Source organism: Xenopus laevis, chromosome 5L (genome assembly GCF_017654675.1).
Source record: "Xenopus laevis strain J_2021 chromosome 5L, Xenopus_laevis_v10.1, whole genome shotgun sequence".
NCBI classification, from domain to species: domain Eukaryota; kingdom Metazoa; phylum Chordata; class Amphibia; order Anura; family Pipidae; genus Xenopus; species Xenopus laevis.
The window spans coordinates 143,960,204-144,085,340 of record NC_054379.1 but is presented as its reverse complement, the minus strand read 5'-3'; the positions used below and the strand labels follow the sequence as shown (position 1 = coordinate 144,085,340).

The following is a 125,137-nucleotide window of genomic DNA, read 5'->3' as shown; positions in this document are numbered from 1 at the left end:
CTGATAAATTCGTAATTTTTTTAAAAGTCAGATTTTATAAAAAAAAATTTTTTCGTGATTTTTGCATTTGGAGATTAGTAAATAACCCCCTAAGTAAGCAGGTGTTTAATTCCCTAGAAGGAAGAATACTTCAAAAGTGTATTATCTTTATTACCAATCAATTAAAGAGCGCATCGGATCTACTCACATTTCAATTGGTAATATACATTCCCTTCATGAAAACGCTAGCTGTATTCCGTCTGGTAAAATAGATCGTCGTACCTATCAATCGAGACCCAAGATCGTGCAGTATCGTCAGTGTACTGGAGAGGATTAACAAGTGATTGCACTTACACCACAGCGTACACTACGAGGAAAAAACCGCCATCCGGAAGTACCTAATAACACAGGGCAACAAAACAAGGAAGTCGGCAACCAGGAAAGAGAAACCTACCTACAACCGGCACCGTGTTAGAAGAACTTTGCCTCCGAACCGCCAGCACAGCAGATCAATGTTCTTCCGTTTTCTGCGGGTTGGTAAGTGCAAAAGTGGGAAAAAGCTGAAATCGCTCGAATTTATTCGAGTTTTCAGCCAAAACCCTCTGGAAAAAACTTGAACACCAGGTTTTAAATGGTCTATTTTCGGATTTGAGCTATTTCCAGGGTCGGGGGTGTAATAAATCTCGAAAACAACACTTTCAAAAAATTTCCACCTTCGAAAACTCAAATTTTCGTGGAAAACACAACCCAAACCTTAAAAAGTAACCCCATAAAAGTTTATTTTAAGGTGAACAACCCCTTTAAAGTGGACATGTCACCTACACATAAAAAGTTGCATAATGAAAGTTCTTTGCAAATTAAACTTGGAACACAAATTCTTTTTTCCATTAGGGTCAGGGCACATTCTCAGATTCGGGGAGATTAGTCGCCCGGCGACAAATCTCCTCTTCTTCGGGGCAACTACTAATCTCTCCGAACTGCCTCCCGCCAGCTAGAATGTAAATCGCAGGCGGGATGGCACTCGAGGAAACTTCGGCGACTTCGGAAAAAGAATTGCTCCAAGTGCCATCCTGCCGGCGATTTACATTCTAGCCGGCGAGAGGCAGTTTGGGTGATTAATTGCCCCAAAGGAGAGGAGATTTGTCGCCAGGCGACTAATCTCCCCGAATCTGAGCGTGTGCCCTGACCCTTAAAACATTCCAGGCCTGTTATAAAGGAGTTTAAATACCTCAGCTGTCAATGAAATATTACCTGCCCTGCATCGATGCCTGAGGCATAGAGACGGGGCAGTCAATTACTTTCACTTTCCATTCAGCAAATCCTACATGTCATTACATTTCCCCTTCCCTCCCCCATTCTGGTGAATACATACGATTTTGGGGTGACAATTTGTCTTAATATCAGAGTCCACAAAATGGCTCCTGCCTGCTTGCTGTGACTGTGTAATTCCAAGGCTGAAGGAAACAAAATGTAAATAATAAATATAGTGTACCGTAAGTAAAGTTCTGAAGCACTTCCAGGTGTAGTATAAGCAGACATTTGGACATGTTCTGTGTCTGTCCTGGGTAGGGTTGCCACCTTTTCGGGACAAAAATATCTTTTTCCCTATTAATAACATTGGGATCAAGCATCATTTTTACCGACCAGGCCGGTATACCGGCCAGGTGGCAACCCTAGTCCTGGGACCCCCTAGTGACCCCCACCCTTCTCTATCTTGAGCCTCTCTATCCTGTGACCTCTGCCTGCATCTAGATAAATGGTGGGCACATTTAACACTTTATTTCATACATAGTCAGAATGTGTGCATTCCAAAGGTTACTGTGTCCTTTTTTTTGTCCTTGCAATTCGAATTATTTCTTATCCAGCGCTATGAAAATTCAGTATTGTGCTGCTGCCAGGTAAGCTGTTAATATGCCAAAAGGCTGGAGACGTTGCTATGTGGTGCCCCAGTTACCAGCAGATATAAATAGAGACTGGGAAACTAGTAGCACTGAAGCTTCAGCTTTCTGATAAATGGAAAATTCCCCTTTCAGGAAAGCCACCGAGGCCAACAGAAAGCGTAACATTTTCTCAATTTTCAAGCTGCAGTTCATGAAAGGGACAATTGTATTTATATATATGCTTTTCAGCTGAGTAGGGGGGCCCATAAATATGCACTAGATGATGGTTTTCTCAAAGACATTTATGTAAATTACAGCAAGAGGCAGTAGATGGCAGCGTTGAGTCAAGTTACTTTAAAGTTCAGGCAGTGACATTTGTTACTATAGATGAGGCTCTGACAGGGAGACTAATATAATGTGTTACAGAAGAACTGAAGACATGATGCTGATGTATCAGTACAGTTCTAGTCAAGACCCAGGCAAAATAAAACCATAAGTGCTGAGCCTTCTCTGTCAACTGCTATAACCTGCAGCCCAGTCAGATTGTAAGCTCTTGGGGCAGGGGCCGCTTTCCTTTTGTCTCTTTGACACTTTGCGTTTAATCGTTAATTGTACTTTGTATTTATTATTATAATGACCCCTGTTCGCTCTATTAATTTATAGTTGTGCTGTGCAGGGTTGTGTACATAAGTAGCGCTATATAAATGAAAATATAAATCTATTAGTGTCAGTAGATTCAGGAGTGCTTGCCACCTTTTCTGGAAAGAAATCCGGCATTTGTATCAGTGGAGTAACTACAGTTACTGGGCCCCACAGCAAATTCATTTTAGGGCCCCCAACATATTCAAAGGTTGTCCTATTTTACCAATACTTATTCAAATTGCTCATTAATTATGGCCTTATGAGGCCCACTATACTTCCTGGGCCCCCCTGCAGCCGCAGGGTCTGCTTTCTCTGTAGTTTCGTTCCTGCTTTCTATATTTTTACCTTGGCATTGAGAATATTTTTTACCAGCCACGTGGCATGATCCTTACCCTGTTCTATCTGGGCTGCATTTAATAGACACACACTCAGGGCCGCCATTAGAAATCACGGGGCCCCACACAACAAAATGTTCGGGGCCCAGGGCCACACTAGCGCCCAAGCCCCACCCCAGAACCCGCCCACTCCACCCAAGCCCCACTCCATCCCGCCCAAAGACCACACAGACATCAGCGCTAAAAAAGTAACCCCCCCCCCACACAAGTTATAAAAAGCTATTGATGGTCAGAGCCCCCTTATAAGTTTAAAAAAAAAACATTGGTTCCAGGGCCCCCCTTACATGTTAAAAAAAAATTGGGGCCCCAAAAATTTTTTTTTTAAAAAAACATTGGTGGCAGGGGCCTATAGAATATTAAAATTATACACTGGTGGCTAGGGGATTAAAAAAAAAACACACAAATTGGTGTTCAGTAGAATTGAACTCGTGACTTCAGCAACTTTGCCTCCTTTCATGACTTCGGGGCTTTTCGCTGCTTCGTGACTTCGGCTGCTCTTTTCAAAACTGCAGCACTGCCGGGCCCCCCTTCATGCCCGGGACACTTGTCCCCCCCGATGGCAGCCCTGCACACACTTCAGTACATCACTTGTGCCAGATGCCCCCTGTGCAACCATCAGCACAGCTGCTCCATGTCTTGCCATAGACAGTAAATCATGCAAAAACAATTCCTTTTTCCCCAGCCTCTCCAACTCTTCAGCCCAGTATTTGGAAAAGCGGTCGGCACCTCTCCACAATTCATGAAAGCAAAAAATTACCAAACACACGATGGCAAGTGCAGTGGAGCGAACCCCTGCGTGTTTAATTCACGTCAATGATGTAACGTTTTGGGGGTGGACCTCTAGACGAAGGGGTGAATTAAACTCGCAGGGGTTCGCCCCACTGCACTTGCCATCAAGTGTTTGGTAATTTTTTGTGCCATTCCTAGGAATGTTGATCTGATGCCGACCTCCCTCCCCTGGTCAGCAATAGACAAGTCGGCTTATCCTTATTTTTTAGGAGTCACGATTTATACCCCCACACACCCACTACTGCTCATCTGCAACCAGGACCGCCATCAGGTGGCACAATTGTACCAGGTCTGGTGAATTATACCTTTAAAGGGGGCCCGGCCTTACCATACTTCCAGGAGCCTGAAGACAGCTGAAGCCACGGAAAGAGCCAAATGGACCCGAAGTCACGGAAAGAGCCGAAGTCAAAGAAAGCGCCAAATGGACCCAAAGCCACGGAAAGAGCCGAATGAACCTGAAGCTGCCGAAAAGGTCCCCAAAGCCACCGAGGAGAACTTTCAAGGTAAGTTCCACTGAACACCAATAGTTTTTTTTTAAACCCTGGCCTGGAAAATGTTGTTTGACGGGGCCCCGCGATTTCTGATGGCGACCCTGTCTGCAACAACAGGTACATCACTTGCTGTCAGTAATTTGCACCTAAAACCTGTTATCTGCTCCATTGAAATACATAAAATTTTCAGTCCTCCGACTTCCGAAGCAGTGGAGCAAGGCAGGACTGGGTAGAACAGGACCCTAGGCATCACTAGCCACAGGGGTGAGGCTACTGCATCACTTAGATGCCACTGTCAATTAGCGATGCACCGTATCCAGGATTTGGTTCAGCCTTTGGCCAGGGTTGGACTTTTTCCCGGTGTCCCACCAGCCCAGTCCGACCCTGCAGTTGGCATCTTTGCAGTGAGTCAATGAGGTGCATTTTTCATTCTGGGAGTAAAACTGAAAGTCCATTTTGTAGTTAAATAAAATGTGGCTGTTAAAGGGGTTGTTTACCTTTGAGTTAATGTTTAGTATGACGTAGAGAGGGATATTCTGAAACAATTTGTAATTGGTTTTCATTTTTTATTATTAATGGTTTTTGAGTTATTTAGCTTTTTATTCAGCAGCTCTCAATGAATGCAATCTGGTTGCTATGGTCTAAATTTCCTTGACTTGAATAAGAGAATGGAATATGAATAGAACGTTGAGTGATAACAAGTAGCAGTAACAATACCTGCCTTACAGAGCTTTTGTTTTTAGATGGGGTCAGTGACCCCCTATTTGAAAATTGGAAAGAGTCCGAAAAAGAAGGCAAATCATTCAAAAACTATAGAAAATGAAAGGCAATTGAAAAGTTGCTTAGAATTAGCCATTCCATAACATACTAAAAGTAAACTTAAACCCCTTTAAACTGACCCTGTGCAGTTGGTTACATCATGGCACAAATACCCCAGGCAATGCAGAATTTTCAATAACAAATATGGCACACGGGTAGGGTTGCCACCTTTTCTAACAATTTTACCGGCCAGTGGGGTGGGGCGGGAACAAAAAGAGGTGGGCTGTGATGTAAAAGGGGTGGAGTCATGCACAGTGATGCAAACGGGGGCGGAGCAACACGCGCAATGGACAGAAACCTGGGAAAAACGGTAAGTACTGAGCGAATTTGGGGCGGGCCAAGGGCTTTTTCTTAAGGGTATTACAAATTGCCGACAACTACATTGCCAGTAAATTTGTAATACCAGCCCCCGGCCTTGGCAGGTGTTTTACCGGTAAAATACCGCCCGGGTGGCAACCCTACACATGGGTAACAGCCTTATAAACATTATATGTATATATAATATATATATTTAGCAGATGAAAGTGCACAAAGTTTCAGGTCAGTTCCCTTCCACAACTGCAGTGTGCCACTATTCTAACACTTGGTGCCAGTAGCCTGTGTAGCCTTTATTATGATGTGTGTTGTTCTGCTGATACACACTGGGTGCTGATTTCAGACACAATAGTTGTAGAGTGTCTCTTTATCGCTGTGATCATTCCCCTGTCATCGAGTGCCGTTGTTTTCCTTGCACGCAGGTGAGTGCACTGCTGCTTTCTTTCCTTTTCATGCTATTCCACATTGTTGGCTTTGTGATGTTTCTGGCTGGATTCTCTTTGTCTTTCAGCATCTCCGACTCTTGTTTTCCTTCCCTACTTCTCTAGTCTTTTGTGTTGCTTTAGACCTTCTGACTCCAAAGGGAACAGCTGAGAGTGAATGCTACACAACTCACAGCTCTTTTGTGTGTGTGCGGCCCTTAATAAACATCTAGCAGCCATTTCTACCAATAAATAGTGAATAAAGTGCCCCCTATTGTAAAAAAATAAGGATATTATAAGTTACCGAGGAGTTTCAAGACCATATAAAAACACGAGGTCGAAGTCTGAGTGTTTTTATACAGGTCATGGAACTCCGAGGTAACGTCTAATAGCCTCATTTTGCAACAAGGGGTACTTTATTTAGTATAATACACAAGTTTTAGTGAGTTATGTGACAAAAATGACATCACTACTCACCGTTTATAACTGATGACATCACTACTCACCATTTATAACTGATGACATCACTAGTCACCGTTTATAAGGATATAATTTACAGGATAGTCATGGCTTTTGTGTATTATAGGGGTATATTTATCAAAAAGTGAAGTTAGAGATCACACAGTCCTCTAGAGTGAAATTCCGCCTTAAATGCGTATTTATCGAAGGGTGAAAGTGAAAGTTCACCATTTGATAAATACGCCATAGAATGAATGGAGAGAAGCAGAATTTCACACTAGTGAACTGTGGTGATCTCTAACTTCACTCTTTGATAAATATAACCCATAATGTATATGTCCAATATGATGGGGGAAGATAATTAGAAAGATCAATTTGTCTGAAATAGAACATATAACCACAAATATTGTGCCTTTCTTGGTTACACGTTTCCTTTTATCCCAAAGGGGAACTATCAGGAAAATTTAAAATTTAATATAAGCTTCATCATACTGAAATATGAATCTTTGTACATACAATCATTTAAATATTCTGCATTGTTTCTGAAATAATCAAGTTTATCTTCACTATCCCTCTCTCAGCATCTGTTTCTCATCATTCTGTCTTCATGCAGCAGTTGGGTGTCAGATATTCATTGACAGTTAGATCCAATATATCTTACAGGAGGGGCTTCCATTCCTAGCAGATGTATTAGAGCTCACTGATTCCAGTACAAAAAAAATCTAACAAAATAACTGCCTTTTGCACAAGTCCTGCATGTAGAGAGACATGATGTCTGGTGATTTTAATAGAGTGAGCTCTAATACATCTTCTAGGCAAAATGAGCCCCTCCCCATATAAGATATATTGGATCTAACTGTCAATGAATATCTGACACCCAACTGCTGAATGAAGACTGAATGAAGAGAAACAGATGCTGAGAGAGGGATAGTGAAGATAAACTTGACTATTTCAGAAATATGTAATTGATAAATAAAATACATTTTCATTTTCGCGATAGTTCCCCTTTAGGTTTAAATAGCTTTACTATGGCCTGCCAATAGCGATTGTGACATCACTGCCCCAGCCCTTATAAACATCAGTGTGTGTCTGGTTTAGAGACGGTATTCTCCAGTTCAGATGTAAAGTTCTCTTTAATTTACAGAGCCCGTCTAAAGGCAAGATTTAGGTGCCCACACCCACACATGTATGGCCACCTCCAGTGCATCTTTATCAGACCACCCCATGGATCAACGGCAGTCTGGGAAGAAGTTTCCATTTGATGATTCTTTCTGTTATAAGGTGGATGGGGTCATCAGCTCTTCCTAACTTCCATTCAGATAAATGTCTCTTTGTTATATGATAAATGCACTCCAGGTATTCTATGGCACTCAATGTCACGGGTCAGCTTCATTTAAAGTTACAGATGTGAACTATTTCTTACTTTATTTGTGTTTTATAGATTTGCACATATTTAAGTGAAGAAACATAAACTTTAGGTCCTACAGCAAAGCCAAATACTTTTATCAAAGACTAATCACATATCACGACTGACAACTGTACCAAACAGACTGGCTGTGAGCCCCAAATGAGCCTGGAAATGACCATGTGTTGCAAGAATTCAATTCAAGCCAATCAGAGGCCACAAATGCCCCTTCATTGAATCCATAATTCATATGGCAGGCCCAGTTCACAACCGTGCTTAAAGAATGCTCACTCTTTGGATATATGAGTGTCCCAGAATCCAAACAGGGCAAGGGAAGAATTCCAAGGATATTTAGACATGGGTAACACAATGTACCACCTGCCATTGCATTTATAGTAACAGTAACACCAAAAAATGAAAGTGATTTAAAAGAATGAAAATATAATGTACTGTTGCCCTGCACTGGTAAAACTGATGTGTTTGCTTCAGAAAAACTATTATAGTTTATATAAACAAGCTGCTGTGTAGCCATGGGGGCAGCCATAGACGGGACGGGTCATTATTGAATAGACCTAAATTCTATGTTTGCCTTTTAAATGAAGACTCCAGTTGTCCCGCAAGCCTAATACCATAGTGATCCCCAACCAGTGGCTCATAAACAACATGTTGCCCCCCAACCCCTTGCCTTTTGCTCCCAGTGGCCTCAATGCAGGTGTTTATGTTTATTTCCAACATAGATACATAGCAGAAATTCAACCCCATTTTAAAAATTAATTACAAATAAAAATAGCAGCCCAGTTAACCTAGCAACCACAGCAACAGATAACAACACATGACCTATTAGTGATCAGCTGCACCCGTTTATTGCCCTTGGGGAGAAAACAACGTGCCTTGGCTGCATTCATTCTCAATACAAGTTGACTTTCCTACATGTCCTGTCTCCAGGATTTATGTACTAAACCTGGGTATAAGCAGCAACAGATTGATACAACCTCAATGATGCACATCAGCTCTTGATTATGTTCCTCTCTATTGGGAAAGGTTCTGATTGATTAATAACCTGGGGGACGATATGCACCAGATTCAGTTTATTTCTCCGTGTGTTGGGTATCATAAAATATCCTATGTCATTTCATTTTTATGATGCCAAAAACCACCAGAAGTAGCCTTGAACCTTTGAATTTGTACAGTAAGTTCCATAAGTTCAATATAACTAAATCATGTATTGCCATATTATTTTTAGCCTTTAGTTCTCCTTTAAGATACTTCCTGTATCCCCAACCAGTGGCTCTGGAGCAACATGTTTCTCACTAAAGCCTTGGATGTTGCTTCCAGTGACCTCAAAGCAGGTACTTACTTTTGAATTCCAGGCTTGGAGGCAAGTTTTGGTTGCATAAAAACCAGGTGTACTGCCAAACAGAGCCTACTGTAGGCTACCAGTCTGCATAGGGGCTACCAAATATTCATGCTCGTGTTGCTCACCAACTCTTTTTACATTTGAATGTGGCTCACAGGAACGCAAAGGTTGGGGCCCCTGCCATAAAGGAAACTTCAAAGTGGAGGCAGGTTCAGTTGTCTATGTCCAGCTGTCGAGCCCAAACCAGTACATTAGTATAAAAGGCAAATATATACAGAATCTGTATTGACCCCATGCTGAGGTCAATGGCACACAGAAGTTCTGGGCATTTTATCATCTGGGAATTTCTAGCTTTGACATGGGGGGCACATTTTATTAAAATCACTGCTCATTCATTCCAGCAGCAATAGACTGGACTAGATGATCTGGTGTACAAAGCTCACAAGCCCATGCAATTGCGATTGAAATGGCTGGAAAATTAATCTGAAGCCAACCAAACTGTAGATGGGTGATAAAATGCCCTTGTCCTAATGGTGGCCAAACAGCAGGGGTCCCCATTGTTTTACCCAAGCCACATTCAAATATATAGAGTTGGGGAGCAACATAAGCAAGAAAAAAAAGTTCCTTGAGTGCCAAGTAAGGTTGAAGGTCCCTATGTAGACTTGCAGCCTACACGAGGCTCTGTTTGGCAGTGCACCTGGTTTTTATGCAACCAAAACTTGCTTTCAAGCCTGGAATTCAAAAATAAGCACCTGCTTTGAGGCCATTGGGAGCAACATCCAAGGGGTTGGTGAGCAACATGTTACTCTTGAGACATTGGTTGAGGATCACTGCCGTACAGGGAGCATTCAGGTATCTGAATCAGACAATTTTTCATTTTGTGAGATTGCATTAACAGTTAAACTTTAATTGTGTATGTGTGGCATTGTCCTCCAACCTACAGTGGGATGTCTACACATCTACTGATCCAATTACCTCTATTAATATAAGATTGACCAATTTGTCAAAGATATGTGAAAATGGGAGAAAAAGAACGGACCCATATTACTGCACAACCCATCAGTTACAACTGAAGACTCATATAGAAATAAAACTTAACTTTTATTGACCATTACAATTTAAAATGATTGTTTGTCCAGTCATCAGCAATAAAAACCAGGGTTAGCGACAGGGAGGCGAATTGACCAGGGGCAAGGAATAGGTCAGGAGTAGGGAAAATAAGGATTTATGGGATATTGGTTATAGGATGGTGCAGTAATATAGGTCAGTTCTTTTTCTCCCATTTTCACATATAATTGCTTACTTGCACACCATTTACTGTTCTCAATCAGATGGGAGGTGCTCCCCAACACTCTAACCATTTTGTCACTCAATTTGTCAAAGATCAACCCATGTTGTGGCCATCTTAGAGTTGCTCGTGGGTGGCTCGGAGGCTGGCCCAAATGGGACTTTTCTAACAGATTCCAGAAGGAGCAAGCAGTAACACATCAGTCACTGGGTTCTTTTAGTGATTGTCTTTTGTAGTGAGGGGCTGAATCTGTAATTTTTTGAATTTGGCTGAATTCCACCCACAGCTGAAATTAAATTCTTGTTAGTCGCATATGAAAGGTGATGTGTAAGACGATCCGGGAGATTGCGAAATCTCTTACCTCCAGGCGCGTCTCTCCTAGGTTGCTTGTGCGCAGTCGCGCACTTCCAGGTTCAGGGCCCGAGTGACACTGGCGCCTGACTCCTGCCTGACTTTTGACTCAGATTCTTGCTGCCTGCCTTGAACCATTGCCTGATTCTCGACCACATCTTGTCTTATCCTGCCGGTACCTCGTTTATGGGCATTTTATTGTACGCACTTTCCTTGTTGGTTTTCACAGCAGAAAGGGCCCCGAAAGGGCGTCGGTGAACACCGGAATCCACAGGGATTCCCTGTGCATGAGTGTACCCATCATTGTTCAAGGTTTCTGATAGCGTCATCCAAGGGGTTGGTGAGCAACATGTTGTTCACGAGCTACTGGTTGGCGACCACTGGTGTAGATCTACCACATACCCTGCACAGCCTGTCAGGTGATATTTTCTCAAACAGACCTAACCATGGTGTATTGCAGTTCCTTTAGGTTTTTGGCTGATATGTGCAATAGATACGGGCAGTGAAAGGTTGTACTGGGTGCTTGGAAATGTTGTTTGCCAACCTCTGAAGGGCTGCAGGTTGCCCAGTATAGAGGTCTGGTTGTCAGTTCAGGCTACAGCCAATTAAATTCTGGTTCCTGGTTCTTTGTTTAAATCAATTGTTACTCTTATCTCGCTCTTCCAAACTGGGCATAAGAAACGTTACTCCTCACGGCACTTACTCCTCCTTATCATTTTCATGTCTTGACAAATGGAACTTGTACTAACTGACACTGAAGATCTGATAGTGCTCTGATCCACAGTTCTGTACTGGCCTCATTACCCTTATCTGTCATTCCATATCTGCTGACTTGTCATGACAGTCCCCACGCTGGCCCCGCATAGCAGCTGTAGACAGATTGATATTACGGCCAACTGCTAAAAAGTCTGCTTCTCTGTATAACATGGCATAAGTAGAAGTCGTTGTGCCCCACAGCAATATATATCCCCATCAAAAGCCAAGCTTTGGGGAACATGAGCTCAAATCATTCAGGACCCCACTAGGACTACCATAATCCTGTGCCGGGAGGGTAGCCGTGCCCATATACCCTACACCTTAATCTAAAGTACTAAATTACTAAATCTTCACCACCCTGTTCTATACACAGAACACCCTGTAATTACAGTCATCTGTTGTTATAAACTCATATAAGCATAAATGCAAATGTATTTTATATCAAATTGAATGACATATTAAAGAATCTTACCAAACTGGAATATATATTTAAGTAAATATTGCCCTCACACATCTCTTGCCTTGAACCACCATTTCGTGACTCTATCGGTGCTGCCTCAGAGATCACCTGACCAGAAATACTACAACACTAACTGTAACAGGAAGAAGTGAGGAAGCAAAAGGCAGAACTCTGTCTGTTAATTGGCTCATGTGACCTTACATGTGGTTTGTATGTGTGCACAGTGAATCTTACGATCTCAGGGGGCGGCCCTTATTTTTTAAAATGGCAATTTTCTATTTATGATTACTCAATGGCACATACTACTAAAAAAGTATATTATTATGATAATGGTTCTTACATGAAGCAGGGTTTTACACATGAGCTGTTTTACTCAGTATCTTTTAATAGAGACCTACATTGTTTGGGGGGTATAGTTTTCCTTTAAGGATAGCTGTTTGCTATTTCAGCACAAAAATGTCCCTGATCCCCAACACCAGTGTCCAAACTCACTAATGCTCTTGAGGCTGAAGAGGAGCAAATCCCTCCCAAAGTTACCTATGCAAAACCTTCCCAGAAGAGTAGAGGCTGCCGCATCAGCAAGGGGACGTGGTGGCTACAGCAAAGGCAGGTGCCGGATACTTTTGGTAACATAGTGTCCCAATACAACCTACAATTTAAATTTTTTTGAAGGAAAAATATCTGCTTGTGGCGTATTTGAGAGATGCCACTGTTTTATGGAAAGTTACAAAGCAGGAAAGCTACACGTATGGAAATATTGCTACGCTGTCTAGCGAATATGGATTCTTCATGGATCTGCTGCGCCCATGTATTGATTGTCATTGTGTGTTTATTTTTATCACAGTGTATTTACATAACACTGCAGTGGTCAGTTATAAAACCTGAGCTCCATCTCATTGGCATCTATATATGATCATTTGTTTTACTATAAGGCAGGTATGCAGTATGGCAAATTTGAATTGGCATTTGGAAAGGTGCAATAGGTCAGTGGCCCTTGTGCAAGGGAATCAGATTGCTCTCTGGTTGGATCTGCAGTCGAACAAACCCTAAAAGCAACAATCTGTATTTCATTGATGGCAATACAGTGTACAGAGCAGTACCAAGCCATTTCTGTCTGTTGCACCCACATTTTTTGCAACGCAGGTTGCATACAATAAGCAGAGTATGTGGGTGCCCAGTAGACATATATTTTGTTATGCAATTCCACAAACAATGAATAGTGGCCTGGGTGCCATTTTACCAGAAGGCAATAAACACCGGTAAGCACTTTATATTTGTATTTCAAGATAAACATCAACTTTTGGAGAAAAAATCCATTCCTGGTGCCAAATCCTAAATTTATTATAATTTTTCTTGAATGATTGTAATGGCTAACCTTGTAACCAGGGCTGAGGTTCCTCTCATTTAAAAAAGCACTGGGGTAGCAGGTTAACAATTAGAATCACTGGGGGTGGTAAAAACCAGTTGGCACCCTGCAGTGATTTTACTTTTCCTTTAAATTAGAGATGCATTAAATCCACAATATAACTGAACTGGGGCTAAACCCTTAGGCATATAGCACACAAGACACATTCTCCACCAGTTTTTCTTTCGAAAGGAAAAATAAAAATTGAGCTGCATTCTAGTCGAATGCATTTTAATTTTTTAAAGGAAAGTGAAATAGTCATCAGCATAGGAATGTAAGTGGCCGTGAAATATATCATGATAATAGTATCCAATGTTCCTGAGTTTTTTGCTCATTTAGCCAAAGCCAAACTACAGCTTTGCCTATGAAATGTCTGGAGTGGAGAACAAACTCATCTTGCAAATGATACAGGTATGGGATCTGGTACCCAGAATACAACAGGACCTGAGGTTTTACGGATTATGGATCTCTCAGTAATTTGGATCTTCACACTAGAAAATCATGTAAACATTAAATAAACCCAATAGGCTGGTTTTGCTTCCAATAAGGATTAATTATATCCAGGGCCGGGCCAGCAGGGCACCCTATGCAACCTGGCCAGCCACCCGCCCCCAAGCGCACTTGCCTGATCACATGGTGAAGGGGAGAACTCGACGGAGGGGAAGGAGGAGAACAGGGAAGCGGAGGAGTGGGAGAAGAATGCGATGGAGGCGAGGGTGACAGGAGGGAGGGGAGAGCAATGGGTGGGTGACAGAGAAAAGAAAGGGGAGTAAGGGGTGCAAACCCGGCTAGGGGTAGGCAGAAGACTATTTTAGGGGCAGCTGCCCAGTGCCCCCTATCATTGTGCCCTAGGCAGCTGCCTTCCCCTAGTTCCGGCCCTGATTATATCAAGTTTGGATCAAATATAGGGTTTCCATCTGGCCGGTATTTTACCAGCCTGGCCAGTAAAAATGATGGCTGATCCCAATGTTATTAATAGGGAAAAAGATAAATATATAGGAAGGCTGGTATTTTTTTCCAGCAAAGGTGGCAACCCTAATCAAATCTAAGGTACTGTTTTATTATTAAAGAGAAAAAGGAAATAATTTTTTAATTATTCGGATAAAATGGAGTCTATGGGAGACAGCCTTCCCCTAGTTCAGAGCTTTCTGGTAACAGGTTTCTGGATAACAGATCCCATACTTGTGCTTAGGGTTGCCACCTTCTTTTGAAAAAAATACTGGCCTTACTGTATTGTTATGCATTTTCCCAATTAATAACATTGGGATCAAGCTTAATTTTTACTGGCCATGCCTGTAAAATACCAGGCAGGTGGCAACTCTACTTGTACTATTTGGAGTATACTGGTCTTTTTGAAATTCTTGTAAATATAAACATAGGGAAAATGTAACCATTGCCAAGCACTTTAATTCAGGTTATTTGAACGCAGAGGTTTGCTTAAGATGGGCTCTATGGGAAATGACCTTTCTGTAATTAGGAGCTTTCTGGATACCGGGTTTCCGGATAAGGGATCCCATACATGTATTGGTTGTGGGGGCCTGAGGGCCAGTTAGGGTGGGATTTGGGATCCTTCTGGAAACACCTAGGAGCCCAGTATGAGCATCTCTTAGGGTGAGTTTTATAGTGAAAGCTTCCATGGATATTCTGTGCTGAATTAGTTGCTCAGCCAATGTGTCCATGTGCCCTTGTCATTAGAGAGTGGAGGGGGCCCGACCAAATGTTAGACCTTGAGGTCTTGAACCACCTCTGTTATAAGTACATCATTATCATTAGTCCCAATGTTATAGCACCAGACATAAAAATAGCATGGTTTCCATGCACTGCTGAGTGCTGCCGGGCATATTGTGTCATGTTGTGTGTATTTGCATGCACAGGAGCTTATGTACCTAACATTGCGCGTGACCTCTCCCTGCCCACTGTATGATTTACACACACTTTGCTTGATTAAATTCTGCACCTGGTGAATATACTCGACTTTAATAGGAGATCTATGGCTTCTGGGACTGATTTACTGTGCCCCCTTTTCTCATGCTTAATGCATTCATGACTGATGGCTATGCCCTTGTTCTTCTAACTGGAACAGGCTTCAGTGGATGCATATATTAATAACGGAGCAGGCCCTATAGCGACTGCAATTTCCCATATATATGTTCTCATATTTTGCTTTACTGGGAAAAAGGAGATGCTAACATCAAACATTATTCTGCTATGGTTCAGTGTTTTCCATTCAATAGAAGCAAAAACAATTCTGGGGGCTTCCCAAGACATTTTCGTACACTTTAAATGAAGGAGGATAATCGTGGCAGATACACACTTGTCTCCCAAAATCCTCTGTCTATTCATTTGAATAGGAAGCTCACTGCCTGGGACTCAGTAACACTCATCCTCCCTGTGACCCCAGAAAGGGGTATATTCCCTTAACAAATGTAGTCAGGCCATTTATATAATGCAGGATTAAACAGATTGTTGAATATGTAGTAGACCTCCAACTAGAGCTTCCTTTGGCTGGCAAGGAGGAGTAGAGGTTGTCTAGCCCTATTCTAATCCCACCCCACGCATTCTTCTCTTTTAGGGTAAGGGCACACCTGGCGATTCAGGGAGATTTAGTCACCTGGCGACTAATCGCCTAGTCTTTGCGGCAACTAATCTTCCCGAACACCTTCCCTCTGTCTTGCGCCAGCTATAATGAAAAGTCACCTGCGGCATGGCACACGCGGCGCTTCGTATTCGAAGTAGCCCAAAGTTGCCGGAAACTTCCGTCGACTTCGGAATACGAAACACTGCATGTGCCATGCCGCAGGCGACTTTTCATTATAGCCGGTGCAAGACAGAGGGAAGGCGTTCGGGAAGATTAGTCACCGCAAAGACGAGGTGATTAGTCGCCGGGCGACTAAATCTCCCGAATCGGCAGGTGTGCCCTTACCCTTACAGACTTCAGGTAATTTTCCAACAATAATAAAACATTGACTTGGTAATGGATAAACATATTATCCATAGAGGCAATTAGCATATAGACTGTAGTCATCACAATTTACATGGTCCGTATGTTTGTAATTAGTACAACTTACTCAGCTGTAAGTGTTGCCATACATTTGTATGGGGGCAATGGCCTGTCCTGCTGTGCACTAATCACGCGCCTCTTGTAGTGCAAATAGACACCTTGACATAACATCATAAGGAGGCCTCCACTTTCCATGCCCCAGGGGAAGACTTCTGATAGCGGAGAACAAAGCTTGGCTTGTAGGAGGAGAATACACTTTTAAAGAGCTCAGGGTAATGAAGAAGATCAGTGTTACACGTCTGTAAATTAGTTGCATGTTGTGGGACTAGATGGCTTTCCACAAGCGTGTTAATCGGTCCCTAGTTGGTCTTTTGAGGAAGATGGAGGAGTGAGAGCTATAGATATCCATCCTGACGTGTCTACTGTATCTTCACAAGGCAAATTAGTTGCATCAGATGCATCGCGCCAGATTTCCCTCTGCAACTGCACACAAGAAATGATATTTGATAGGATCATTTTCTGACCTTGAACATGGGCTATTTGGAGGGTATTCACAACGACTGTAATTTAATTCAGCAACGGTGAATTGTACAATCCTTGTATGGTTTGGCCAATTGTTGCAGTTATGTTTGCAGTGACTGAGCCAATAAAATGTTCTCCTAATGTACATGGCCTAGGGGCAACACAAGCAGACGGCACCTTCATTACAATGCAGTCACATGGGCCATAAAGGAAAGATACACACTCCAGTCCTGCTTGTTTTGTCCTCTGCCATAGATGCTGCCAAAATAGTTCCCTGGCCTCCAAATAACACTATCTCAGCCCTTCAGCTCATGTTCATAATCAGTATTTACTTACTACTTTCTCTTTAGAAGCTCCTGGAGTGAAGTGCATATAACACCATTGCTGAATGCGGAGATCCTCACTGTGGCTGTAGATTGTTAGCCTGTGTATGGGGCCCATCCGACGGGCCTGTATGAATGATATCTGGGGTTGACAATTGGTCAGATATCAACGGGACAGGGTTGATTTTCCCATCCAATGAGGACTGCATTAGCACAATGATACAGTCTTCACCTTACAGGCCTGCAGGGGCGTATTTATATATAGTCACCTGAGGGCCTGTGCCTAGGGCAGCATCTATAAAGGGTGGCTATAAAGGGTGGCTCTTGGGTGCCTATATAACAAATTAAATTTGTTTTAATGAAAATATCTCCCCAGCTGCAGGAGAACCGGCAAAAGATGTGGCTAGCTGGGGGAGTTAGGAGTCCAGGTTTCTTGTTTGTCGGAAATGATGTCACGCGTCACTTCCTCAATGGAGGACACACTAAGGTCTTGTGCCTATGGCTGCCTGTAGGCCTCTCTGTTTGATGAGATTATTGGCCAAGGATCAGATCATGTTAATTTGGTTCTGTAGTTTGGTATCATCTGGCAGGTGCATGGCCATCTACACTATATGTAGGTTAGACTGGTACCTATTTTATGGTTATGTTCAACTACAAGAAGTAGGCCTATTATATATCTTTCTACATGATCAAGGGTTGGATTATATTAAGATAATAATGTCATGATACTATGTTTTTGTAGCCACAATGCTACATTTTTCAATAGAATTACAGTGGTCCAGTAGACATTTTCTGGCCAACGTGGCCAGTGAGACCCCAAAGTATCCCAACCAGCACCACATTTAAGAATCATTGAATCACTTCCTAAGTCTGGATTCACTTCTTGTTGTCGCTTCTCCCGGCTATTGTTTTACACGTGCCGTAACCCAAGTCTGCATTTGCTCTGGCGTTTAAGCAAAGTTACCAAGCACCCTGACATCCAGTTAAGCCCTCGACTTGAGCAGGATTTTCTGAAGAGAAACAAAGCCTAAAGCTTTCCTACATCCATCAATAGCAATCACACAGCTGAAAGTGCAGAGCGGCCTCATGACAACACTCCAGTAGGAGAGGGATCTTCAGGCACAATGCTAAATTGGTAACAACGAGCCAATGTGGGAGGAAACTAATGATCTCCGCTGATACAAACATTTCAGATCAGATCTGCTCGTATGTCCTTCAGCTAGTGTATATCAAACCAAGGGCTCAAGGCTCCCGGTGCCTGCACACATCCCAATGGAACAAGCCTTTTATATTCCACAAGAACAAATGAGCTTTATATATTATTTATGTGGCTGCTGTTTGAAACATTGCTTGTTGTGGAATTCACATGAAGCCACAAATGTTCTGCCCTGGGAAACAACACTATCAAAGAATTTCAGTACAATACTCTAATTGTCTCGTTTTGACTTTTAAATCGACTATTCGGGGCAGATTTACTAAATTTCCAGGGGGAAATGCCCTTTTTTTTTAAAAAAAAAATTGCATTCTAGCTGGAAAAAAAAGTTTTTGTGCAGTTCAAATTTGTTTCCCACACAAATTAAAATATTTCCATGCCCAAGAGACGCTTTTACACGAACAACAATTATCACAGAATGTCTTCTAATGCTAAATCGCTTGAAAACAATATTGTAAGAAAATTTTGGTACGTTTGCAAATGATTTGCCCATAGGTTATACTTGTTTGCACCACCTTTGAGCAAGTTGCAGTTACTGTTATTACCTTGACAAAGAGCCGTGTGAGGCTCGAAACATTGCTATGCTGCCCTGCTGTGTGTAAATAAAGGCAATTTTTACTTTATCCTGGAGTGCTGCCCATCTCTTCTCTGATTCCTGTGGTTCAGTGTGGAAGGACACTGCGGGAGGTGCACCCAAGCAATCGAGAAAATTAACCAGGTGTGTGCCCCTCAAACCCTCTTGGAACGTTATTGTTATTACCCCCACCATCAGGAGGGTTCAGGGGTACTGAAGTTAGGGGAACCGTGAACTCCACGGTTGCAATTTGCAATTGGGGCTGATGGTGGGTGAGGGGTATGAGATTGTGGAAAGAATTTTGGCATCATTTGGAGTGACCAGGGCAGATCAGTGGTGTAAACGTGGCCATAGATGCACAAATATTTGTGTATGATGGAAAATGAGATGACCAATATCAGCAATAGACTTGGATACTGGTCGGCTCATCGTTCGGCTAAAGGTGGCCCTAGACGTAACAATTACAATCTTTCTTGGAATATACAGATATACAGGGAGAAACAATAGAATCTGTATCTGACAATTCAGCACTAACAATGGCCAGTATTTGGGTTCCTTCAAAGGCACCCAATCAAAAATTTTCCATCCATCCCGATCAACCGATATCCAAGTCTTCTGCCGATATTGGTCGGCTCATTTTCCACCATACACGCACCGAATATCATACTAGAATTTGTATGATATTATCATATCTGTGCGTCTATGGCCACCTTTAGTATGAAAATTTTGATTGGGCTCCTTTGAAGGCGCTCGAACATCTATCATTTCTACCTGTATATCTGATGATTCAGCTCTAAATGTCTGTAATTAAAATGAACCAATGGTCGCAGGAAAGATAGTAATTGTGTCACGTATGGTTTCCCTAAAAACCAGAACAGACGCCAGTGTTTACGCTTCTGCCTATAACAGCCGCCTTTCGCTTCGGGAGGAGCCCTGCGCTATTCAGATGCCGCCATGTCTTAAAGTGAGACAACCAAGGCGAGAGTTCAGGGAAGACAAGGGAACCATAATGTGTAAAAGGAGGAATGAGGTTAGAGCAAAGCATAGTCGAGGAAACAGGCGGGAGACAATAACCAGTCAGTGCAGTACAGAATCAGAATCCGAAGGAATAGTCAGAAAACAGGCAATGTTTGGGACAGGCAGCAAATCAGCAGAGGTCAGGGATAGGCATGGGTCAAGAACAGGAAAACTGAACAATAAGTACACCCAGGAACTATCTTACAATAGACCTACGTTGGGCAGAGAACAAAAGGACAAGGCTCCCTTAAATATTAGAATTTCGTGCCAAGCGCAATGTCAGACGAGGCACACCCAATAATCAGACCAGGAAGAACAATGATGTATACGCAACTCCGGAAGAAGGCTGCAGGCGTCCCCATCGCCCCACTAGACCACCAGATATTGTTACATTACATGGGACCTGAGATTGTAAGCTCCTCTGAGAAGAGACTGAAAAGATCAGTGAAATATATCAGCTCTATATAAAGGACAATAATAATGCAGAAGGAATTTTAGAGCAGAAATAAAATCAGCTGGCAATTTATTCCGTCCATTTATAACTCCAGCTTTAATGGGTAATAGGGGAGCTGCAATCCAGTACTGTGTGCAATATACAGCACCTGGCTGATTCCCATAGAGGCTGCGAGATGATCCTCCTGTTGCAGAATCCAGATGTGATTTCCTTACAAGGCATTACACAAAGCCCAGCGCCGCCGATGTGCTGATTAATTACATTTCTACAAAACGATCTTGTGGGAGAAGAGTAATTGGCATTTCACATGTGAGTATCTGTGGCCCATCTCTAAGCAGAGCAGTATAAGCAGCACATTTAGCACTGAGCGACTCTCCTGGGAAAGGTTCTGTTGAACACAGCCTCACATCAAAGTCGTGAATCAAATCCCTTTAATCAAGTGGCTCATAATTACCCCATTGCAAAAGATCACACATTTTCTCATTTTCTTCTTCATTATCCTTCCGGCTAAGTACATGCCGGAGATAATATAGTGCTTAGGGTATACAGGAAAGTATGTGTTAGGGGTCAGCGGCATGAATGGCAGCCAGGAGATTCCAAATTGCTTGTGAATATACCCTTGTGTCATTGGTGTTATAATCTGTGCCCTCGTGTTTCTGCAGTCAATAAGCACATTACCTCTTACCTGTACCACCAGATTCCATTAGTTTTATGCTATTTCCCCTTTCTACTTCTCTATTGGAAATATTATTATATATATATAATCTCCAAGAAGACACGCAACACCATTTTACTGTATATGAGCACATAAACAGCCAACGTGACGTTTCGGTCCACTCCGGGACCTTTCTCGCCTTGACTGGAAAAAAACCCAGTGGGCCCCAGCTCTTTTGGGCCCCGCCGGCCCAGATCCGCTCCCCACACTTCCCCCTTACCTCCTGGGCACCAGTCGTGCTCTGCAAAAAAGTATGAGCATGTGCGCACGCATTTATGTCGCGGGCCCGCCGGCCCAGACGCGCTCCCTGCTCTTCCTTCCTTTTTTTTTTTTTAAACCCTGGTTTGCTTGGCCTTTAATGGTTTTTCAATTTTATAAACCACTGTTCCAACCCCCTCTTGCCCGTGATTTGTACGGCGGCCAGAAGCACTCCCCACCTCCCTGTTGGCAGCTGCTGGCACTAGCAGGGCCGGAACTAGGGGTAGGCAGAGTAGGCACGTGCCTAGGGCGCAAAGCTGGGGGGGCGCCAGGCACGCACCTCCTCTGTCGCCTACCCCCAGTCCGGTGCCCGACTCTTTGTGATCTTTACTTCTTCTTCTTCTTCTACTCCTGCGCATGCGCCCGAATGTATTTCTCTGCAATTTGCGCATGCGCACAGTCGCGCCAATTCGCGCATGCGCAGAAGTGCAATGCGCACTTGGGCAAAGCCGGCAACGCGTCTGCCGGCTTGCCTTGGGCGCCTGTGCGGCGCGACTTGGCCCTGGGCACAAGTACATATTTGTGGGCAATATTGTGGATTTTTTGGCTGCTGCTGCTGGCACAGGTATGTGTGGCAATATGGTGGCTGCTGGCACAGGTACACAGATATTTGGGGCAATATGGCTTCTGCTGGCACAGGTACAAATTCGGGGCAATATTATGGATTTTTTTGGCTGCTGCTGGCATAGGTACAGACTGAGGGCTTGTGGGCAATCTGAGCGATTGGCTGCCGTTGGCACAGGTACAGGAGGCAGCATGAATGGTAAGGTGGGAAATGGTAATGCAGGACCCAGTGGGGGGGGGCATTGATGACGCTCTTGCCTAGGGCGCCAAAATACCTTGGCCCGGCCCTGGCACCTGTTATCCAGAATTCTCTAGACCTGGGGTTTTCAGGATAAGGGATCTTTCCGTCATTTGGATCTCCATACTTTGTCTATTAAAAAATAATGTAAACATTAAATAACCCCAAGAGTCTATGGTAGACGGCCTTCTCATAATCCAGAGCTTTCTGAATAACAGGTTTCGAGATAACGGATCTTATACCTGTACCAGACATTGTACTTTGCACATTGTTTAAAGTTAAATTTTACAATCTGATGCCCCTGTGTTCTGAGGGTAACGTGTATCTTGTCCATAGGACATGCTCTGCCTAATACATGGAAGTCACGTTTGCTGTTATCAAACAGCCGGAACTTAAAAATGTTCCCTGTGCATTTCCCGTGGGCTGGCAAGAACACCTAGTCCACATTAACTATAACTTTTCCACTCTAAATAAAAGGGGGTGGGGGTAGAATGGGGCCAATCCAGCAGAACAATAGTGGTTATTGTATAAATTGGGCAGGAGTCCACCGCTGAAGAGGTTATTGGGCTGAATTCCTGATTTTAGAAAGTTCACAAAGGTTTTGTTTTTCTGCGCTAGGATCATACAGCTGAATATTTTGGTGTGCAATTAGAAGTGTAGGTAATCAATTACAATTTTCGGGGGGAAAAACATTCACTGTGGTTCTCAATTGGAATGCTTATTACTTTTGTTTGGTTTATGGCTTTTTTTGTACAATATTTGTCCAATTTAGAGGAATCTGTTTAAAGGAACAGTAACACCAAAAACTGAAAGTTTATCAAAGTAATTTAAATAATATGTGCTGTTGCTCTGCACTGATGAAACTGGTTTGTTTGCTTCAGAAACATGACTATATTTATATAAATACCCTGCTGTGTAACCATGGGGGGGGAGCCATTCAAGATGGAAAAATGCAGAAAAGTCACAGGTTACATGGGAGATAGATGAAACGCCATTGTATTAGACAGGGCTTAGCTGTTATCTGCTATGTAGCCTGTGACTGTTCTACGTTTTTCCAGCTTGAATGGCTGCCCCCATGGCTTCACAGCAGGGTATTTATATAAACTATAGTAGTCTTTCTGAAGCAAACACACAGCTTTTACCAGTGTGTGCTAACAATACTATTCTATGTTAATTACTTTAAAACACTTTATGTTTTTTGGTGCTACTGTTCCTTTAAAGGAGTGGCTCACCTTTAAGTTAACTTTTAGTATTTTATAATACTGGTCTTCATTATTTATTTTTATAGTTATATAATTATTTGCCTTTTTTTCTTCTGACTCTTCCCAGCTTTGAAATGGGGGTCACTGACCCCCAGCTAAAAAATAAACGCTCTATAAGGCTACAAATGTATTGTTATTGCTAGTTTTTTTATTACTCGTCGTTCTATTTAGTCCCTCTCCTATTCATATTCCAGTCTCTTATGCAAATCAATTCATGGTTGCTAGAGTAATTTGGATCTTAGCAACCCGATTGCTGAAGCTGCAATCTGGAGAGCTGCTGAATAAAAAGCTAAATAACTCAAAAACTACAAATAAATTGCAAATTGTCTCAGAATATCACTCTCTATATCATACCAAAAGTTATTTTAAAAACCCCTTGAATCCCTTAACTGTGATATCTACCTTCCTGAAATTTGAATAAGAGGGAAAGTTTATACCATGTCCTTGTTCAACATGGTCATGATGATTTATGCCTCCATCTCCTGAAACTGAAATGTTGTGTCTCTAGGTCATTTGTCATTGTCTGTGTATGGCACTTTGGAATAGATGTAGCCTCCCTTCTTCAGGGTTCTTCCTGTTTAGGCACAGTTCAAAGTCCTCTTTGATTTTTCCCATTTACATTTCACTTGATTCATTCATGATATTGATGGGTGACCTTTCACTCTCAAGTTGTTTATAGACTGCAACTCTCGGTGGCCCCCACCCCCAACAGCCTTTGGCTAGACGTTTTAACCTAACAACATCTTTAGAAGAGCAGGTTGTCCGTGCCACTATTAAAGGAGAACCAAGCCTTTTCTCCTAAAAAACCCTACCCTTCTACCCTACATAGAACCCCCCTTGCTCCTCAGGGCCGGGCCAAGGGGTAGGCAGATTAGGCACATGCCTAGGGTGCAAAGCTGGAGGGTCGCCAGGTACCTCCTCTGTCGCCTACCCCCAGTCTGGTCCCCTCTGTGCCCAACTCTCTGTGGTTTTTACTTCTTTTTGCACTCCATGCATGCGCGTGAACACAGGATTCGACCTATTCGCACATGCATACGTTCGCGCCAATTCGTACATGTGCAGGAGTGTAAAAAAAACAGTCTTTCTTGCGCATGCGCACTCGCACTAAGCTGGCACCGCATCCGACGGCCCGGCCCTGCTGCTCCCCCCCCCAGCCTAGGTGTAAACTTCGGTAATTAACCCTAACTCTTTAACTCCTAACTCTTGCAGATTCCGCAAGCAGAGCTCACAGGCTCCATCTTAAGCTCTTCGGTCTTATTCGGGAAGTAAGCGCGGTATCGGCACATGTGCAGTTGGTGCAGTCTTCTGCTTTTTAACAACTGTGCATGTGCTGAAAATCACGGAAATTGCAGAAGCGCCGGAAGAAGACCCGAAGATTACCGAAGAGCCGGAAGATGGCGCCCATGAACTCCGCTGCACTGAATCTGCAAAGAGAGGTAAGTATAGAGTTAGGGTTAATTACTAAAGTTTACACTTAGGATGTAGGGGGGTCTTTGTAGGGTAGGGGGTTTTAAGAAAAAAGGTTTGGTTCTCCTTTAAGCTGACGAAGGGAGGCTGAGTCCCCTGAAACTTTGTGTTTTCTCTGTAGCAAAACATCACCAACAGCAGCATGTGTGAACTTCATTCTACTAATTTACCATGCCTCTTATAAGGACTCTTATAAACGCCTTTACTTTTGACCAGAAATGGATGAACTGGAAATTACACAATCCCCACTCTCAGGTCTGAACTGGGAGTCAAAATTCCCTGGCATCCCATCTGCCAGAACCCATAGATTATCAGTCTGATTTGTTTGATACATCAAGCACAACTGCGGCAGGCGCAACTCATGATTCAGCAGCAAAGACCCTGGAGTTGTGGGTAAAAAAAAATACGGAGAATTGCATCCAACATTGCACTTTGCACATTGCACTTGAGTTTGTAAATGAGCCTTAAAGACTTCAAAGATCCTTCTGATGATCCCTATGTTGTTTTCCAGCTTTTGTAACCAACGGCCTAACTACGTAAAAGACTGAAGCCATTATTCACTAAATCGTGATTACCCTCCAATGAAGGAAATTAGGGAGACATTACGTACAGGAACTCTACATCAAAATTCTCCGGGGGGAAAGAGAATAGTATTAACAATTATACTGTACATCCGAAATGCAAATTGCCCAGTTCATTAATAGAGGCTTTGAGGATGGCCACCAAGAAAAAGAGCCGGGCTTTGAACTGAAACAGAAGCAGTGAGAGATCAATGATGCTTATTTATAAGCTACTAAGGAATTCACTTTTTTCCATGCGCAGCACAAAGGCACATGGCACATAATTGTGGGGTAGGGTCCAGATTTAGCTCTTCAACGGCGACTAAATGCCATCATCAGAAAGAAAAAGAGGGGGGGTAGATCAAAAGATATTTTATTATTGTGAGGCAATAATGGCATTTAAACATCTGCTGTGTGTGTTCCTTGTGTTGGTGCAGAGCTGCCTTATTCCTTGGGCTGGAAGCAATTAGAGAATGCCAGGATACAGGCTGATTAAAGCTGTCAAGAACAAGGCCTATGTGTTTGAAGCAAGTCGCATTGGCAGCCCACTAATAAAGGGGAATTTGTGGTTTCAGGCATTTAGGCCATGAAGATTTACATGCGTTACGGTTTAATGTAAAGTTTAGTGTTACCAGGACATTGGTCAGAAGGAAATGCAAGTCCCGGGCAGATTTATAGCTTTGGCCTATCGCTGAAGAATATAATACTGGCGCCAACAAGTTTGCCCTTGACCCCCTGTTTAGACATTTCTGATGGATTTCCGGCAACTTTGTATGAGACGAGAGTGTTGCCTTTTTTTTTTTAATTATAAAGATGTCGATTTATGTGCCTTGTATAGAAAAGAGCAACCTACCTAAAAATATCTCACCACTAAAAATCAGATCTGTACACTTTTCTAAGTGTAGAACAGGGATCCCCAACCTTTTTTACCTGTGAGCTACAATCAATTGAAAAAGAGTTGGGGAGCAACTGCAGCATAAAAAGGGTCCTGGGTGCCGAATAAGGGCTTTGATTTGCTATTTGGTAGCCCCTTTGTGGACTGGTAGCCTACAGAGGCTTTATTTGGCAGTACACCTGGTTATTATGCAACCAAATCTTGCCTCCAAACAAGGAATTCTAAAATAAGCACCTGCCTTTAGTCCAAGGGGAGCAACATACAAAGGGTTGGTGAGTAACATGTTGCTCGCGAGCCACTGGTTGGGGATCACTGGCATAAAAGATAATTCTGGGCATTGTCACTTAATCTGGTTAACTGGCAACCGAGAATTGCCAATCAGCAATTACTGTAGCTTTGGTCTGTTTATTATATTATTGTTTGGTACATATAGGCACATATCCCCCTTTGACCAACAATGGAGCAGGCAGACCCTTGGCCAGTATTTGGCTCCACAAACTGGAATTAAAGTGTAAAGATCCTGCTCCAAGCCTTTGCCTGTTGCCCTGTGGTTGCCACCTGTCTGGTTTTGGCAATTACTGTCCTATTCCCGAAAGACTGACATATTGTACTTGGTGCCATGATGAAAGTTTCCTTGTTGGGACACTGTTTGCATGGGCTCCTTGATCGGACATCTTGGACACACAGTATGGGGTCTGCACTTTTAGTAATACACTGTGCTCAGTTAAGCACATTTGGGGGCAATAAGGTGTTGGCATATTTTAAGGCACCAGGCAAGCAGACTCATAATGGAAATTGACTTGTTTGGACCCACACATATGCAGTTATCAGTCAATTTAGCAGAAAATTGCATCTGCCAGTTTGTACCCATTTTAAGATGTTATTAAATTAAAGGTTTGATTGTTTGTCTAGGCAGGGGTCCCCATAATTTTTTTTACCTTGAGCCACATTGAAACATAAAAAGAGATGGGGAACAACACAAGCACGAAAAAAGGATCTGGGGGTTCCTAATAAGGGCTGTGATTGTCTATATGTGGACTGGTCTGACTACCTACAGGAGACTATGTTTGGCAGTACATCTGGTTTTTATACAACAAAAACTTGCCTCCAAACCAGGAATTCAAAAATAAGCATCTGCTTGGAGACCACTGGGAGCAACATCCAAGGGGTTGGTGAGCAACATGTTGCTCAAGAGCCACTGGTTGGGATCACTTGTCTAGGGATTACTACATTGGAGAGTCCCTCTTTTTTCACTGCTACCCTTGTTTCTGGCATAACTGTTGCTTGTGGATTATGGAATTGGATTTAGAGCCCAGACTGGACAGTTGGCAGAAGGACTAGTCCAGAAAATGCAGCAGTGGGCCACAGTTAGATATATATTACCTTGAGATGATAAAAGACTCTGTCTATGCATCTAAGTACACTGCAGACTGATTTGGCAAGGAAGTGTGGTAGGGAGATGGCAACAGAGGTGAATGGCCATTAGCTGATTAGAATCTGCTTTGCTTCACCCATAAATTACGTTTTGTGCATTACTGTGCTATCATTTTTCATGCATAAAATCTGATATTGTTCATTCTTGATTGATCTAGCCTGATTTAGATCCCTATAAAACAACACAATATTTATTATACTGCAAGAAAAAAGTTACTTTGCTGCATAGTTGTATTTGTTAAGACGCGTGAGAGAAAGCACCCGTGCAGTTTGCTCTGACAAGGAGAATTAACATTTATCCAAAGACTAGAATAAAACAGTATTCTCCCTTCCAGAGTCTCATGGAAATAGTGAAAATGTAATTGCATATATTATAGGCCCTCTTGCTTTAATAGGATTTGCAAACACAACATCATCCAGCAGAGTATTCTACAGCCTCACTGTTAATAACACCCAAATAAAAGTTCTGTTCCTCTATTCTAAAGGGGTGGCCTCTCGTTCTTTGATCTTTTATTTGTGAAAATAGATCCCCCTGCTATCTGTCTATAATGTCCTCTAATGTACTTCTAATGATTTCCCCTCGCAAAAACAACTTGGTCACCCAAAGAAGCTAACATTAAAGGGATACTGTCATGGGAAAACATGTTTTTTTTTTTTTTCAAAACGCATCAGTTAATAGTGCTGCTCCAGCAGAATTCTGCAATGAAATCCAATTCTCAAAAGAGCAAACAAATTTTTTTATATTCAATTTTGAAATCTGACATGGGGCTAAACATAATGTCAGCTTCCCAGCTGCCCCAGTCATGTGACTTATGCCTGCACTTTAGGATGGAACTACTTTTTTACAGGCTGATATTTCTCCTACTTAAAGGGATCCTGTCATCGTAAAACATGTTTTTTTAAAAAAAAGTATCAGTTAATAGTGCTACTCCAGCAGAATTCTGCACTGAAATCCATTTCTCAAAAGAGCAAACCAATTTTTTATATTCAATTTTGAAATCTGACATGGGGCTAGACATTTTGTCAATTTCCCAGCTGCCCCTGGTCATGTGACTTGTGACTGCACTTTAGGAGAGAAATGCTTTCTGGCAGGCTGCTGTTTTTCCTTCTCAATGTAACTGATGGAGTCTCAGTGGGACATGGGATTTTACTGTTGTTCTTAGATCTACCAGGCAGCTGTTATCTTGTGTTAGGGAGCTGCTATCTGGTTACCTTCCCATTGTTCTTTTTGCTGCTGGGGGGGGGTGATATCACTCCAACTTGCAGTACAGCAGTAAAGAGTGATTGAAGTTTATCAGAGCACAAGTCACATGACTTGGGGCAGCTGGGAAATTGACAATATGTCTAGCCCCATGTCAGATTTACAAATTTAATATAAAAAAATCTGTTTGCTCTTTTGAGAAATGGATTTCAGTGTAGAATTCTGCTGGAGCAGCACTATTAACTGGTTCATTTTGAAAATTTTTTTTTTTCCCATGACCGTATCCCTTTAATGTAACTGAATCAGTCTCAATGGGACTTGGCTTTTACTATTGAGTACTGTTCTTAGATCTACCAGGCAGCTGTTATATTGTGTTAGCGAGCTGCTATCTGGTTACCTCCCCATTGTTCTATTGTTAGGCGGGGGGGGGACGGGTGATATCACTCTAACTTGCAGTACAGCAGAAAAGAGTGACTAAAGTTTATCAGAGCACAAGTCACATGACTGGGGGCAGCTGGGAAACTGACAGAATGTCGAACCCCATGTCAGATTTCAAAATTGAATACAAAAAAAATCTGTTTGTTCTTTTGAAAAATGGATTTCAGTGCAGAAATTTGCTGGAGCAGCACTTTTAACTGATTCATTTTGAAAAAAAACATGTTTTCCCATGACAGTATCCCTTTAAGGGTCCACTCTCACAACAGTTAGGTGCAGATAGTGCTTAATGTAAAACATATTATATTGTGGAAATAAGATAAAGTTATTGGCAAATGTCCTCAGCTGAGGCCCAATTGGGCTGTGACACTTCAGGAGATCCTTTGGTATTCTGGCAGGCTGGTCTGACCCTGGCTTTATCTAGAAACAAAAGAATCGTTACAAGTAAATGGAAATTTTCTAGTATCGGTATTAGTCACATTCATGGGATAAACGGTTTCTATATCTCTAAAAAGATAACGGAATTCGTTGAGAGATTAGATGTAACTTATCAACCACAACGTCCTATTATCATCCAAAGATATTGCCATGACATTTTCTGTTTCGTGATCTAGAGTTGTTCTGTTAAAACGGACTATAGTACATACATTCCTTTTAACTTAACCCCTTCCCTAAGGGAAAGAGTTATTACAAGATGGATCCCGATGGGTTTCAAGTAGATCACAGTTATTTAGACTTTTATTACTTTGTACAACAGCAAATAATTTTTCAGGCCCCCAAAATGTCTAAAGTTTGACCAGTTTTACCAATATTTGATAAAATTGTATATGAATTATGGCCTCATGGGGCCCCTATACATCCTGGCCCCCCTGCAGTCGCAGGGTCTGCTTCCTCTGTAGTTTACCCCTGAGTGAATTTAAAATCTTTCTATATTGGGTGATAGAATTGAGCAACTTTTCTTTCCTATGGGGTGTTTGTGGTACTATACGTATAAGTATACAGTATAAGGGCATTTAAAAAAAATTTTTTGGATTCTATTGAAAGATTTTCTGACTCTCTTATTGGGGTGCAGCGAAGGCAGAGGGAATAATTGCCATGGCTTGTCCATTTGGGGTAAGTGGAATATAAGTGTAAGATGAGCAATCAGTGATTATGTATCCCTTGTAGCAGGCTGAGTTACAATATGTGCATAGTGATAAAATACACAATTCTGCACAATGAACTGAAATGCTGATTTGCTCTCCCCATCCCAGAGGTATTCCTGCCCATGGCCTGGATTTTCGGTTGCCTGCAGGAGCATGTGCTTCCTCTGACACTTCTGGGTCACACATATAAGCCGTGTACATTATCCTCAATAGCTGGGATTTGTAGCTTTGTAACTAGTTGGATTTTGGAAGGTCACAGTTTATCTATAATGGATATAAATGCTAATCTTACAATTAATACACAGTACAGGTATGTAACCTGTTATTCAGTGCACGGGACCTGGGGTTTTCTGGATAAGGGATCTTTTCATAATTTGGATCTTCATACCTTAAAGGGATCCTGTCATCGGAAAACATGTTTTTTTTTTTCAAAACACATCAGTTAATAGTGCTACTCCCGCAGAATTCTGCACTGAAATCCATTTCTCAAAAGAGCAAACAGATTTTTTTATATTCAATTTTGAAATCTGACATGGGACTAGACATTTTGTGCTGAAGGTGTTAGCAATAGACACGTACTGGCACATAGTGACGCCATACTTCTTTCGTTTACTGTACTGGCACGTCAGTAGGTCTAAGAAGTATGCGAAAACAGTGCGTCTCTACGTGCCAGTACATGTCTATTACTAACACCTTCAGCACACAGGCAGCAGTATAGACTAAGTGGCAGATCATTTCACTAATTTGCCCAAATATTACTGCTCTGGGATTCCTGATTGCACTGTGCTGGGGGGCCTCATTAATATTAATTTCATGATGGAGGCTGAGGGCTGGTGTAAATTTGAAAACGGGCTCACGGGTAAGAAAGGTTGGGGACCCCTGCATTAGACAATACTGCCAAGTGTCTAACCAGTATGGTAACTCAGGGGGTCTGTTTTAAAAGACCATTCAGTGTTATGAAAATCTCATCTGCTTTTGCCACATTATAGGAGAAGAAAGATGCATTTACAGATGTGACAGTCAGAGTAGGTGCAGCTACGTCATCAGTTGTAGATGACAGTCGCGCAATAGGGATCGTTCACAACCTCTAAGGCAGTGTGCAAAGTGCAAAAAAGGGGACAATATCTTGTAGCCAATGGATTGAGCTGTAGGATGGCAAGAAGATCACTTGGTTCCTGGCCACCTTATATACTGTAAGTCAAGACATTAATTTTTCAAAAATAAAACAAATATGTCTAAACAAAACAGAAAATAAAAATGATGGCATGGTGCCCAGCTGGCCATTTACTGGAAGCTGTTAGTGGGTCACTTTAGTGCTGCGCAATGCAGCCATCAGCAAATTGCTGTCCCTGCTTAATACTTGTACCCGAGACATTACAATTAATCTATAAATGGGAAGAAAGAGGAAAAATGAAAGACCTTCCTTAATAAATCTACATTGTTAGATTTTACCTTGACTATAAAGTACAGCTGTAGCGTGTCGCTACATAAAAAGCCATGAAGCCGATAAGAACTCAGAGACAAGCCAAAATATGAATAAAGTGAAGCTATTAATTATGCCGACTGGAGGAGCAAACTGCAGCTGTTTCCATTAGAAGTGTGGCACCAAACAGATTACAGTGTGTAATGTCACTACCAAGGACTCACTGGGAACTTTCCCTTTCTGCTTTCAGATAACACAAGGTCACCCCGACAGATTAAAAGAAGGGAGGTTTCACCTTCAGCAAGAAATGAGTTGGTATCTAGATAAGACTGTAAAAAATGTAGAATTGTATAATAATGTAGGCGCTGTCTGGCTGTATCATTAGATAATGAAAGTAAATTGCCAACTACCCTGTTGGTCAGGAATTCCTTCCATGCTTTGTACTACTAGTAATGACAAAACAATCCAGGCTAGTTCATAGTTAGAGGAATATGTAAAGTCAACAGGAAAAGTATATGGAAAACTGCTCATATTCTGATAAATCGTATAGATTGGCTGGGACAAGACAGGAGAGGGGGTGAGAATGTGAGAATAGCAATGATTTTTTATGAATGTAAAACTGTCACCTTCCCAGTCACTTGAATTGGATGTGCTTGACATTGCCAGTCCTGGTGTCTCTAAGCCTGAAGGTTAGAAAAGTATCAGTCGTATTTCATTACAGCGGAAGGAACACCCCATGTACCACCAGTTGAAACGGGAAATTAAAAAAAAACACAAAATAAAATAATAGCCTTGAAGAATCTCGTATGGATTACAAATTCTAATATTAGGGCTGGTCATACATGCTCAGATTTGGTTAGGCAGTTTGGCTGATTTTGACCATACTTACCTACTATCTGGCCATGTATGACCAATCGAAGAGCCCCTTAGTGATAAGCGTCAGTCCTGGTGGATAAAAGATTATCATTCCTAATGGAAACTTTACATTGGTTGGCCAAAAGGAATTGAAGAGGAGCTACAACTCTGCAGCTATTTATTGCACTTGGAGTAAAGGTGGCCAAACACGTAGAGATCCGATCGTTTGGCAATTTCGCCAAACAAGCAGAGCTCTCCCCTATATGCCCACACTGATCGTAATTTAGGCAATACGGTGCGGTTGGATCGTTGGACCACATCAAACAAACAGATGCGGCCGCCATCCAATGGGCTTTTTAACCCTGCTCGATCGACATCTGCCCGACACACGACTGCCGTCTCAGTCTGTTGGCAGCTTTTATTGGCCCATGTATTGGCCAGCTGAAGAGTACTACTAAAGAAATTCTTCTCGGATGTTTATCCTGAGAGAACTGTAATTTCAGTTGAACATGTACTCGTGTACTTTCAATAATACACAGCTTAATGCCTTTTATTGGGGAGAGCAACAAAATATTCTTGTCCTCAAGAGAAAGTAAAATGGGTATTGGCTGAGGGAATTCAACAAGACCAGCATGGCTTTGAAAGACTGGAGTGACAGAGGGACATTTTCATTAAATAACTTTTATATGAGATGTTCCAGACATATGTCATTCGGAATAACTCACTGTTGACAGGTGATGACATGAGCCTCAAACAAAAATCTCTTACAAGGAGAGTTTGGGTCGGAGAATGTGCCAGTTAAACAGCAAAAGGGTGAAAAGAAATAACCATGAAATTCACTCTGGTGGAGGAGGTGGTTGGTATATTTCCCTGTATGAAAAAATGTTCCAGAGAAACCCAAAATTGCTCACTGAGATTGAAACTAGTGTGTAACCTACTTTGTCTATCTCCGACATGAAAATGAAGTGCTAACTATCCGTCTATTTACAAGTTAATATGAGGAGGCAGGCTGCTCATCAGTGAAATACGTTGAAGGAAGGACATGGTCATCTTCTGAGGTCAGATTGTGGTCACCCAGCTCTGTGTTTATTTAGAAGAATTCCAGTGAAAAATAAACAAACAGTAAAGTGAAGTTGCCAGATACAGAAATTTTGACTATTTGGGTTGTTTATTTACTGTTCCTGATAACAGGCCCAGAGCAAAGATGCCTCAAGGACCTGTGTTTTGGAGCATTCGGATGATAGCCAGACTACAAGACAGCCATGCAAAAATGCAGATTAATAAGGAATTGTTGGTCCATATATTAAAATATATTGAAGTTGGTCAGCTGCATCAGTCATCCCTGGGCTGGCCGCAGTACTTATAGTACCACTTATCAGTTAGGTACCCTGTAAATTGTATACTTGGTCAATTCATGAGGCGTTAGGGTGAAGACGTGCCCTACAATACCTGCCCCTTCACATTAGTGGAAATAATCCTGGGTAACTGTTTAAAGGGGAAGTAAAGTCTAAAATAGATTAAGGCTAGAAATGCTGTATTTTGTATACTTAACATAAACAGGAACTTACTGCACCACAAGCCTAATCAAAGAAACGATTTATGCTTTCAAAGTTGGCCACAGAAGGTCACCGTCTTGTAACTTTGTTAAACATCTTTGCAAGACTAAGACTGTGCACATGCTCAGTGTGGTCTGGGCTGCTGCTTAGGGATCGTCGTAAATTATCAAAACAGCTCAAGTCAAATAATATCTGCCAGAAGCTGATACAGCAAGACTGATTAATAATCAGAATATGCAGACTGCACTGGGTCCTGTGTTGTCATGTAATCTAATTTGGATTTTATAGTTTTTGTATTGTTTAATACAAACTTTCTCCAACTCTGCAGAACCAGTGGCTGCAGCAGAATAGTCCTCCAAATAGAATCCCAGTTTATCTGTTTAAATCTGGCTCCATGATCTTTGTCCCTGCAACTGGAGTTGGAAACAGTAAAGGGAATGTAAAGGCAAAAATGAAATCCAATACAAATCTCTACACAGTCGCCGACTACTTTACAGGGAAACAAACAAAGCTGCTTGAGTTCTGCATGGCTCGGAAGTAGGGTGGGGTAGGGTGGCTGTTCATAAGTATGATTGTTTCCCTAATGAGCAGTTAGGGACCGTCTGACAATTCTTATCCACGGCAGTAAATGAAGGGAGAATTTTACTGCATACAGTCAGGTTTCTTATAAAAACGGTACACATTTTTTAATTAAAATATATTGGAGATAGGTTTCTTTTTTATTAAAGAACTAGAAATGGGATTTTATTTTTTTGCCTTTACATGCCTTTTAAGAATGCCTTGGACCTGTCCAAATTATAATAATTCCAAATCCTATTTTATGATGTTAGTCAAGCAAAATAAACTTCACTTACACTATAAAATTATTTATAACAGGTATGGATGCTTTAATAACAAAAAAAATGTGGGTTTCATGTTTGATTTGAGAAGGGCTTTGATTACAAAGCTTTTTATGTTGACAGGTCCCTTTTAATAAATGAACCCCAGTCATTTATGCATGCCTAATTCCAGACATTCCAAACAATAATGCCTTGTAGGTGAATATTTTGACTTGTGAATTGATTGATTTGTTTCATTTGCATGTTTAAGGTGATGCTGATGAATTGTGCCTATGTGTAATACACTGTAGGGAATTTATTTTGTTCTCACCATTGCATTGTCTTCCTACATGGCGAGGAGAATTTCCTTGACAGTTGGCATCTGTTCCCATGGCTACATGAACCTTCAGCAACAATTGCTATGATTTTCCTGGTCTGCAACTTTTATGTTTGTTCTGTTTGGTGAATTTGTCTGATAACTTGAGTAGGCAGCACACTGTTTTTCTTGACTGTCTCTGGGAAATGTTCAGCTAATCAATTTACACTACCCTCTTTAAAGCAGAAGGCAATGTAACATTTGTCCCTGGCCTAGAAATCACAGCAAGCCCAGAGATTTGCTCTTAAACATCCAAACACCAAATGCAAACTCCTGGTTGCTATGGGTAGGTTGCCCTAGAAGATACCCCAAGTTGCTTTACACAGAAGGAAAGACACCAAAAAGCATCCAGATGATAGCTCCAAGACAAAGATTGCGGCAAGAACAGCAAAACAGTGTGGATGCAGCAGAGAACATTGGCAATATTTATGGAATCTGGAAAACCATTATCCAGAAAGCTCCAAATCTCCATCTCCACAATTATTTTCGTTTTCTCTGTAGTAATAAAACAGTACCTAGTACTTGATCCAAACTATAATTAATCCTTACTGGAGGCAAAACCAGCCTATTGGGTTTATTTAATGTTTAAATTAGGGATGCACCGAATACAGGATTCGGCCTTTTTCAGCAGGATTCGGATTCAGCCGAATCCAAATCCTAATTTGCACATGCAGAGGGAGGGAAATCACGTGATTTTTTTGTCACAAAACAAGGAAGTAAAAAATGTTTTCCTCTTCCCACCCCTAATTTGCATATGCAAATTAGGATTCGGTATTCGGCCGAATCTTTCACGAAGGATTCGGAGGTTTAGCCGAATCCAAAATAGTGGATTCAGTGCATCCCTAGTTTAAATGATTTTCTAGTAGACTGGATAAAGATCCAAACTACGGAAAAACACATTATACAGAAATCCCAGGTTCTGTGCATTCTGGATAACTGTCCCATACCTGAAGGAAACAGTTCAAATCTATCTCTCATATCTATCTCCCACATGCAATAGCATAAGTTTTAATATGATTTTAAATGTGTATAATGGCATGGTTGTGAATAGATATTGCCTTTTTACTTACATAGTTTGACCGTGTTATTTATAGGCTTATGATTGGGGAACAAGTCTCAGACTTTTTGTATATACTTTAAAATTGGTTTTCTTGTGGACTCCCCAATCCTTTTAGCCTTCAATTATAAACTTTGGAAACTTTGCTTAATAACTTTTGGAGATTTCAATTATCTCTCACAGTCCTCACACAGTACAACTACAGCAATAAGCCAAAGGGGTGTGAGGAACCCCAGAAGAAAGACAAATAGCAGTATCAAGGACCCATGAGAGTAGGGAATATCCTATTCCGACCTGCATTATAGGTGAGAATTGCCTGACACAGGTAGTATTTCATGGAATTTTCATAAGCGGACAGAGGTCGGTTTTGATATCAATAGATTGCTAGATTATTATAAGATAATAGGTAATGTTATACAGATCCATACTGAACTTCACAAGTAAAAAGCTTCACAAAGACACTGACGGATTCTGACATGTATCTGTCCCTTTCATGAATTTTAAATAACAAATGAAATATTTATTCATATTCTTCTGAAGGTGGATCAATGGGCAGCAGGGGTGTCATCTTTCACTCGAAGCCTACAGGGGTTCTAAGCATCGCTAATATCTACTTTGCAACATGAGTAGGTAAAGTCCAAGTCAGCTATGTCACCCACCCTTAGGCCGAACAAGGCCTTAATTTGACTCTAGATCTGTCCAGACGTAGATTATGTTTCTCGATACATTTACAAGGTGCACACATGAGAAGTACTCTTTGTGAATACATCAAACAAAGACACCTATCCTAACGCACTCACACACAAAAGCATAGCTATGGATGATGTACTATAATTAGACTATGTCTTTCTGTTAACAGTTGCCTCATGCGTGCTCCTTTCATGTATTAATCCCATAGCTGAGCTCTTCTGTTATCAGAGGAGAACAAGGAAGACATTTCCCGGGTACAGAGAGACCTCACTCTGTCACTCTGATAAATTATTGATGACTCCGGTGACAAAGCATTAGAGCCTGCTGACATTTTCAGCTCCTCTTGTCATTTCTTCCTGAGATCATAGGTAATTCCGCAATATATCATGACCTTTTCTTTGACAGAACGGGTCAGGACAATAGACTTCTTTGACTGTACTTACAAAAGGCCAACGAAAATTGGACAGGCACTGAAAATAAAATTATTTCACCTGCCAATATTAAACTATTATGAACTAAAACCATCTCATGTACCCGAGTAAAAATAAATCAGGTACTGTAGCCTTAAAGGTATATCAGTTTGGGTTACTTTTCTTTATCTAGCAATTATTAAAAATTATTCCCTTTTTCTCGGTAATAATAAAACAGTACCTTGTACTTAATCCAAACAAATATTGAAGGTAAAACAATCCTGTTGGGTTTAATTAAAGGGATTCTGTCATGATTTTTATGGTTTTGTTTTTATTTCTAAATTACACTGTTTACACTGCAAATAATTCACTCTACCATATAAAATTTGATTCCTGAACCAATGAATGTATTTTAGTTGTAATATTGGTGTGTAGAAAGCCATTTCAGGTCATTTTGCCTGGTCATGTGCTGCACTTTGAAACTGCTTTATGATAGGCTTTTGTTTCTCCTACTCCCATTTAGACTGTAAGCCTTACGGGGTAGGGTCCTCCATCCTTTTGTCTCCTTGACAATGAGCACTTAAATCTGTAGTGTAATTATATTTTATGTTTATGTGAATTGTATTTATTATAATGCAATTATTGTTACTTATTATTGCAGTGCCCCCTTATTTGTTACTACTAATTTATTGTTTGCTGTACAGTGCTTTGCCCTCAAGGAGCGCTGTACAAATAAAAATATACATACCTACTCAATGGAACTGAAGGTGTCGGAGTGGGACTTGGATTTTACTATTGAGTGCTGTTCTTAGATCTACCAGGGAGCTGTTATCTTGTGTTAGGGAGCTGCTATCTGGTTACCATCCCTTTGTTATGCTGTTAGGCTGCTGGCAGGAAAAGGGAGGGGGTGATATCACTCCAACTTGCAGTACAGCAGTAAAGTGTGTCTGAAGTTTATCAGAGAACAAGTCACGTGACTGATGGCTTCTTGGAAACTAACAATATGTCTAGCCCCATGTCAGACTTCAAAATGAAATATAAAAAAATCAGTTTGCTCTTTTGAAAAATGGATTTCAGTGCAGAAGTCTGCTGGAGCAGCACCATTAACTGATGCATTTTGAAAATAACATGTTTTCCCATGACAGTATCCCTTTAATGTTTAAATGATATTTTAGTAGACTGAATGTATGGATTTCCAAATTAAACAAAGACCCCTTATCCAGAAAAAAAAACAGTCTCTAGCATTCTGGATAACAGTTCCTATAACTGTATGTATAAAAAACAAGTTTATTTCGGATAATGAGAAGTGGACTTCACCAAGTTCATTGACTGATGTTTAAATTCCAGCAAAACTTCGGCACATGCACTATTGTTGGCAGCACTCCCAGAGCCTTTACATATGGAATTTATGCTGCAGTATTTAATTTTATAGCAAATTTTACATGATTTTGGGTATAAAATTAAAAACATTCTGTCAAGTTTATTGGTGGCAAGAGCAAAGGAGTTTGAACACATAGAAATCTGAAATTTGATAAAGGTACATACTGTAAATGTGTGCACAATATAACAGCATGAGGCATGAGCAGGGCCATCTTTAGAAATCAAGGGCCCCCGTACAACAACATTTTTTCTATTAAAGATTTTTAACAATTTAATAGAATCCAACACAAAAATTCCAAAAAGCAATGAGGAGTCCCAATATAACTGTATGTCTTTCTATAGGAATGGTATTTCCTATGTCTGCAGTTTAATGCTCTATTTTGAGAGATTTGAAAAATATTGTATAACTAAACAAGTCTGATTCCCTACTGAAGTAGCCTTAAAAGGAGTTTTTATTCCCAGGCTACAGAAAGGATGTAGCTAAAACCTCCTGGACCTGTGAAAAATTTAGTGGGCACCTTCATAACTTTTTATATGCCCCTATTACCATCAAAATCAAAAGCTATTGTTATATTATTATAGAGAAAAAGCAAATCGGGTTTTAAAATTTGAATTATCTGATTAAAATGGAGTCTGGTTATAAGGTTTTCGGATAATGGATCCTTTACCTTTATATGGAAATTATAACCATTGTATAAATAGAGCCACCAGAACCCATCAACAGAATGTGGCTGTCGCAAAGATCCGATCGAACGAATCATCGAACGATCGGACTTCCCCATCTCCCAACCTGCTATTAACCATTCAGATCAAATAAAGTAGTAAGAACAGATCAGCCGATGTTCTGCCCCTGACAGCAATACATGGAGAGATATCATCGGCAGCCAACAGAAATCTTTAAACCTGTACGATCGACCAAACGACTGATCTCCGCTGGACAAAAATGTCGGGACTCTCCACACACAAACCGAAAATCGCACGAATCCTCAATTCGTACAATCAGATCTTTGCGTCTATGGCCAGCTTTAGGCTAGGGCCAGATGATTTTAGCACTGCATATTCTCAGCCTGCAGAGAAACACAGGCAGAGATCTGCCATCGCCTGGCCCTGGCCATAGGGTACAATGAGCTGTACTGTAGCAACAACAGGAGAGTGACATGTTACAAATCCCTAAATATAAAAAATAAGATGCTGATTTTGGAAGCCTAATGCAGTAAGTATTAAAAAAATACGTTATCACCATTAGCACCTAGGAAGACTGACTACCTTTGATCAGCACACGGATAATCATCTTATTGGCACGTGTCGCTCTGAAACCAATTTAGATTGCAATGATTAAGTACCCTTTCTGCACACACAGTCATTTAGATAAAACTTTGGTTTCTGTTATTTATCATTAAGTATAAAAGGTGTTGGTTTTGGAAGCACAAATAAAAAAATGTGACGTATTTCCACTGAACAGAATGTAAATGAATATGTAAGGAAAGGATGCTAAAGTCCACAGTTTGCCATTAGCACAATTTCCAACTGTTTGGCCTATGGTCTGATAGGTGAAAGTTATCACTGTATGCCAGGTAAAGGTGTTGCACTGTGTTAGCCAGTCAAAATCGCCTCTTCTTCGGGGAACTAATCTCCCCGAACTGCCTCCTGCCAGCTAGAATCTAAATTGCCGGATCGCTTACTTTTCCGAACTCACCCGAAGTTTCCTAGCGAGGCAACTTCGGCCGACTTTGGAAAACAAATCTCACCAATTGTCATCCCGTCGGCAATTTACATTCTAGCCGGCAGGAGGCAGTTCGGGGAAATTAGTCACCCCGAATAACTAATATGATCACATCAAGCTTTTAGAACACCCAGTTTCCTTATTACCCAGAGGTGCTGCACCAATGAAGAGAGTTGAAAAACTCCCCCTCAGACGGCAGCGCCCCACTTACGGTTGCCACCGGTCTTCCGGTTAAACTCCGGACTGGGGCAGGACAGTGACATTGTGGTGGTGGGTCAATGACAATCACCACGTCAATCACAGGGAATCCTGCCCGGTTTTCTTAATTTGGAAAACCGGGCAGGCATTTTTGAGCTGGGCAGCCCTTCAAAATAAAAAAACAGGCTCAAAACAGGACAGGTGGCAACCCTAGCCCCACTGGTTACCAGGGGCAGCAAAAATGCTACTCCTGGTAACTTTTAAAAAGGAAATTTGGCTCTTCTAGTGCAGAGAGTGCAATTTTGCTTCTCTGTATTAGCATTGGTGGACCCCTGAAACACCTCCATCAACAAAAAGCTGAATGCATGGGGGGAAGGGGAGCAGCAGCAACAGGCTGCCTCAAGCGGGAGGGGGGGCCAGGATCAGCCCTGTTATTACCTCTCACCTTATAGCTTTTTTATATGTGAAAATCAACACAGGTTAATTATAGGGTGAAGAATAACATCTTGACTGCAATCTCTCGTCTACCACTGTAGTTGGTATAGTGTTAAATGCAGTGTACCCACATTACCCCTCTCTTTGAAGTTCTATGTGCTTTGGGGCCCTGCCTGTTCACACCGAAGATCAATGGTTCCCAAACTGTGAAAGCCAGTTGGATTTGGAGCTAACACATATTTGCTCTCCTAAATATTCCCAAAGGTCCAGCTTTAAGTCAATTTATGGAGAGTTTTATGAACGAACTAGATGTTCTTGGAAATAACTATAGCAGGATGACTCAAACTACAATGTTTTGACAATGTATGACTTGCCATGAGATACGTAGGACAAATAAGCGAAGGTCACCAATTTAGATTGGTACTTAATTCACAGAAACCAGCACATAGATATAAACAGAACATCAACCAGTTTCTCCTAGTGAATGATGGCTTCCCCTCTCATTGGGGTATACAGTATTTATCAAAGAGTGAAGTTAATAGTGAAGTTCCGCCACTAGAGTGAAATTCCGCACTCTCCATTCATTTCTATGGGATTTTTATAGGCGTATTTATCAAAGGGTGAACTTTTACTTTCACCCATTGATAAATACGCCTTTCAAAATCCCATAGAAATGAATTGAGAGCTGCAGAATTTCACTCTTTGATAAATTTACCCCAAAATGTTCTAATGCACACCCTTTGCATTTTACCACTAGGTGGTATTGTCTTCTATATATTCCCAGATGAATTTAATAACAAAGTTTCTTTTAGACAGTTGCCAAATTATACTGGCGCAGGACTCTTTTTGTTAGAAGTACATATTGTGCACAGCTTCTTACAACAGTAAAAGTACCACTACTTTTGACTGTCTGTTGATTTGTAAATCTGTGTTTTCCCTCTGGAGATGCTAGGTCTATCTTAAGGTGGCCATAGACTCAAAGATCTGCTCGTTTGGCGACATCGCCAAACGAGCGGATCATTCCCCTATATGCCACTAAACAGCATGGCTTTATCGGGGGTAATTCGAACGTTCGGTCGTATGGCTGAACGATCGAATTACGATGCACCAAGGGGCTCCGACAGGTCGGTCGGTTAAAAATCCAACCTTCCCGATCGATATCGTGGCCAGATATCGATCGGGAAGACCCGTTGGAAGCCCCCATACACGGGCAGATAAGCTGTCAAATCGGTCCAAACGACCGATATCGGGAGCTTTATCTGCCCGTGTATGGCCACCTTTAGTCCTCTACCCACTGGACCATTAAAATAAAATGTTAGGTCTTTAGTTGCCCTTTAAGTGAGGGGTTTCTAACCTGTGGCTCTCCACTTCAAAATACATACACACAGTTTATCAATTAAGCAGGTTTGAAAATTTCATGTGCTGGTGCAACATTTCAGCCAGTGCATGGTGCATTGGTCGATAAGGAAGCGGAGAAGAGCCACAACTTGTTACTGCAGTATATGTTCTCTGCTTGCAGATGGGATCAGATAGGCTTGCTTAAAACAGAACTTTGAATGCTGGAAACTCCTGTCAGGTAATGAAAGGATATGCACAGCTCTCCAGCAGTAAGTGCAGGGATAAATGTATAAATCTGCCAATATCATTAAGGATGGATTGGAGTGGAGCTAGACAGTTGAGCTGAGTTCCAGTAAGGAGCTGGCAGGTTGAGTTGGAAATGATGGTGCATTATTTATATCTTTCCTGCAATAACTAGAAGCTTTGCAGCACAGATATATACAGTAGGGTATATAATTTGGCCACTGATATATTTCACATGTAACACATACAGTTCTAACTGCAGTCAGTAGGACACAAAAATATCTCATGTGTTTACTGCAGTAAGTAGGGCACAGAAATATCTCATATGGGCATGTTTCAATATACCAATTAGTGGAAGATTCTATAACCATGACTTTATAGGGGTTGTTCACCTTCCAAACACTTTTTTTCAATTCAGTGGTCTTCAGATTGTTCACCAGAAATAAGGACTTTATTTAACTTCTATTTTTTACAGCTTTTGTGTGTGTCTGGCAGCTCAGGGATTCAGGTGCAGATTCTACACAGTTGCAATTTGCTACATCAGTTGATACATTTCTCAACAGCATCTGTGGAATATTTTTAGCGATATTTTTAAATTATGGTTGGCCTAAAAAAAAAACATTTATATCCTAAAAATATGGCATGCCCCTCAAATCGTTGGAAAAAAATGTTAACTCAAAAATCATTGATAGTTAGGACTTTTGAAGTTAGGACTTTTTAAGGCAATCCCGCTTTAAAAAATAATTTACAATTTATATGACTTTCCGATATGCAGGATATGATGTCGCTGACATAAGATTGAGGAGGATGTAGCTTTATCTTATCAGTTCGCCAGGTCGAAGGTGGCCAAGGAAACTGGTGAAAGGTAACGTTCTGTAAAATTCGCACTTTAGTGTATTTGTGGAGTAATTGTTCGCCTGAGGGAAAATGCTCCTGGCTATAGGACGCGAAACTGAGCTAGCGACGGTCTCTTTCGCTAGCGAATTGTCGCTTACTCCTGTTAGTAAATTGGCCATGTCCCTGCAGATGATATTTCTTGCGAATGGCAAATCGACAGCCACTTCAACCTTTAGTTTGAGCTCTACTTGACTGAGATTTTCATTCACAAAATATGTAACAACTACCTATCTACCATCTGCTCCTATTATGATCTGACTGGGTCCGGATGATTGGAATAGTCTGATTTTGCCCACTGCTGTTGCATGAGCTGTAACAACCAACTGCATTTTATATCTTCACCTAGGTAATCTGTTTTCTTATTTCTCTTGTAGCTACACTATCCACTAGTAATGACCTGCAACCGTTGACATTCCACCCTTTGCAGAACTACAACTTCCAGCATGCCAATAGCAGGCATGAGCGGTCACTAGAATTCTGGGAAATGCAGATCAGCGCCAATTGGAGAGCCTCAGCTTGCAGTTCGCTGCTAAAGAGGTTAAATGGCAGGGTTTGGAGACACGTAATTACATAATTCATAAACTAGTATGTGAAGGGTTGGGCTCCAACATTGAAATTTCCCATAAAATCACCCTGTGCCCAGCCTTGGAATTTATTGCAGCACATCAAAACAGCCAGGCGTCATACCCTATCATCAAGCCCTCTATGAGCCCAGCTTTAGAACTACAAGGGACACCCAGCCTGCCTCCATTATCACTATCAATAAACTAGATTCTCTGTCGCTGTCTCTGCAATTAAGAGTTTTATCGTCATTTATTATAGTGTATAATGATGCCTTCCGAATTGGAAGAGCAGACATGAATCAGAATGTGTAATCCACATAATCTTAAACTTGCCTTTGTAATTCACAGGTGCATTGTTTAAACAGTATGACTGTCCCACTGTAGCCGGCTGGATAAACCTGATGGTTAAAAGAATTCTGTTATCAGGAACACAAGTGGCTACTTTTGCTTTAAAATGTTTTCTAAACTAATATATTTTGGGGGGGGGGGGAATGTTCTTTTAGTAAAAGGGCTGTTTTGTGCTTGGCATGGAGAAATCTATTTCCCTGATGATACCAATGTAAATATTTTCTTTCTGGCAAACAACAGCAGACCTTTATTGCTTTATGGCAGGGATTCTAGATATATTATCAGCATAAAGTCTGTGTCCCACAAGACAAAGCAGACAAATTCTATTGCCACAGAAGCTTGTCTACATGTATTCCCCGCAACACCATCCCCTTCAGCATTGACCGTCTGTACCACCACCCTTCACCCGTAGGTGATAAACACTAGCCACAGACTGCAACTATCTCAGATAACAAGGTCCCTTTCTCTGTCTGATATAAAATAGGAGCTCTTTTATCCTATCAGACACAGTGCAATTAGAGAGACAGAGAAAAAGATAACCCATGAATAGAATGACCAATGGGATTAGCACATTTGCATTCCCGATTCACAACTGTATGATAATCCTGCTAGTCAGTCTATTGAATTGAATCTATTTCCTTAATCTGTATCATTATACTGTGTCTGTGTGGATAGAAATTAGACGTACTAGACACTTTTTGGTCACATAAATGGAGAGACCTAAATTGAATTGAAATCACAGACGGCTCAGTTAGTCAATATACAAATCCTCTGCCCTGCAGTCTTCTTTCCAGGTGGCAATTAATCCCCCTCCAGACCTGGTCATAAACCTATAGTGAACAATAGAATAATTAGGGGGGGGGGTCTATACTGCCAGTCTGTATTGAGCAATGGAGTACCAGGATCTTGCCCCGGTTCCTAGGACACAGTTAAATAACTATTCACCAAAAATATATATCCCTTGACGCATAGTCTATCAAAATCCGAATTCGATTAAAGTGGACCTGTCACTGAGAAGTAAAAAGCTGAATAATAAAAGTCCTTCCTTAAATTAAACATGGAATACAAATTCTTTTTTTTTTTTTTTTTATTTAAGCATAACTATGGTAAACACATTTAAAAATTTCAGCTATCAATCAAATATTACCTGCCCCTCCTCTATGCCTGAAATACTGTCATGGGAAAACATATTTTCAAAACGCATCAGTTAATAGTGCTGCTCCAGCAGAATTCTGCATTGAAATCCATTTTTCAGAAGAGCAAACAGATTTTGTTATATTCAATTTTGAAATCTGACATTGGGCTAGACATATTTTCAGTTTCCCAGCTGCCCCCAGTCATGTGACTTGTGCTCTGATAAACTTCAGTCACTCTTTACTGCAAGTTTGAGTGATATCACCCCCTCCCTCCTCCCCAGCAGCCAAACAACAGAACAAACTATATAGCAGCTCCCTTACACAAGATAACAGCTCCCTGGAAGATCTTAGAACAGCACTCAATAGTAAAAGCCAAGTCCCACTGGGACTGATTCAGTTACATTAAGTAGGAGAAATAAGAGCCTGCCAGAAAGTAGTTCCCTCCTAAAGTGCAGGCACAAGTCACATGACTGGGGCAGCTGGGAAACTGACAATATGTCTAGCCCCATGTCAGATTTCAAAATTAAATATATAAAAGTCTGTTTGGGTCCCTTCAAAGGCACCCGATCAAAATTTTCCGTCCAGCCCGATCCACGAGCCGACCGATATCCAAGTCTTCTGCCGATATCGGTCGGCTCTTTTTCTACCATACACGCACTGAATATCGGACGAAAATTATTTTTGTACGATATTATCTGTGGTTCTATGGCCACCTTAAATCTACTGTATAACTAAGCCTATGTCATTGTGGCGGAATCTTGGCGACTCCAGATACCCAAAATTGCTACTTACTGCAACTTTCACAGCTCTGTGAAAAAGCATATTTAGGCTAGGGCCAGACGATGTCAGATCTTGGCCTACGTTTCTCTGCAGGTTGAGAATCTGCTGCCCTTCTGCTCCTGCTTTGGCTGCACCTGGAAGCATTGTTTCTGCTTGGGTGCAGGCAGATGCTGCGGATTTCGGTGGCAAAACATGACATTTTCCGCTTTGCGCCGAAATCTGCCCACAGTTTAAAAAGGCATGAGGAGCAGCAAATTCTCCACCAGTGGAGAATCCACAATGTTATACATCATTTAGCCCTAGACTTAGGGATATATTTATCAAAGAGTGGAGTAAGTGGTCGCCACAGTCCTCTAGAGTAAAATTCCGCCACTCTCCATTCATTTCTATGGGATTTTTGAAAGCCTATTTATCAATGGGTGAAAGTTCATCCTTTGATAAATATGGCTTTCAAAATCCCATAGAAATGAATGTGGCTAAATTTCACTCTAGAGGACTGTTGTGATCTATAACTTCACTCTTTAATAAATATACTCCTTAATGTTTCTGCACAACAATCTGCTAGGTGTACAGTGATAAGCTAATGCTGTGCCTAGTGTATACTAGCCTGAGGGTAGTTCATCAAATATATTTATATCATGTAGATACATTTACACAGCTCTTTACAAAGTTTGTTGTCATTATCATTGAATCAGTCCCTGCTCCAGTGGAGCTTACAATCGACATTCACACAACACAAAGGGGGGAATTCACAAAAGTGTCGGTAAAAAAAGTAACCCAGAAGTGGCGGTCGACAAATTTGTAAAATGTCGTACGTACGGCAAATTCACAAAGGCAGATGTTACCATCTCTGAATGTCTCGTAAGTCTGACAATTTTCTAAAATGTCGTATATCTTTTCATCGTACAAACGACATTTACCAAGACTTTTTAAACGACAATTTGTCTGACATTTTCATTTTGGAGAGCCTAAAGTGTCTGAAAAATTGTCGGTAAAAAAAATGAGTTTACAAGTAATTCATAAAAATGATGGGAAAAGTGGCGCCGAAAAAACCACGCCCACTTTTAACGACACTAATTCAAAAGTGTCGCACATGTCGGAAAACTGGCGGAGAAATGCTCTGTGAATTTGTCGGCTGTTGCTACGACACTTTCTACGACATTTTAAAGGCATTTTTTCGTTCCCGACACTTTTGTGAATTCCCCCCAAAGAGTAGGGTCAGTTTCATCAGGAGCTAAGTTACCTGCATATCTGTGTTTGGATGTGAAAGTAGAATACCTGTAACCTCCAAGTGGGCCCCTAGTGGGCGTGTGAATGGCAGCAACTTTAGATTGTAATTTCCCATAAAGCAGGGACGGACGTGAATCATAAACACTTTGTTTAAATGTTGTGTAATACTGCAGCTCTGTATAATGATTTCTTGGGGCAGGGACTCTCCACGTCTGAAGCAATTTCTGGGTAACGTTGGGAAACATTAGTATTGCTTTATTATAATAAATAGTACATTATTCAATCTGGGTGCTGTTCAGTTGCTTGGCATATTGTGTAATAGGTGTCTAAGGAAACATGAGGTTAAAGGGAAAACAGGGTTAGAATTCTGTATCAGCAGGGATCCAGAAATAACCAACGGTTCCCAACGCCAACCAATCCATACACTTGTAGGGGAGTTGTTTTTCACAGTATATTGACATGCAGGGGGGGGGGGGTCAGAACTTTCATTTGCTAGGTGCCAATAAATTAAAGTTACACTACTGAGGGAAAGTATGTATTATACACTACAAGTGGCCATACATGCGTAGATTTTTTTTTTTCCGTTATCTTATGACCAGGCTTAACGTGAAACAATGGTTACTTGAAAAGCACAATTTGTCCATTTCAAGTGATATTGTCTAGCTAAAGCCCAAACCAGATAAGGATGGGATGTATATGCTGTCATATACATTGTTTTCAAGCCGAACATTCTTTTGTGTATCTTTCATTCGGCGCAAAGCTTTCATTGAAAATCGTTTGATTTTATTGCACAAAACATTCATGAAGATGAGTCCCTTTACGGATTCAAGGCTGCTCTTGCTAAAATGCTACTAACCTCCATAAAGAAAACAAACATATTTCTCTTGGATTCTTTTTTCTAAATTGTCTACCTCCGCAACTTGTGTAAGTGCAACAGCATTAGCCACTGCAAATATTTGGTCCATGGTGTTTCTGTATGCATTTAAAGAAAACCAAGAATATTAAGTTTACTGACAAACAAGGGGCCTAAAGCTTGAGAATTTGTTTTTAGTATTTATGGGAAGCCCGTAAACCTCAAAGGGTCATAAATTGTCACCCATTTTCCATTGATGTGTGACACGACCCAGTGGTTTCCTAAGTGGTGTATCTGGATAACATCAGCACGAAGTTGATCAACTGTAGAAGTGGCCAGAATTAAAGTGTCTATGAGACCAGCAATAAATGGGTAATTGAGCTATAAGATATAAGTTGGTATTAATTGTATTGTCATCGATCCATTTGTCAGTGCTAATATCTTTGTATCTTAGCTTAATCTTATAGTTACCAATGTGTCATTTGGGTTTTCAGCAGTGTGTGATGCCACAGACATCAATATTTTCAACTTTTATACTTTTCCAAACTTTTATTGTTGGCTGTTCAGCCTTTGTGCCAAATCTTTGAAAGCCTATGGCAATAGGCTTGCCATATTTTCGGGAAGGCAGTGGATTAATATCGTCTGTTCTAGATTTGTTTTTTGGGGGGGGGATTTTCAATGATTGGCAATCCATGGTCTTGAGGGATATGCCTCTTCCACCAATTTTTTTATTTTTTCCTCTAGTTCTCCCAAATAAGCTTTATCTTTTACCATGTAAATACAATTCAAGAGACATACACCTTCTTTATTCTGTGAATCACAGAATCTTTTCATTACCTGTAGAATGAAGTCCCTGGGATGGCTTTTGAGAAAACCTGGTATTTCTTTGGAATATCTTTAATAATGCTGGGTGCTTTGTACATTTAGCTGAACATAACGAAGACAAACCATAAAATAGTTAATATTCAAATATTTAACTTCAAGGCTGGTGTTGGACATAGCAGTCAAATCCTGCACGTTAGATTTATTTCCACGGTTTAAAAAAATAAAATAAAATAATGTATTGGATAAAAATCTGACATGTAAACTCATGTCTGACTGACATGTCTGTGGAGGTTCGGAGAATTTGACAAAACAAGCAAATATTATAAATAATATAGAAGTAGCTTTGTATTATAAAGAACCTGGGCTTTTAGTATTGACTTAGTCTTTAACCCATGGCTACAGTAACATTAAAAAAAATTAAATCTATACTATGGAGTAGTAAGACTACTGAGCAACATCACAAACTTTTATAGCCCTATTTTCATCACTTAAGTTTAGTTTACATTTCTCTTAATCTTCTTCAAAGATAGATAACAGTACAAAGACCCTCCAAAAAACAAATATTTTTGGAAAGTACACATTCTGACAAATCCAAAATGGGTGATTATGTCTTTCTACTCCAAACTACAAAAGTTATGAACAACAATGCAAGCATAAAACTGCAATAAAAAAGAAATAAAATAGCTGTCAGAATACTTTATCCGATAACCACGCTGTGAAATCTTAGCAAGTGAGGAAATACAGGCTTGTGGGATATAGCTCATAGTACAAGTTGAACCAGGGACTAGTCCAATTGCCACTTTGAGGCAAATTGGAGAGGCTTCAGATGGGGTTTTTTTTGCCTTCCTCTGGATCAACTGGCAGTTAGGCAGGCTAAAAAAAAAAGTTAAAAGGTTGAACTTGATGGACGTGTCTTTTTTTCAACCTAACTTACTATGTATGTAAATCAACAGTTTTTAGGGGAAAAACAAAAGGCTTGATAAAATAAAGAACGGATTTAAAGGGTTAAAAGGTGTTTGCGTATGCATGTGTGTACAGCTCTAAAAAGTGTATGAATGCGTGCATGCGAGTCATCTAAATACTTATTTGCAAAACTGCACCAAGAAACATTTTTTTTAACTTGTTTTTTATTTAAGCTTCGCCACAACTATACATTTGCATTTTTGCCTTAGTATAGTTACATATCACAAGTTATGCAAAAGTGAATGACCAATAAAGTCATTTTAATTATTATAAAATACTGATGGTCTGTATACAGATGCAATAAGATATCGGGTAAATTAAATCTGGAACTATTTGAGATGGGTTAGCGATGTTCACACTTTCAAGTTCACCACTACACCTGGTTGAAGTAGATGTGAGGAACATCTTTTCTTTCTTTTTGTAATATAAAACAAAAAACAACAAGAAAACAATGGGATAAACTGTTTAGAGTCAAATAAGCGTGTTGTTTGCCATAGCTGTGTGGCGTTACTACCTGTGTATTGGTGGATTCTGGGAGGCAGCCAGATTCATTATCAGATTAAAGTCATTGGGGGTCATTTATCAACACTGGGCAAATTTGCCCATGGGTAGTAACCCAGATCAACCAATCAGATTGCTGCATTCATTGTTCTACTTGCAGCTGGCTTTAAAAAATGAATCACTGATTGGTTGCTATAGGTAACTGCCCATGGGCAAATTTGCCCACTGTTGATAAATGAGCCCCAATTGTGGCTGGAATCAGGGGATTGGTACCTTGAAGACTTTCCAGATCGTACTACGTAGCATGGTGAGACTGTGAGTTGTCTGATGTTGGGAAGAAGACTTAAAATATAGGTGCAAAACACAATATGTACTAACAATAAAGGACTGGCTCACAAAAACAGAGGAGCTGTGTGTTTTTGATGAACTATCCGCACATACGGAAGAACATAATGTAATTTTCACTACAACTTGGTGGAGGTGGCTAGAATTCAAAGAAACAGAAAAATATAGGTGGTCCAGATGTCAAATAATGTTTGGGACATTTTGTTTAGGGACTCTTCCAGCCAGTCCATATGAAATAAAAAGTGCAGTTTGTTTTTCACTAGGTTTATGGAAGGTGGGGTGTGGAATAGACTGTAAGCTCTACGGGGCAGGGACCTCCTTCCCACTACGTCTCTTACTGCATAGCACTTAAGCTCATTGTCCTGATATGATTCTGTATATATTTATTATGTGATTGTCTTCCCTGTGTATAGAGGGGTGCCCTGGAGGTATAGGAGCCCCATAAGGCTCTCAGGGCCGATTTCGTGCAAAATCTCAGACGTAACGTCCGATGCGACGGAAATAAGGTAAGTAATGCCAATGTAGGATCGTGTCGCATTGTTAATGCGCCGCGACACGACTGACGGATGCAGACGCAGCGTCTGCATCTGACAGTCGTGTCGCATCAACGCTGATCCAACAATTGAATTACTTACCTTATTTCCGTCGCATCTGACGTGACGCCGGAGATTTTGCGCAGCGCAACGGAATCGGCCCTCCTGGGCACCCCTCTGTAGTTAACCCCCTGCTGATGGGCGAATCTGTCCCGTTTTGCTTCATGGAAAAATATTCTAAACAGTAAAATTTAAAAAAGGCATATTTTCACATATTCAGTTATTTTTTATAATTTTTTTTTTTTCACAGCACATAGTGTTATTTTTTGGGCTACTTTTCAAGTGCTAGTTTTGTAGCTGACTGACTGACTGGCTGTTTTTAAAAATTAGACCTGGCAACCATGAAGCAGGCTCCAATTACCCCCTTACACATACGGAACGCATTTTAGGACATCCTGCAGTGAAATACCCGTCCTTCATGCGATGTCCTATGCCTGCGGAATGTCGCATCGGTTGCTTTTACCGTCATGGATCGTCCAAATCTGCAGTCACACCTCCGTCCTCCACCCTCCCTTCTCAGCCGTCAGTCATACGAACTCAGCCCTCCATCCTCCTCCCTCAGTCCTCTGCTTTCCGCCCTCGCTCACCACTTTAGAAACTTATGGATAAGACTGTCGGCTGAAAAGAGTGATGTGAGGGGGGGAGCGCTGAGGAAAGAGGGTGGAGGGCTGAGCAGGGAAGGTAAGAGGGGGGAAGGAAGAGGGCTAAAAGGAAGGACTGAGGGAGGAGGATGGAGGGCTGAGCAGGGAAGGGAAAAGGGCTAAAAGGAAGAGGACTGAGGGCGAAAGGCAGAGGACTGAGGGAGGAGGATGGAGGGCTGAGTTCGTATGACTGACGGCTGAGAAGGGAGGGTAGAGGACGGAGGTGTGACTGTAGATTTGAATGATGAGTGACTGTAAAAGCAACCGATGCACCATTCCAAAGGCATAGGGCATCACCGGAAGGAGAGGTATTTCACTGCAGGATGTCCTACAATGCGTTCCGTATACACACACCTTACAGAGAACAGCAAGTTTGTAATAGATTCACTCACAGCCTCCACTGAACAGTATTCCGTATTCCACTATAGGAAGAACTCAATAAAATCCTCCCCTTAGAAAAAAAAAAAGTAGCCCTACCACTACCAGGCACAACTCAATGCTCACTCAGGGCAGCGTTAATCTCCAGGCTATCCCCGAGTAACCACCAATTGAAGAAGGCGCCGGATACGCACAGAACGTCACGTGACGGAGACGTTCTCCGAGACGTTCACGTGTTCGTGACGTCACCCACGGCCTCTTATCAACAGGGAACTAGCAGCGACCGCCTTTTCCTTCGCTTCCAGCTGCCTTATAGACACAGCAGCCGCCCGCAGTGAGGAGCAGCAGTGATCGGCCGAGTGTGCCGGGGGGCGAGTCTTTGGCATCGGTTTGGTGTAATCCAAGGAAGGACTGTTCCCCTGTAAACCCTGGGAGATGGTGACATATGAAGTGTGTTGGAAGGACCATGGTTGAGAGGACCAGCAAGTTTCTGCTGATTTTAGTGGGGTCGGTGTTCTTCATGCTGATCTTGTACCAGTATGTGGGGCCGGGGATGAACCTAGGATCCCCCAGCAGATATTACCAGGAGGACATAGACCTCTTCCCGACCCCTGACCCTCACTATGTCAAGAAGTACTTCTTCCCAGTCCGGGATCTGGACCGTTCCCTCACCTTTGATATGAAAGGGGACGATGTCATTGTGTTCCTGCACATCCAGAAGACCGGCGGCACCACTTTCGGGAGACACTTGGTACAGAACGTCAGACTGGAGGTGCCTTGCGACTGTCGCCCCGGCCAGAAGAAGTGTACCTGCTACAGACCCAACCGAAAGGAGACTTGGTTGTTTTCTCGTTTCTCCACTGGTTGGAGCTGTGGCCTCCACGCCGACTGGACCGAGCTCACGAGCTGTGTGCCGGGGGTACTGGACAAGAGGGAGACCTCCATGACAACCAAAAGGTGCGTCTTAATAACTTGTGACAATGTTCATGTTCCTCCTCTGCAACTTCCATCGTCCCTTCTTCACTACTTGAGACTAGCAGAAGCTTTCCTGCATTACACTAAGATTATACAACTCATTACTATTCAACATCCATGGCTCAATCCAGAAGATCATATTGATAAAGATATTAGAATACAGATCAGCAGACAGCGGTGAACTAATACCGTTTTATTCACCGGACCAACCTCCTAACGCGTTTCGTGTGATCTCACCCATATGAGTACGTGTGGGATCACCCGAAACGCGTTAGGAAGTAGGTCCGGTTAATAAAACTTTTTGCTGATCTGTCGAGTATTGTATCGATTGTGAAAGCCTCCCAAAGCTGCGGGTTCGGGGCGTTGCACCCGGGCCAGAGATCAGGAGCGGTGAGTGACCTGTATTTCATTAATGCACATTGAATACGCTGATTTAAGCGACAGGTTCAGGGCATTCGCACCTGGACCCACTCCGTAAAGGGGTGAGCATTGCAGGAATTTAGCCTGCATGACATTAATAATATAAAGAAATGTCAGGATTTGAGCTCATTTGTGTATTGGGATTTGATCTGTATGCAGATGTCCCCCAAGATATGATCATAAGCCACTCTGTGCTGCATTGGAAGCACAAATAAAAGGCAACTTTTCTATTGAATGGCCACTGGGAAGTTGCTTATTGGATAGAGGCGACCTATTTTGGCTGCAGTTGCATGGGAATAAATGGTATCCTATTGTGTGGCAATGAGGAGTGATGGCACGTCATCCTGCTATTCTGTCTCCGGCTTTATTATTATTATTATGAACTCATATTTACATAGTATACTGAATGTGCAACATAATCTGCCCCATGTAATTGTTGGTGCACAGTAGCCCGTAATCATAGGTGTGTGAAGGTCGGCTATGACTAGCAATAAAACCATCATTATTAGCCTGCATTAGATAATCCCTGATTGCCTGTCCTTGCCTTAATAACCCTCGTTCCCCAGGCAAGGAGACTTTGCTGACTACAAGAGACTGGTTTAATCCAATCCCTGGTGTAATTATTATTGAGATTTGGGATGGGGGGGTAGGGTTGCACGTTTTTGTTTTCCTCTCTTCTGGGCTGGTGATGGTATATGTACTGATAAGGCAAAAATGTTTTCTTAAATGCCGTACTGGAAATTTTAAGAGGTCGGTATTAACGGGCAATCTGTTCTTTTGGAACCGAAACAGAATTGCTAAACAACCGTAACCTCACTTATCGGTTTTTATGGTCAACCTGACCTTTATGTTAATCAAAGGTGCCGATAGTGGCAACTGCCACAGACATGAGTCTGCCGATTTAATAGGGCAAGATGATGACCGTTGCACCTTGTATCAGATTTTTCCAATCCATGACCTCTCCTCTGTTACGGAGTATAACTTCAGCTGTTGGTGGATACTGGGAGTTGTAGTTCTATAACTGCTGATCGGCCACTAGTTGGTCAGTTTTGCTTTATAAAAATAAGAATGCTGTGCTTTCCACCTACAACTAAAAACAACCTCTGCTGTACAGTGCTGCTGCAGATGACTGAATTATAAAAGCGCAGGGGTGTTAATAAAGAAGGCTCACTAATAACCCCCCCCCCATGTGCTCCTTTGCCCTCCTAGGCGTCTGACTTTACACTGAACTTGTCACGTCTGGCACCGAAGTGTGACAACCAGGCAGCTCTGACAGCTGGAAACTGTCGCTTCTTCAGCAGTCTGGTACAGTGCAGAAATTCAGTAGTCTGGAACGGGCGAGCAGAAATGAAAAATTTGCTTATGTAAAACAATGCAAATGTGCTTTCTTTTTTTCCCTTCCTATTCATATTTTATCCACTCTCTGAATTTGTCTGTGATGTTTCACTGATCCCCACTGCCTTGCAAAAATAAGACTATACATATATTTTATGGGGTAAATCAAACTATCTGCTTGAGAAATGGTCCTCACCCCATTTACAAAGCAGAGTCTATAGCAGGCTAGAATATAGCTGCAGTATGCTGATATGTACAAATGATTATATATAATATACAGCTATGGGACCTGTTATCCAGAATGCTTGGGGCTTTGGGTTTTCCGATTAACTGATCTTTACATACTTTGGATCTTCATGCCTTGAGTCTACTAGGAAATCAAATAAACATTAAATAAATAAATAAATAGGCTGCTACTCTGCTACTCACCGTTCTACCCTAATGTACAAACCAGCAGAATGCAGGGATTAACCACTACATCGGCCCTCCGCAACTTGACAGCCTTCAGATGGGAGTCGTAGCTGTACAACTGCTGATAGTCACAGGCTAGAGACAGATTTAATGCAGGGCCATTGTATCTGACTGGGTACGGTCTGTCTTATCATTCCCAGCATGCCCAGTTTCACTATAGATTTACTAACTGAATTAAGGTGGCCATACATGGATAGATCCGCTCGTTTGGCGATGTCGGCAAACGAGCGGATCTCCCTCCAGTATGCCCACCTTGAGGTGGGCAATATCGGGCTGATCCGATCGTGGGCCCTAGGGCCCAACGATCGGATCCTAGCGTTCGCAAACGTGCGGTCGGATCACGGGACCGCATCAACAAACAGATGCGGCCGCGATCCAACGGGATTAAGTCGGACAGATCTCGATCGCGGAAGCCCGTCGGGGGCCCCCATACACGTGCCAATAAGCTGCCGACTCGGTCTGTCGGCAGCTTTTATCGGCCCGTGTATGGCCACCTTAAGGCAGAGGTGGATATTTGTTGTATCTTGATCTTAGGTCCCCAGTTGTTACTGACTGCAACTCCCAGCCTGCTTTACATATTGTTTATACATAACCTGCTGAGAGTTCAGCGACAACTGGGAACCCAAGGTACTGTCAAGTTCACCACTGAATTGTACCTGCACTAAACGGGCCCATTGCGGAATTGCTATAGGTTTAGGACATTCATTGGGCCAAACTACGAAGGGATTTTCTAGTAACGTTAAGGGCACAAAAATAATCTTTTTCACTGCTTTTCAAATTTGTTTCCTGTAGTACTAAATGTATGGGACCTGTTAACCAGAATGCTCAGGACCCGAAGGTCTTTCTGTAATTTGTCTACTAAAAGATCATGTAAACTTTTTAATTTTGCCTTCAATAAGGATTTATTATATTTTAAGTTCAGGTGTAGGATCTGTTATACAGAAACCCATTATCTGGAAAGCTCCGAATTACTGGAAGGCATTCTCCCATAGTCTTCATTTTAATCAAATAATTCAGATTGTTAAATATAATTTCCTTTTTCTCTGCAATAAAAAAAACATGATATAATAAATCCTTATTAGAGGCAAAACAAACCTATTAAGTTTATTTAATGTTTAAATTGATTTTAAGTAGACTTAATGTAAAAAGATCCAAATTACGGAAAACCCTAGGTCCTGAGCGTTTAGGATAATAGGTCCCATACCTGTGCAATGTACTGTCTTCTGGGGAAAAGAAAATGATTTTTAAAAGTTAGAATTATTTGATTACAATGGAGTCTATGGGAGATGGCCTTCCCGTGCTTAATTCAGAGCTTTCTATACAATTGACTTCCAGTTAACTGATCCTGAACTGCATGTTACCTGTCCTGAATTTTGGGATGGTTCAGTCACCTGACCACGAGCAAGCGTCATGTGAGAGGAAACTACTTTCTGCATGTAAGAATCTACTTTTTTTATTGTGCAGCTTGTCTCAAAACAAACCAAGGTTTCTATTTTTTTTGCCCCTAACCCCTTAGTGTCAGGGTCTACCGTTTCGGTCTAAAATCATGTTTTGCATTCTTCTCCCAACAAAGTAAATATCCGTTCCCCCTGTCTGTCGCTGTCACGCTTACATAGCGGGAGGTAAAGGAACATGTTTGTAATCCGAACACATTTGTTTTGCTTTGTAACTGCTATAACCTGTTTACACTGACAGGGTCTGTCTGCTGTCTGCTAAATAAATTAGCATTACAGAATTCAAACTGTGCCAAATGTTCTACTTCTGTAGGGGGGAAAAACCACCCTTATTTCTGTTGATTTACGGTTCTGCTGACTTATTTTCAGTAGTCAGCTGTGTCAGAATAAAGATGTCTATAGCTATGTAGTGATTTGTTGTTGGCAAACAAGCTGGCATGTGTTACAGTGAAATGCTCCCGTTGTCTGTATCATACACGTTCAGTTTCTCTGTTTCTCATCTAAAGTAAAGCTGGATTTATATTTTCCTTAATTCCTCTTCGTTTTTAGCTGATAATTGCTCTTGTAAATTTAATTAGATTTTGTCTGCTGGGAGATCTGTTATTTCACACTCAAAGAGTTTATATTAAAGAGCAACATTTCTCTCTACTTTGCCTTCGCAGATCTTGAGCTTATGTTTTTATGGTCTTTTTAAAGCGCCATAATTAAGCCTAATAAATAGGGCTTGTACTGACATTGTCTCCTTGTAGATATGTTATCATTGCTTTAAGTAATGGCACGTATGGGGTGTGTATTGTGGAATGTTTATAGTGACTGTTGAGAGGGCGAGGTGATTGTTTATACCAAGACTCCTTGGCCTCTGTATAAGCAATCTAGACAGAGAAGCGGTAGAAAGTTATGCCTAATTGCAATGGGAGAATTAAAGCAGAACTAAAGCTTACCTAAAGAAGTAGCTAGAAATGTTGTACATTATGTTTTGGGCTTCTGTACCAGCCCAAGGTAACCACATCCCTTTATCAGTAAAGATCTGTGTCTCCAAAGATGCCCCAGTAGCTCCCCATCTTCTTTTCTGCTGATTCACTGCACATGCTCTGTGCTGCTTTCACTTGCTGAGCTTGGGGACCCACTCACAATATACAGTACACATAGGATAGAAATGTCACAATATAAGGCTGATTGGTAATTAATACCGATAATTACTACATGGCAGCACAGAAACCAGTGCAATTAGCATCAGAATTTAATAATTAGCCCTGTAGCATCAGCTTATATTAGAGACAAACCTCATTTTCTGCTGGATAATTAGTGACGACCCCTAAGCTTAGTGGCTGAGCCCACTGAGCATGTGAGTGTCACAGACACTTTCCAAGATGGTGACCCCTTGTGACAAGTTTGAAGTCTTGGATCATGGCTGCTTGCTATTGACAAGCTGAAACTTTAGGCTGGTATGCCCCCCAGATGTTACAAAATCCAGCAGCCGTCCAGTTCTGTTGATGGGGAAAACAATGTTTTTTTGGGTGTGGCTTGATGTAAATAGATGCATTTCCAGCTAACAGAAAACTTCCCACGTTATCCCGTATTTAATAGGCCTATTGTGTCAAACATAAAGGTTGTTGTGTATGATCTTCAAGACCAAGGTACTTTTTGTTTGTGAAATAGATCTGCTTCATTATTTCTACTGCAAGTCTGAGGTTTGGTGTATTGAATAAAAGCCCAATTTGCCTCCAAGCTTGGAATGCTCTTAACTGCTCTGAATTGGGCAGTTCACCTTCACAAATGTTCCCCACAACTATTTATTTTCTGTATTGCTCTCCCATATTGGCCCTGTTGATTGGACACTGTGAGTGCCATGACAGTATATATATGTTATTACTCAAACATTGTTGCACCAACAGATACAGCTCATGATTTATTTACTTAAATTTATTATTATGTGACATACTTGGTACAGGTATGGGACACAGGGTTTTCAAGAGAATGGTTCTTCATACCTTTAAATCTACTAGAAAATCATGTAAACATTAATAAAACCCAATAGGCTGGTCTTGCTTCCAATAAGTATTAAAGGGGTTGTTCACCTGAAAATTAACTTTTATTTTGACACAAAGTGTGAAATTCCCCCGAATCTCCTCGTGTGGCTTTACCCTTACTCCCCCTCTAACGATAATGTGAGTGTGATACATTTATTAGCAGAATTTTATGTCCACAATCCAATATAATACAGGATAAGGATTTCTTTATTTAATAGCTTTGTTGTGTAAGAGTGACATGAATAACCCTGTACCTCATTCCCTTTAACCATTTTCTTGCTGGAGTTTGGAAATTCAATTTGTATATTGTAAGAGGGTTAATTTATATATTCTTGGAAGAGATATGGGGTTCTTAGTGTCGTTATTTTTAGTATAATTACTTTTTTTTTATTTATTTTTTATTTGTTAGTATACAACGAAAAAAAACCACAAAGACAAATTAAACTTTGAAATCGCTAAGTCTTTATTAAATAATAACTTAGCGAAACTCCGTTTGCGATCCTCTTCAGAAAAGGCGACAGGGCGAAGATCCATCATGCGGCGCTCGATTTTTCATCCCTGGTTATCTCCTATAAGGAAGGCAGGGGGTAGAAATCGAGCACCGCACAATGGATCACCTTTTCTGAAGAGGAGCGCAAGCGGAGTTTCGGTAAGTTATTTCTTAATAAAGACTAGACGATTTCAAAGTTTAATTTGTCTTTGTGTGTTTTTTTTTTTTATCCGTTGTATACTGGCGAATTTAAAAAAATTTAGTGTTACTGGACGTTTAAGTGATGACACGCAGGCCAACCAATCAGCACCCTGGCCAAAGGGACAGATACGGAGTTCAGGTATGGGGCCTGTTAACCAGAATGTGCATAACCTCTGGGATCTTTCTGTAATTTGGATCTCCGTACTTCTGCTGAACGATCATTTAAACATTTAATAAACCCAATAGGCTTGATTTGCCTTCAGTAAGATTCATTTATATCTTAGTTGGCAGCAAGTACAAGGAAATATTTTATTAGTACAGAGAAAAAGGAAATAATTTTCAAAAATGTTCATTATTTGCTTAAAATGAGGCCTATGGGATATGGCCTTCCCCTAATTCAAAGCTTTCTGGATAACTGATTTCTAAATAACAGACCTCACACCCGTACCTTTCTATTGTTTTATTTGGGCTGAATGATCGGAACAGCAGGATGTGAAGTGGAGCTAAGGAGTTGTGGAAATTCATCAGGTTTGATAATCCTCAATCCACAGGCCCGCAGGATTATAGCTAGGAAGGCTGTGCATGCCCAGATGGTTAGACAATATGGTTGAAATCAGACAAACTTCCCGGCCATCTCTGGGCATGTATAGGCAGCTTTACAGTGATTAATAATTTTTACAACTCTTCCATCCCAAATGCTTAGAGGCTGTTGCTGAAGTAAGACCGTATTGATTGCTTTGTCACTTGCAGTACCACTTATATTCACAGTAGCGCTATAGATGGTAGACCCTGGCAGAGAATGCCCTTATCAGCAAGAGTGATGAACTTCCCTGTTCCTTGTTGCCCTGCATTTGATCCCAGTAAACTGACTGACTAGTGCAGGGGTGTCCAAACTTTTGGCTTGCCGGGCCACATTGGAAAAAGAAAAATTGTCTGGGGCCACACATAAAATACACTTTTAATTGTAAAAGTAAAGGAAATACACAGAAAAGAACTACAATGCCAGTTGGATAACCAGATAGAGCTATACACTGGAATATGGGACACCTGGATAATAAATAGACGTATTATTATATTATTATTACTAACTGGGCAATGGGCAGAGACCCCCTCCTCCTATTTCCTAGGGAACCAAGAGTTTCAAGCTGGGCCGCATTCATATGCATCCTGGGCCGCATGTGGCCCTCGGGCCGCAGTTTGGACACCCCTGGACTAGTGCAATTTTGGCAAACTGGGTGTGTCACTTAATTGCATGTGATTCAGTGAGAGGTGCAACGGGTAGAGCAAATAACCTCATGAAAACTGCCGTGCCATTACAGCTTATGCCACACTTTGCTGACTTAAATTTGCATGATGGATTGTAAAATGTAAAGGAGAACCAAACCCTAAAAATGAATATTGTAAAAAATGGCATATTTTATATACTGCACTTATTGTACCAGCCTAAAGTTTAAGCATCTCAATAGCAGCAATGATCCAGGACTCGTCACAGGGGGTCACCATCTTGGAAAGTGTCTGCGACACTCACATGCTCAGTGGGCTCTGAGCAGCTGTTAAGAAGCTAGGTTTATTGCAAATTATCAAGCAGAAAATGAGGTGGTCTGTAATATAAGATGATGCTGCAGGGGTGATTATTACATTCTGATGCTAATTGCACTGGTTTCTGTGCTGCCGTGTGGCAATTAGCTGAATTAATTACTAACCAACCTTATTTTGTGACATTTCTATTCTATGGGGCAAATTCACTAAAGTGCGAAGTGCCTAACGCTAGCGCAAATTCGTCAGCATGACATCATTTCGTTACTTGGCTGATTTACTAATGGGTGCTGGCATAAATTCGCTAGCGTACTGGACCTACTCTATCGCTACTTCGCACCCTTACGCCAGACGAAGTTGCACTATGACGAAGGGACGTAACTACGTTAAGTCACTAAGTTGCACATTTTACTGAACGTTACCGCTTGCGCCAGACTTGCCTTCGCCACCTCAGACCAGGCAAAGTGCAATAGAGTAGATAGGGATTGCTTCAAAAAAAGTCAAATTCCCAAAAAACGCTGGCATCTTTCTTTTTTTAAAGGTGATAGAATGAAAAAGATCGTACATTTGGGGTACCCTCCTTCCTCCCTACATTTCCTAACATATGGCACCTAACTATACAGTGGTCACATGTGTAGGGCAATATAACAACTCTATTTTCTTTTATGAAGCTTTCGCAGGCTTGTGTAGTGTAATGTATTTGCTGCTACATATACGTCCATTGTACTTTAACTTGGCGCCGTATGCAAATTAGCCATCGCGAGCGTAACTGTGCTTTCCTTGATGAATTAACGCTAGTGCAACTTCGCTACCTTTCGCCTCCCTGAGCGCAACTTCGGAATTTAATTTATTAGCGGCCCCCTGGGCGAAACTTCGCCTAGCGTAGTGAGGCGAAGCCTGCGCTAGCGCAACTCCGCAGGTTAGTGAATTTACCCCTATGTGTACTGTATATTGTGAGTGGGTCCCTAAGCTCATTGTTATGAGTCAAGATGGGGGTTTTGATCAAATGTTGAACATCATAGGGGAGGGATAGGTCTGGCCAACTGGGTTAATGCCAGGCTTATTTTGTTTGTAAGGTTGATTAATGGGGTGGTCCTTCCCCTGGACATTATCCACATCATTGTGATCGGTTCTACACAATGACGGGGTCATAAAAAGGAAAGATCCCCTCGTTTGGTGACCTTGTAGATCTTTAAGTGTAGGGCCACCTTCACCTTGACCCTGTTCTCTGAATAAGTGAATCCTTGGTCTAACAGAACCCTGGTCTTTTCATACGAGTCCCAACTGAGCTAATGAGTAACATTTCATTTGCCTGTCTAATATCCGTGGAGAACATTTAATTTCCTATTTATACACACCTGACATTCAGTAAAAGGATTTTTTTTTTTTATAGGAATGTCTCGTTAATAAAATCCCTACCTGAAATATTTTATTATTTCCTTCATAAATAAAATGTTTTCTCTCCTGGCAGAGATTTTGTACAACAGTTTCCCTGTACTGCCAAGGCACGCTACCTCAGGCACTGGAAAAATCGGAAGTGAGCATGATGAGACTGTTAAATCTCATTAAAAAAATTGCAAGTGTAAATTATAACCCTTTCCCTTATGAAATATGCTCTGTGCTGAAATCTTTATTTTTTTCCCCCCTTTTCTGTTGCAACTCAGAGCCAAAGCTACATCTGCCATATGATCACAGCAGGATAGTAGGAGTGTAATTAAAGGACAAGAAAAGTCCAAACTTAAATAATTGCTATGTTAACCGTAAGCACCCCATTTAAAGTAACAAAGTAAATGATTACAGGTATGGGACCTGTTATCCGGAAAGCTCCGAATTATGGAAAGGCCATTTCCCATACACTCAATTTCATCCAAATAATCCAAATTGTTCAAAATGGTTTCCTTCTTCTCTGTAATAATAAAACAGTACCTTGTACTTGATCCCAACTAAGATATAATTAATCCTTATTGGAAGCAAAACCAGCTTATTGGGTTTATTTTATGACTCAAGTTATGAAGATCCAAATTATAGAAAGACCCGTTATCTGGAGAACCCCAGGTTCCGAGCATTCTGGGTAACAGGTCCCATACCTGTACTACCTCATGTGTTCTGCCAGTTTCCATGATCCTGTAGCTGAATGCCGACAACCTCAATTCAGTGGAAATGTTTGATCCAAGCTATGAAATGGTAAACGTGTTCCAAAATCTTAATAATTAATAAGCTGCCAAGTATTCTCGTTTAAAGTAACATGCCTGTTGAAATTCAAGTTATTAGCGGAATGTGACATATGATTTCTGCAGTTGGAGAAGCTATTGTTTTCGGGTGCTATTCTTGTAAGGAAAGCCCCGCCGTATCAAGTTCACAGACGGCGCGGGTACACTTAGATGTCCCTTAATCTCCCTCTTTATATGCATAATGGTTGAAAGGGGACAACTGAAACTTGATCCGACATTAAACCTCTTCTCAATGGTTAAAGTCCTGTCAGTCTGTCTCCGTTTGGGATTGAAAAAGTGGCCACATGCGGAGTGAAAGGATACGAATACCTAAAGTTTTAGGATATTTCTAAATCCAAATACTCTATAAAGGGCATGTTTACATTTTGGGGTATTATGGGAAAGACAAAATGCAAAATCTATTTCTAGCTCGTTGTTAAATTGCAAAGGGATCTAGAGTTGTGTATATTTGTTGCTGGGGTGGGGGGGCATGTCTGTTTCCTTTGAGTCAATATTTTAAAGAGGAATTATTGTGAAATTAAAATTTAATATATGCTTTTTCATACTGAAGTAAGAAACTTTGTAAATACAATCAATCACTTACAAATTCTGCATTGTTTATGAAAGAATCAAGTTTATCTTCCTCTCTCAGCATCTGTTTCTCTTCATTCTGTCTTCATGCAGTAGTTGGGTGTCGGATGAATGATCCAATATATCTTATAGGAGGGCTTCCTTTCCTAGCAGATGTATTAGAGCTCACTCAAATAACTGATTCCAGTACAAACAAAATGTAACAAAATAACTGCCTTTTGCACAAATTCTGCATGTAGAGAGGCAGAGCTCACTCTATTAAAATCACCAAAAATCCTGTCTCTCTACATGCAGAATTTGTGCAAAAGGCAGTTATTTTGTTACATTTCGTTTGTACTGGAATCCGTTATTTGAGTGAGCTCTAATACATCTGCTAGGAAATAATCAAGTTTATCTTCATTATTCCTCTCTCAGCATCTGTTTCTCTTCATTCTGTCTTCATGTAGCAGTTGGGTATCAGATTAATGATCCAATATAGCTTTTACCTAGAAGATGTATTAGAGCTCACTCTATTAAAATCACCAAAAATCCCAATACATCTTCTATTTAAAAGGAGCCCCTCTTTAAGATATATTCATTCATCTGATGCCCAACGACAGAATGAGGAGAAACAGATGCTGAGAGAGGAATAATGAAGATAAACTTTATTATTTTAGAAGAGAATATTTAATTGATTGTGTTTAGAAAGTTTCTTATTTCTGTATACTGAAGCCAATATTAAACTTTCATTTTCATTATAGTTCCCCTTTAAAGAATTCTCTGTGGTTGATAAATGATTAGAGATCGGATAAATAGATGTCCTGTGCCTGTGCTCAAAGCAGAGGGTGCCAGCGAGAGAGCAGCGTTGGGCACTTAGTATGCACTGATACAGGCCGGAGATGAGAACACTTGCCATTAATAATGTATCAAACACACATATGGTGCCCACTAACCACTGGTACTGAGTGCGGATCATGGCGAGAACAAATGCCGCTCTGTGTTCCGTGCACGGTCTCAGGCTGGCTCCTGTAAATCATCAACAACTGCCACTTTCCTGCCGCTCAAGGGCTTTTTCAGTAGTGCATAATGCTCCCATTTAAATAATGTTTGGTGTTTACATGTTTGTAAATGCAAATGTGCAGCCCCTCTTACATTCGTATTAACGTTTTGTTATTTTGTACCACGTCCTTGTCTGTTTGGAGTGGGAGGGGGCCTGGGGGACGTCATAGACTGTTCTGCTGTGGAGCCATCCCTGTGCATTCCTTTAATCTGCAGATCTATGATAAGTGCAATAGTCTCGTGGTTCAGTGTGTGCACAGGTCTCATTCTATTTTTATTTATATTTAGCATTTTGTTTTTCTTATGCCTTTACTATGCTGGGCAGAGTATCGGTCTGGAACCCTGATGCCTTATAAGGTATCTTTAGTGTGCCACATGCCTGAGAAAATTCCCCCCTATGCCTGAATGTGAATGAGAGAAAAAAAGTATTTTGCACACTCACTTTTGCATTGCTTTTCTCTGATTTCCAGCCTCTTGGCATGCATCTGCCGCCAGATACCTCTATTTGCTAGCTATTTATTTGGTGTAATCATTTGCATGTTAAATTGCAACCCTGGACTCAATGGGTGATCAAAGGCTGTTGAAAAGTATAGGACTCCGTTGTTTTTATAATATTGCATGTGATATAGTGCAGTTGCACCTCATTGAAAACACAGTGAAGAATTATGTAAAACCGGAAAATAACAAGGGTTAAACATTGCAGCGTTAAAGGGCACCTGTTGGGTAAAAATGTTATCCCAAACCAAAGGTGCGGGCTAATACGTGTATGGCCACTTTTAGGATCAATAAACAGCTCCTAAAGGCGGGGCCATCAGACGGGCTTCCCCGATCGATATCTGTCCGAAAGTCGGGCAGATCTCGGTCGGGCCTTTAGGAGCTGATCACGCCTGCATCTGTGCGTCTATGTGGTCCCGCAAATTTGACCACCCATATTGGACCCATTGTGATCCGATCGTTGGGCCCTAGGGCCCACGATCGGATGAGCCAGATATCGCCCAGTTCAATGTGGACATAGGCGGAGATCTGCTCGTTTGGCGACTTCGCCAAACGAGCGGATCTCTAGTCTATGGCCATCTTAAGAAGCTTTGGACATCCAGCAAATGGCTATAGTGGATTTTCCAATATGACTGAGCCCATTTCAGTTGGTTTGCCTGATAGGTTGTCTGTAAAGGTGCTCTTGGGGTGAGTTTTCTACCCCCTGTCTACAGTTTGGCAGCAATTTGTGTCTGATAATCATTTATTTTAGTTTTTTAGCCTGTCCGTGCCTTTTTTAAAAAATTTTTTGGACCCTCCGCCTGCAATGGGTTAAAACTTGTATATCAGTTGTCACATTTGGTACAAAACAAATTTTGATACCTTGCTTGATCTCTGGACTGAATATAATGTCACAATGGACAAAGGGGTCTGCGGAATGTGTATTGCAACAGTATGGATTATGGTGGGAACAGCAGGACCCTACAGATGCTCTTGCCTAATTACCTTGACTTTATAATTGAATTTCCCACATAAGTAAAGGCAATGACATCACCAGATTGGGCCGACAGCTTCTGCCATGTTGTATAACCAAGCAGCAGGGGGTTTTCTTCTTTTATTTAGCGCATTCAGGGGGGGTCTGCAGCCTTTCCAATTGTCTGGTGCCAAGCGGGGCTTGAATATGTGACGGATAACCAGCTAGGCAGCTAATTCTATCTACTGCAGGAAATTTTCTTTCTTGTATCCTTTCCGCCTGTACTCTTGTTTTTGGGCAGATGTAGCCTTACCAGCTGTGCAGAGAAACATCAATTAAGATCATCTTGTTAAGGGGCATCCAGTGTCTGTGTGCCATGGAAACTGCTTCAGCAGAGTAGTTACCAGATGGTTTCTGGTCTGCAGGGACGGCTCAGTAGGAGCTGCTAAGATTTCAACTCCCTCTGCGTTACAATTCACCTTCCTTAAGGGGAATTTAATCTACAGGCCCCAACATGTCATCGAGTAAACAGCCTTATTCATTTCCCATGCAGTGTATTGAGAATACTGGGCACAGTAATTACTGTAAATGAGGTAAGACCAATCCTAAAGGAGAGAGCGTCTGCACTTCAAACTATTCAGATTTCATTCAAAAAACTACTTTAGGAGAAATTAAAAATGAGTTTATTTTTTTTTTGCTGCTGGCACTAGAAGGGGGCTCGGAGCAGTTGCCTGCTCAAAATGTGGCACCAGATTGTCTGTTGTCCTTCCTTTGATTTTCAGTCCCATGTCCCATTTGTGGTAGGCAACTTCGGGCGACTCCAGAAATTGAAGCGTCACAAATGCATTGGCGCTCGCGTTTTGTCATTATAGCAGGTGGCAGTTCGAGGAGATTGTCGCCCCACAGAAGATGCGATTAGTTGCCAGGCGACTAATCTCCCTGAATCTGCCTGTGCGCTTTAACCCTAAAGGTGCAACACACTTATTGAGATTTTGTATACAGGTACCCATTATCCGCAAACCATAGACTCCATTTCTAAATTTTTCAGCAGTTTCCTTTTTTTCTTTAATAACAAAACTGTACCTTGTACTTGATCCCAACTACGCTATAATTAATCCTTATTGGAAGCAAAACCAGCGTATTGGGTAATTTTAATGTTTACATGATTTTCTATTAGACTTAAGGTATGGAGAACCAAATTACGGAAAGACTCGTTATCTGGAAAACCCGAGTCCCGAGCATTCTGCATAATAGCTCCCATGAAGCATGAAGGAAACTGGAGAGTCTTCAAAATGTGAATAATGTAGTTTTTATTAACGCACTACATGTTTCGGACCTCTAAGGTCCTTTCTCTGGTGCAAGTTGCACCAGAGGAAAGACCATAGGGGTCCAAAATGTAGTTCGTCAATAAAAACGACTATTCACATTTTGAAGACTCTCCAGTTTCCTTCATGTTACCGATGTGGAGATGGCTACTGCACTAACCTGTTGAAGAGTCTGACTATCAAGTCATTTGGAGGATCGTTTGGGAATAAAATCTGAGTCCAATGCATAATAGGTCCCCAGATAAGTGGTCTTAAGAATGACCGTTGAGTGTATAGAACGATGAATGGGTAAAGGCTGCCATCTTGCAAGTAGTATCATTTGTAGGAAAGATCAGTCAAATACACAAAGACAGCAGTTGGATTTTCCGTTAGGGTAAGGTCACACCTGGAGATTAGCGCTTCGTTTTCCGAAGTTGCCTCACGAGTAAACTTTGGGCGACTTCGGAAAACGAAGCACCGTGGTGCCATGCCGCAGGTGATTTCTCATTCTAGCAGACGGAAGACAGGGGGAAGCCATTCGGGGAGATTAGTTACCGCAAAGAAGAGGCGACTAAATCTCCCCAAATCTCCAGGTGTGACCTTACCTTTAGGATTTCCATCATCTGGGAAGATCTTCCTATTCGCATAATATTGGCCGTACATGTACAGATGTTGTAATACAAACAATGAGATGCAACCTCATTTATCTAACTGTTAATTTTGGTAAACGACTGACTTTCATGGCACGATAATACCTGTCCAGATCTATTGTTCAGCATTTTACTTATTAACCCAACCAAAACAAAACTAGTTACAGTATCAGGGCAAATTGAATCTGTATCACAGTTCCTCTCTGGTGCATGGCCCCGCCAGTGAAAGGGGGTGACATATGTATCCGCATGTAGTTAGCTTGTGTCAGGAGGAATCTCCTGCAATATCTTGTGCCAACAAATTGAGTCGTCTCTTTCCTTTGATTCTTTGCTGACTGATAAAGCAGGGGTACACAAGAAAGTAAAGAGAGGCTGATATGCAAAGCCGCCTGAAGATATAAAATATATAATGAGCCAAAAAAACACAGTATTTCCTTTCACAGAGCTGAGTTTGCTTTAGATATCCAATCAGTCTGTGCAAGCAAAATTCTATTATGGCATTCCCAATCTCATGCTAAACTAAACCCAAAGGCCTTGGTGCACACATGTATTTTTGTCTCCTTTTTGTACCAGCTGATAACAGACAGGATACAGTCTTTACTTTTGTGGGAAAACCTTACAATTTTCTTCAGCCTGACTGCAGGAATCTAATCGGCACATTCACCATATCTCTGCAGCCCCATCCCCTTGCATAGACTTTATTTTTGTCTGTTTGCTTCTGCTCATAAAGCACATGACCACAAATAAATCTTAAAAATTCTCCCTTCTGCTGCTATTCCCATGGTTTGCAATTAAGTTCTTTTCAGGGGCTTTGTTACCTACGATGGATTTTCCATGGATGGCAAAGTGCCCCAGTTGCCACTGCCCATAAACTTTAAAATAGCTCTTTATCAACCAAACCAATTTGACCCATATTTTCGAGTAATGCAAGTTTCCAATCTTCCTTATTTTAGATTGGCGGTTTCTAAACTGTGGAAGGTCCAATTTCAAGGCCAGTTAGGGTGAAACTTGGGGAAAGTGCCTGTTTGACCCTATAGATAGTCCTGGAAATCCAGCATAAGGCTAGGGCCAGACAGGGCCAAAATCAGCCTGTTCAAATCTGCAAATCTACTACTAAATACAGGCAAATATCCAGTAGTGGAAATAGTGTAGTTTTGGGTTGACTTAACAATAGAATTGGTGGTCCAGGTGCACAAGCCCAAGATCTTCAGCTTGAGGGAGGCAATAAATGCAATGTAGTTCTCGTTGTGGGACTGGCACAAACCAGACTTCACTCCAGTGCTTGATGCAATTTTAACAGTATATTTTATTGAACAAAAAACATCTCAAATGATGTAGCCTTACACGTTCCGTGCCTTATAGACCCTTAATCATAGGCTAGACATCTTCTGAATACACAAAGATATTTAAATGAAAATTTACATTCAAGCTCAGAATAGCTGTCACATGAGTAGATCTAGATTTACTTCAACTCGGCCGATTTCCATTCCTCGCCAGGATTAGTATCCCCTTCTGCTTTCATGTCCATAACCCTTGTATCTGCTCTGGTGCAAACACACTCGGCGAGAGACTTTGCTTTTTGCTCTCAAATCCGCCAAGAGTTTTTCCACCAGACACAAGGGTTCCGGATGTAAAAGAAGAAGAAGAGGATACTGATTGTGGATTTGGCTTGCGAATTTCCAACAAAAACTGATTTTGGCCCTGCCTGGCCCTTAGCTTGACAGTCAGCTGATGAGATTTTGGAAGAACACTTATTTGTTGTCCTAGATATTTTTTGGAATTCTGGCACCACTGTTTCTACAGTATACAACTTCATCCTTGTTATTAGTTAAGGGGGCCCTGACAAATTCTTGGACTTTAAACAGGGTGCACAAAACTAAATATTCAAAACCCACTGCTTTAGATGTTGCAATTTTCCAAGCGGCCCCCACCAGTGGAAGTCTAAGGTGGAAGTTTGCATAGGCAGACAAGTAAAGTTGAGATCACAACTGATGATGAACTAACGTCGTTAAGTGCACCAACAGGACCAGTTTCTGGATATCATGAAAAAAATCCCCAAAGGCTGCCCAAGTCTGATATCTATCCAATCACCTCACAGACTTGATTTGCCAAGCAAAAGGTGTGGCCCATGCAGTTATCCGATGGCCACTAACCCCAGATATTTTCTGATGGATGACCCAGTTTAAGCTGGTTTCTAGCACTTTCTCCGCTCAGAAATATAATTCAAATTATATAAGACCTCTTCCCTATAATATTTTCATTGATTCATTCATTTTTTTCCTCATGAGAAATATATGCTAGAGATTCCATTCTCCTACATATAGGAGGTGCCAGAGTGGAGAAAGTTGGCAGCCTTAAAGTGCTTAAATTGTATTTGACTTTAGAAATGATTTCTTTAAAATGAGCTGTTTTAATATTTTAAAAGAGCCAAATATATCCAGTAACAAGTCTGCAACATTTGAAGGTAGCAGTCATCGATCTATGTTTTTATTACCCGGGAAGCAACCTCCCAATTTTCCCCATAAAATAGACTGAAGAATAAAATAAACCTGTCACATGCCAAGTTGTGTCTGACATTCCTCCACCAATTTATGATTTTCTATTTTTGATTTCAAAATGGCGCCTGTGTAGCTGAATAAACCTGAAGCCGGCTTTGCCTCGCCAGAACTACATTTATGGCTCCTCTGTGAATGGTTTATAGAGACAATTTTCCATATCTTGATAGCAGCTAGGATATGTGAAAGTGTATGTGTGGTTTCTCAGCAGGGAAAGCAATTTAACAAGGCCTTATTACTTTCGCCTATATCCTGTCATAGCAAATTAGAGCTCCTGGCCAAGGGAAGTGAGGGATGGAAAGGAAACGTGTGTCTCGTTCTCATCCTGCTGGGACAAGCTGCTGACGCACCGCGATATAACCATAACAGGAGAGACAATGCATGCTACTGTAAATTGCAAGTTTTATTCTTCTGAACAGATTGGTCCACTGACTCGGAATATATGGGAAACCTGTGCCGTTGGATAGTGTCTCAGCCACTATTAGGGAAAATTAATCATGGAAAAATTGCAAATACAGATATGGGATCCATTATCTGGAAATCCGTTATCCAGAAAGCTCTGAATTAAGGAATGGCCCTCTCCCATAGACTCCATTTTATCCAAATAATCCAAATGTCTAAAAAAAAAAATGATTTCCCTTTTCTCTGTAATAATAAAACAGTACCTTGTACTTGATCCCGACTATTGCAGGCAAAACAATCCTATTGGATTTATTTATGTTTAATTTTTTTTGTAGCAGACTTAAGCTATGGATATCCAAATTACAGAAAGACCCCAGGTCACAGGTTTTCTGGTTACTCCCAGAAGCACTGACAAATTTATCAAAGTGCAAAAAGAGTCAGTCACATTTCCTTAGAGCAGGGGTCCCCAAACTTTTTTACTCGTGAGCCACATTCAAATGTAAAAGGAGTTGTAGAGCAACACAAGCATGAAAAAGTCCTTTGGGTGCCAAATAAGTACTGTGATTGGCTATTTTGTAGCCCCTATGTGGACTGGCAGTTTACAAAAGGCTCTAGTTGGCACTATACTTGGTTTTTGTGCAATTAAAACTTGCTTCCAAGCCTGGAATTTAAGAATAAGCACATTTTTTGAGGACACTGCGAGCAACATCCAAGAGGTTGGAGAGTAACCTGTTGCTCATGAGCTACTGTTGGGGATCACTGCCTTAGAGGAACACCCCACAGTTTCCCATTCACTTGTATGAAATGTTTATTTAGGACCCTGCCTAAACATTTGTTTTTGTAATCAATAACTAAAGAATGAATTCCCTTTTCAATAGCAGCTTCTATAGTGGCTGGCTATGGTAGGTCGTACTTTTGTATCCTCACTTGTATATCTGCTATCAGGACTCTGTAGCAAAACAAAGGGCAGATCCCATTTCCTAATGTACTATTGGACCCACAATAGTTTTTCATGGTATAAACAGGGCCAGTTTGCTGATAAATGAGCAGCTTAACCAGCACCAACATTGAAAGCAGGGGTAGAATAAGGAGCCGTCTCTAAACTCACAAAGTGCAGTCACTAACAAGTGTCCATACTTGGAGCTGTGTGCAGGCAGTCGTGTAGGCATGAATAATTGATAGAGATGCTCTTTGTAGGAGGCACACTTTCAGCTGGGATTCTTAAATGGAAAGAAAAGCTCTCTGAATATTGAGTATTGATGTGGGGCATAATGAAGCATCACTGAGCTCTTTAGTCATGGAGATGACTAGGTCAACGATAATTCAAGGGTGAGATATGGAGAGTCGGACCGTTTTGAATCACGGCTCTTGTTGCTAATTCCCATGTGAAGTCCATTGGAGAAAAAAACATTTCAGATTTTTTTTTTTTCACCCTCGTATCAAAGAACCCGAGAAGTGTATTGATGCCGTCTCTCTAAAGATACGAAATGGTTTGTTCGTAGAGTTCTGACCACAGCTGCCAAATTGCCGTTCTTTTAGATCTTTTCATTTATCCAACTTTGAAGAGGAACCTTGTTCCCAAAGGAACAGGCTGGATGAAGCAACTGCATTGCCTGTCATGTTGCGATTGGCCACAGGCCTCGCATCGTTACTGGCTGTGTATCTGAGTTGCAATGCTATTCTTATTAACAGAAACAGTCCCAATGCAGCAGTGTAATGGCCCCTATACGTCTGCCATAGGCCACGCGTTTCTCATTTTGGTTACCATTGATCTGTGACAGTCTGGAATTTTTATGTTTAAAGAAGGAGCTAGTTTAGGGAGGCCATCTCACCCACTGAAATGGGCCGACACTGAATCCATAACAGTAAGACTAATTAGCAGTTTAAATTAATTGCATGTAGCACATATTTCAAATGCATACTGCGCTGATGTAAGTGCTAATTCGCTTTTTAGTTAGGGATCCAATTCGTGTCCTCATGAGGTGAGGTGTGTTTTAAGGCTGAAGTTGCCACCCTAGCCTAGGGCCTGTTTCACAATGGTCACACCTATGTTTTTGAATTATTTTGAGATCCGATCACAGAAATCATAAAGTGTGTGTGTTCTATTAGAAATCTCAAAATAGGTGAAAAAAACCCACTGATTGTAAATGCAGTAGCAAGAATGATTATAAAAGTAAAACATTTTATTAGGTTGGTAAAGGTTGCAGTGCTAGCGGTGATATGGGCTGCCAGGAGATAAGCGGTAGTCCAGATTGTAATGCAAACGGGGGGGGGGGGGGGCGTATCTGGCTGAGTTGCGTCATAAGGACCTGGATACGAGCAGAAGCCTGTGATAGCTAAACTCCATCAATCCCTATATGGGTAATCTTCCTGTACTAATGGTGGTAGGTGTCCTGTCCATAGGGCAATAATAAAGTAAATTGTTAAACAGTTACGATGCGCACTCCTGGGGTATTGGGTTCCATACTTGGGACTCTAGATTGAGGGGGTGGGGATGCCTGCGGTATATTCATTTTATGTTTTAGATTCACGAGTGTCATTCTATGGGCACTGGTACATGGATCCTAAAGATTTATCTTTGTAACCACATATCAGTGGTTAAACCACTGTATATTGAGGTGGTGGAGTAGTATGGTATAATTATGCACTCCCCTGAATTTCACGACACTATGACACTGATATGCACACCCATGTATGATGTCACGATTTGATTTTGGTGCCATTTTGCCAAGCCGTAATGTTGAAGAAATAAATAGACAAGTGTGTGTGGGATCTATTAGAAATCTTAGAATAGGTGAAAAAGACACACTGATTGTAAATGCAGTAGCAAGACTGATTATAAAAGTAAAACATTTTATAAGGACATGTGTAGCCTAATGCGTTTTGTGCCAAATGGGCACTTACTCATAGTCATTGAGCCATTTGGCACGAAACGCGTTGGGCTAATAAACATGTTTTACTTTTATAATCATTCTTGCTACTGCATTTACTATCATGGGGGTCTTTTTCACCTATTTTGGGATTTCCAATTCTTGGCAACCCTTATATGTAAACGTAATCCCTAGGAGCAGATATACATGTAATTTTTTTTCTGTTTAATATTGGATTTATTATATAGAATGCTCCGGACATGGGTTTTTCATGTTTCCATAATTTGGATCACCATACCTTAAATCTACTAAGAAAAATATTTAAAGACTAATTAAACCCAACTAGATCTATCCTCCCTTTTAGTAGGCTGAGTTGAGAGCGCAGACTTTGTATATATGTGCTGAAACATATCCATTGGCATTGAGCTGCTGACAAATCTTTATGCCATAACACTGACCCAGGGAAGGAATGCATGTCTAAGGTGAGTGGTAGAGATGAGGGATTGAAAGGCAATACAATCCTCTTCCAGGGACTCTTTGCACAAAGACCTTTCTCATTCCTAATTGCCCCCAGCATTTTGGCACAATGACCTTGTGTATTTAATGAGTCACTTTTAATTATGGGCTGTGAATAAGTATGTGTGCCTGGGAGCCATATTGCTTTCACTCTGACAGTCCTTTCAGGTACATTGATAAACTAGTGGATCGAGCATAACCATTTTGTCCAAACAAGGCAGTCAAAATTGAACTAGTAGGGGCTGTCACACTTGTATGAAGATTAATTCACCTGAAATATTCCACCTGTTCTTAAACTAAACAAACAAGGGGACCTCCCTGCTTGAACTTGAACAGTGTATTTTTTGTATTTAAACTACAACTCCCAGCGGCCTAACAGTGGTTCCTACAAGTTGCTGGTAATATAATATCTTAGGCACATAGTTACATGAAAGTGCAAATTCTCAATGCACTTCATTTTGGGGAATAGCACTCATATTGGTCATATTTGTAAATATTCGCTAACCCTTGTTTATTATCTTGATTAGCCAATCAAAATCTGCCTGGTATTTTATATTGGGATCAGCTAGTGATCATATTCAAGCTGAAATTTATTTTTATAGATATATATAATTCCACTCCAGCATTAGGCAGGTATGAAGCAAATTAACAAAAAGGATACAGGTATGGGATTGGTTATCTGGAAACCTGTTATCCAGAAACCTCTGAATTATGGGGAGGCCATCACGCATATACTCCATTATAATCAAATAATCCAAATTTTTAAAAATTATTTCCTTTTTTTCTTTGTCATAATAAACCAGTAGCTTGTACTTGATCTAACCTAAGATATAATAAATCCTTATTGGAAGCAAAACCAGCCTATTGCGTTTATTAAATGTTTACAGGATTTTCTAGTAGACTTACTATATGAGGATCCAAATTACCTGAAAGATCCATTATCCGGAACCCCCCAGGTCCCGTGCATTCTGGATAACCGGTCCCATTCCTGTTCCTGTATTGGGATGTTTATAATGGAAATTCTGGCAGACTCACCGGGAGTTGCTGCAGAGCCAAATAGACAAACTGTATACAGTGCCTCCTGGATATTACTGGTGAACAAGGAAGATCCTGGCATTGGCTTGAACGAACAGATGTCTTGGCTTCTACAAGCAGTTGAATAAAATCTGAGATTTTCTCAGAAAAAGCAGTGGTGACAGGTTTGCCAAGCAGTGGCAATACATCCAATGGGACGAAGACACCTTGCTTTCGTAATGAAGCCGCCACTAAATGAGGATTAATTTAAAGGAACAGTAACACCAAAAGTGTTTTAAAGTAATGAAAATATTATGTGCTGTTGTCCTGCTCAAACTTCTGTGTTTGCTTCAGAAACACTACTATAGTTCATATAAACAAGGTGCTATGTAGCAGTGGCGGACATTGAAAAAAAGGCTATATGGCACAGGTTAAATAGTGGAAAACGGATAACACCATTATGTTCTACAGAGCTTATCTGCTGTGTAACCTGAGCCTTTTCTCTATTGAATGGCTGTCCCCATTGCTACACAGCAGCTTATTTATATAAACAATAGTAGTGTTTCTGAAGAAAAGACACCAGTTTTACCAGTGCAGGGCAACACTGCATTATATTTTTATTACTTTAAAGGAACAGTAACATCAAAAAAATAAAGCGTTTTAAATGCAAGTTGCATGCTACACTGGTTTTTATGTTGGCATTTACAGAAACAGGATTCCATACCAGTGAATTTTGCAGGCAACTGTTTGGGCACAGTTTTCGAACACCCGGGAGCTGCTTATTCTAACAAGTCCTATTGGCACAGAGGGGCCGCTAGAATCCATTGCCCCAGCTGTTGCTGAGTGTATGGAATATGTTTTTGGTTTGACACCTTGGTAACAAATTCATGCAGCTGTCCGTGGAGTTATGATGGCACAGACTGTTATAAATCGGATGCCACATGGGAATAGCAATATGCCAACGCATGGAGAGGGATTGTCAACATGAACGATGGACATTTTGAAACAGATTTTGCATGTTAAGTGGAACCATTTCCCAGCGTCGTTTTTATCTAGCAGCAGCGGTGCCACTCGATTATGTTAATCCATTTCACAGACCACACTGAACTGTGATCTTACACTGGCCATAGACTTGCAAATTGTATTCCTCGTATGATGAACATTCAGATATTGATCGTCTGTTTCAATGCCACAATCTAAAACAAAGCATTCCTTTTTAAATTGTAGGATTAAAGTAGGAAAAATAACAAATCGGACAATGTTCTGGCCATTAATTGACAGACGGCAATCGTCCAAAAGTTATGTCCCGGAAATAGTAGTGACGGTCACCCATGGATATCATCAGATAAAGTTTTTTAACATAAACGATAGATCACCATAGTGTGAAAATTGTTGGGACAATTAGGCTGAGCCCACAGGCAGTCAGAAAATCGTACAAAGCTTTCTTTCGTCTCCACCACCCGTCAAGGCGTGCTTTTAGGTGAAGCTCAAATGCACCATCATTTCCCATAACCAAATACAGTCCTCTATCAAAAGAAACACCTAACTTCTTTCCTTCTTTAGTGTATACATGGGCTTCTGTATCAGACTTCCTGTTTTCAGCATAAACCTCCAGGGCTAGGGCTTGAGCATGCTCTGTTTGCTCCTCTCCCCTTTTCCCCTCCTCCCTTCCCTGCTGTAATCTGAGCTCAGAGCTATAAGTGAGCAGGGAGAGACTCAGACAAGAAGTGATGTCACAGCAAGCTAATATGTCAGCTGCTATCCTAAACAAATAGAGCTTCTAGAGTGGTTTACTCAGGTATGGTAAAGCATTCTGCAGAATATATATAGTGTTATAACTTGCACTAATCTATTAGCAATAAACTGTGTTGGTAGCTTTCCTTCTCCTTTAAGGTGTTCCTCCAGCTGGTATTGAATTAAATCCCCCCAAAGGAACACTTTATATGTAAAATATCTTCAGTTCTGGCCTGATGGAGAAGCTACAGAAAAGACTCATTAAAATTAAATCATGTGAGGAGGAGGAAGGGCCCTGGCGTGAAAGTTCTATACTAGAATATACCCATCTTTACACTTCTGTCTTGTAAAATTGTTGTACATAAAAGTAAAAATATATCCACAAAGATGTTGTGCACAGGTCCATTCTTGGTTTTCTTGCTCGAGGCACAGGTAGATAAAGTGTCTCACCCAAGGACACATGGAGTACTATGTGAAATTAAATCAGGCTTCAAAGGTTCCTCCTAGGGTGTGAACCCATAACCCAATAATTCTCTGGAGAGGAGAGCGTAGACGGGCAACACACTCACAAAAAGTGTATAAACATGAATTCTATAACCTGATCTATTAACGGACAGATAAAAGTTTCCATTCACACAGACTCTTATAGATGTGGGCCATCTGATGTGTTGCAGCTAGTGAAAGCCATTCATGCTACGTTCTCCAGCAGGTGTTGAAAGAAGCCTAATGCATATGGTGATTGTCGGCAATCTGTGCTTCTCATGTGAGCAACAGATGATTCCTGATGGGGAATTGAGGCGCGCCAGGAAATATAGAGCATATCTATCATTTTAAGTTGGTATTGCCATATGTTTCCCTGCAATTCTTCAACTCTTACAGTGTTTTTTCCCTTTGTATTTGTCAAATATATGCATAAAGTGAATGTTTCTTTGCATGTTGTATATTTTTTTCACCAGTTCTGCTTTGCAGAATATTTCCATGCAGTCACGAGTTATTGGATCAACCAATTCATCCTGTAGCGTGATAATGAAGGTGCTAGATGCCAGCAAAGCATATAGCCGTGAGGTATAACCTGGCATGGGCACTGGAAAGTGTTTGATTATACAAAGCAGAAACAAAAACATCCCCACTCACCATTGACCAGTAAATTGCCATAAAAGCCAAAGATCATGAACAGCTTCTTTGTCTTTTAAGTTGTTATAGATTTGTGTTAGTGGCGGCTCTTGCTCAGTGGCGGCTCTTGCTCAGTGGTGGCTCTTACTTGTATAGTAAGTTTGTCATCCCATTATACGTTCTGGTGTCACCTACCTCCATCTCTAGCAGCTATAATGGAGTTAAGGGATACTGGGGCTCATTTATAAACACTGGGCAAATTTGCACCTAGGCAGTAACCCATGGCACCCAATCAGAGGCCTGCTTTCATTGCTCAACCTGCAGCTGGCTGAAAAAAGCCACGCGCTATAGGTTACTGCCCAGGTGCAAATTTGCCGAGTGTTAATAAATGAGCCCTGCTGTCATGGGAAATTATTTTATTTATTTTTTTTTTTCAAAACACAGTTAATAGTGCTTCTCCAGCGGAATTCTGCACTGAAAACCATTTCCCAAAAGATAACTGATTTTTTTTTATATTTAATTTTGAAATCTGGCATATTGTCCGTTTCCCAGCTGACCCCAGTCATGTGACTTGTGCTCTGATAAACTACAGTCACTCTTTACTGCTGTACTGCAAGTTGGAATGATATCATTTGCATTATTTGCAGTTTAAACAGTGTAATTTAGCAAGAATGGGTTTGATTGGCTGCCCCTCCGCCCGTAAAGGAACAGCTGTGTGCACGGCTGAATGTCTGTTGTGTTTATTTAATTGGCTGTTATTTAACCAGCTGTAAGATGTGGAATTGCTGTATATAAATAAAAAACAATTGCTTTTGCAAGCAACTGGAGAACAATGGCAGCCTAGGCAAGGCTGAAGCTGCAGAGTCTGTAACCTCTTCTTTAGAAAGAGAAAAACAATGAGGCAGTTCCTTTATTTCCATTAGAGAGGCGGAAAATATTAAAATGAAACCATAGCACCTCTTATATTAATCTGCAGCTGTGGAAAATCGGGCCGGTGTCATAAATAACTAAATAATTATATGATGAAAACCTTGATTTATATCTCTCCTTCCTGGCTAAGGATTATTGATATGTGGAACTTGAATACATAACATCATTACCGTAGGAAGTGGGTGGAAAAATCCCGCTAATGCAATTTCATTCTGCTCTGTGGACTTACACATCTTTCGTAATTCCGTAAGTCGGCGCTTAATGGGCACTTCCATTTGTCTTTCCACTTAGCAGCTGGCAAGGTACATTTGGTCGAGAGTTATGTACTTTGTTTAACCCTTTTTTAGCCAGCTGGCCAAAGAGAAAGGGATTTTAAGAAAAGGGCTTCCGCTAGAGCTGACTTAAAAGAACAGTAACAAAAAAAAAAATGTTAAAATAATTTTTCTACATAATGAAAAAATACCACCAAGACACATTTAACTTTAAAATCGCAAAGTCTTTTTTAAGAAATAACTTACAGATTCTCCGCTTGCACTCCTCTTCAGAAACGGTGACATGGCGACGATCCATCGTGTGGCGCTTGATTTCTCCTCCCTGGCTATCGTCTATAGAAGGCAGGGAGGAGAAATTGAGCGATGTATGATGGATCGTAGTTTGAATATTTAGGCAGGTACCCCAAATTGCTTCAAATTTTCCTGGGCAACCTCTAGCCAGATAGGTCTGGTTTGAGGGAGAGTCATTTATCAGTTTTTGCCAATATTGTATTGAATGGGGGTTGAGGGATTTCCAATGCCATAATATGCAGAAAGGCCATCTCCCTTATCCAAATAATACAAATTTTAAAACAGATCTCCTTTTTTGCTTTAATAATAAAACTAAGATATAATTAATCCTTATTGGAAGCAAAGCCAGCCTATTGGGTTTATTTAATATTTTCATGATTTTGTAGTAGGTCTGAAGATCCAAATTACGTAAAGATCCGTTATCCGGAATACTGCAGGTCCTGAACATTCTGGACCCATACCTGCATATGCTTTCCCACTAATGGGTCAGCAACAGTAACCTCTTATGCGGTTCATTCATCATGCATCCTCCATGAAGTTAAACTACAGCTCCCTGTAATGTATCGTGTTTTCTGCTTGTCGGAAGCATTGCTGTAACGGGGAAAAGCAGATTCTGTGAGGTGCCATACTGCTTTTATTCTTCTGATACTTTCACTGTTAAAAGTAGCCCCTTTAGTACAAAAACATGGCAGCTCCTATCAGCAAATATACAGTCATATAGGGGTGCATTTAACCCTTTTAACTCTTAGCACTGTTAAATGGGAAAACCGTTCCAGTTGGATTTCTGAATGTGTTCTGCTTTACTTACTTTTCTCTATTTGTTCTTCTTTTTAATTCCATATTTTGAGAACATTTGGTATAAAGGTTTGAACAGCTGCCTGGCTGCTCCCTGGCAGAATAGTCATTATTTCTTCTGTGCGCAGCTGTTTTTCTCTTATCTTGACTTTGTATCAGAACTTGCTCACAGCTCTTATTAGCATTCCTTCCATTACATTTTTGGTTGTAAGGTTGTACAGGAATGGGACCTGTTATCCAGATTGCTTTGGACCTGGGGTTTTCTGGTTAACGGATCTTTCTGTAATTTGGATCTTCATCCCTTAGGGTAAGGGCACACTGGCAGATTCGGGAAGATTAATCGCCCCAGCCACAAATCGGCTCTTCTTCGGGGCGACAATCTCCCCGAACTGCCTTCCCCTACATTCCCGCTGGCTATAATGAAAGATCGCCAGCGGGGTGGCACTGACAGCGCTTCGTTTCCATACCTGTATTATGAAATGTCACAGTTCTTCAATGGTGCTCTGAGCTTTTTGGACTTTTTCTCGCAATTTCTATTGGTAGCAGTACAGTGACAAATTAATCCGTTCTCCTGTATTTTAAGGGAGTCATCCGTACTTATATCTTGTCATGGTGGGAATAGGGCTGCTTTGTGTAAAGAAATCAGCTAGATTTATATCCAGAGATGTTGACGTCTCTGTCTGGTTTTAACATTAATAATTACTGGTTGTCAAAGTTTACTGTAAATTGGCTTATTAAATAAAACAAAATCTTCTGTACGCCATGTTAAAAAAAAAAAAAAAAACCTAGAAGGGTACAGGAATAAGATCTGTCCTTTATCCAGAAAGCCCTGAATTACCATAGCCAATTAACTTCATTTTTAATCCAATAAATCAAATTTTTAAAAACGATTTACTTTTTGTCTTTAATAATAAAACAATACCATGTACTTGATACTGAAATAATTAATCCTGATTGGTGTCAAAACAATCCTATTGGTTATACGTTATATTTAAATGTTTTTTTTAGTATGGGGATCAAAATTACAGAAAGATCCTTTATCTCATCCAGAGCATTCTGGATAACAGGTCCCATAACTGTATTACGTGTGACAATATACAGCCATAAAACCACAGAATCCAGGATTTGATATTCTGCCTTTTTCAGCAGGATTCAAATTCAGCTTAATCTGCGTACCTGGCTAAACATCCTTAAAATAACATGACTTTACGTCACAAAACAAGGTAGTAAAAAACTCTAAAAGAGTGGATTCTGTGCATCCCTACTTACTTAACTTTTTTTTTTTTATAACCGTTTGTGGTTTTAGCATTCTTTAAATTATTTTTTTATTTTTGTTGTGTGTCTTGAAGGTTTATCAGGCTTTTGTTTGCTAGGCCTTCATTACTCTAACAACCTGGCAGTAGTTCAGAAGGCACAGTGGACAGATACATAGTAGATGGCCTGAATAGAATACAGCCTATAAGAAATAATTATTAAATTTGTACGTAGCTGCGGTCAGTGACCATGTCAGCAGAAGAATAGGAAGAATTCTAATTAGAAAACATAATTTATATATATGTATTTTTATTAAAAAGATGGATAAATTAGCTTCATCTGTAACCTAAAGTTTATTGAAATTTGAAGTTGCCCTTTAATAATGGATTAGAATTGTAGAGATAGGTATGCGGTCCGTTATCCAGAGAGTTACGGAAAGCCTGTCTCCCATCGACTCCCATTTTATCCAAATAATCCAGATTTTGAAAAATGATGTTCCTTTTTCTGTGTAATAATAAAACAGCAGCTTGTACTTGATCCAAACTAAAATATAATTCATCCTTATTCTAAGCAAAACCAGCCTATTGGGGTTTATTTAATGATTACATGATTTTCTAGTAAGGTATGAAGATCCAGATTACAGAAAAAAACCTTTATCTGGGAAAGCCCAGCTCCTGAACATTCTGAATAACAGGTCCCATACCTCTATATGCAAAGTCCGTTGGGTAGTAATACCAGAAGTTCTGACAATTAGGCTAGCACATACATGTACTTTTTATGTGTGATCATATATAATGGATGGCACATCAGATGGATTATCCAATGCAAGGTTGGGTTCCAATGAAAAAGGATTACAAAAGAGTCTTGGTTTTGTGTATATGAACTGGTCATGGCATTGGGTGTTGTTGCAGATGTAACATAAATGCTAGCCACTGTATATACGGTGCAAAGTCTGCAGTTAAATAGGTTGTTTATCAAAGCTGGTACAAAGTGCTGTATACATGGCTGATGGATTCAGGTAATAGGTTGTTTGTAGTTAGCAGTGACATAGTAAAAATTCCCCCACTCCAGGAAATCGAGGCAATTATATGACTGACTGGCATAGGTTTCCCCAGGGGAAATTCTGCAGGTTTTAGGTAAAAAGGAAGAACAGCAGATGAGCTCATAGGAAGGCACTTATGATGTCATAGGTGGGCTCTGTAAGATGACTGGCAGCTTGAAAGACATGATGTCGTTTATGTAGCACTTACTCTTTTCACTTTTGGTTGCTGGTATTTAATGTGAATTGGGACAATATAAGCATGCTTGTGAGTAATGAATAAGAAATACAGTGGGTTTCTAATAATAATTTCTTCTGGTGTGACGATTTTGACAAGGATTAGGTAGGGTAGTTTATGTGGGCCAAGTCCGTGCCTCTCTGCCTTTAACTTCTATATTTTAAGTGGCAGTGACAAAGTGCTCGAGTAAAATCAACTGAAATATCATCCAATTAATTCAAGCCCAGAGAATAAATCTTGTTTACTCTGCATTATTCTCATACAAAAGGCCCAGCCTCATTCCTCCTGAACGGCAGGAAGATCAATGGAGCCGTTAAGAGAGAGAGAATTAATTAGTCATTTGGATTTTTTTCCCCCTTCTATTCCTTGTTGCCCTAAATTGAATTTTCAGTCTGTGCAATACTGGCTGCTGCTCGATGTATCGGAAAGGGATTTTAGTCCTCCTTCTGCGCTCGTCACTCGCTAATAGGCCGCAAAGCCCTGATCTGACTCTGTAATTGCTTTTGACACATGTTTCAATATCTTGCTGCGTGTGTGTGTGTATGTGTGCGATCTTTCACTTCCTCTTTATGTGGGCGAAACGCAACCTGCCTGTGCCCTACCCTGATTTGTCGAGGGCTGCCGAGCATTCCTTTTACTTAAGCATATAAAAACCTATACTGGGAACATACTGTTCTCATCATTGCGCTGATTTAAGTGTATTTACAAACGTGAAACCCTGTTAAAATGTATGTTTTTACTGTCTGTCAAACACAGTTACGTATTGGCCCTTTCATGTGGTTTTATTGCTGTTCCTATTACGGTGGGGAGGGGGCTTTGTTAACATTTACTTTTACAGAACATTTCATTGGCTGCTTGTCCTTGATCTGTTTAGGCTGTAACATTCTCATTGGCTACAGGCATGTCATCTATTAGTCTTCTATAAAACTACAGCAGAACTCCCATTTTATGTTTTTCAGGGGACCTGAAAAAAATGGTGTAAAATTTGGGGAAAATGTAAAATTGGGGAAAAGTATTATGCATAATATATAGGTGGGACCACAAAACAACAATGTAAAATGAGGGAAACCTTAAAATCGGGGATGTAAAATTGAGGTTCTTCTGTATTTGGCTTTGCTGTAGGACCTAACGTTCGTTTCTTCACTTAAATATGTGCAAACACCAATAAAGTAAGAAATAGTTCACATCTGTAACTTTAAATTAAGTTGGCCCATGACATTGAGTGCCATGTCATATCTGTTGCTTTTGAATCTGAGCTGAATGCTGAGGATCAATTACAAACTCACTGAACAGAAATGTACCACGTGGCCCCCCTTCAAGTCACTGACTAACTCAGAGTTATAGAGCTGAAAAGCAAGAAGTTGTGTTCTGGCCATTATGTTACACATCCAGTCACTCCAGCCTTTATACATTACATTTTTGCCTAACTATATTAGAAACATTTTTTTTATTTTGCACAGCCTATCTATTTACACAGTTTTTATTTTCACGCTGAACTATTCCTTTAAGGGGCAGAGTCTGCACTTTTAAATCTGTGTATTTATGGCCAGCTATACAAGAACGAATATCTGCTGACTTGGTCTTTAGGGGCTGATCTGCAGATTTTAACAGCCTGGGCATTACCAGCTTTACAGCAGCTAAGGGGTATTACGGTATGATTTTAATGCAGCGCAGTCAGGAATCCTGGGGAAAAATTGGGTTCATTTAAAATAATAAACTACTCTCTATTAGATCTGACCTTGGACTGCATACATTTGGTTTCCAATCTAATAAAGGCCAAATTGGCAGGAGACTTGTAAAGCGGTGCTTCAGCATTGATTGTATGTAATTGTTATTATAATGCAATTGCAGGAAAAAAAAATAACCTTCGTTTTTAATAGTTTATTATCATAACTGAGACCACGTGGCAAACCGGCCTGTGTTTGCAAAGTATAAGTTATTCTTCTGCAAATCCACTTAATATAATAAATAAATGAATAACATATAGTTTGCAGAGGTTTTGATTAACATCACATGGTGGCTGATAGTCTCATAAAGCCTTTAAATAAATAAAGGCCAGGATTAAAAGGGGCACCAGAAAGGCATGTTAAACAGACCATTTGCTGCCATTCTTTTGTTTCCCGCAGCACAAATCTTGGAGATGAAATCCCCCTGGGTCCTTTCTTGGTAATCGAAACCCTTGAACCGTACAGCTCGTCTACATAATTAGGACCCTTGAGAGGGAAGTGTGTTTTCAGGGTGTAGTCAAAAACAGGTTCACACCTGTTAGGCCCCAAATATGCCCCAAGGGCGATTATGTTGATGCGCCATCATCCGTTAATAATCTGGTGCCCATATGGCACTGACTCTTTCACAGAATTATGTATTTCTTAAAGGAGAAGCAGTTAAAGAATATTCCAGGGCAATTTAATATCCCCCACCCGGCTTTTCTTTTTTTATTCTTACCATAACTGGTATTTTAATATCCAATTGGTGTATGCATTTATCCTAGTAGTGTAGAGACATTACACTGGTCATTGCAGGAAGACAAGGTTCACAATTGAAGCTAGAAAAATGATTCCGAGATGTCCAGTTTGCCGGCTGTCGGCACTCTGAGAAGGGGATTCTGGGAGTTGTAGTTAAAAAGAACAGTTGAGCAAATCACTGAAGACTATGCAAAAAATACAGTGGATGTAATAAAAGGTATGGGATCTGTTATCCTGAAAGTTTCAAATTACAGGAAGGCTGTCTCCCGTAGACTCCATTTCATTTAAATAATCCAGATTTTTATAAACTACATCCTTTTTCTCTGTAATAATTAAAGTACCTTGTCCTTTATCCAAACTAAGATATCATTTTCCTTATTGAAAGCAAAACCAAAACCTATTGGATTTTTTTAAATGCTTGAATAATTTTCTAGTAGACCAGGGCAGGTTGAATTGAAAATTCGAATTTGAGGTTTTTTTTTATGGCCAAAACGGTCACATTTGACTAGGGAATAGTTAATATTTGATTCAAGTTTTTTTTAAAAAAATTCAAATTCGATTTACAAGATTTATCATACTCTGGCCCGTTAAGAACTCAAATTTGACAATTTGCCACCTAAAACCTGGCGAATTGCGCTTTTAGTCAATGCGCGACATCCTGGGATCAATTTGGAGTTGTTTGCACCCTTCCTGATATAAGCGTTTTTTTTTTTTGTTTTTTTTTTTTAGAGAAAAACTCAAATTGTGTTTTTAAAACTCAAATCAAATTAAATTAAAATTCGATTCGAGTTTTCGACTTTGATAAATGTGCCTCTTAAAGTATGAAAATCCAAATTACAAAAATATCTATTATCCCTAGGGACCATTATCCCTAGTGATGCTGAAAATGTCCCCCATCGGCTCCCCAGACACTGCTATAACGATGAAGACTCTTGGCATTTCAGTCTAAAAGAAAATGTAACTTCTTTTTTTTTTTTTTTCCAAGGCACTTAAAGTAAATGAAATCAGGAATGCTATTGACATGCATGCAGATAAGCTACCTTGCATTGTGCCTCTATATAACTTCATTGTGCTTTTGAGAGCAGAGAGTGCAGGGCTCTTTTTGTGGGAGACAAAGGCCATTGTCAGATGTTATTTAGACCCATAACCCCTCGCAAATCTCAACCTGCTTGTTTTTTTTTTTCACAGACCTACCAGAACCCCCTAATATATAACCCACTTTTTAATGGACCGTGACAGCACTCCAATAAAGTGCTACAATGATTCCATATGTGTATTATTCTGCTCATGCACCTGCTGCATAAGAATATATTTCTTTTGTGAGGGCAATGCATGTGGAAGCTTCTCAAGCAGGCACTGCCATAAACCAGGAGCCCTTATCTAGAGAAATTCGCTTCCACTTCAGTACAGGGAAGAGAGCTGAGTGGTTTAGACCTCCGCACAAAGTAATCTCTCAAGTGCTCTTGCACCGATAAGAGGATGAGTGGAGAGAGTGTGATATGTTCACTCACTAGTAAAAGAGAAAAACTTTATTAAATATGTTGTTTTAATGGCATGAAGCTGGTGTATATAGACTGGATGGGTGGGTGGCATTGTAGTGTTAATTGAAATTATGCAGAGAGCTTATGTCGCACTAGGCTATATCTTCAACTCTGTTTTTAGCCTCTGGGAAGGGAGAATGGCTGTGGGATAGCAGGTATAGTAGGGAGAGATGGTGCCTATAGTAACAGTGGATAATAGTCTCTGGGAAGGGAATATGACTGGGATAGCAGGTGTAGTAGGAAGAGATGGTGCCTATAATAACAGTGGGATAATAGTCTCTGGGAAGGGCGTGTGACTGTGGGATAGCAGGTATAGTAGGGAGAGATGGTGCCTATAGTAACAGTGGGATAATAGACTCTGGGAAGGGAGTGTGGCTGTGGGATAGCAGGTATAGTAGGGAGAGATGATACCTATAGTAACAGTGGGATAATAGTATTGTGGAAGGGAGTGTGACTGTGGGGTAGCAGGTATAGTAGGGAGAGATGGTGCCTATAGTAACAGTGGCATAATAGAATCTGGGAAGGGAGTGTGACTGTGGGATAGCAGGTATAGTAGGGAGAGATGGTGCCTATAGTAACAGTGGATAATAGTCTCTGGGAAGGGAATATGACTGTGGGATAGCAGGTATAGTAGGGAGAGATGGTGCCTATAGTAACAGTGGATAATAGTCTCTGGGAAGGGAGTTTGACTGTGGGATAGCAGGTATAGTAGGGAGAGATGGTGCTTATAGTAACAGTGGGATAATAGTCTCTGGGAAGGGAATATTACTGTGGGATAGCAGGTATAGTAGGGAGAGATGGTGTCTATAGTAACAGTGGGGATAATAGTCTCTGGGAAGGGCGTGTGACTGTGGGATAGCAGGTATAGTAGGGAGAGATGGTGCCTATAGTAACAGTGGGATAATAGACTCTGGGAAGGGAGTGTGGCTGTGGGATAGCAGGTATAGTAGGGAGAGATGATACCTATAGTAACAGTGGGATAATAGTATTGTGGAAGGGAGTGTGACTGTGGGGTAGCAGGTATAGTAGGGAGAGATGGTGCCTATAGTAACAGTGGGATAATAGAATCTGGGAAGGGAGTGTGACTGTGGGATAGCAGGTATAGTAGGGAGAGATGGTGCCTATAGTAACAGTGGATAATAGTCTCTGGGAAGGGAATATGACTGTGGGATAGCAGGTATAGTAGGGAGAGATGGTGCCTATAGTAACAGTGGGATAATAGAATCTGGGAAGGGAGTGTGACTGTGGGATAGCAGGTATAGTAGGGAGAGATGGTGCCTATAGTAACAGTGGATAATAGTCTCTGGGAAGGGAATATGACTGTGGGATAGCAGGTATAGTAGGGAGAGATGGTGCCTATAGTAACAGTGGGATAATAGTCTCTGGGAAGGGAATATTACTGTGGGATAGCAGGTATAGTAGGGAGAGATGGTGTCTATAGTAACAGTGGGGATAATAGTCTCTGGGAAGGGCGTGTGACTGTGGGATAGCAGGTATAGTAGGGAGAGATGGTGCATGTAGTAGCATTAGTAGGTTAATACCCAATGGAAAACAACTACTGCTATACTTTAGGTATTCTTAGTTTTAAAGTAATGGGTTCTGCATGTCCCCCATGTACTGTGGCACCACTGAGGATAGCTCTGTTTAGTAATTCTTAAAGGACTTTCTAAAGGCTGCATATTATTCTGTCTTATATTGTCAGTTCTAAGCACAGGACTGCTGTATCAATTCCCAGGTTTTAAGCCTTTTGCAGATTAGTTTCAGTTCTATCCCTTTTTCTTAAATTACATTTAATTCAACGTCTAATGCATGTACTATCCTCCAATAGCTGTGAAACGGTTCTCATTTTGCAGTGGTAGAGAAGCCTTTCATCTATCTTTGTTATGTTCCCGGTATGATTCTCTGCATGGTCTGGGAAGGAGAGAGGGTATCCCCCTGATAGCATTGCATTTCCCTGGTTTGATGAGCTCATTTTTCATGTCTCCCAAAATGTCAAGCAGAAAAAATCTGATTGCTGTCTTGAAATGTAAATCCATCTTCATGCCTTTAGATTGCACATTAAGATACAGCTACTGTATGAAGCTACTGTATGAAACAAAAATAATACCCTTGATACCCTTTTGCAAGCTCTTGGGGCTGTCATCTCCAATGCAGGGCATTATTAAAGCAAAAAAAGCTAAAAACAAATGCTCTGTAAAGCGACACACACTTTTTTTTATTGCTACTTTTTATTATTCTTTCCATTCAGGCCTCTCCTATTCATATTTCAGTCTCGTATTCAAATCAGCGCATGGTTGCTAGGTTAATTTGAACCCTAGCAACCAGATTGCAGAAATTGCATACTGGAGAGCTGCTAAATAACTTAAAAGCCACAAATAATAATAACCGAAAGCCGTTTGCAGAATGTCACTCTCTGTAACATAGTAATTGTTAATTTAACAGTCCCTTTAAAGGGATGCCCATCCAAAAATATTTAGCATTAGGGGTTGTTCACCTTTGAGTTAACTTTTGGGGGCCCACTGGGTTTTTTCCCGGTCTCCCGCCGGGCCAGTCCGACCCTGCCCATGCCTGTATTAGGCGACACTGTAGTGTCCCAGCAATGAGATTAGGCGCTCTATAGTACCTTAACAACCTGATTGGTCTCGGTGAGAAACAAACTCCACCAAGGGCTCTTACAGACTAGTGTTTTTACCTGCGCTCCGGTTTCATGTGTTTGGCCGCAGGGGAGTGCAGGAGTAGACGCACTGAATTCTTTTCAATGTGGCTGTGCTCACAGAGACGCATGTAAGTGCCGAACGCAGGTTGGGAAGCAGCATGTTGCATTTTTCCTGCGTTCAGTGCTTACATGCGTCTGAATACAGTCACATTGAAAAGAATTCAGTGCGTCTAGCCTTGCGCTTCCCTGCGGCTGAACGCATGAAACCTGAGCGCAGGTAAACACGCTCGTCTGTAAGAGCCCTTACTTAGTCTCACCAAATTATAGAAATATGAACAAAGACAGGGTGTATCGTCTTCAAGCTTTTACTATTCACCTAGATGTGTTGCCCCCCATGTTTTTATCCATGCTCTGTGTGCAGTCAATAGATCACATTCCCACTGCTAACTCTGGGTCTTACACAAAACTCAACTAATGTCTGAAGTTTCAACAAAACATTGGAAAAAGTTCTATTTCATAACTGGCCATGGTTCTTTCTTTTTTCATGTGAAAACAAATCTAGGGTAACAGTAACAATATAAATATGCCTTTTGCTCAGTGACATTACTAGACTTCAAAGGCGTTTTTCAGTGAAGTTGAGAACAAGCCTCGGCGATTTTACGTGGGACAGGATCCTCTCCTAAATTTCAGGATTATTCCTCTTGGCTTGCTGTTCAATGAACCGTAAATATATTCCTTTCTCGCTCCAGAATTCACAGCCTGAGGGTTAAGTGATATAATGAATCACTGGTCCCAGCTCTCAGCCTCCAGGGCTTGTAAATGCAGATTAGCAGCCTCTGTAGGGGAATGGCCGGGCTGGAAAAGCAACTGGAAACAGAATAGTCGTGGCTTCTTCTATTCAGCGGCCGTCTGACTGTGCTTCTTTAGCATGCAGATAAGCTTGCACTGAATAATTCCATTTTCTTCCCATGTCAGCTCCCATGATGTTCACATTCCATAACTGTCGCCTCACACCTTTCTTAAGGATTCTGTCCTCATAGTCCTTTCCCTTTTGTTACGCATCACGATCTACCTTTTAAAAGCATTTGGTATGAGATATTTTCCCACTATTACTATTATTTTCAGTCATTTTTGTGCTCAGAGCTGACATTGGAGGGGTGCAAGAAATGGCACTGCAACACATTCTGGGACCCCACAGAGCAGCAGCAGCTGGAGACTGATGGAAGTAAAGAAATCTCCATATCATACATGCATCTTTAAACTACAGTTCCCATCATCCACTAACAGCCAAAGTATGCTGGGTGGGGGAAGAAGATGGTGAAAAATTGTAGCTCCACAACTGCAGAGTGGTAATTGTGTATTTCCCTCTAGACCAGGGTCCCCCAACCTTTTATACCCATGATCCCCATTCAAAGGTAAATGAGTTGGGGAGTAACAAAAGCATGAAAAACATGCCTGGATGGGGGGGGGGGCAAATAAGGGATGTGATTGGCTATTTGGTAACCCCTATGCGGACTGGCAGTCTCAAGTAGTCTTTCATTTTCAGTGCACCTGGTTTTTATACACTCAAAACTTGCCTCGAATTAAAAACTAAGCTCTTGCTTTGAGGCCGCAACATCCAAGGGGTTGGAGAGCAACATCCAAGGGGGTTGGAGAGCAACATGTTGCTCATTAGCCACTGGTTGGTCATCTCTGCTCTAGACTCTACCCTGCTTTTATTCCTCATCTACTTATGTGCCATGTGCTGGCCAACATCTTGGTGTGTCATTGGCTTTCACAACCCGCAATGAATTTGCCACCAGGAGTAACTCGGTGACTCAAGCTTGTCACGGTTGCTTGTTGTGACTGCATGTTTGCTAATCAAAGCTAGCAGTTAATCATTTATTATACCATTTTGACACAATCGCTCATAGGTGTATGTCTGTCGCTGAATGTCCATCTCAGGTGAACGTCACCCCTGAGCGCTGGTCCCAGAGGGACATTGGATACATTTTGGGTTACTGCGCTTAACATGTAATCACAATGTTGACAAGTTCCCGTGAGACCCATCATTTATTAGATTGATATGTATATGACATATTCAGTCACAGCCTTGAGTACTTCAGTCTTGGCTCCTTCCTTTTTATTGAGCAACCTCAACTCTACCTCCCATCTCCTAGTTAGGCTGTCCATGATGTAATGTCTGTTTCCTCCATCCTGACACTGCTGTGGTACATCGGCATCATGTCTGTAGGGTGGCTGACCATCTGGCTTGTTCATATTCAGCACATCCCACTTGAAGTTATACAGCAGCACTAAATGGAGCTATTAATGTATGGAGCATAGTCCTGGTAGGGTTAGGTCCTACAAGTCATCTATTCTGTCTACCCTCGGGAGAACCTCCATTCAACTTGAGTCTGTCATGTGAGACCATCCACAATGGCTCATCATCAGGATCTACGCCCTTGACCTCTCTAATAAGCCCTAAAGCAAAGACAAACAAAGCCATTGTTGCTTCTGGAGACTTATGAGCTGTCTGGTCAATAGGCCAGAACGAGAGCAAGTTGTGGGGAGTGAGACGAGAACTCTGATATATTTGTTATACCATAGTGCTATATTCTTTATGGAGCTTCATGGTGATAATTAAAAGGGAAACATACCCTTCTATTTATTCACCCTAAAATAGAACTAAACTCTATGGGTATATTGCTTACTATTCATCTAGTTTAGTCCTTTTCTATGGTTCGAGCTGCCATATTGCTTAAATCACAACTATTAGAGGTGTTGTTCACCTTTGAATTAACTTTTAGCATGATTTAGAGAGTGATATTCTGAGAATTTTTAATTGGTTGTCATTTTTTATTAATTGTGGTTTTTGAGTTATTTAGCTTTTTATTCAGCAGCTCTCCAGTTTGTAATTTCAGCAATCTGGTTGCTAGGGCTCAACTTACCCTAGCAACCATTTGAATAAGAAACTGGAATATGAATAGGAGAGGATCTGAATAGAAAGAGATGTGATAAAAGTAGCAGTTAATAATAAATGTGTAGACTTGCAGGGCATTTGTTTTGAGATGGGTCCGTGGCCAGAGTCAGAAGAAGGCTAAAATTTGAAAAAAAACTATAAAAAAAATAATGAAGACCAATGAAAAGTTTCTATGAATGGACCATTTTGTAACATACTAAAAGTTAACTTTAACACCCTTTAATGCCTACAAACAGGGCAAGCTGAATTACTAAATTACAGAACACCCTAGAAACCACACAATGATTTGAATAAGAGACTAGAATATGTCGATATATTCCAGAAAAAAAATTGAGGTTTAATAATTTGTCCCCTTAGTATGATATAGAGAGTGATATTCTGAGACAATTTGCAGTTGGTTTTTATTAACTGTGGTTTTTGAGTTATTTACTGTTTTATTCAGAAGTTTCATTCCTGAACCAGCAAGTGTATTTTTTTTTTTTTAGTTGTAATATTGGTGTGTAGGCAGCCATATCAGGTCATTTTGCCTGGTCATGTGCTTTTAGAAAGAGCCAGCACTTTAAGATGGAACTGCTTTCTGGTAGGCTGTTGTTTCTCCTACTCAGTGTAACTGAATGTGTCTCAGTGGGACTTAGATTTTACTATTGAGTGCTGTTCTTAGATCTACCAGGCAGCTGTTATCTTGTGTTAGGAAGCTGCTATCTGGTTACCTTCCCATTGTTCTGTTAGGCCACTGGGGGGGAGGCAAAAGGGAGGGGGGGGGTAATCATCCAATTTGCAGTACAGCAGTAGAGTGATTGAAGTTTATTCGAGCACAGGTCACATGACTGGGGACAGCTGGGAAACTGACAATATGTCTAGCTCTATGTCAGATTTCAAAATTAAATATAAAAAAATCTGTTTGCTCTTTTGAGAATTGGATTTCAGTGCAGGATTCTGCTGGAGCAGCACTATTAACTGATGCATTTTGGGGGGAAAAATTCCCTTTAACTTAAAGGTGAACCAATGTGGCAGCTCCCACATACATTTATAAAATATCCATGTTTTTGCCTGCAAAAGTGTTCCACATTTTCTTTATTTCTCTGAGGATGATGGGATTTGTAGGTGAGCTGCAGCTGGAGGGATGCAGTTAGCCACCCCTGCTTGTTTTATAACTGTACTTAAACATTCCCCGAGATGAAGAGAACACTGATAATGCATGAACGGGAGTAACAAGCTGAATTATAAATGTATTTGTGGCAGCAAGCATGCTGGGATTTCTTCTACATCTCCTACCACACAAGTCAGGGTTGTTATCCTGTAAAGTGGTCGGAAATGAAACCAGATGGGTTCACTAGTTGGTCATGACCCACTTAGCTGGAAGGCAAGGTACTATCCTGGGAGCAATTAATGGAGAGAACCGCAGGCCGGCGGCAGCAGCAGCTCACACTAACACCGCAGATGAGCTCTGTGTCATCTCTCCAGAAAAACACGTATTTGTATTTATAGGAGTTTTGTGGTTTGTAAAACACTTTCTTAAATTCTAATGTCGCTTTGTCAAGTTTAATGGCACATTTTTGGCTTTTCTGTGTATCGGGCCTTCACTCCTGAGTGAATATCATTAAAACATTCAACACCCCCCATCATTTCTGTTTATTCTGTCTCATGGCTCTACTGGCAGCCACATTATCATGGGCTTGTCTTCCCCTTCTCCTTTAAAGGGGTTGTTCACCCTTATATTAAATTTTAGTATGATGTAGAGAATGCTAATCTGAGACAACTTGCAATTGGTTTTTATTTTTTGTGGTTTTGAGTTATTTAGCTTTTTATTCAGCAGATCTCCAGATTGTAATTTCAGCAGTCTGGTTGCTAGAGTCCAAATTACCCTAGCGACCATGCATTGATTTGAATATGAATAGGCGAGGCCTGCATAGAAAGATGAATAGTAAAAAGTAGCAATAAAAATACATTTGTAGCCTTACAGAGCATTTGTTTTCAGATGGGGTCCGTGACCCCCATTTGAATGCGAGAAAGACGTAGGCAAATAACTCAAAAACTATAAAAAAAAAATACAAAATGAAGGCCAACTGAAAAATGTTTCACAATTGTCCATTTTATATGAACCATCCCCTTAAATCTAACGCCTATATCATAATACATTTATATTAGGGATGCACCAAATGCACTTGGATTCGACCGAACCCCCGAACTGCAAAAGCAAATGTAGTGTTAAACAACTTTCAAATATACGTTGGTTGTAAAGTTATTGTTAAATATAACTGAAATTGAAAGCAAGTTTTAAATATTGCCGTAATCATCCTTACATGATTGTTTGTTTCGAGTTTAGAAATGACAGTGATTCTCCTCTCGGTAGAAAGTTATATTTACCAGACCGCTGAAAATGTCTAGGTGGTATATATTAAAGGTTATTGCTTAGCCTTCCATTGCATACATTTTTATTTTTGTCTTTACAACTCCTTTCAGGTTTTTTTGGTGCAGGCCCATGTTTTAGCGGGTACTTTTGTGTTTTTCTCCAGCTTAAGGAAAATTATTTATAGGCTTGTGAGATGGACAAGTCTTCTCCCTTGTTCCAATCCAAATGGGAAAGCCACAAGGACTGTGACTAATGGCTCTCTGTGATGTCTCACAAATGGCACTCACTTGGGGTTGGCAGCTGCAGCGACATTTTAAAGGGGTAGTTCACCTTTAAATAAACGTTTATTATGTTGTAGAGAGTGATATTCTGAGACAATTGGCAATTGGTTTTCATTTTTGTTCAGCCGCTTCCAGTTTGCAATTTCAGTAATCTGATTGCTAGGGTCCAAATTACCCTAGCAACCATGAATTGATTGAATAAGAAAATTGAATATGAATATAAGAGGCCTGAATAGAAAGCTGAGTGATAAAAAGTAGCAATAACAATACATTTGTAGCCTTACAGAGCATTTGTTTTTTTAGACGGGGTCCGTGACCCCCATTTGAAAGCTGGAAAGAGACGGAAGAAGACGATAAAAAATAAACAATGAAATGTTTCTTAGAATTGGTCATTTTATAACATACTAAAAGTTAACTGAAAGTAATGGTGGCCATACACGGGCAGATAAAGCTGCCGATATCGGTCATTTGGACCGATTTGACAGCTTATCTGCCCGTGTATGGGGGCTTCCGACGGGTCTTCCCGATCGATATCTGGCCACGATAACGATCGGGAAGGTTGGATTTTTACCCGACCCGTCGGAGCCGCTGGGCGCATCGTAACTCGATCGTTCAGCCATATGGCCGAACGCTCGAATTACCCCCGATATAGCCACGCAGTTTAGTGGCATATCGGGAAAAGATCCGCTCGTTTGGTGATGTCGCCAAACGAGCGGTTCTTTGAGTCTATGGCCACCTTAAGCTACCCTTTTAAAGAGGCAAACAAAGAGGCATATGGAGTAGACTATAGTGTAGTGGACTAATGTAAGTTATTTTATTTGGTAACTATTTAGCTCAGCCAGTCAGTATTACTTGCTGCAGCCAATCAGCAGTTGGTCATAATGTAGTCGCCATGTAGAAAGCATGTCTGATGATATTAGGGATGCACCGAATCCAGGATCTGGTTCGGTATTTGGCCGAATCTTTTTCAGGGGGTTCGGCTGAATCCAAAATAGTGGATTCGGTTCATCCCTAGTTGATAATGTTGAATTTTGGTACAGTTTACCAGTAATGGGAGGGCTCTGCATTTATTGGCTTAGTAGCTCTGCTGCTGGTGGTTTGTTGCTTGAGTTAGTCTGCAAGCAGCCAATCACCACCTGCAAAGATACTAAGCTAATACATTTGTGAAAAATACTTTTTTCCATTGGGCTGCAGCAGAGCCGCAGCTGCAGTTAAGCTATTGATTTTGCGATACAACAATTGCTAAATGAAGCATTAAAAAGGGAATTCGCTGCAAAAGCTCTGCTACATTTTTGTTTCAACAAATTAAATGTTAATACAGCAACTTTATCCTCCTGACCAGGAAATAACCGCTATGTCTGCTCCTACAACAGAGCTGCTTGCACTTAGCAGTCTTACCACTTTTTTTTTTAATGGGACAGTAACTCTACAAATGAAAAAAATGATTAATTTGACCTGACACACTGTTAAGTCCTATCCTGTGGATGTTTATAGATACTGTTATTTTACTGCGCAAATATTTAAAGGGCATGTCAAACCAGAAATACAATGTTGCCTCATGAAAGCGAATGTAATTCTAAGCAACCTTCCAATATACATTAATTGCCCACTGTTGGCGGTTTTAAAGTTATTTGTAAAATGTAATCGCTACTATAGCAGCATTTTTTTTCTGGCTGTTCATATTCTCTGCCCTGGTTGTTCTGACTTTTGAAACAATGTAACCGAAGCTGACTATCTTTGTTGGAGGAGATCTGACTTTTGCAACATAAAGGGGCAGATTTATCAAGGGTCAAATAGTTTATTCGATTTTCAATTTGTTTTTGTGGTCACAAATTTGAATTGGGAATAATCCAAACTCGATTTGAATTCGAGATTTATCAAACCTTTTTTATTCAATTTGTTTAAATACTTTTTTTTAATTACTTTTATATTATTACTTTTTATTTATTACCCTGGGAGTAATTCAAATTCGACTATTCGCCACCTAAAACCTGCCGAGTTCATGTATAAGTCAATGGGAGAGGTCCAGTGACCCATTTGAAGCTGTTAATAGCCTTTCTGAGATTCAAGTTTTTTTGGAGAAAAAAACTCAGAGTTTAGTCGAATTCGAATCACACTCGATTCAAGTTTTCGAGTGAGTAATATTTGTTTTAGACGTTCAAATTGACCTTTGATAAATGCGCCTCTTAAAGTCAGAGCCAAGAGTAGAGAAATGGGGAGCAGATCCTGCCCTCAATAACAATTATAGTTACAAATTACTTTTGTAAAGGGCAAAGAAACACGGTCAGATTCGGGGAGATTAGTCGCCCAGTGACAAATCTCCTCTTCTTTGGGGCGACTAATCTCCCCAAACTGCCTTCATTTTCTGAAGTTGCCTCACGAGGAATCTTAGGACGACTTTGGAAAACAAAGCGATCCGATTGCCATCCCGCCGGTGATTTTCATTATAGACCCCGGGAAGGCAGTTCGGAGAGACTAGTTGCCCTGAAGAAGAGGAGATTTGTTGCCGGGTGACTAATCTCCCCGAGTCTCTGCCTAAACCATTACAATTGTGTAATGATTGTATATTGGGTTGCTGAATTTTCATTTATTAGGCATATTTGCCTCTTGGGGTTTGTTTTCCCTTTAAAGCCAAGTGATGCATTATGCTTTATTTTCATTGGTTTGCTTCCCCTTTAAAGGGAGTAAATTAGATAGCTGGAGGGGGGGTTCATGTAGCTCAGTAATTTGACGTTTATGATCTTTCCTTTGACCTCTAAGGTTGTATCAAGGTCACATAAGTGCTGATGCTTCTAATGATGCCATGTCTCCCCCGAACAGACACTCCGACTCTCTTTTAATTACATTCCTCTTCTGCTCTTGTCTTTGTCACTCCATTTTCCGCTGGAAGTAATCGATCCCAAGGCAGTTTAATTTTTTTTTAATACTTCCTTTGCTCCATGCGAAGTGGCGTGTCAGGCCACAGCGCCTGTAAATGTGATCTATCTGTTTGGTTTATGCCGAGGAAATGGAAGACTGCTGCTGTTTATTTCTTAATGAGGCCGAGTGTTTCATTATGTAGAATATCCGGGTGTTGATAAAATGTTATAGTAATACATTTATGCAAATTAAACTTTTACAGATTTTTACAATATGACGGTGCTTTATAAATCAAAAATTACAATTAAATTTTATTTTCTTCTTTCCCCCCCTTCCCTTCTCTTTCCTGTGGATTGGTGTTTTTTGGATATTTTCCTCCCATCTTTATGACTTTCTCCAACTAAAGGTAAGCGATTGTGCCATATTCAATCCATCCATTTTCTGTTCTTATGGTTCTGTATTTAATTGGGTTGGGCTGTCCACCTGCTTGATAATTAGTGACGACCCCTAAGCTTAGCTTCTCAACAGCTGTTCAGAGCCCACTTAGCATTTGAGAGTCACAGACACTTTTCAAGATGGTGACCCTCTGTGAAACGTTTGAAGTCCTGGATCATTGCTGCTATTGAGAAGCAGAAACTTTAGGCTGGTGCAATAAGTTCAGTATATAAAATATGGCATTTTTAGCCACGTTAATTTTTAAAATTTAATTCTGTTTTAACAGGCGATGGTTATTGTGAAGGATGGTAAGACATATAGATCCTCCTGCATTGATGTGTAACATTTCTGTTACGTACCTGCCAAACCCGTATCTTTACACACACACACACAAGACACCTTTCTGTTTTCTGACTATTGTTAACATACTGTTTTTCTATAAATTTGAATAAAGTACCCCCTTTTGTAAAATATATAGTGAATAAAGTACCCCCTCTTGTAAAATATAAGGATATTATAAGTTACCGAGGAGTTTCAGGACCTTATAAAAACACGAGGCCAAAGGCCTAGTGTTTTTATACAGGTCATGGAACTCCGAGGTAACTTCTAATATCCTCATATATTACAACTGGGGGTACTTTATTTATTATAATACACACGTTTCAATGAGTCATGTGACAGAAATTACATCAGAACTCACCGTTTATAACTGATGACATCAGAACTCACCATTTATAAGGATATAATTTACAGGATATTCATGGCTTTTGTGTATTATAAGGATATATTATAAGCAGTATCCCAGGCTTCCCCCTTTGGAAAAGGCATGGCACTTTACTGATATTGTATAGAGTAAAAGAATCTATTTAAGAGAATTACTGAATATGCAGACACTCTTACTATTACTGAATATGCAGACACCCATCCACTGACGCAACCCCCTGTTTGGGTGATCACTGTTTCAAGTTTATAATCCTAGTGCTACTGGGAATCCCCAGTAACAGGTGTTGAAGGCATTAAATAGGACAGCTCCATAAACATTATTTTATTTTGGTCCCAGCACCAAGGACAGCCCCTTCTTGAAATAAACAACTAGCCTTTGTGTTGCCCCCAAATCCAAGCTGTAGCTTCTGTTGAACTATAACTCTGGCCGACATTGTTTGGGTATCCGAGAATGTGGGAAGCTTTAGTTAACATCTTGAGTTGATAAATTGCAAGGCCCTGTCAGAAGTGTTTGTGTCACCCACCATATTGCAATATTCACACTAACCCACTTTTGCAGCCCCTCCCCATGATACCACATTGGCTTGCAATACACACTACTCCACAGTTTGTTTCTTCCCAGAACAGCAATAAATCTTTAGGGCGCAACAGAATTTGATTTCTCTCTTCATTCAACTCTGTGGGGCCCCCAAAAGGGTCACCCCTGCTCAGCTCTAGCAGTGACCTCAGGCCGTGCCGCTGTGTTATTTTAGAACATTAGTATGATCTGAATAAACCCAGATTAGGAAGTATGAGGCACAGAACTTGAATCGCTAGTTTATATACGGGTGGTCCTCCTCCTGAGCTCACAGTACTTGGGGAACTCATCTGGTGCTCTTTCTCATGATCGGAGCTGAATGGAGCCGAGGATGCTTGGAGTAACACACAAAGGCTCCACGCAGAATCAACCCACAATACACAGCAGGTGTCCCAGTACTGCGCTGACATGTTTAATGGTGTCAGGACTGGATCCAACTTTAGAGGCTCTGAAATGGGGGAGGTTTGCTAAATTCAGTCACTGGCTGTCATGCACCTTCAGTTCTGACAACCCAGATGAATATAACCTTTATGTATATTTATTATGTATATTTGTGTATGTTTAAGTGTTGACTGCCTTGTGGTATGTTGAGGGAGAGAATATAGGTTCTAGATAATGCAAGTTGGTACTTCATGTTGATTTTATGCAGGTTGTACAATAAAAAGATCACTGGATGAGGGACATGGTTCTCCAGAGTGAAATTTTCTGCTGATTTATAAAGATTGGACAATGGTGCCTCCACTGTTGAAGAACAAGTATACAAGTCTACAGGGAAAACACCTATTATCCTAGGGTCCTTGTTGGACCCTAGGGGGACAGCCAGGTTGTAGATTGGCCAAAAAAAGTGGAATGTAATTTGACACGTAACAAGGACATGTCCACTTTGCTAGTATTACCAATTCTCTGTCTTTTATATTCTTTTGATGTCGCCTTAGGGGAAGCCACTGTGTCTTGTCCCATTTAGGGCAGAGACAGACGAGAAGATTTGGGGAGATTAGTCGCCCGGCGACAAATCTATTGTTCTTCGGCGACTAATTTCCCCGAACCGCCTCCCTACCGGCTAAAATCTAAATCGCATGCAGGATGGCCCTCATGATTTTCCGAAGTTGTGATTTGTTTTCCGAAGTCGCCCAAAGTTTCCTCGTGAGGCAACTTCGGGGCGACTTTGGAAAATAAAGAGCTCAGAGTGCCATCCCGCTGGCGATTTCGATTTTAGCCGGCGGGGAGGCAGTTCAGGGAGATTAGTAGCCAAAGAAGAGGCAGTTTGTTGCCGGGCGACTAAATCTCTCCAAATCTACTCATCCGTGTCTCTGCCCAGATGTAATGTTGTGAGGTGCATGTGGTTTTGTATCTGGCATGGACAGAGAGAAAGAGAGATAATGGATTTTGTGTTACAACAGGAATCTGTGGCACTGTAACCCCAGTTGTTTCTGTCTAGTAAACTTTTGCTTATCTCTGTAAACTGCACTCCTATGACACACCTCACAGTATCAAATGGGGCTGCACACCACTCATAATAACGTGGGTATAAACTTGCTGTCTATCCCGGTCAGTGGGTGTAACTGCTAAGCCGGCCATGATTGGTTCATGGCCTAAAGCTGACAAATGTCCTTCAGGTCTAGGTTGGTGACCAGGGGCTATAGAAGATGGCTGAAATCTTGTAAGCACAGTGATCCCGCTAAAATTGGCGGAACCCATTACTAGTAGATATTGATCTTGGAACATGCATTTAATCATTGTGATTGCACTTGACTTGTATGCCTGTGGATTTCACTCTCTGTAGAAATATACCAGGGGAAAGGCCACTCCATTTTACAGTTTGTTCCTATTGAGCATATGTTATAGTGGCACCAGCCCTCCAATGTGCAGAACAACAAATATTCCCTCAAAAACCAAGTAATGACCAGAAGTGCACGTTGGCAGTGAGAGGGTTAATCTGGGGAGCTTCTCTCTTGTACAGACCTCTCTGCTTCCAGTCAATAAAATCCATTCCTGCTGATTGTGTTATAACCTAAAACACGCAGTAAATGAACTGTATGCGGTTTACTGCTTTTAAGTAATAACGCTGACATTCCGTTGCTATTGGAGTTAATGTGCAGATATTCGGAGGCCAAAGGGTAACCGTGCACTGATCAGAACTTGGGTTCTTTCTGTCTGGTCTGACCAGAAATATCCTGCTTATTCTGTCTGTGAGCCTCTGAACTTTTAGGTGACAGCTGTATGGAAAGCGTGGAATTTCTGTCAGAAGACCCCCGGCCGTGTCATTCTTTCATTGAAATGTCTGCACTTTGTTCCCGCCGCTCCTTAAGCCCATTTATTTTTAGGAGGGTGCGTCTTGGAATTTGCTGCTAATGAAAAGTGACACTCTCAGTGTGCACTTGGGTGACATTTCCCAGAATCCTTGGCCGAGCCACATGGGCTAGACATAGCAGGTGTGGCAGAACCTATGGCAGATGTGTATTGCTGACTTCTGTTTTCATTCGGGGAGCTGCTGTACAAAATGCTTTAGTGTCATGGTGGTTTGTTTTCTCCCAGGGACTATTTCTGTCACACGTATGAAAACGCTCTCGAAAGCACTACAAGGCATAAAGGGAAACTAAATATTGCAGATTAATAAAAATATATGATATAAAACAGGCCAACAGAAATAGTATATGAATACTACTGTGTTGAAATAAGGCTTGTACAAAGCACTGTTCTCTCACACAAACCAAGGGGATGCAATGCACTAGGTTACACTGACCAATAAGAAGACAGATGCATGTCTTTTTCTCCCACAATTCTTCACCTGCAAGGGATTGACACAGTACCTCACAAAATGAACTACCGTATTCTAAATATAATCTTTTGTAAAGAAACAAATAAACAAAAGTCTTTCAATCTCTGTGGTTATGGCAATATAAGTGATTATTACCTCATATCTGAGTTTTTAATGGAATAATTGATCGTGTGTCCAATAACCACAGCCATTTATAGATTTTAGATGAATTTTCTGTGGAAAAAACGTCCCACTTTTGCTTCCCTCTGACTTGATGTGGACTGGTTTACACAGATGCGATGGTTTTCATGTGGCGGGTGCTCCTCCTTGTACCTCCTATTAAAGCACATTGCTACGGATGGAAATGGATGTTTTATCAGGGAGAAAAGAAGCAGAACCGTAAAATCAGCAGCAGGTTAATTACCACGGCTGTGTTTAGAGGAAACCATCTGTTTGGTCATTAGTCGTGATCAGCAGTCATTAATTGAGTCATGTCTCATTAAGGATTCTGTATTATTTTGTCAGAGATGGAAGTGCAGATTACCGCACGGCCACTCTTGTTCCTATCTCCGGCTTGCTTCTGCTTGTGCTTAATCACTTGGAGGCACAGACCACTGCTTCCAGCAAATTATTTTTACTCTACTTTTCAGCAGATAGGAGAGAATACATGACTTATTGGCACATTTCCTGGAAACGTGGTTGTTTCTAATGATATTGGGGGAGGTAGGAAAAAACAAATTGTGGGTCCCCAGTATTTATATTAAGCAAGACCATTTAAACCATGGCCCTTAGTGGGTAAGCTTTGGCTTTGTAGTGTGGGAGGAAACTGGAGCACACAGAGGATTTTGGAGAAAGACTGACACTTCTTGCAGTGCCTAGATTGGAATTGAGCCCCCCAATGCTGCAAGAGAAGTGCTATCAACCAGTAAGCCAACATGCTATCCTACAGTCCCTTCCCATAGACTAATTTAACACTGTTACTATAGGCACCATCTCTCCCTACTATACCTGCTATCCCAGAGTCACACTACCTTCCCAGAGACTATTATCCCACTGTTACTATAGGCACCATCTCTCCCTACTATACCTGCTATCCCACAGTCACACTCCCTTCCCAGAGACTATTATCCCACTGTTACTATAGGCACTATCTCTCCCTACTATACCTGCTATCCCACAGTCACACTCCCTTCCCAGAGACTATTATCCCCAGTGTTACTATAGGCACCATCTCTCCCTACTATACCTGCTATCCCACAGTCACACTCCCTTCCCAGAGACTATTATCCACTGTTACTATAGGCACCATCTCTCCCTACTATACCTGCTATCCCACAGTCACACTCCCTTCCCAGAGACTATTATCCACTGTTATTATAGGCACCATGTCCCCCTACTATACCTGCTATCCCACAGTCACACTCCCTTCCCAGAGACTATTATCCCACTGTTACTATAGGCACCATCTCTCCCTACTATACCTGCTATCCCACAGTCACACTCCCTTCCCAGAGACTATTATCTCACTGTTATTATAGGCACCATCTCTCCCTACTATACCTGCTATCCCACAGTCATACTCCCTTCCCAGAGACTATTATCCCCAGTGTTACTATAGGCGCCATCTCTCCCTACTATATCTGCTATCCCACAGTCATACTCCCTTCCCAGAGACTATTATCCCACTGTTACTATAGGCACCATCTCTCCTTACTATACCTGATACCCCAAAGTCACACTCCCTTCCCAGAGACTATTATCCCCAGTGTTACTATAGGCACCATCTCTCCCTACTATACCTGCTATCCCACAGTCACACTCCCTTCCCAGAGAATATTATCCCACTGATACTATAGGCACCATCTCTCCCTACTATACCTGCAATTCCATTGTATGTTTTCAATGGCCAGTGTCTCCACTTCTACTAAAAGCAACATAAAACCCTTTTTAACCTGCTTTCTGATGGTCCAATGCCTGAAATGTAGTATAGGTGATGCAGAACCTGATGGTAAACATGCAAATTTGTAGTAGTATAGTAAACCTTTATGCAGATTTCCTACCTACTTTACAAGGCCCCACTCTTCAAATATATTTGCATTATATGTCATTGTGGGAACAGCCCTGGATGAAAATGTCCTGTTTATAGGAGTTATTTATGTTGTGCTTTTAAATTAACAGTTTCTTTGTTTTACCCCTTAGAATACAATAACAAACAATATCACATCATGCCTCTGCTTAAGTCTTATTTATTTGCCTTGTAACACAATTATTTCATGTTCTGGAATTTGAAGAATTATCCTAATCTTTTTTTAAAAAAAAAGATTTGAATCCAGGGCTTGGTGTACCCTTTGTAATTTAAGTTGCAACACATGAACAAAAACAGAGATTACTGCTGAATATCTCAGCTGTTGTGGAGATATGTGTTGTATACTAGGGTAAGTGCATTCCACCAAGCGTGATGCCTCTTCTGTGAGCGAGTCAATCATGTTATGGGAAAGTATGCAGGCTGGCATTTCTGACATAGCACGGAAGTGCAAACTGTACTTGGCTGTAAATAAAGAATTTATAAAGTGTCTCTTTATATGCACTTTGATAAAAACATTTCCTTTGGTGATCCAGCAGCACCTGTACCCCATAACAGTTAGCATGTGCAACACCCCAGAAGGTGTAGTGGAAATGGGCACTGACTTTAGAGGCTTCTATAGTAAAATGCAGGGCCCAGTCCTATTTAACAAAGTCCTGCTAGTCATGATAATTTAAGGAATTAATTTAAAGGGTTCAGGTAACTTGGACTGCCACCATTTTAACATAAAATACTAGCTTTAGCTTTTTACACTATTGATAACATTGGCAACATGTAATTTTGTGATAATCCTAATGGTAAAGGTCATGCTCACTGCTTTGCCTTTTGTTTAAAAGGACATTCCTTTAGTTGAGGTTTACAGGGTTAAACTGTGCTGAATATTGGAATGTGTGTGCAAGTCCTGAAATGCATAAGTAGACACACAATGTGTGTGTTGCTATTGTCAGTAGTAACTGCCTAAACATGTAGATACTGAAAAAACATAGGTAGGGGACATATAAGTAAGAGTAGAGGCGATAAGGGGGCACTGTGTGATGGAATGTAGGGAGTGCGGATGAAGGGAGAAGATCACTGGGGAGGTAGTTGACCTGCTCCATTCTTCAGGTCATGACTTGTAGGCCCCTGATTAGAAGATTCAACTTCCTTTGCAATTAAGCAAATCCTAATTAAAAGCAGACTGGTGGTTTAGCCCTTGTTAAAATTTTGATAATTGCCATATCTGAACTGGTGACCTTCACAGGTGACCTTGTGGAGAACTAATCCATTCATAGCCATAATAAGGTCAGCTGGGAGTTTAGCTGGAAAATGTGTACATTCCTCTGTGCCCTTCCCTCTGCAAGTTGTATTATGTCCCCTTGCTCTGGTAGTTGTTTAGCATGGGCACCTCTGCCTTTTTGTCTTTGTTTGTCAGGTAGATTAAAGCTGGTCGTGCATGGGTAGATCTTTTAGGTCCTGAGTGATTGGATCACTTGGGAAGCAAATGCAGACCCATCAAAGGAGAACATCATCCATCAAGCCTGATGTCAGTATTCTCTGACCCTAAACACTGTTTTTGGATTGCCCATCTAATGTGTACTGTAATGCATTGCTATTTGTGCTTCTCGTATGACTGTAATAATTGTTTACATCATGGAGATACAAGTGATCAGATCTAATGACACATCCATGTTTGCGTGAAAATGTTAGTGCTAAATAAGGGGAAAAAAAGAGAAGCAAAAGATGACATGGATTCATCTGACTCAAAAAGTTTCTCACATAGAGTAGTTGCATTGTGACCCCCTTGACTTCCTAAAATTCCTGGTCACGGTTCCTGCACTGATCAACTATTTGCTTTTATTCCATATGTAAAGCAGAGGATGTTCTGAAAAGATTGCAGTCCATTAAACATTATTGGGGCCTGTCACACCTCTGCCATATGGAGAATGCACAATGGAGTGATCTGCATTCACTGGCAATAGGCATTATCCGCTCTGCGGGATCCCACAGACTGAAATCTGCAGGCAGACAGAAACTATGGCTAATCCGGGAATAAAATGCCATACGTTTTAACAGTATCCTATATGGGAAAATATACTCCTTTACATGGGTGCACCCTAAACTGCAGACTTGGCCATTACCAATTAGTTTGGTGCATCTTAATAGAATAATAATGTCTCAGCAGCTGATTCTATGGGCCAATGTTTAGCCCTTCCAAAAAAAAAAATAAAAAAAATGTGTGGGATGTGCCCCTCCGGAAATGCAGTTGCTTAAAATGTGACCCGCTGCAATTGGATGTCTGACAGCCCAGCTCTAAATCTTCTCTCTTCTTTTGTCAAACTGCTCCTTCTTAAAAATTTTTTGCTCTTTCCCTGGGATACTGATTTGCACGCTACCTCCCATGAGTCATTTTGTTGCCCTTTTTCTGTTTTCCTGCTCATCCTAATGTGTGTCCATTGTAGCCTCCCTCATTTCAGTGTTATTCAATACCTTCACCATTACAAGTCAAATTCTTGTCCCTTTCTTGCTAGTTTCCTTCTTACTTTCTCATGCTTCTTTCTAGTTTTATTCATTCAACTACAATGACTTGTCCTCATTTTTTTCCATGCTCTTAAGCTGTGATTGAAAATTCCCATCCGCCTTTGCCACATTTCCTTTGATGTTTTTGGGTTTAAGCTGCCCGTAATGGAAAATATCTGCTTGTTTTGCTTAAAGGAGATCTTTGTCTGATTTGGCCAAACCTTTAGTCCTTTTGCCAATATAAATGTATAAGATGGGCCCATGTTATGCCAACTGCTATGGGCAGTATTAGAGGGCTAATTGTAATAAGTCTTTGACCAGCAAGATTTGTTGCATGGCCCACTGACTAGCCTCAATCACTTTTAGATATTTGTAACAATTAGAGCTGTAGTAGCATGGGCCAGAAAATAACTGGGGAAATCTGCTAAACATGCCGTGTATTTTAAAGTTAGTAATTGATAGTAGATTGTTGGCCACAGGGATATAACTATAGGTGGGGAAGGGAATGCAATGTCATGGTTCCATAGACTCAAATAATTCACTCTATGGCATTAGAGGTTAAAAAAAACTACAATTTAAAGAGGCCAACCCATGATGCTATTTACAGTGGTTAAGAGATCTGAGTGGCTAGTGGACCTGGGATTCTGGTGGTCATAGGAGGCATAAAGCTTGGATACAACCAGTTGCATAAATATTGGGGGTGAGTTGATCTGATATTTTTCCATTTCATAGGGCAGGATTATATTGAAACAAAGGTGTCTATGGAGTCCTTTGGCAGGCCATTAGAATCCAGGCCATGGGTCTTATGATGATACCCTGTAGGAGCCCCACACACCATCAGAGACCTGCAGACCACATGATGGACATTTGCACCAGTGCATATAGAGGCAGCTCAGCTAGCATGGTGGTTGCCCACCTAATCTTCTGAATCAGATTAGGAGAGAAGAGCAGAGTAAGATAGAGAAAATGGAACCCAAGGGCATCTGTGACCTTAGCAGGAGATACAACTCATGGCGTGTGAGGATTGCTTGTGTGATTTGCATCTTGTAAATATTCACCAGAGTCCTGCGGGTGTGCTGACTCACTAGTAATCCCCCAGATTCATGACAAAAAATGCTTAATATAGACTAAAGTAAACAGAGCCATCAACAGGTTTCTTGGAAGATAAAGCAGCCAGAACAATATATTCTTTTCTCCTCGTCTCCATGAAGCATTATGCAAGCGGACCCTGAAGGGGGTTATTCTCGTGCCGCTCCCGCAGCTGGATGCCTGATTGCATAACGCTATGAAACCTCATTTCCATCCCGAAGGAAATTTAACAGGTTTTAGCACTCCCACTTTAGTCAAGTCGTCTTCTGCCAGTTTATGCGGAAGTCTGAAATTAAAATTTGTTAATCTGCCGTGCATTTATAATCACAGCCCAGAATATCATAATTACCCCCTCCAGCTAGACTCCTGTAATTGTCATTTTCCTGGTGCCTGACTGTGAGACAGCAATGACAGGTGACTTCACTCTACAGCTGTGTGTGGGTTGAAGTGGTGCCGTAGGTGCGAGGATCTCACAAATGCCTATGTTTATTGCATATTAACTGAAATTTGCACTCGGGCAGGCGGAGAAAGCTGGTAAATGAGGCTAAAAGGAATAATACATTTGCTGGCTGTCCATCTGCGGAGAACTGCATTTCCCAACATCCCACCCCCCATACACAGGCCAATAAAAGTTGCTTTTTGGCCGTGTTTGGAGTCATCCGACGGGCTTACCTAATCGATATCTGGCAGGTTAAAAATTCTGCATCTGTGCGTCTATACGGTCCTGAGATTCGACAGCCCATATCGGATCCATTATGATCTAATCGCTAGGGCCCACGATCTGATCAGCCCGATTTCGCCGACTTCAATGTGGGCATTTCTGGGAGAGATCCGCTCGCTTGGCGACATCACCAAACTAGGATCTCTACATCTATGGGCACCTTTAGGTCCACCTATCGGAGATCTGTATTTATTTACTAATACAGGTATGGGATCAGTTATTTAGAAATCCATTATCCAGAAAGCTTCAAATAATGGTAAAGGCCATCTCCTATAGACCTCAGTTTAATCAAATAATTCTAATTTTTTTTTTCTCTATGAATAAAACAGTACCTTATACTTGATCCCAATAAAATGAATCCTTATTGAAGGCAAACCATTCCTTTTGGGTTTAATTAATGTTTGAATGGTTTTTTATTATGGAGACCCAGATCCAGGATGTTCAGGACCTGGGGTTTCCAGGATAAGAGACTCCATACCTGTTCTCCTTTCAATCGCTAGTATTCAAAACGTTGACAGGAAGAGAGGAGTTTTGTTTTTTTTTGTTTTTTTTGTTTGCTGCTCTTTTTTTTTTTGCCAGATTGCTGTATGCTATAGCCCTTAATACCTTTAGAGCTTAGAGCTACCTACAGCTATCATGGGTTATACTGCTAGTAGCAGTACTTTGTGACCCTATGTTCTCTCATTTAGTCTAGCCGTTGCTATATTAGACAGTTGAGGGGATGGGAAGGGGCCATGTTTTATAGGATGCTTTATGATATCGATCCAATATCTCTGAGGAGGGGGTTATCTTGGCACATGTGCAGCCGATGGGACTGAGGGAGCACAAGTTAATGAGAAGTGCTGCTTTACTCTATTGCACAGGGATTCCAACTGAAAATAAAATGATATATATTCATTAAAATATCCTTTTACTACTACAGAGCAGGGACATCTTTACACCCTGTGGGCGGATAGTGCTCCTATCGTGGATTTATGAAATTAGATATTTTTATGGCCAACATAGATGAAATGTGTTTGGTTTTGCTCTTTATTAGAGCGGCCATCAATCACCCACTGTACTCCTCCAAGGCTAATGGGCTCTCCCACTTGGAAAGGTCAGTGGCAAGAGATAGGTATCAGGAATGTGCTTGGCTGATATCTTGTAATGCAGAAAGACAAATAAAACCAGTTAAGGCTTTCTTATTTTGGGTCTTAAGTAATGGTAAAGGCCTGGGTAGTAGGTCTGTCTCATTTATGGCCCTTTAGCTGTTGCCATGGTGGGAATACATAGTTCCCACCAGTAGTCAATAAAGGGGCACATTTAACAACAGTTAAAGGGCCTCTGATCCCGTGTGTTATTGAAACTTTTGTGTAATATTCTTGGGTCATTCTATATAGATAATTCAGACTAATAAAATCATATCAGCAGCATGGACAAAGAACTAAAATGCTTCCTATGTATCTGTAGAAATCCGATAGGACGCTATCTCTGCTCATCATCATATATTATTAATTCCTATTCCACCTTGTTGCTTACGGGCTGGAATTGCATCCTGATCCATGCACGCAAACCCTCATTTAGCATGCATTATATATCCTTTCTTCATTTCAGGCTAGGCGTTAGTAATTAGCCAGAATATCTCATTTTAATTATGGACAATTCATGTCACAACAACTTTAATCTTTGTGCTGCCAGAGAGAGCAGTTAGTTTTGTGTTTCCTATAAACACAGCTGCACTGTAAGGTAACTGCATGGGATGCGATGATGCTAATTGCCGCTTCTCCTTTTAACCCTTGCAGGCAGCTGTTAAAGAGACAGTAGAGCAGTATGTCCGCTATGCAGCCATATGAGTTGGGTCACACGCACACATAAGATTATAAAGTTTGGCCTGAGATTGGTTGTAGTATTTGAAATATCAGTGTGTGGTCAGGTTTGTTGGATAGTGGCAAACCCTGCACGTTACTGCATGCCCCCCCTTGTATTCTTTCAAGTAAAGAATCTCATTAGCCTTTCTTGCTTGTGTTTATAGCTCTGATATGATCTCAGTGGAGCATCACGTTAGAAAGAGATATCATTTGTATCTTTGTTAAAACGGCCTTAATTAGCTTCCGTGTGTTATTGAAGCATTCTTGCATAGACAATTCAGATTTGCCTATCCTGCAGAATCGCTGCGGTTTTGCTCACGCGTGCGTTGTGAGACTGGGTTGGATGGACGTGGTTAAGAAATAGAGGGCATTAATACAATCTCATTAGAAGGCCCAGGCTTTTCTCAGAAGATGGATGGGATGCTCATAGTTAGAATTCCTGGGGATGCTAATTGATGACCTGCATGCCGAAACATATTTAGGCATATACCTCCGTCCCTAACTGTGCAGCGGATCCAGCTGGTTACCTTTGATTCAGGATTGTTGCCTTAAACAAATACCAGCTAAAAGAGGCCTCTTGGCTTAGTCTTGAGAGCTTTGGTGTTAAACAGATATTTAAAAAGCATGTATTGTATATTTAAGAGAGTAAACAAGTGTAGACAATAGTAGATTGTGCTTGACTCTATGTGATCCTCATACAGGTCCTGTTTTGCTACATAGCCAGAAACATTATGGGATGCCAGACATGGGGCCACCCATCTGCATTGCAATTTTTTGATGTTCTATCTGGGCCAATGTTCTTAGATGCCACCTGTCTGAGCCACTGTTCTTGAGTGTTGCATTTCAGGAGGCTGTACTCTGGTGTTATAAAGGGCCAGAGGTTCAGTTAGGATTAGCGGACCAAGGAGGAAACACCAGTCTAACACAGTTCAAGGTAACCGACAAAGATGTGGCAGAAGAATGGTCAAGTCCAAGCAGACAGGTCAGTGCAGGCAGGAAAGGTTGAAGACGAATAAACAGGCCGAGGTCAAACATAGGAATCTGTAAATAGAATCAATAAAGCGCACCCAGGAACACACAAGGTAGAACCTATCATGTCTGTAGTGTCCTGGCGTCTTAAATGGGTCTATTTTGGCACCAAAACGGACGTCATGAGGTTGGCGTTGTGACGCTGCGTCGATTCTGACGATGGTGTCGTGATCCAGCATCCATTCTGACGATGGTGTCGTGATCCAGCGTCCATTCTGACGATGGTGTCCTGACGCTGCGTCCATTCTGACGCGTTGGCGATGGAACGGACCGATTGGGATCCCTGGGCGCTGGCCTCTTGGGAAGGCAGAATGGAGCAGCCGTGAGTCAGCACGGAAAGGTGGTGAGTCTTCCTTACAGGTGTAAATTGTGCAGGCCTTATTTTTGAATGGAGATACTAAATAAATAAATAAATAAATAAATAAATATATATATATATATATATATATATATATATATATATATATATATATATATATATAACAAACAAGGGAAAGTTGTGCTCACCACTATTTTTTAAAAAACATTAGGCGGGGGTGCAATGAGGGTGTGACCACAAAATACATATAGTCAACTACAAGAGGTCCTCTGCACTCAACCCATTATCAATATATTTAAGACAGAGACATTTTGTGCATACTGCTACTAAAAAATGCCTTACCCTTTAAACAACACAGGGATTGTTTGTCCATATATTGCAATATATTTAAGCTGGCCAACTACGTCAAAGTCATCCCATATCTGGCCAGTCCTACGCTTAATTTTCATCTGATTCATTAAGAATTCAATTGCTTAATTATACATTTTACTAAGTTTTACCTGCAACTTACTAGCTGCTTTCAAAGTAAAACTCCCAAACTTGGCTGCCCTTTTATTAGACACCAGTGGGATCACCTGACTATAGTTGGAGGGGGTGGGAGCTACAACATGGAGCTGGTCACTGCTCCTGTTTAACTATAACAAACAGGGGAAAGTTGTGCTCACCACTAGTTTTTAAAATCATTAGGCGGGGGTGCAATGAGGGTGTGACCACAAAAAACATATAGACAAATACAAGATTCCTCTGCACTCAACCCATTATCAATATATTTAAGACAGCGACATTTTGTGCATACTGCTACTAAAAAATGCCTTACCCTTTAAACAAAACAGGGATTGTTTGTCAATATATTGCAATATATTTAAGCTGGCCAACTACGTCAAAGTCATCCCATATCTGGCCAGTCCTACGCTTAATTTTCATCTGATTCATTAAGAATTCAATTGCTTAATTATACATTTTACAAAGGGACTAAGTTTTACCTGCAACTTACTAGCTGCTTTCAAAGTAAAACTCCCAAACTGCCAGCTGCCCTTTTATTAGACACCAGTGGGATCACCTGACTATAGCTGGGAAGGGTGGGAGCTACAACAAGGAGCTGGTCACTGCTCCTGTATAACTATAACAAACGTTATAAGGCATTTTTTAATAGCAGTATGCACAAAAAATGTCTCTGTCTTAAATATATTGATAATGGGTTGAGTGCAGAGGATCACTTGTAGTTGACTATATATATATATATATATATATATATATATCTCCATAGTAAAATGCAATAAGAGGAACCAAGTGTGCCCAAGTACAGTAAACCGCAGCAACTAATAAAATGTTAACTTTTAAGCATGTGACCAGTAAATGCTTCCTGTTTGGTTGCTATGGGTTACTGCACCTGGGCAAACTTTGTAGCTGTTTTTCCATAGCTCCAGTAGAGTCCCACTTTGGCTCAAAGGCAGGTCCTCCAGTTGCCCAATGCAGAACTATATCCCATATATTCAAGCGCCTCTCAGCTTTCCTTGGCTTCCAGATATTTATGACGGACTCTACTTCTTCGACAGAGAAGAAATACACAGTGCCCTTTTTTAGGGTGACAACATCAAAATCTAAAATAGTATAGAGAATTAGTATCTAGTAAGCTCTAGCGAACAAAGCTAAAGCATAAAAAACATTGGCTGACTTTTTCTACTGTGAGCTTTACCTTGGATCTCTATCAAGCCTATCCTATGTCTTTTTGATGATATCCTGGAACTTGGGCAAGTAAACTGCCTGTGTATGAGCAGCCTTTAAAATCTTCTCAAACAATAATAGATGGTTTTGGAGAACTGAATTACAACTTTGACCTGGCGGTAGTAGATGTGCTATGCATAGATTCAGATGTATAGTAAAAGGCTGGGGACTGGTTGGCTGCTTTTGCCCTGGATGTTTTGCAGCTGTTGTAGTACTTGGTTGTTACTTTGTTGGCCAAGTGACTCCTACCATGCTTAGTAAATGCTTGCCCTCTCCAGTGACCTTCAGTGTTTATCTTGTTTCCATGCCTGACACATGATTTTATCCCAAATTATCTGGCCAACTGGCTCCGTGTCCTCCTGTTTATTCAGACACGCTTGTTTCTGAAGAAATAATCTAATCTCACAACTATGTTTGACATCTGGCTTTGGCTAAATCCATAATTAGGACTGGGTGTGAACATATCTTTGGGATCTGCCCTGAACATCACATCACTTTTGACATTTTCCACTTCTCAATTATCTGTATTGATGGGGTAAAAAAAGCATATCCGTGAAAATCTCTTGTATACTACTGAATGGACTGAGCTGTAGATTGTGTGTTCTGATGTATAACATGGACTGAATGAATTTCTGCTATACACGAGAGTACAAACATAGCACCCACATTGCATCTTCAAAACTGTAACCTTGAAGTTTTATAACCTTTTTAAAAGATACAAGAAGCAATCTCATTGTTTCTCAATATTACAGAGGCATTCTCCATAGACAACAATAAACAGCAACATCTAGTGGTCATAAAGTGATAGCAAATAAATTACTGTTCTGTTCATATCTAAGGGAAATGTTCACAGAGGACCTTTCCAGAGTATCATATTGTTTCTCTGTTCCAAAACCTTATTGAGCCAACTGCTGGGAACAGGAACAAAAGCGGTGCGAAAATGTCTATGTGATATCAAGCTCACTAACTTTGTTTCCTGGTGATGGGCGAGTCTTTATTTAATGTAATAATCAGCCTGCTATTATGCTTTATGGTGGAGCCAATTATCACAGGAATGCTGGCACTATGGTAATTGCAGTGGTAGAGCAAAACCGATTATTTTTGAGAAGCAGTATTGAAAGCAAAGCTACCCATGTGGGAACTAGTGGACATGAAGAGCAGACGCCACCATCTGGTTTTGTTTTTTTTTTTTTTTGTCTAGTTCTGTAGGGAGTCATGAGTAAAAGAATAATAAGCACCTACTATCTTGGCTTTGCATTATTAAAGAGCATACAAAATGCTTCAACTGCTCAAGGGTAGTCTTTGAAGGCCTGTAAGAAGGCTACCAGCATGCACATGCTTTCCTTTATTTCATTCATTTATTACAATATAAATAAGTGGCACAGGTGACAACAGCCATTTAAATATTTTTGGAACATGTAAACCCCATACAAGTAAATATGAAACAACCATTTCAGACTGTGGCATGGTGCAAATGCTGGCTGGGCAATGCTTAGGTCCATCATGAAGCCGATCATACCTTACTGTTTGCATCTTCTCATTGATGGTTCCTTTGCAAAACACCAATGTGGTTAGTATTCAGATGAGATGATAGGTTGCTTGCATTTCATTTAGGAGCAGCCAATTGGAGAAAGCCTGTCAGGACATCGGGTGCGCAGACTATCTGCCATTTTGACTACTCCACTTTCCCACATTGACTAGGAAGTCTTTTCCACTTCTTCCTCATGAAAGGTGGGGGACTTTTTTTGCAGCCATTGTGGAACTGATTCCGTAGGGTTGCGGTTGTCTGCGGAATTCTCTGTAAAGACTCTGACCTCGAATGTCTCCAAAGTCACCTTGCAGCTGTTCTATTGCGTGAATAATAGTTGGCTGCTTTTTATGGGCAGGTGTTCACTAGGATTAATGCCAAATGGCATTAGAGACCTGGGAATTTTAAACGCCTCCATTTATTATGAACCATTTTACTGTATCCTCTGCAGCAGCCATTGAGTTTGATTGTGGGTAAAGTCCCTTTAAAAACTGAAACTGATTAGTCATAGGCCCCAAAACCTCACGGGGGGGGGGGGGGTTTGCAGTACTCCAAAATTGGCCAAATTGTACAGAGATATAAAATATTTTCAGTAGAATTGTGCTTAGTACAGTATAGGCCACTTTATGGTATAGGTAACTTTAAGAATAGGTGTTTCTGTGACTTTTATCTTGCTAATGTCATTGCATCTACCTACAAAAAGCACAAAACAGGAGCACTCATCGGACCTCGCTTCACGCTGTGCTGCAACTCACCATTCAGCCCCCAGAAGGCCTGATCCAATCGTAGAAACATGTATCGTACGGAGCACCAGCTGGGTCTATTTCATTAAAATCAATCCTTTATTCATGATATGCCACTTTCTCAAAAGATACAGCTTTTGAAAAAGTGTCTGGTAGCCACGAAACGCGTCAAGCGTGTTGTACGGGAATATGGACATGAAAGCTCCTGTATTTTAACTGTCATGAATAAAGGATTCATGAATACATGTTTCATCCACTCTTGGTATACAGGCCAACATCTCCTATTGGCTACTTGTAAGGAGACAAGGTGAGTTGACAGCACTCCAAGGAAAGGTTTTAGCAAACAAAGTGTAGGTTTATTGGTTCCAACGTTTCATTTCCCTGACGGTTCCAGTGTGGAAATAAAACGTTGGAACCAATAAACCTACATTGCTGAAACATTTGCCTCAAAACTTCCTTGGAGTGCTTTTTTTTTTTTTTTTTTTACATTAGGCACAAAACTTCACTTACAGGCAGGCACTAGGGATGGGCACATTTTTTTGCCTTGTTTCGCTGCGGAAATGACGCCCATAGACTTGAATGGCGTTGTGTATCAAAAAAAAAATTGGGTGCCCATAGACTAATGGGTGTCGGTGACATTTTTCCGGCAGCGAATTTCTGGCGAAACAAAACGGGTCAAATTTACCCATCCCTAGCAGGCACCACTCCGGAACACCAAAGTCATTAAGTTAGTAGAATCCAGGAGCCCAAAATTTAAATAATACAAAAAGTCTTTAATTTACATTATGTATAAAAGATAAAAGCGTTTTGTGTCGCCAAAGGACACTTAATCATAGGCTTACAATCTAAGGCCCCTTTCATACACATACTCACACAGCCTGCCTGTAAGGATTCGGAGTGTGGAAGGAAACTGGAGCACCTGGAGGAAACCCATGCAAGAACTGAGCGAACATAAATACTACTTTTAGAATAGATTTGTTCTGAAATGCAGCAGCAATAAAGATATAACTACACCTCTCTGCAACACACATTCCCTCCCCAGTAACACGATGCCCTGAAATGCTGAAATATACTTTATTTTCCAACCTGAAGCCTTTTAATCTCTCTCTATATAGTGTTCTGCCTTCCATTAGGACAGAGACATAAACATTTCAGCTGCATGTTTGTACTTCCAGGCTCCGCTGTCTGAAAGCCAGTTCTGCTTTATCAGTGCCATTATATCACATATCAGAATCCTGCCAAGAGAATTTTTTTTTTTTTTTTTTTTTTAGAGTTTTGTATATTTGAGCTGAAATGATGCTTCATACAGAAATACAGCACCATGGTGCCTACTGGTGTTAAGATGTCTTTGGCACTCCTCGGAGTGATCCATCTTGTGTTTGTTCTGCTGCAGAAGGTATTTATTCTCCCATACCCGTGTGTGTGTGATCTAAATAAGGATCTCTGTGCACACTGCAGGGTTGTAGGCACTTGCTGAAAGACTGCAAATATGAAAGATATTGTACTGCATAAACAGATCTCTGTGGGCACTTATTTTTCTGGTGCCCTTGAGGCATTCAAATGTTTTGCCTTATCGCTTTGGATCTATTTTTCATTCTAATGGCGAGATAATCTGGTTAATGTTGCTTGCAAATTCCCCTTCTTATATTATTTCTGCTGGAAGCCTAAATGTTCTGCTCTAGCTGCTGGTATGATGAGTAACCAGTGCCTTAAGCATTTGTCCCATGACAGAATCCCTTTAAAAGGAAAACTATACCCCAAAATGAATATTTGAACAACAGTTTATATCAAATTAAGTGGTATATTAAAGAATCTTGTCAACCTATAATATATATTAAAGCAAAAATTGCCCTTTTACATCTCTTGCCTTGAACCACCATTTTGTGATGGTCTGTGTGCTGCCTCAGAGATCACCTGACCAGAAATACTACAACTCTAACTGTAACAGGAAGAAGTGTGGAAGCAAAAGACATTACTCTGTCTGTTAATTGGCTCATGTGACCTAATATGTATGGTTTGTTTGTGTGAACCATGAATCCTACGATCCCAGGAGGCTGCCCTTGTTTTTTTGTTTTTTTTTTTAAATGGCAGTTTTCTATTTAGGATTCCCCGATGGCACATGCTACTAAAAAAGTGTATTATTATGAAAATGGTTTATTTACATGAAGCAGGGTTTTACATATGACCTGTTTTATGCATTATCTTTTTATAGAGACCTACATTGTTTGAGGGGTATAGTTTTCCTTTTAAAAGGCTCTATTAGTTCTGCAGTATCCAGATAACATAACCCAATTCCACGACTGACTTCTGTTGTATTTTCTTCTGTTTCAGGAAATTTTATTACATCACTTTGCTGAGAGATCCTGTTTCTCGATACCTCAGTGAATGGAGACATGTACAGAGAGGGGCCACCTGGAAGACTTCTCTCCATATGTGCGACGGGCGGACACCTACTCCTGAAGAGCTGCCATCTTGTTATGAAGGCACAGACTGGTCAGGGTGCACCTTACAGGAGTTTATGGAGTGTCCCTATAATTTGGCCAACAATCGTCAAGTCCGGATGCTGGCGGACCTCAGCCTTGTAGGATGCTACAATATGTCTTTTTTTCAAGAGAGCAAGCGAGCTCAAGTTCTTTTGGAAAGCGCCAAAAAGAACTTAAAAGACATGGCATTTTTTGGGCTCACAGAGTTCCAGAGAAAGACTCAGTATCTCTTTGAGAGGACTTTCAACCTTAAGTTCATCAGGCCGTTCATGCAGTACAATAACACGCGGGCTGGTGGAGTTGACTTGGACAATGACACAATCCAAAGGATTGAGGAACTCAATGACTTGGACATGCAACTCTATGACTATGCAAAGGATCTCTTCCAACAGCGCTACCAGTTCAAAAGACAAATGGAAAGGATAGAACAGCGGAAGAAGAATAGGGAGGAGCGACTTCTCCACCGTTCCAATGAGGCATTTTCCAAGGAAGAAACAGAGGACCAAGCTCGCTGGCCCACAGAAGATTACATGAGCCATATTATAGAGAAGTGGTAAATCAGAATGGACTTTTATACTACTAGGGTAAAGTTTGGGTTCACATTTGTTAATTCTGTATTGTATAAAATCATGACGGTTAAAATGAGAACACTTTTTATTTAATATCTGTAGCACAGAGTTTAATATGTCTCCTATGGTTCATACACTTATGGAATGGAAATCACCTATTTAGTGTAGCAAAAGAAAAAAAGGGATTATGCAGAGTCGTCAATGCAATAATGTAGAAACTTAGAGCATTGCTAACTGTGTATGTCTTTCACTATCTCACCCTGAAATCCGAAGGTCAACAAATAACAGTGATATGTTTAATGGATTCAGCTAGGTGCATCTCCAAGTTCTGTTCAGATACAGGCATGGCATCTAGTAGCTTTTTAAAACACCGATTTGATCCTTTGGTCTTTTTTTATGCCATTACATTTTCTTTTAGAGTGGACCAAAATTCCATCTGTGTGCACACAAGTATGGGGTATTTCATCCAAGTTACACGTTCTATTAGAGCTATACCTCTGACTTTTTTTTTTTTTTTTTTTTATTGACACTAAGACAAGAAAAGTCATTCCCTGGGGTGAGAATGGGTTTGTTTAAAACCTTCAGGCCCACCTAGATTATGGGACTTGGGCAGTTGGGTTGCCACACTCTTCTATAAGAGAGAGTAGCACACCACTTTCTCAGCCTAAAATCAACTTTCTTTAACGTTAAAGGAAAGCTATACCCCCAAAATGAACACTTAAGCAACAGATAGTTTTTTTATGCCATTACATTTTCTTTTAGAGTGGACCAAAATTCCATCTGTGTGCACACAAGTATGGGGTATTTCATCCAAGTTACATGTTCTATTAGAGCTATACCTCTGACTTTTTTTTTTTTTTTTTTTGACACTAAGACAAGAAAAGTCATTCCCTGGGGTGAGAATGGGTTTGTTTAAAACCTTCAGGCCCACCTAGATTATGGGACTTGGGTTGCCACACTCTTCTATAAGAGAGAGTAGCACACCACTTTCTCAGCCTAAAATCAACTTTCTTTAACGTTAAAGGAAAGCTATACCCCCAAAATGAACACTTAAGCAACAGATAGTTTATAACATATTAGGTGGCATTTTAAAAAAAATCTTACCAAACTGGTCTATATATTTAAGTAAATATTGCCCGTTTACATCTCTTGCCTTGAACCACCATATTGTGATGGTCTCTGTGCTGCCTCAGAGATCACCTGACCAGAAATACTACAACTCTAACTGTAACAGGAAGAAGTGTTGAAGCAAAAGACACAACTCTGTCTGTTAATTTGCTCATGTGACCTAAGAAGTATGGTATGTTTGGGTGCACCGTGAATCGTACGATCCCAGGGGACGGCCTTCATTTTTTAAAATGGCAATTTTCTATTTATTATTACCCAATGGCATATACTACTAGAAAAGTGTATTATTATGAAAATGGTTTATTTACATGAAGCGGGTTTTACATATGAGCTGTTTTATGCAATATCTTTTTATAGAGACCTACATTGTTTGGGGGGGTATAGTTTTCCTTTAAAAGCTTCATTACCAGGATCCAGCATAACATAGGCATGTTTTTGCTTTAAAAGCCAGTATCCCTTAAGGCAGTGGTTTCCAGACTTTATCAGGTTAGGCCCACCTTACCTCATCACAGATCTATATCAACATCGCTATATCAAACCAGTCTGTCATAGAATATCTAGTGCAACAAGTAAGGTTTGGCCCATTCTTTACCCTAACTGACCTTCAAGTTGGGCTTCCAAGAATATTTATACTTTCCTTTTGACAATAAGTGGAAGCTTGTATCTGTTTAAGATATTTTCATTGTCTATTGAAATGCCTTGTGTTTTTACCTTTAAGGTACGGACAGTTCTGATGTAGCAAGGACCTGTTGGAGAACTTGGTGATTGTAACTTCTCCACCAGCAGCTGCTTCTTATTCACTAGAGAAAGAATGAACATGAACACTAAAGGACAAGAGCCATTCACTTATAGAATCTATTGTTTTATATGTAATGGAAGAGCTCAACATGAACTTGGCTTCATTCAGCTGGTGAGATGGGATGACTAAGTTATTTCTTGCTTTTGGTTTTTATACATTGGTCGTGAGAAGTTTTTGACCCCGACATCTGAATTTACTTTATCTGCCCCAAACTTTATTGTAGGAAAAATACCATCTCTTTGACCTAATAAATTCAACTTTTCATAGTGGTATTTTTTCTAGTATGTCTACCTAACCCCTGGCAAGGGTTTCCAGACTGCTTTGCACCAAACTCACAAGGTTCTATAAGGTGGCTGAAGCACACACAACTTCTGTTTATTTTGCCCTACAAAGTGAAAGTAAAGACATATTTTTCCATCAGAAATGGAGAGGGTCCAAGATTAGGTATGCTACACGTGTAGTTGTCTCTCTAAACCATGCCTAATTATCTCTTCTTTTTCCCAGTAGCCAATTAAACATATCACTGTTGTAAGTCAGGATTGTGACTGGATCCACAGGGTTAACATGAAGCCCACTTCCAAGACTAGTACTTATATAGGGCACACTGCTGTTTTTTGTGGCATATATGGGAATAACAAGAAAAGCACTTAACTTCTCTGGGATTTGTAACAATGTGTTGGCATTATATTGCATTTTCAAACCCCAATTTGGATGGACTGTACCTAGTCAGCAAGACTGTGACCCCCACCCACCCCCCTACCCCTGGTCTGTGAGATGTTCTGATAACCAAGGTTCTATTTAAAGAAACAACAAGCTATTTGACTCTATTTGTGATTTTTTTTTTTTCACTGTATTCAACAAGCAATGTGAAATGTTTGCTCATTACAATAAATCAAGATATTTTAAGTTATTGATATGGGAATCCTTTCATTATCTGTTTTTTTCCCCCTTGGTATGCTCAAGTGTGCAGATACCCCCACACTCACTGAGAACAAGGTACGTAATACTAAATAATAATATTAAAGCGTAATGGGATGCCTTTCTTCTGCCCATCACTGATTGCCTTTAGTATATATTTACACAGGTATGGGACCTGTTATACAGAATGCTCGGAACCTGGGTTTTTCCGGATAAGGGGCCTTTCTGTGATTTGGTTAATTCAGCTAAAAAATCATTTACATTTTAAACAAACTTAATAGGATGGTTTTGGCTCTAATAAGGATTCATTGTATTGTAGTTGGGATCAAGTACAAGGTACTGTTTTATTATAGAGAGAAAGGAAATACATTGGAATTATTTGATTATAATGGGGTCTAGTGGAGATGGTCATGCCATAATTCAAGAGTTTTTTGGATGCCTATTAGATCTTCTGCCTAGTGATATAAAGGCAGATTTACTCGAGGGAGAAAATTCGCCAGCAACCGATTCACAGCCATCTCTACACTTTGCCAGGCGAAATGTCAAAGGTAAAAAATATTATGTAAGTAACAAGATTGAGAAAGATTTATGCACTTCACCCGGTCTGAGCTGGCGAAGGCAAATTTGGCGAAAGAGGTAACGTTTAGTAAAAGCATTTCATTGAATTTGCGGAGTAACGTCCATTCGCCAGAGCGATTTGTCGCCTGCGACAGAATACGAATGACCGCTAGCGTCTGTCTCTTTCACTAGCGAAGTGACGCCTACGCTGTTAGTAAATTGGCGATGTCCCTGGGGCGGTAACGCTAGCGAATTGCCGCTAGGGTTAGCCGCTTAGTCCTCGAGTAAATCTGCCCCATAGAGTCTAAATGAATATGATGCTACATTTTTCTGTTCCTTAATTGCTTTCATTAAAGTAAAGACTTTATTAGATAGCAGTCATTTTACAGACAATTTAGCCACAAACGATAGGCAGACTTGTCCTTTGTATGCAAGAGTTTTGGGAAGTCCCCATTTGATGAACTTATTGAATCAGTACCTACCATAGCTTTGGTATAAAACCCGCCAGTTGTTGAAAGGCAACCAGTGCAGCATTAAAGGGGACATGTCCTTTTCAAATTATACACTAGACCCAAATTATTTTTTTAATAAAGCATCCATGCCTTTTATAAAGGCATTTAAAAATCTTCGCTGTCAATATATTACCTGCTCCTCCTCTATTAAGGTGGCCATAGACCCACCTATAATATTGTACGAAATTAATTTTCGTATGGTGGGAGACAAGCCGACCAATATCAGCTGAAGACTTGGATATCAGTCGGCTCGTTGATCCAGCCGGCAGGAAAATTTGGATCGTGCATCCGAACATTGGCTATTGTTAGTGCTGAATCGTCACATACAGGTGGAATTCTATTGTTTCTAGCTGTATATCGGAGGATTTAGCTCTGCACGTGTGTATTGAAACGAACGATCTTTCCTGGAAAGATCTTTTTCCAGGAAAGATCGTAATCGTTATGTCTATGGCCAAGGCCTTAGGCAGGGAGGTGGGGCAGGCAATTACTTTCACTTTACATTCTGCACCAGATGTCCCTGCCCTCTTCACATTCCCCCTCCCTCTTCACTGCCTATAATTGTGTAGCCAGTGCATTGGCATCCGTTCCCCCCCTTCTAGCACATAAGATTTTGGGAAGATGCAAAGCTTGCCTTAATAACAGTGCCCACAAAATGGCAGCTGCCTGCTTGCTATCGTTGTGAATTCCCTTACTGAATTAAGCAAATGTTTATATTGTAAGTAAAGTTTGTTGGGTTTGAGTAACACTAGAGAAAAGCAT

At 40.8% G+C, this 125,137-nt stretch overlaps 1 protein-coding gene across 2 annotated transcripts; it reads left to right on the top strand.

The window, feature by feature from the left end:
• Positions 1-53,333: 53,333 nt before the first annotated feature.
• On the top strand, positions 53,334-123,300 carry hs6st1.L (heparan sulfate 6-O-sulfotransferase 1 L homeolog). 2 transcript variants are annotated; one of them, XM_018263987.2, is made up of 3 exons: positions 53,334-54,003; positions 119,743-120,447; positions 122,310-123,300. In XM_018263987.2, exons 1-3 carry the CDS (start codon positions 53,492-53,494, stop codon positions 122,323-122,325), a joined length of 1,233 nt encoding a protein of 410 aa, XP_018119476.1. In that variant the 5' UTR covers positions 53,334-53,491; the 3' UTR covers positions 122,326-123,300. The 2 variants fall into 2 exon arrangements, with proteins under 2 accessions (XP_018119476.1, XP_018119477.1); XM_018263988.2 differs by lacking the exon at positions 122,310-123,300 and having other exon boundaries at positions 53,336-54,003; positions 119,743-121,328.
• Positions 123,301-125,137: the final 1,837 nt, after the last annotated feature.

Coding starts and splice junctions, on each gene's coding strand:
- hs6st1.L (XM_018263987.2), top strand. CDS start 53,492: ATGAAGTGTGTTGGAAGGACCATGGTTGAGAGGACCAGCAAGTTTCTG. Junction 54,004..119,742: donor ACCTCCATGACAACCAAAAG/GTGCGTCTTAAT, acceptor CTTCTGTTTCAG/GAAATTTTATTACATCACTT.